The sequence below is a fragment of the Mytilus edulis genome, chromosome 6 (assembly GCF_963676685.1).
Source record: "Mytilus edulis chromosome 6, xbMytEdul2.2, whole genome shotgun sequence".
NCBI classification, from domain to species: domain Eukaryota; kingdom Metazoa; phylum Mollusca; class Bivalvia; order Mytilida; family Mytilidae; genus Mytilus; species Mytilus edulis.
The window spans coordinates 43,519,963-43,664,141 of record NC_092349.1 but is presented as its reverse complement, the minus strand read 5'-3'; the positions used below and the strand labels follow the sequence as shown (position 1 = coordinate 43,664,141).

Below are 144,179 nucleotides of genomic sequence, written 5' to 3'. Positions count from 1 at the left end.
TGTAAAAGGAAAGACCTTAATAATAATCAGAAGAAATACAGTAAGGTCTTTCCCTTTAGTAAAAGGAAAGACCTTAATAATAATAATAATAATAATAATAATAATAATAATCAGAAGAAATACAGTAAGGTCTTTCCCTTTAGTAAAAGGAAAGACCTTAATTAATTAACCCGTTTCAATGCAAGAAAGAGTATGGGAAACGCACAGAATGCACAATTTTGCGTTATTTTTCTCAGAGCTTCTGGGGGCCTTAAGCGGCCCCCAGACCCCTCGCCAAAATTTTTTCGCCTCGCCCCGCTCGGCGAATATATTTTGCCTCACTTTTAAAAAAATTTATATGATTCATGACAATGTAATAAATTTCTAGTATACGACACATGATTGTTCATTTAGAAAATGAGGTATCATATCGTATCCTTCTTTAATAACAAAATATATATAAAACCACTGTCTGTTACTATATACTATTGCTATTAAATTGCAGTTCAAATATTATATTTTATGCTACATGTAGCCTATTTCCTATTTAAATTTCTCCTTTTGGAAGGTGAATTATCTTTACCTGTTTGTAACGTTGTGTATATTTACGTCCATGTTTGAAGTTTCTAAAATTCATTGAACGTAATTTATGTATAACTGGTGAATTATTAAGTATGTGATTTCATTAACCTAAATAAAATAAAACTTTTACTAAATTCTGTGTAAATTTACAAAATAAAGTATGATTAGAATGGTTGTGATGTACATGTAGAATTCTTGTAAGAACATTTGTACTGAGTAACCCACTCAAGTGTCCGTAAATTTATACTTTGCATACGCTTGTTCCTAAAGTTAATCAAGTTAACACCGTTTGAGAAAAATCTGTCAATAGTTATCAAAGGTACCAGGATTATAATTTAGTACGCCAGACGCGCGTTTCGTCTACATAAGACTCATCAGTGACGCTCAAATCAAAATATTTATAGAGCCAAACAAGTACAAACTTGAAGAGCATTGAGGATCCAAAGTTCCAAAAAGTTGTGCCAAATACGACTAAGGTAATCTATACCTGTGATAAGGAAATCCTTAGTTTTTCGAAAATTCAAAGTTTTGTAAACAGGAAATTTATAAAAATGACCACATTATTGATATTCATGTCAACACAGAACACAGAAGTGTTGACTACTGGGCTGGTGATACCCTCAGGTACGATACGTCCACCAGCAGTGGCATCGACCCAGTGGTGTACATAGTTATCAAAGGTACCAGGATTATAATTTAGTACGCCAGACGCGCGGTTCGTCTACATAAGACTCATCAGTGACGCTCAAATCAAAATATTTATAAAGCCAAACAAGTACAAACTTAAAGAGCATTGAGGATCCAAAATTCCAAAAAAGTTCTGCCAAATACGGCTAAGGTAATCTATACCAGCTGGGATAAGGAAATCCTTAGTTTTTCGAAAATTCAAAGTTTTGTAAACAGGAAATTTATAAAAATGACCACATTATTGATATTCATGTCAACACAGAAGTGTTGACTACTGGGCTGGTGATACCCTCGGGGACGAAACGTCCACCAGCAGTGGCATCGACCCAGTGGTGTAAAAGTTATAAAAGGTACCAGGATTATAATTTAGTACGCCAGACGCGCGTTTCGTCTACATAAGACTCATCAGTGACGCTCAAATCAAAATATTTATAAAGCCAAACAAGTACAAACTTGAAGAGCATTGAGGATCCAAAATTCCAAAAAGTTGTGCCAAATACGTCTAACCAATGACATATTGCGTAAGTTTTCAATCTGAATTGACAAGGATTATCAGTTTTCTACCGACGTTCGGAGGTTCTCTTTTGGTACATTCATCAATAAAAATTGACCAATTCGAACTAGCGCAAAACTTATGAAAGTTGAATTAGACACAAATCAATCAACGAATCAATCAATCGTGGGTCAATCGCCATTCGGGTCAGACCATTGACCTTACAATTTACTGCTTCTCGAATATTTGTGAGTAAGACCAGAGACTGGTCGACTATAAAGTCAAATAATGTTCAGAGTATGGCGACGTCTCTATGTGAACTATTACATTGTGAACTAGCACATTAAAATGTGTGTCGGTCTAGAACACTATGCCATTAGCATGAATAATTAGCCAGAGGGCGTTAAACAGCAAACATTTATATACTTATTTTTTTTTTCGTTTCTCTTTTCTAAACTTTAAGTAATAACAATATTAGCTAACATCTGTCTATTCTGTAAAACTCATTTATGTAAACCCTAATACCTGTTCAACAGAAACAAACAGAAGGTCGTTGTTTCTTACGTTGAAAAATATAGATTCCACAACTGCAACAAGTGTATTACGATATTTTAAGGAAATTCAGAAGAAAACAAGAAATTTCAACGTCACAATTAAATTTCAATTAATCATTAGCTGAGAACAGATTTTTCACCAGTGAGGAGAAATATTTTTCTCACACCGGTCAGGAAATGTGAGAAATGCACAAAGAGTAGAGAAGTGGTTATACTTAACATTTCATGCGATTGTTTTTTTTCTCATCTGAATTAATACCCGTACATTGTCATACAATGGTTTATTTTTACAAATTGTGACTTTGATGAAAGAGTTGTCTCTTTGGCACTCATACCACGCCTTCTAATTTCTATTGATCATGGGGAAATGAAACAGAAACTTCTGATATTATAATAACATATGTGTTTCTTTTTAGGAGATAGTCTTACATACCATAACGGAAATATGTTTTCTACGTACGACAGAGATAATGACATTGCTACTACAAATTGTGCAGTTGTGTATGAAGGAGCTTGGTGGTACCAAATATGTCATCAATCTAATCTAAATGGAGCTTACCTATCGGGGTGGAAGTCATCTCGCGCTGATGGGGTCATATGGCTACATTGGAAAGGACACTATTATTCCCTAAAATCAACAAGACTATGATAAAGAAACTGTGATCACCTGACGTTAATACATAGTTACAAAATACAATCACAAAGAATAATAAAAGACTTATTTCAAAAATGTGTTCGGGAGGTTCGTGTTTTAAATAAATGGCGGATAATATTTGACATGCAGTGCTGTACGAATCATTTATATTGTTTCAAAACCGTAAACAGTTGAAGAACTATCGATACATTATTAATTTGTTGTTGTACACAGAAAACTTTAGATTCATTTTTTTTTTTGCTTTTATCATGTCATAATTGTAATATTCTCTAAATGTGATATTTACCTGAAGAATTAAATTAACATTTTGCTCCAAATCACTATAATTGTAACTATAGCAAAAATAGAGGTAAGGCACTCATACTACACTGCTTGCTATTGTATGTATCATTGTCATTTTGATTTGTTTCTTCGGTTAGTTTTTCTGACATCGGATTCGGACTTCTTTTAATATGAGATTTACTGTGCGTATTAATGTGTGTTTCTATATCCTACATCGGCTAGAGGTATAGAGAGAGGGTTAAAACCCCGTCGTATTTTGCGCCTATCCAAAGCGAGAAGCTTCTGGCTTTTGTTAGCCTTGTGTGTTGTTTTAAATTTTTAGTTCATGTATATGTGTTGGAGTTGTTTAGAATGACGTCCATTTTCACTGATTAAGTACACGTTTTTGTTTAGGGGCTAGCTGAGGCTCACCTCCGGGTATGAAATTTTCTCGTTGCGCTGAAGACCCATTAATGTCCTTCGGCTGTTATCTGCTCTTTAGTCGGGTGGTTGGCTCCTTGACTTAAACCAATTTCCAATTTCGATTTTACTCATAAAACACAATGAATGCAACGATCTCCCTGGGAAAATGTTTTTAAAGAAAACAAAACAGTTACCTCTGTTCAAAAATATCAAAAAAATAAATTAAAAAGTTACTTATCTTTGGAAAAACAATAAAACAAATGATGATGTTAACTAATGATTTATTTTGGGAAATTTGATCATTTTCTCTAGTATGAAAATAACTCGTTAATTGAATGTCGATGTTGTCAAATGTGGGTCTTCCCTTATATAAATAAAGCAATTTATTCGGTTTAAACTCATTGGAACTCAAATCTATCAGTAACTATGAACCTCAATGAATTCACAATCATATTTACAAGAAAGAATACATGGCACTTGACAACTCAACTTCTTAAAACACTATCTAGATTAATTCTAGTAACTGGAGATGTCATCATCTCAGTAGTCAGTACTTATAATATGTCATTATTTCTTATGTTTGCTTTTGCTGGTTTTTTTCATATTTTGCTGACGTTACTTTCTTCTTATTCAAACATAATTCGTACGATCTTTGTTGTTTTGTTATAACACCAGTATTTACACGATACACATTTGAAACTTTATGTGTAACTGCTTACGCCTAGGATATCTAGTCTATTTCAATTCGTTTTTCTTCCGGACAAATACTAACAATGAAATTAACAATATAATATTTATATTATGGTTACTAGACACACTGATGTTTTCGTTATGACTGATATAGTGTATGGTTATCTTTCTTTAGTGTATATGTTTTAAACTCTCTTGTAAGTTGAAATAAAATTTATAACAAACATAATCGTGACTTTATTGGTATTACCAAAAACGATGTTCATCTACATAGCTTTGTCTTGCTTTTCTACAAATTAATCATCTCTTTTTTCTACCTCATGATCATGGTACAGGTAACGACAGGTTGTATATCCATGAAAGTGTTTATGAATATAACAATACTATTTAATTTGCTTGTAATTTACTGATACGATCACTGTTGCTGTTTTTTGCAAATAATTTCGAAATGTTGGTCTTCAAATCACTCGAAATGTGTAGTTTTTACTTATTATGGCGCTGCAATACAGTTGTCGAGGTCATATATTGTTTTCTGTTTTCGTCATTCCGTCTATTAGTCATTCCGTCATTCCGCAACAAACCATTATGCACAATTTTTTATAAATGCCTTCAGATATTGGGCTGAATTTTGCTATTTTTTTTGTATGTGTGTTAACCGTTATGTGTCACAGATCGAAATTAATGTTCGTTATGCTCTGACGTTTCCCTTAAACTTTGTCTTTAACAGAGAAAACTTCTGATGAAAGAATGCAACAGTGATTGTTCCATGATATCAACAGTTTTCTTGTCGAAAAATCACAGGCCCGGTCTGGGAGATTCTGATACATGGACCAATACTCAAACAACCAGTTCATAGCACTGAAATCAAATAATTCTTACTATTCTTTAAAAGAAAATTACTCAACTTTAAACAGGTACATGTAAAAGTTTGTAATTATCTTTTCTCAGTCACGATGCTTTTTTTGTCAATATTTGTGAGTTCGTCAATGCTGATGTAATTCATTTTTCAGAGAAAAAGTTAAAGATTTTATAAGTAAGTTAAGATACGATCGAAAAAAAACTCATTGTTCCTTTGCATACGTGTATTTCTTAAATGTGTCAAAGAGACAACAACCTGAACATAGAAAAGACAACAGCAGAAGGTCACCAATAGGTTATCAATACAGCGAGAAACTCCTGCATCTGGAGGCGTCCTTCAGCTGGCCCCTAAACAAATGTGTATACTAGTTCAGTGATAATGGACGTCATACTAAACACCAAATTATTCAAATGAAACTAAAATTAAAAATCATACAAGAGTAACAAAGGCCGGAAGCTCCTGACTTGGGACAGGCGCAAAAATGCGGCGGCGTTAAAAATGTTTTTTGAGATCTCAACCCTCCCCCTATACATTTTGCCAATGTAGAAAGGTAAACGCATTAGTACTAACATTGATTTTTTCTTCATCAGTTTAAAGAATGTGTTGTTTTAAATAAAGGCAAAAAGGTGATAAAATAGTGATGAAATGGAATAAAGAATGGAAACGGAAAATTTTTCACAGCGACAGCAACTCATATAGGACACGAAATCATGATGGTCCTACATCCTATTGATACTATGTTATATTTTCTAGTTTTGCACATTGCACGCTTTCTTCAAATGTTAATGACGTATTCACACTAAATCCATTGGAATTTAACTTCCTGAATTTGAATCATAAAGGTATAGTTTCATTTTGAAACGAGGAATCGTCTGTTCGCAGAATATTATTCGACTTATTATTCTCACTTACTTTTTATCAAACCTATAGTGTGTTCGTTTGGTGCGTAACTCAGAATATTTCTAAAGTCATAAAGTTAAGGTCTGTATAAACTGTACTTACGTTTGAACAGCTAACAACTGCTTTTAACTTAACCCTGTGCAAACGCATTACACTGCTGAAGGTATCTAATAATACTAAAAATAGTCCCTTTACCACTGTTAAGCATCATTTTGATATTTATTGTTGATAATGCTGTTGATGTTTCAAAAGCAGGAATAGATACTTTACTTTTCTACATTGGCTAGAGGTATAGGGGGAGGGTTGAGATATCACAAACATGTTTAACCCCGCCGCATTTTTGCGCCTGTCCCAAGTCAGGAGCCTCTGGCCTTTGTTAGTCTTGTATTATTTTTAATTTTAGTTTCTTGTGTGCAATTTGGAAATTAGTATGGTGTTCATTATCACTGAACTAGCATATATTTGTTTAGGGGCCAGCTGAAGGACGCCTCCGGGTGAGTGAATTTCTCGCTACATTGAAGACCTGTTGGTGACCTTCTGCTGTTGTTTTTTTCTATGTTCGGGTTGTTGTCTCTTTGCCATATTCCCCATTTCCATTCTCAATTTTACTTTCTTTTTTTTCATTCTTTTTCCAAGATTCGAATGTTTACCCTCTATATCCCACATCCCAACTTTCTTTACCACTTATATCCCACATTTCAAAAACACATATAATTCCCCTCAAAGATGGTGTTACTGGTACAATATTTTTTTTTTGCTTTAAATATTTGGTTTAACGAATGTTATGATATGTTTTTACTAGTAGAATAATTGCAAACAAACGTTTCTATTTAACACATTTGATTTTCTAATTGAACAGTTTATTCAGTATTGATGCTTAAAGACAGGAAGCATTGAAAAGTCAAATTAATGTTTCAAACAATATGAAAACCATAGAATTGAAACGTCTGAACTGTCCAATTTTCTCTTTGGATTTTGTTTGAAATTTCTAAGTTTGTAAGTACGCAAGTACTTGACTCATATCAATTAATAAGTTGTGTTTGCGCCTCTGATTTTGCCATTTGATTAGGGACTTTCTGTTTAAAAAATTTCCCGGAGTTCAGTATCTTTGTGATTTTAATTTATACACATTTTATCCCTCAGAAGAATTGTTTTGCACAACAATGTTTTCAGGATCGAAATACAATCTAAGCTATTAGAACAGAAACTCAGTAAGCACACACCAATTTATGAACACAGTTTTTGTATGACACATTTACGCCTTCTTCGTTGATACACATATTTTTACCAGCTAATTATCAATAAAAATCTAATTTGGTGGTTTTTTAAACTTAATTTGGTTCATTATCAAAAAACAAAATCTTAGATTTATTCTTAAGCAATATTGATGCATATAACATTTTCTAATAACATTATTCTGTAACCAAATGTTTAAATGTATAAATATAAATACATGGCATATGTTATATGCTATATCTTTGACTGGATTATTTGATACAGCGCCATTTAGCGTTACATGAACATATGTCTATTGTATTAAATTTCAAAGATATAGAAAAAAATCCTAAATAATTAATTTGCAATGTTTCATAAAAGTAAATCAAACATTACAATAAACTCAATTGTCATATTTCTATCTGTAAATAACTTTTTCGTGCAGGTATTATAAATGCAAAGTACCTATTTATGTTCTAATTAGTCTACCATTTAATATTACATTGGGAGAGCAGTCCCTGCTGACGTTTTCGTTCTTGTTGAAGGTTCTACTTTATCAATTTTTCAATAATTTTCTCCTTTCGGAAGCAATAACATATGAGTTAAAACAATATCAATATTTGACTGTTCAATATGAAATTATGAAATGTGTTAAGCTGTTGCAATTATATATCAATTTAATTATATTGTTGTAAATGGGTATTGATAATAATCTCAAAGAAACAACACATTTTATATTTCTAAATTTTATTGGGATCAATATCTGAAAACCTGAAAATAACGGTCTTAGATGATTTTCATACACTAAGACAACTTTGGCAAACTCAATTTGGGGAGATCAAATTGTATATTTTTATAATTAGTACCAATTTTATCAGATAACATTACATTTAACATAACGTCTATCAACTTATCAAGTTGACATAGCGGTAAAATTCAACTGTCAGTGAACAGGCACTTCGATCACGATTTTCACGGGTCTACATTAAATTCACACTTTCAGGGGATAATGGGTTTGTAAAACATGTTTGTTGTTACCTATTCATTCAGTCTCAGTGTTATTTGACACATCTTTTGGGTAGTTTTCCCTTAAATTCCATCGTGGCGAGTGCTTGTTTACGTATATTGGAAGTTGCCATTCCAATGAATGGTCACTTCCGGGTAACGGTACTTCTTTATTAAGTTATAATAATACACAAAAGTCTTATTAAGATATGATTAAATTACTTGCTGGCCTTCCTTTTATTGTGTAGGATATTTAATAATAAGATATAATTACGTTAAGTACGTTTTTGTGAAGCGCCGTTAAGGAACTATTTTGTGATTTCAATGACGTCAGATGGAAACGTAGGTGATAAGGCTAAGAGTATGTAATTTTAAGGTTTATATTTATTATGTCACTTATTTATTGGAATTAAAGGCAAACTTTCGCGATTTTATGTATTTATAACGACATTTTGGGACATGAGCCAGAGTTTTCCTTGGTATTTCAAAGTTATAGTAGATTTTCAGTTCTGTGAGTCGCGGATGTATTTCACCGTCAAGTATAAATACGGCGTCGCACTAGCACTTTGGCATATCGTATCTGGCTATCAAGCAGAGCAGAACAATAAACAAAACAACCCTTAAAGTCAACCAAGCTATTTAGGTACAGGATGCATTTCGATATAAAGCTATTTTACCTTAAGCTATGCGATAGCATTTCAAGTCTATATTTATCTTTTTATATCTTTTAGAATATTAAACTAAAAGCTTACATAAGGACGTCTAGGAACCAAATACCGTTTTTATAAATATTCCCGCTTAAGCAGGTCTTCAACAGGAAGTGGCTTCATATTTAGACAAGATGCGGAACCAGTTCAATGTTTACAATTTCTAATAGCAGTTTTTTGGCAAATTATACAATTATTAAAGATGTAAAGATACGATGTCCCACCACGTTGACAACTTTCTAATATCGTAATTTAATGAAATAAGTATATTTCAATCTCTCATTATTGTATGATTGATAGGATAAAGTCTTGTAAATCTGTATATATAAGATGCATCTGGGGTTCGGAAGGCCAGCATCTTACTATTCCAATTGATGATTATACTATGTTATTGCTGATATTTGCATGCGTTATTTATTGAGATATATATATATATATATAACTCGTCTAAACATCAACCCAACAATGTTAGATCTGTAAATTTGCTTTCGCAAATTTTGGTTCTTCCCTCGCCGGGATTCGAACCCATGCTACTGTGATATCGTGACACCAAATCGCCTGCACTGCAGTCGTCCCGCTAGACCACACGACCACCTGGGCTCTCAAAAAAAGAGCTTTCGCTGGCCGTGTGTTACCTTTCCTCGTCAGTTTTAATCTAGCGGCGTACTACAGTACATGATATATAAGGCATGAAAATGTTATTGTTACAGATCAGCTAAATTATCTATAGTAAAGGATCCTACAAATTAATGTAATATACAGTCACAGAAAATAATTATATTTATAAGTACGTCTGAGTCAGTGACAACTCTACAACAGATGTATCCATCGGATCGCCATCAATGATGGTGATACATGGCTGTGTACATAATGTATATACAACTCGTCTAAACATCAAACCAAGAATGTTAGATCTGTAAATTTGCTTTCGCAAATTTTGGTTCTTCCCTCGCCGGGATTCGAACCCATGCTACTGTGATATCGTGACACCAAATCGCCTGCACTGCAGCCGTCCCGCTAGACCACACGACCACCTGGGCTCTCAAAAAAAGAGCTTTCGCTGGCCATGTGTTACCTTTCCTCGTCAGTTTTAATCTAGCGGCGTACTACAGTACATGCTATATAAGGCATGAAAATGTTATTGTTACAGATCAGCTAAATTATCTATAGTAAAGGATCCTACAAATTAATGTAATATACAGTCACAGAAAATAATTATATTTATAAGTACGTCTGAGTCAGTGACAACTCTACAACAGATGTATCCATCTGATCGCCATCAATGATGGTGATACATGGCTGTGTACATAATGTATATACAACTCGTCTAAAGTATATATCATCATTGATGGCGATCCGATGGATACATCTGTTGTAGGGTTGTCACTGACTCAGACGTACTTATGAATATAATTATTTTCTGTGACTGTATCTTACATTAATTTGTAGGATCCTTTACTATAGATAATTTAGCTGATCTGTAACAATAACATCTTCATGCCTTATATATCATGTACTGTTGTACGCCGCTAGATTAAAACTGACGTGGAAAGGTAACACATGCCCACCGAAAGCTCTTTTTTTGAGAGCCCAGGTGGTCGTGTGGTCTAGCGGGACGGCTGCAGTGCAGGCGATTTGGTGTCACGATATCACAGTAGCATGGGTTCGAATCCCGACGAGGGAAGAACCAAAAATTTGCGAAAGCAAATTTACAGATCTAACATTGTTGGGTTGATGTTGAGACGAGTTGTATATATATATATATATATATGCATACTGGACAAGAATAAAAGTCATTCTTTTACGCTGGATTCATCATTCTATATATGATTATGCTGGAGTCAACAAACTACACTCAAAACAAGACTAAGTAAAGGAACACTATCAATAATCAATCATACGGAATTAAAAGTACACTCGACACCTACTCGCCCGCCTGTAACAATATAATAGATCTACTACTCTATCGAGTGTGAAAAGATAACTATCCACTCGAAACAGTTTAATTTTCAAATTTAAAACGCGAAGCTTGTCGAGCGTTGTAGATTTCTAAAATTTAACTGGTGAGAGAGATACAATCGTAAAGCAAAAGAACTAGAGGTGGAATCTGTTTCTCTTATATTTTCAAGCGATATGCACATAGAATAAATCTTGTTTTTCGGATAATCTGCAAAAATATGTGTTCTTTTTATGTCACGTCATCAGACATGGTAGCCTTTTTCATGACGTCACAATAGAAAATTCAGAGGAAAGCAAGAAAATCTGACGTCATAATTCAAATTTGACCAATGAAGAGCTAACATCAAACACCACACGTTGACTAAATAAAATAATCAACAAGTCAGGAAAAGGATAAATCGCGTGAGAATTAGAAAATACATTTGATAAGTCTACATTCAAGTATATCTATATGACTTTCAATATAACTAAAATGTTAAAATGAATAAAGTGATATATCTATTATATATATATTGAATAATGTTTTCTTATAATGTTATTCAGATCATTATAACCACTCCCCGAATTTAATGCGCCTATTAGAAATTATCGCTAGATCTGCTTTCAATATCTCCATTCAGTCTTTAATGTTGTTATAAAAAAAACATCAAATATAACAGGCTGTTGATTGTATACACGATAATCGCACTTTGTCTTCAAAAGGCTCATCTGTTTCGCTCGAAAAAAACCCCACTTTAAATAAAAAGATAAATGTATGTTGAACATTGAGGACCCAAAATTATGAACGGTCATGTGAAATACATCTAAGATAAACTTAAACCCAGTATTGCAAAAAAGAAATACGATATTGTCAATCAATTGGAACGATTTCCCCCATTGTGTCAAAAATGGTAAACTAGAGGCTCTAAAGAGCCTGTGTCGCCCACATTGGTCTATGTTTATATTAAACAAAAGAAGCAGATGGATTCGTGACAAAATTGTGTTTTGGTGATGGTGATGTGTTTGTACATCTTACTTTACTAAACAGTCTTGCTGCTTACAATTATCTCTATCTATAATAAACTTGGCTTAGTAGTTTCAGTGGAAAATGTTAATAAAAATTTACAAATTTTATGAAAATTGTTAAAAATTGACTATAAAGGACAATAACTCCTTAGGGGGTCATGTTGACTTATTTGTAAACCTTACTTTGCTGAACATTATTACTGTCACAGTTTACCTCTATCTATAATAATATTCAAGATAATAACCCAAAACAGCAAAATTTCCTTAAATTATCATTTTAGGGGCAGCAACCCAACAACGGGTTGTCCGATTCATCTGAAAATTTAGGGCAGATAGATCTTGACCTGATAAACAATTTTACCCCTGTCAGATTTGCTCTAAATTCTTTGGTTTTTGAGTTACAAGCCAAAAACTGCATTTTACCCAATGTTCTATTTTTAGCCATGGCGGCCATCTTAATTTGATGGCCGGGTCATCGGACACATTTTTGAAACTAGATACCCTAAAGATGATTGTGGCCAAGTTTGGATTAATTTGGCACAGTAGTTTCAGAGGAGAATAGTTTTGTAAAAGATACCTAAGATTTCTATAATTTTGTTTTATACAATGTTTTTTTTTGTAAAAAAATGAGAAAATGAATTGAACAATGCTTTGGTCAATGGATTTCATGAATCAATAAACCATTGAAAAAGTTAACTCTTTTTTTTTTTAAATTCCTAGAAATGAATGTTATGAAATATTTTATCAATAACATCTTTATGCAACGCAAGCGTGTCCAAGTAGCTCATTAATTATTCATATGGCGCATTGTTAAATAGAAAGCATTGAATGTATCGACATACTCTCGTTCTGCACATTTAACTATTTGTGGCCCTTAGAGGTTTAACTTCCTGTTATCCACTTACTCGTGAAAAAGACTGATTGGTTCGATGTAATGTTTGATATGATAACATAGCACCCTAATGGTATATCAATATATATGTTAATTCTGATTATACATTTTCAGTACATCTACTGGAGTCTCATTATTTTCACAAGAGCAGAATATATCAGATTGATACTCCCGAATAAACTTTATCAAGTTTTAATTAATGAAAAACAGATAGTAGAATGGACATTTCGGTAGCATTGTTATCAATTGTTTTGTTTATCTTAATTTCTTATGATCATTGCGAGGCTTTTTTGGAAGATGTTTGCGACAAGGACGATGTTGAATGCCAGCATCCAAATGATAGCACCGTCCGCGGTCATTTACAGCATGGCAAAAGTAGCCAAAGGCACGTCCTACGTAGAATTCGAAATATGAGCTTGTTGCAATGTGTCAAAGAATGTTTCTTGACATCCGAATGTATTGCCATTAATTATCGAAAGAACTGGAAACTATGTGACGCAGTTGGAGACATAAGTGATAATGACCAACCATTGGTACATGAAGATGGTTGTATTTACAGTGAAATATCAACCTGGTCTAAGGTAAGATTGCATACAAAAAAATAGCAAACTTATTAGAAGGCTTTTGCAATATGACAAGTGATCTATGACATAGAGATACTCTGGAAGTGAAAAATCGTGAATGAAATATCTTCTATTAAATGATATGAGCAAAAGAACCCTAAGACGGATAAATCTGCATATGCAATACTGGTGACGTTGTCCTGTTGATATAAATCCGGAGCTCTGTTGTTTTTTGAACAGGGTCAATACGGATTAACAGATTAATACTTACACTGTGTGATTTATACTTCCTAGCTAATTAGTATTATGTAGATACAATGTTAGTACTTGGACGAAAAATCAGAAATTACATCTGACTATGTTGACAAAAACATCGGGAATGCGAAAAGACAAATTCAGTTATAAATTTCTGTATTTTCTTCAACTTTAAGTTACATGTAAGTTGCTTAATTTAGTTGAAGAATAACAATTATTTAATAAAAGTGTTATGAACTGGCTGTTTCTGTATTGGCCCTATTATAGATTCCTGAAGAGCTGTATTGGCTAACCTCCAATCTATAATAGGACCAATACAGACAATCAATTAAGGTTCATCTGAAGGAATTGAAAAATATGGCCGTTTTTAAATCCAAAAATGTACGATGAGTAAAGACACACTGATGCATCTGAAAGTTTTAAGGCATGGCAGGACCTATGTATATAAAAATCATATGAAGTCTATGTTTCACAAAATTAATTACTTACCTGTATTTTGACGTGCATTTTTCTCAAATCTGCAGAAGATAGCAAAATAAACAAACACGTGCACACGAGTTTCATTTGATACAGTCCACTCAGTTTATATCAACTTTTGTTTACAAGTGTCTATTGTCCATCTATTAAAATCTGTTTATCTAGGTCCATCTATGCCTTAAAACTTTCGCAGGTGAACATATTTGTCTGGACTCGAGTTGAATTTGTGGTGTATAAACGGCCTATATAAACACTATTTCATTGTCCTGTCATTCAAAAAATAGATATGAGTACGACAATTGAAAGATAAATTTGAATACTCAACAATTATTTTACTCTAAAATTCAATAACAGAATGTATACTTAATTAAAAAACAAAAATCTAAATTGCCAATTCTTGAATATTTTGTAAGAGTTTTATGTTGCTCATCTGATGATATAAGAATCATAAAAATATTCTGATGAGATATTATTGACAATATGACAACTATCAACAAGTGATCAAAAGATGCAGATGCATCTTTAGTTTACCTGAATACCTTTTTTTTTTTTTTATATCAACCTTCTTTTGATCTTTATGTGTGAACACACCAAATGTAATTTAAGGGCATTATTTACAAATCATGAAAAGAAAAGCACCTAACAAATAGAAGTATAATTAAATTCTACTAATAATAAACATCATTATATTGCAATTTGTTTAGAACGATAATTTTCATTGGTAGTGGACAAATAACATTAAGAGCTAGATTCCACGTTCTGTAAGTCCGTACCTAAGGAAAACTACAATTTTGAATTCCGATATTTGTTTGGTATGTAAAGTTTTTTAAATAAATAAAATGTCACAGTTTGTGTCTTTAAATATTCTTTTTGTCAATATTGAAACCTTATAGAAGCGTAGGAAAAGTATAAATACATTTAGCGTTAATGTCTGCCATTGAGATTTTACTGATGACGTCACATTGTTTAGATGGAAAAACTTTTTAATTAAAAGCGTTTTTCAGCCAAAATATTTACTTCAAATGGATTTTTTTTAAATATGTGTCATTAGAATAGAGATCACAGTATAGTTTTTTAAGCTTGGCCCTCGTAAACCTTTACTGTCGCAAACATCCGTTTACCTAAATCCGACACGTGTCGTTAAGCAAACTCAATTTGCGACAGTAACGTCTACGGTGTACGATGGCAAATTTTACAATATAACACAGTTATCTCCTAAATATCCATTATAAAGTTTTCGTGTTACTAAATGCAATTTCAAAGTATCTTACATGTAAATATTAAATTATGCAGTCCGGTTATCTAATGTATGATGCTGTACTTTATATATATTGTATAAAAATATATCATACAAAATTCATTAATACACGATACTGTGCTTTATCGAGGACAGACGAATGGTTTTTTTTTTGGTTTTTTTTTTATATTGTATATAAAACTCACCCTACCCCTTTTTTTCAGACGAGTTTATCATTTCAAAAGGACGACAAAACAACGAAAATTATTCAGGAAATGTCTTTTCAATATTATGTCAATATTTTCGCAAAAAAATACTTTATTCACTGAAGATATTAACATGTCATCTTAAACTTTAACAGAGTTTCGCGGGAGTTTGTGCAGACCACAACTGTGCCACAGGAAAGAAGTGTGTAAAAGATCGAGATTCAAACAGAGGATTCACTTGTATTTCTGCTTGTAAGTCAAAATAAATGTCTGAATCCAGGAACATTAAATAACATATTTGAATGTCTAAATCTTAGGAATTAAATAAAGTATTTGAATGATTATGTAGTCGAAATGCGCGTTTAATGAACCAAAGCATCCGGTTTCTCTGATGAGCTATTATTATTATTATTAATATAATCAATACAGCAACATTAAAACTATAAACATATCATGATATTATCAGCTTACTCGACAAAACCAGTTTAGCTACTTTTAACGAGACTTTCAAAATGTATTAAATTTCAAAATATAAAACATCATGCCATGTTCATTTAAAGTTTACTGTGTATGACATTATCTGAAATATGTATAATTTCCTGCTTTTCCTGGCTTTGTCAGTTAGTTTTAATTTTACGAGTTTGTTTATCCCTTTTTTTGTCTTTTGTCCCTTTTTATAAACTTACAAACGGATATATCCGGGTTGTCATCAGATACATACTTGATAATAATTGTTTTACATGCCACAGTATTATTTGGAAATCAAATAAGCTAAACAGATGCGAAAATATCAAACGCCAAATATGTGTATAAAAAAAATTAACACAAATAGTTAATTTCTTGTTTAGGGAATACTCAAATTTGTGTGATATGTTATTCTTACCAGTTAAATACTTATGCCTGAACCATTTGTAAACATCGACAATCAGATTGCATAATACCGATATCTAATATATAAATAAATGTATATCCATGCACTGCAAATCATGTAGCGGTTGATGTCAATTAAAGATACATATTAAAAAATATATATACGGCTTTAAAACTTCTCTTTTCTCATTAGCTAAAGCATAGGGACCCTTCTTGGATAAAACATTTTATTAACCACCAGGAAAATGAGAGTTTAACATAATATTACGATCAGATAACGTGTCATGCATATTTTTTTTTTATCATGCAACAACAATAGCGTAGGTTTATGATGCCATTCGAATTTTTGTGTTCCTTCTCTTTTTTTTTGGTATTAATATTTTTTTAAAAGTTGATTATTTGATTTAGTATAAAAATAAGGAGCAGTTAAAAATCTTCAGCAAATACTAGAAAATTGGAATTAAATAAAAAGTAATATAAAAAAAAAACAACAAGTGTTTACTTTTGATACCAGTTGATAAATATAGATTCTACCACTGCATCGATTTACTACAATAGTTTTACATTCGAGACAATTCAATTTACAGATTTAAAATAAAACTGTCGAGAGTGGGGAAATGACCTTAAGGTGTGCCAGTATTTCCTGGCCCATAAGGGATAATGATAGCCTTTTTAGAATTTTCACCACTTTCTAACACTGCAAAAAATTCTACATTCACAGTTAACTGAAGTACTTTCATTTTACTATTCAGAAAAGAATTTGAATATGTATCATGACCGTTTACTTTTTTTGCTATTTTTAAAAACCTAAGGCCACTAGTACTTTTAGGTCTTTTATGGTGCAGTGAATACAAAATTTAAAAAAATTCTCAAAAATTCATTTTCATCTGTATGTAAAATTATTTCATATTTTTCTACACCTGATTCATCCCTCAGTTTGGGAAAGTAAGATCAGTTGATACTGTATTTTTTGTCCAATCGCACTGTTTAGATACATTAACCTAAGTAGGGTACACAAAAGAGCAACCTAAATTCTGGAAAGCAAATACTACCGTGCCACCTTAACCAAGACATAACAAACTTGAAACCAGTCATGACACCTATGATACATAGACTTCTTACTTTGGAACATATTACAATAAAGAATACTAGTCTGCACTCATTTCTTACCAAAATAAATGAAACATTACATCCCTACCCCATCTGGCAGATTTTCACTTTTTTTTCATCTTACCATTTTTACTTAAGGAGTGAACAAAACCCAAATATATGATGTTTCAAATCAACACAGAAGTCAAACATGGTGATTCAGGAGGAATTATTGGAATGCCAACTCTGTTTATGGTTAATCTGACTGAAAGAAACAGTTTAAGCACCACATCATGAAAACTGATATTAAAGTCCATTCCACATTTTACAGCATGCCTTATATTACTTTAAACATTTCCAGATTATGAGGGTAATACAACAAGAGTCTTTAGATTGCAGTTAACTATTATTCCAAAATCTGTTTGACAATACATGTACTAGAATACATCTCTAAGTTGACTGTTTGTCTATTTCTCATGTATGCATTAAGTTAAATTATGTCCCCTTACATAATCAATTTGCCTTTATTGTGCTTTTCACTGTCAGAAAATCTTAACAACTAATAGTATTTTCATGGAAAATGAATAAACCATTTAATCTTGCTGATATAACATCATAAATACATTCTTTGTCAAAAATAATGTCTAGTCAATGTAAAGAACCCCCTATTTCTATCTCTATTTCAGACCAATATGAGAGCTAAATGAATAAGTAAGGACCCCTTAACCACTTACTGGTTCCCCAAAAGCTCCAACTGGTGTCATGTTACATCAGAACTACAAATTGAACCTCAAGAAAACTAGTGTAGCTGTACTTGTGTTGAAAAAAATAAGAAACTATGCAATTTATTTGTTACGGTGAAAATAATAGGATGTACATGCAACCGAAGAATGTCGCGTCTCAAATTTCAGTGGTTGCACATGTGTCAGACACTGCGAAAAGTCAAAGCGAGCATTTATAATTAAAAATGTATTGCAAGTTACATAATAATAATGAAGTTCTACTTTCTAGGTAAATTTTTACATTATTACCTACAGATTAGGCAAAATTTGCTGAATCAGCAATTTTTACTCTCAGGGGTGGAATTAAAGGCTTGTTTTTATCATAGTTGCCCTTAATCTACTTAATATTGATAAACTTACAAATTGCATAGGTAAAAAAAGATCCTTTATTGATTTAGTGTAAAAATATATATCCCCCTTAAGGTGGCACGGTAGTATTTCCTGGCCCATAAGGGATAATGATAGCCTTTTTAGAATTTTCACCACTTTCTAACACTGCAAAAAATTCTACATTCACAGTTAACTGAAGTACTTTCATTTACTATTCAGAAAAGAATTTGAATATGTATCATGACCGTTTACTTTTTTTGCTATTTTTAGAAACCTAAGGCCACTAGTACTTTTAGGTCTTTTATGGTGTAGTGAATACAAAATTCTCAAAAATTCTCAAAAATTCATTTTCATCTGTATGTAAAATTATTTCATATTTTTCTACACCTGATTCATCCCTCAGTTTGGGAAAGTAAGATCAGTTGATACTGTATTTTTTGTCCAATCAACACAAGACTTGGATGACAGAATCTGTTTCTTTTATAATTTTTCGACGATATGAAGACAAATATAATCGTTATTTTTCGATGATCTGAAAACGATGAGTACTTTATAAAAAATGTCAGTTTATTTTCGATTTATGAGTTTGACTGTCCCTCTGATATATTTCGTCCCTCTTTTATATGTATCATGAGTAAAGTCATCAGATATTGATTAAATAAAAAACAATCAACAAGTCAGGACAAAGATTAATCGGCTAGTGAACAATCGTAAACCTGGGATTGTTATATTTAAATTATTATACATTTACCTGCTGTCCGGCTATCATTGTTTCATGATTAAAATAGCTTGCAGGAAGATATAAGTACTATAAATAATTATAGATTTTATTGAATGAAAAAAAATCGATCCAGAAAAGTATTTCTTCATAGCAAACGTTTTGAAAAAGCGAAACAATAAAAGTAAACAAAAGCTTAGTTAAATCGGCTACAAAAAAAAGCTTTCCAAGGCTTTGCTGTATTTCTCTCAAAATATAGTAAACATATTTTATTCAGAAGAATTATATGAAATAATCTTGTATAAGTTTATTTTATCGTTACATGTAATGGTAAGTGTGCGTTATACCTACATTTATCTACACGTGAATAATAGAAAAATCACAAAAATACTGAATTTCGAGGACAATTCAAAACAGAAAGTCCCTAATCAAATGGCAAAATCAAAAGTACAAACACATCAAACGAATGGATAACAACTGTCATATTTTCTTATGTAGAAAATGGTGGCTTGCACCTGGTTTTATTGCAAGCTTGACCTACACTTGTATGACAGTTGCATCAAATTCCATTATATTGGAAACGATGCGTGAACAAAACAAACAGACATAACAGGTAAAAACCTCGAAAATAGGGGTACAGTAGTTAACACTGTAATCGCAATCACTAAACAAACACACAAATATGTAACAAAAAAGCATAAAATGTCATACAGACCAAGCAAAATAGCAAAATTAAAGACAAGAATACACAAATTTTCCATAGTAAAATAAAATAATGACGGGATGTATACAGAGCCACGTCATATATGTATCAAAGAAACATAAAAATTCATTTAGACACAGCACATAACAAAAACGAGCGACAATCGTTGAAACATGTTATACAATAGCACAATAACGGGATGTATACAGAACCACGCTATATGTATCGTAGTAACACCAAAAGGAATACAGACAAAGCACATTAGCAAAAATGGAAGACAAGAAATCGAGAATTATCATTTACATAAACATAATGACAGGATGTATACCACATGTGTCTCAATTTATCATAATAAAAACAAAAAAGGATTTATCTCAAGTATCTTAATTAATCATAATAAAAACAAACAGACATTTACCACAAGTATCTTAATCATAATAAAAACAAACAGATATCTACCACAAGTATCTTAATTAAGCATAATAAAAACAAACAGATATTTACCAAAAGTATCTAAATCATAATAAAAACAAACAGACATTTACCACAAGTATCTTAATCATAATAAAAACAAACAGATATCTACCACAAGTATCTTAATTAAGCATAATAAAAACAAACAGATATTTACCAAAAGTATCTAAATCATAATAAAGACAAACAGATATTTACCACAAGTATCTTTATCATAGTAAAAACAAACAGATACTTACCACAAGTATCTAAATCATAATAAAGACAAACAGATATTTACCACAAGTATCTAAATCATAATAAAGACAAACAGATATTTACCACAAGTATCTTTATCATAGTTAAAACAAACAGATACTTATCACAAGTATCTAAGTCATAATAAAGACAAACAGATATTAACCACAAGTATCTTTATTATAATAAAAAAAAAAAATTACCACAAGTATCTTAATAATAATCAAAACGAACAGATATTTCCACAAGTATCTTAATAATAGTAAAAACAGGCAGATATTTAACACAAGTTAAATATAAATATTAGACATTGTAGATTAAACACGTTTTTCTCTCTAAATTCATAAACCATGAAATAATCGATGATTCTATGTAAAAAAAAATATTTTCAAAATAATAATTATCACAGATTATTATGTAGTATTAGCTTTCATTTTATTTTCAAAATCACAACAAATAAGAATTTTCCATCGAATCAAACCTATCTGTAAAATAACTTCAACAACAACTTGGAAGAGTTGGTATTGCTTTGTTTCATAAAAAGAATGGCCAACGTAGAAACAAGTATCTTGTCTAAGTGAGGTATAAATCTTACTTTGAAAAGGATCACTCTGATTCAAACAAAAAATTATCTGAAACTGGCATTATCAAGATGCTTGATTTCTTAATTGACAACATATTTGTCAAGTTACGTTCGGAGGACGTGTTTTTCAATAGACTGTTGGCATTCCAATGGGAACCAATTGCGCCCCTCTTCTTACAGACCTGTTTCTTTATTATTATGAGGCCAACTTCATACAGGAACTTCTTAGGAAGACTTTCCACTATAAAGATGACGTTCTTTCACTAAATAATTCAAAATGTGGTGACTATGTTGAACACATCTATCCCATCGAACTAGAGATAACGGATACAACAGATACAGTTAAGGGGGCCTCATATCTTGACTTACATCTAGAAATTGACAATGAGGGTCGATTGAAAACAAAACGTTACGACAAAAGAGATGATTTCAGCTTTTCAATTGTAAACTTTCAATTTCTAAGTATCAACGTTACAGCAGCACCTACATCCCCAAATTGATACAATATTCCCGTGCTTGTATTTCCTATCATGCTTTTTCTTGATAGAGGGTCACAAGAAAGCTATTAAACCAAGAGTCCCAATTGGTGAAGTTGAAATCATCCCTTCGTAAAATTTACGGACTCCATCCGGTTGCCCGTTATTGGATAACCGTTTCACAAATGATATCGGATATGTTCCGTACGTCGTTTCTACAACCCCTTTCCTTTTATGAATGTGACCTACCGAATTAGCCTATTTACCGGATTTGTTATAACATAAGCAACACGACGGGTGCTTACCCTTCCGGGGCACCTTGATTTTTTTATGGCGTTCGTGTTGCTTATTTTTTAGTTTTCTATGTTGTGCGTATATCCGGGTGCGGGCTTATTTCACTGTGTTGAAGAATAAAAGCAACAGTAGAATACCGCTGTTCAAAACTCATAAATCCATGGACAAAAAACAAAATCGGGGTAACAAACTAAAACCGAGGGAAACGCATTAAATAAAAGAGGAGAACAACGACACAACACTAAAATGTAACACACACAGAAACGGACCAAGCATCAGACAAAATTTCACGAGAATAACAAATATAACATCAAAACCAAATACATGAATTTGGGATAGACAAGTCATATCGCAATGTGAAATTACACTCAAAAATAAGAGAAAACATACGACGCAACGTTAAAATGTAACACACACACAAACGAGCAATAATATAACAATGGCCATATTCCTGACTTGGTACAGGACATTTTTAAAGGAAAAAATGGTGGGTTGAACCTGGTTTTGTGGCATGTCAAACCTCGCACTTTAATGACAATGTTAAATATAACATTGAAATGACAACATAATATTACAGGATTACAATACAAATAAATAGGAGAAAGTATTAGACAAAGAAACACATGATTATTGAATAACAAAAAGCATCAGGTTTAAAATTCAATACGTCAAAAACGTGCCTCGTCCACACAAGACTCACCAGTGACGCCCAGATATAAAAGATCGAAAGTGAAAAAAAGTACAAAGTTGTACAGCACTGAAGATCAAAAGTTGAAAAAGGCTATGATAATACGGCTTTGTTTTTATGCTTGGGAAGACCCATTTTTGTTCTGTTTCTACTCTTTGGTCTGGTTGTTGTCTCTATAACACATTCCCAATTTCCATTCTCAATATCATATATAAGAGCGATTCACGATTAGCAAAATTATAATATATCCCGTCAACTGTAAATTTAACCCTGTTAGTGTCATAAATATTACCAGCTGATACATGTGATAATTAATGTCTAATACGTCCTGTTTGCAGACTGTGAAAGATCCCTGCCAGAAATACAAGATGCTGTTTGCACAGAAACATTTGGGTCATATAGAAACCTCGGCACTGGAATAAGTTTTAAATGTAAAGATGGACTTGCTTTGATAGGACGCCCATTTGCTGTTTGTACGGAATTTGGAAAATGGAAAATTCTGTTTTGTTGTATAGAACCCGGTAAATTCATCTTATTTTTGGTTAAGTGATAACCATTTGCAATTTAGAATTTAAAAAAATCAATACCAATATACACAAACGAATAACAAAATGAATAAAACATACGGAAAAAATTAATCTATATATTAATCAAGCTAATAAATAGACTCCAAGAAGGCACACAAACTGTTAAAAATGAAGGCAACAGTTATTTCCCGTTGTTAATCGATTAAAATTCGAATCAATACAACAAACTTTTAACAACGGAGCTTGACAGCGTGGATGGACAAGATTAATAAAGGCAACAGTAGTATACCGCTGTTCGAAATTCATAAATCGATAGAGAAAAAACAAATCCGAGCTACAAACTAAAACTAAAAGAAACGCATCAAATATAAGAGAACTACAAACATCTTCTGATGAACATGGAGCATATCATGACAGCATGAGTGGACAGGGTAAACATCTCCTGATATACATGGAGAATATGTCATATGAATCCACACTAAGTCAAAAGGTCACGATGAGTTTTTTATGTACTTTTGGTATCTTCTGCCACATTTATTAACATGTACCTGTCTATTTATCTTGTTGTTAATAGTAACGGATATACAAAAATAATGATACGCTATTTATTTTTCATTAAAACTGTTTTGATTTGATTTTCTTGTCGGAAGCCTTGTACCCACCACGTGACTGTACTGGTATACCACGCCGCTGTGGATCTGGTGTTTACCAAATTTATCCAACGCCTTCTATAAAGTTCGATGTCTATTGTGAAATGGATACAGAAGATGGTGGCTGGACAGTAAGCTTCTACTTAACTGACGCGTTCGCTGCATGGCTAGCCCGCATTGTACACTTTATCCTATAAATCACCTGATAGTTCATCCTGTCTTGGCCTACAAAGATAAAGATATATCATAAAAGGAAGTAATAAGAGGATCAAAGAAAATAGATGCAATTGTAGGTCATCTTACGGTCTATAACATATAGCGCCAACTTCTCCCAAGGTATTTGTAGACAATACAGTAATGGTTTCAACATTCTTGATGAAAGTAAATCCAGAAGATCGAATCTGACGTACTAAAATATATAAAATCTATATTTTCATTTATTTAACCATTTTTATACAAAATTTACAGAACATTCGATTTAAGACAGTAGATATAGTTCACATGTCTATTTTGTCTAGTAATTAATTGCAACCGCTAATGGTGGACTGTTTGGCCCATAAAATATATCCCGCCTCGTAATCAGAGCGTAGGTTTTGCCAAAATTAAAACTATACATTTTATCCCTTTGTTAGTCGCCTTTTAAATTTTTTTATTAATTTCCAAACTTGCAAAAGGAAAGGCATATTCAGTAATGAGCTTCCAATGCACCAAATTTATAACGTGTTTTTGTCATTAAATATACATAAACAAAGCATTCAATTTTAATTTTTCTGTGTATTCAAAAATTTGCGGAATTTTTGTTATTGTCTTTGGACGGTAAAAAGTCGGACAGCAAAAGTAATGTTTAATAATCTGACATGTTAAGGCTTTGTGTACGATTGAAATAAAAGTAAACTTTGTTGCCTTCGGCTGTTGTTTGCTCTATGGTCGGGTGGTTGTCGCTTTGACATATTCACCATTTCCTTTCTCAATTTTATTTGACAAACAGGAATATATCCTTTAAGAAATGTATTAAGTTTGATTTTTGTTATAAATATCTACAAAAATAAATTAAGGGATGAAGGTATATACTTAATATTTAATTTTATGTAAAATTAAGGAATACTTTCTACATAAATAAGCCGCCTACCAAAGCCAACAGATTTTTTTCGCCATGAAAATCCATTTCTTCAACATGCACGTCCCTTCTTTATATTTAAAAAAAGGACACACACACACACTGTTCATATTTCAAAATATAATACGTGGGGAAATTCAAAATATATGAACAGATTCTCTAATTATGTTTATCATATCTAGGTAATCCAAAGGAGACTAGACGGCAGTACAAACTTTTACAAAGGATGGACAGCTTATGAAGAAGGATTTGGGAATTTTACACATAATTTCTGGCTAGGTATATTACAATAAAGATTCTCAATAGGTTAAAAAAAAATCAACAATATCATGCACAAAAATAAGTAAAAAGACGAAAAGACAATCAAATATTGATTTAAAGTACACAGGAAACTAAAAAACTTGATTGATAAATAGAAAAATTAAAAAAACATTTGTGGATCAAAAAATTAAATGGTGTTACAAATGTAAGACTTTCTCACTATTTGTTTTAACTCATATTTATCGATCTTTCGAAAAAGCAATATTATGTCTGGTATTTTACGTTATGAATTCATTAATCCATTTTATATGGATTGTGTTTTGTTAATGGCGAGCGTCATGACAACCACTTCAATTTTCATTTTTATGAACCTGTTTGATGGTCTAACGACTACGAAGTCCAAAAAGTTACCAGTTAATACACATGTCATAGATGGCAGGATTTTAAAAAGTCATTCAGGCATGTGTTTGGTCTGCAACAGATTCATCCGTAACGCTGGAATCAAAAAAGTTTAAAAGGCAACATGCGTACAAATTGGAAAGAATTGAGGACAAATAATACCAAATGTGTTTTGCAAATAGAGCTCAGCTAATCTAATCCTTCGTTGTTGAAATATTCAAATTTTATAAACTGTTAATCGATAATTATAACCATATCTATGATAACTCATATCAACACAGACGTGCTGACTCCTCGGCTGGTGATACAAGGATTTTCATAATTATCTATAAATTTGGTCTATTTTCGTTCAGTATTATCATGTCATAAAGTTATTTTGAGCCTTTTTAAAGAATAGAGCGATATGTTAACTCGGTCGTTTGGTCATATTCTTTACATACACTCCTTTGTGATTGATTGTACCGGATTAACGATTTTTCTTGATTAATAATGTGTTCGATTATAATTATAAAGTGGATTACATGTAACTAAATTTTATGTAGAACTTTTTCAGTAGCGTGGATAATGACAAAGATATCCATATGTTAAAGAAATTTAACTGATATGTTTTTATCACTTATTGTTATAGATACATTTATTGCTTTTAAGTAACACAGACTTCAGTTTCTCACGACTTGTTGAAAGCATCGTTGAAACCGATTGCTACAAAACAAAGTACTGATATAACATTTCATCTAATATTATCTTTATCTTAACCTCTAAACCAGACTTTATCAAGCAAAATATTCTATTTGCCAAATGTTGATTTAATTATATTATTTCACACTTTTAACCAAAGTAATTGTCTTTTATCAATGCAGATCATGAAATTTTAACATGATTTATTGGCATGTTAATCGTGCATTAGTTAAGTATAATTGCAGATATCAAAAGGATTTAGCGTAAGAAATATTAAATGTAATTGATCATGAAAGATTTGAAAAACATAAATTTCTTCTTTTTGGTAGTTCTTCATTGTCAATGAAAAAGTATGTACTCCCTCAGAAATATAACTTTAAAATGCCTTCTTATTACCATATCAATTATGGATATCAGCAAGTATACTAATGATCGAGTAATTTATAATAATTTTCAGGAAATGCAAACATTCATGCAATAGTCGCAACTGGTAATTATCAACTACGAGTAGAGCTAGAGGATTTTGAAGGAAATACAGCTTGGGCGGAATACACTAGATTCTTCATTGGAGACGTCTCAACAAACTATAAATTGGATGTAAGCGGCTACGAAGGAACTGCCGGTGAGTCTCAGTCATTCTTTTGACTTTTGTAGTCTGGTAAAACAAAAACTTAAATCTGAAATAATTTGTACACTTAAGAATATTGTTTCTAATGTAGAAAGCTCAGATAGAGTAAACTCACACGGGACGATTATAAAGAATCTACTGTATGATGACTTTTGTGAGAGTAATTGCCCATATAAGATGAATTTTATCCTTTTTTTTTAATATTTTTAAAATAGACGGAAAGATTTTTTTTAATTAAAGGTCAGCAAGACAAGATCTACCATTAAAGCCACTTGTCTCAAATAATCAGTCGAGTTTTGTGTTTTTGACTATTCACTTTTAAAAAATATGTAGATAAAAGAAACTTTAACAAGAACTATCTTTAAAAAAGATATCCGACGTATTTAAATTTGAGTATATGTTAAAAACTATCATTTCGATAACCTTCAGAAGCACAAAAATACCATTTAAATAACGTTTTCTCTGTTTGTGTTCAGTATTCTCGGTCCTCGTATCTTTCTGTTTACATTCACCAAAACCCCGCGGAAATCTCACATGCGTAGGTGCGTTCTAAAAGTCATGTACGTTCGTACAACAAAGTTTACATTAAAAATTATATAATTGTCCCGAATAAACAGCTGTCACGGATGCAAAGAGCTATTGGAGAAACAATTATTTTAATAAAAATATAAATCTTTGTTAGATCTAGTTCAAATATTTATAGTTTTTCACTTGCTTTCCATCACGATATAATTAACGAGACGTTTTTTCAAACACAACCAAATCACCCACCATGACAGCATTTTGTCAAATCACAGAAAGGATTTTCGAGCATGCGTATTCTATTGCCATAGTTAAGCGTCCTTACGTTCAAAGGGCACAACCCGAAACTATACCGACTACGTCGTAAAAAGCAAAATTCGTCTTTAAGTTATTGCATTTTTTTAACAGAAAGATATGTTTTAAAACGTATCATTTATCAGTAGGACAGAATCTATAAAAGAGATAAATTGTTGAAATTGTCAGTCGACTCGTTATTCATTTCTTGTTCTCAAATGACGATTTTTAGCAAATATTTGTGTTATTGTCTATTCTATTGAATAATATGATTTGAAAAACATATCGGCTAGACTATATTTGCAAATATGAGAGTAATTGCCCATATAAGATGAATTTTATACTTTTTTTATTAAATATTTTTAGAATAGACGGAAAGATTTTTTTTTTAATTAAAGGTCAGCAAGACAAGATCTACAATTAAAGCCACTTGTCTCAAATAATCAGTCGAGTTTTGTGTTTTTGACTATTCACTTTTAAAAAATATGTAGATAAAAGAAACTTTAACAAGAACTATCTTTAAAAAAGATATCCGACGTATTTAAATTTGAGTATATGTTTAAAACTATCATTTCGATAACCTCCAGAAGCACAAAAATACCATTTAAATAACGTTTTCTCTGTTTGTGTTCAGTATTCTCGGTCCTCGTATCTTTCTGTTTACATTCACCAAAACCCCGCGGAAATCTCACATGCGTAGGTGCGTTCTAAAAGTCATGTACGTTCGTACAACAAAGTTTACATTAAAAATTATATAATTGTCCCGAATAAACAGCTGTCACGGATGCAAAGAGCTATTGGAGAAACAATTATTTTAATAAAAATATAAATCTTTGTAAGATCTAGTTCAAATATTTATAGTTTTTCACTTGCTTTCCATCACGATATAATTAACGAGACGTTTTTTCAAACACAACCAAATCACCCACCATGACAGCATTTTGTCCAATCACAGAAAGGATTTTCGAGCATGCGTATTCTATTGCCATAGTTAAGCGTCCTTACGTTCAAAGGGCACAACCCGAAACTATACCGACTACGTCAGAAAAAGCAAAATTCGTCTTTAAGTTATTGCATTTTTTAACAGAAAGATATGTTTTAAAACGTATCATTTATCAGTAGGACAGAATCTATAAAAGAGATAAATTGTTGAAATTGTCAGTCGACTCGTTATTCATTTCTTGTTCTCAAATGACGATTTTTAGCAAATATTTGTGTTATTGTCTATTCTATTGAATAATATGATTTGAAAAACATATCAGCTAGACTATATTTGCAAATAGACCTAGCTGAATGACACAGACTCTTTTGATCCTCTGATTATACTTTTTTCTGATGTTGTGTTTTCCCATGTTATGGGGTTAATTGGGAGCCTGCATTCTTAATGTGCAAGTTTGAATGCGGGAGCCTGTTTATATTCAATTATAATTGTTGTTAGTTGCTATCCATCGTTTTTGTGTTTAATTTTCCTTGTTTGTACCTAAATTAAAACATGTTTGAAATATTCATACACTTTGTCAGGGTAATTTATTTCTTTTTGGTCCTCATGGTGACACTGTAGTTACTGACAATATATGTATAACTTCTGATTAAGAATGAGATATGTTTTTGAGTTTATATACATATAGACAAAACCTTTTATATAGTCTTGTATGCAGACTTTGGATAAACAACGAATTTAAATATCCACAAATTTGCAAGTTTTTCCTAATCCACAAAAAATGATACCCACGAAAAGAAATGAATCCACAATTTATATTTTTTTTTAAATGTACCAATTCACTTTGTTAAGTGTTATTGATGCAAAAAATTTTATAAAATTTGCGAGTATTTTTCTCTGAATTTCATATCATTAAAGTTCTGATTACATGTGTTTAATCTGTATAAATCTTTCACTATTCTTGTTTTTTATTCAACAACAATCGGTTGCATATAGGTTTGATTTAGATTGGGTGTGTAACGTCAAATCAAGCAGCAAAGTTGTTTATTTTTTTAAAGAAAGAAGTTATGTGTACATTGTTTATAAAACTTAGGGAAGCGTTTGAAAATAATTGCAGTTAACAATTTGCATAATACATATTTGAAAACTAAGAATATATTTTAATGAATGGTCTTATTTTAAACTCCAGATAACCAATGACCTTACATTAATCTGAGTTCAGTTTAAAGACCGGGTCTAGGATATAAAGAGAGACACATCATGAAAATATGATTTTATTCAAATATTTGACAGGGTTAAGAAGTACGAAGCATTAAACAAAATTAATTATTTTTTTATTTGTTTTTTTTACTTTTCAACTTGTACAGATGTCAGAACATAAATAATGGTTAGATAAGGCCAAAATGTGAGAACATAAAATAACTTACAATAAAGATATTTTCAATTGAAATCCTGAAGCACAGTTTTTTTTCAAATTCGAATTCCTGTGATTGACAAGTAGGAGGAGATATCCATTACAACAACTTTCTGTTTATGTTTTACAACGGAAGAAGCATGCTACATGTAGCTTTATTATATTTAATCTAAAGCATGCATTTGTGAATTAAGAATCTACTAACACATTGCAGGGGATCAATCAATTATATTATCCTTTCAAAGTTTCAGAATATTGACATTGTTTTTATCTGTTGTGCCAAGTTATGTTTAAGAATAAATGTTAAATACCAAACAAATGTTACTTTGATATTTATGTAATTTAGTAATTTATGTAACTATACCCAGAGGTGGTCCATATACGTAAGAATTTCTGAATTTCGATGCCATCCTCCTACTTGTTTTAGGAACCAATTAGACATTCTATCTCTTTTGTGCCAAGTGTAATTTTTGAATTTAGGGTCTCTTACAAGAGCAGCCTGTATCACATTTAATATCTGTCATCCTGAAACATCATTGTCCAGAAATATTTGTACTTTTCTTTAGGCAAACTTTGATTTCTTTGATGTCTCTCTTGAGTTTCCCACTCCATTAGTCTATTGTTTTAACTAGTATGCAAGGTTTGCAAAAATGAAAGACACATTCCTCACATTATTGGCCTTGTTCTATGATGTATTGGTTTTCTTCAATTCCATCTCCTCTCTCTTCAAGTGCAATGTCACCAGTTCGTGTGGACATAGTTGTAACATTTGCAACCTCATTGACACTATCTACTTAATTTACATATCAATTGTAATATTTAAATAAACTGTAAATTTTTGTTCTTTAGTGACAAACGTGCTATTTTGTCAAGTGTAAACTTTATGCTATCTAATTTACACGACTTGACCTTTCATCAAAATGTAACAATAAAAGACAATATTTTTACCTCCAAAGCTAAGCACGAAATACCTTGGATATCAAATTCCCAATGTTTTGTACACCTCATATTATAATAAGGTACCTACAAAGTGATATCATTTATATTTTATGTTTCACACTAAACGATTTTACATACGGAATAAAAACTGACATGATGAATATGTTTAAAACATATTTTTAGGAGACGTAGCGTCTGTAACGCTTTGCAAATTATGTTCAGTACTCCTTTATAATCCACTTTCAAATAAAGGGAGGCTTTCATGTAGGGCAGTGCATGTTTCTTTACGCTTTATTATGAATTGTGTTCAATTCTTACTGCCCCACTCCCTATAATTCCATTTAGAATAAATGTACATTGCTATAATGTAATGGTTTAATTATCATATCCAGAATATGATAACTAGGATTTGTAGATAAAAACAATCCCCTGCAATGGTTCAACATTTGTCAACTGTTTGCATAAAGATGAAGTAAATAATATTCAGGGTGTATAATATCACATTACATTAGTGAATTTTAGTATCATTCTCTTGCTATTGAAATGGAAAAAGAAACAAAATTACCACCTTGTTTTCAAATTTCGGTTCCTGGAGATGACAGTAAAAAGCAATTAATACTTTCAGGATTCCAAAAAGTTCGGACTATACGTGTGCATCAACTAAATCACCTTTTATATTATACTGATATCTTAGAAAAGGTTTCAGACTATTTTTTTCTTGACCTTAGTGGACAGTCCTCAAAGTCTATGACAACGTTAGATTTAAATACATACATCAAGGTGGAGAACAAATTATTCGTAGCGGCTTAAATATCACTCCAGAAGATCATCAAAGTTGTAGAAAATAAGGCAACAGTAGTATTCCGCTGTTCAAAGGTTATAACTCGATTGACAGAAAACAAATTAGGGTTTAAAACTAAATAAAGGCAACAGTAGTATACCGCTGTTCAAAACTCGTAAATCGATGGACAAAACACAAAATCGGGGTAACAAACTAAAACTGAGGGAAATGCATTAAATATAAGAGAACAACGACACAACATTAAAATGTAACACACACAGAAACGGACTAAGCATTAGACAAAATTCGATGAGAATAACAAATATATCATCAAAACCAAATGCATGAATTTGGGATAGAAAAGTACCATGACATGTCTTAAAGTTATGTGAATTCACAGTCAAATATAAGAGAAAACAAACGACCTAACGGAAACACAACGTTAAAATGTAGCATACAAAGAAACGAACCATAATATGACAATGGCCATATTCCTGACTTGATACAAGACATTTTGAAAGACAAAACTGGTGGGTTTAACCTGGTTTTGTGGGACGCCAAACCTCCCGGTTTAATGGCAAAGTTAAATTTAACATTAAAATGATAACATAACATCACAGGACTACAATACAAATAAATAGGAGAACATATTAGACAAAGAAACACATGAATAATAGCTATCAAAAGGCACCAGGTTTAAAATGCAATACGCCTGAAGCGCGTTTCGTCCACACAAGACTTACCATTGACCACCAGATATAAAAGTTCGAAAGTCAAAACAAGTACAAAGTTGAACAGCACTAAGGATCAAAAGTTCAAAAAGGTTGTGCCAAATACGGCTAGGGGTTTCTGCTTGGGATAAGAACATCCTTATTATTTAGAACAATTTATGCTATTGCAAACAGTATATCACATGAATACATGAATATAAAAGATATACATAATAAAACTGAAGTATTAACTAATTACAGAAAACAACAGACACACCCGACTTAGTCAAGGCCTCAACGTAAAAAGTGAAAAAAGTGACGTCACATACGGAGCGGTGAAAAGGCACAAAAATGACGTCACATTAGATTCTGAAACAGCACACAAAAAATGACGTCACATTTGAATGACTAAAACTATTTCTCAAAATTAAGATAGAATTAGGATTGATTTAAGATTATATTTGAACTAAATACTAATATTACATTTAATAACCATGCACATTGCAATATTTATTAATAGCAAACTGAAGTAGCAATTAACTATATAATACCACTGCTGGTGGACGTTTCGTCCCCGAGGGCATCACCACCCCAGTAGTCAACACTTCGGTGTTGACATGAATATTAATAATGTGGTCATTTTTATAAATTTCCTGTTTACAAAACTTTGAATTTTTCGAAAAACTAAGGATTTTCTTATCCCAGGCATAGATTACCTTAGATGTATTTGGCACAACTTTTTGGAATTTTGGATCCTCAATGCTCTTCAACTTTGTACTTGTTTGGCTTTATAAATATTTTGATATGAGCGTCACTGATGAGTCTTATGTAGACGAAACGCGCGTCTGGCGTACTATAAATTATAATCCTGGTACCTTTGATAACTATTTACACCACTGGGTCGATGCCACTGCTGGTGGACGTTTCGTCCCCTAGGGCATCACCAGCCCAGTAGTCAACACTTCGGTGTTGACATGAATATTAATAATGTGGTCATTTTTATAAATTTCCTGTTTACAAAACTTTGAATTTTTCGAAAAACTAAGGATTTTCTTATCCCAGGCATAGATTACCTTAGATGTATTTGGCACAACTTTTTGGAATTTTGGATCCTCAATGCTCTTCAACTTTGTACTTGTTTGGCTTTATGAATATTTTGATATGAGCGTCACTGATGAGTCTTATGTAGACGAAACGCGCGTCTGGCGTACTATAAATTATAATCCTGGTACCTTTGATAACTATTATAAAGCTATGTCAACCGAGGGAAACACATCAACTATAAGAGGAAAAAAACGAAACAACAGAAACACTCTAGTGAAAAAAAATGACAATACAACATACATAGAAACGTATTAAGATACATCACTCTTCCATTCAAAACGGGTATTTCAGTATGAATAAGTTGACACCAAAAGGACATCTAGCTGCAATGCATTTTAATTGTGACAGTGATCATGATAAACACCATTCTATTTCATTGTCATCGTCTTTTTATTTACCTAACGGTGAATACCTAGCAAACTTGAGGACATGTCATGGATATATATGTAGTGGAATGTTACCAGTGCAATACAACAGGTTTGCTAAAACTGCAAAAAATAGGCATATCAACAAACAAAAACAGCAATACATATTTCAAAAATACAAGCATCATATTGAACAGCAATACAAAGAAACTATTGAGTCAGCAGTTTTAGAAGAAATTGGAATGTACAATGACTTTAAAAGAATTTACATATTGACAGATGCCCGACATAGCTTGCGTTAAAATGCAAAAGAAATGTTGTAGCCATAGCAGAAAACAATTCTTAAATGTGAACATGATACAAAATCTGATGATTCTGTATCTCAACGCCATGAAAAATTGTGTACCCAACGGATCTTTAATTACATAGAAAAGCAAGTAAATGTAGTTTTGCATGACCGAAATTTGAGTATAAACAAGATGTTAAAAGGCAAAGGAATCACTACAAATCAGAATGATCCATAGCATGCCATTTTTAAAAAGGTTAAACTAGCAATTAAAAGTGAATCTGCAGACCAACATGTTTAAAAGAAAAGTCCTGATCAGCACAACTAGAGGACAAGGTGGAATCAGTTGGCATACATTTTCATTTGGGCCGTTAGAAATTTTGAGGAAAATCCAAAGGAATTAAAGGATGTATTGCTAAATATTTTGGAACATTATAATAATAACCACTAGAAGTGTCATCCTGATTACAAACTACGAACCTAAACGGATATTTATTCCAATATCAATTGCTGAAAAACTTCTCCTATGTGTTATATGGAAATCTACAATTTAAACCCTCCTTGAAAATTGTATTTAGCCAAAGATACTTTTATGTTGAGTTCTTTACTATGAACATGTTCCAAGATGAAAAAAATGCTTTTAGTAATGACAATTGCAAAGCTGTCAGATGGCACTTTGTCATTGGAATGAAAATGTTGATCACGATTTCACCAAAACCGAAGAAATGACCCACGAAGTAACATTGGAAAAAAGAAGTATAAGCCTCAAACTTATAATAACGAACAAAGTATTTGGGATAGGCAAATAAATTTATTGTGTTAAAGAAAATTAGAGATGTATTAATATTCATACATGATATTTATTATGAAGTAAAAATTTTGATTCATTTATTCATAAATTCATAGAATGCAACTTTATATGTTTGTGCCTCATTGAAACATTTTTATTTCTTATTGGATACATTAGCATTGTGATTATATATCTTGTTTATATTCATTAATTCGATTTTCATGAGATAAAAATCTGTGTTTACCAGTTTCTTCATATTTTCTTTTTTCACAGCATGCAATCACGAACATGTGCTTCTATTAACATATTCTATAAGCACATTCACTGAAAATAATTTATTTCTTATCTTAGCACCGGCCATATTCAAATAAGCTTAACTGCTGTAAGGACGTAACATTTTCTATGTCATCCCCGGTCTTTAAACAAGTTTTTGTTGTTTAAACTTGAATACACTACTTGTATCCACGTGAGTTTAGATTGAACAAGTTTGTGTTGTTTAAATACTTGATTAAACTATTTTAACTACATGAGTTCACTTTAAATCTGTTTTTGGTGTTCATACTTTGTAGACATGACAGAATGATTTTTGCGACGCGATTGTTTGCCTAATTGTTATTCAATAGACATTAGAAAACGCATTCATTGGGTATTAGTTTCATACTATACTTTTACGGATAATTGACATTCAGATTGTATATTTCAACAAGATGTTATACATGCAATATCAATGGAATCATGGTACATACCACACTTTGCAGCCCTTTTATCAGAGTTATGGAACTCTGTTTTGTCATCATAATTGATTTTTATTACGTCATTGCAACAGTAAGTTCAACCTTTGCTAAATTCTAACAAAATCCTTTTTTACGAAAATGTGCAAATTTTATTTGATTAATATATAAGAAAACAAACAAATACATAATACTGTGTTTATTTATCTAGGAAACAGTCTGCAATCCCATAGTGGAAGTATGTTTTCTACGTACGACAGAGATAATGACATATATCCAACCAGCTGTGCAGTTCAGTTTAAAGGAGCATGGTGGTATCACAAATGTCACGCTTCAAATCTTAATGGAGCCTACTTGTCAGGGGAAACAAGGTCTTTTGCTGATGGAGTCATATGGCATGGATGGAAAGGACATCATTATTCTTTAAAATCATCAAAACTAATGATAAAGAAATTGTGAACGACAGCGTTACACAACACATTTTTTGGTAGAAACAGTCATAGCCTATTGTTATAATGTTCTCACGTTTAATTTTCTAAACTATCATACGGAAGACGTGAAAAGGACAATTTTCGTCTTCAGATGATTAAAAAGATATGATTACATATTTTTTTTAAATTTACAGATTGTGATAATTATTTATAAACTTTTGGTATGAATTAAGTAGCTGCTCTCAATGTTTATTGATCATACCTATTTTATTTGAAAATTATTGATACAGTATTATATTACTGCCTGTACATAAACATGATACATGCGTTCACGAAGTTAATATTTCTTTGATTCTCAGAGTTTTAAATCGTTTATCTACAGTTACACCATTAAAGGGAAATTCCGCGATTTTTTACTTATCATCTAATTGTGTTCATCTTAACGTAAAAAAACACATTTGCAAAGTTTTAAATTTATATTCCTTCTAATAACATTTTCACTGATATTGAACTAAAAATGTTTCCGTTCTATTTACCGTTATTATTTTGATAATCATTTCAATGCAACTTTTGTGTGAGCAGAATGTGTATATTATTTTGTAAATTAAGGTCACTGTATATTTCTCGGCTTGAAGTCAATTCGTTTACCTTGTAGCTATTTAGCAACATGTGTGAGTTCAAGCGTACACAGCCAGGTATGAATGTTGTTATTTGGAAAGGGTAAACAAAGGATCAAAAGAGTATGCCGTTTTTGATACATTAAGATTTAATACACGATGATAATAAAGATACAATAATTAAATTGTGTAAATTAATTGAAAATAAAATTCAGATTCGTAATTCCGAAAGTGTATAAAAATAAAAGGAAACATTTTTTTATTACTTTCTTAGCGGCAATTAACGTAAAGATTCAAATATGAAGTAAAAAATAGAACTTTTAATCTTTAATAAAAACTAAATGCAATATTACCCAATTTGATAAGGATATACCATTGCACATCTGTTTGATATACTTTACCGGAATTTCTTAACATGTATTCAAATCTGAATGTGTTTAAATGCTAAGAATCGTAAAACTATCGCAATTTTAAAGTTTTCAATTTAAAATAAAAATATACAACATACAACATGCATGATTTTTTTAGTTTCTTTTTAACATTTCATTCTTACATAACTAAATTCATTGGACAATCATTTACACGAACTGTTTGTGACAAAATACCAATTATCGTTTATCTCATCAATGGATTTACATACAATATAATAAATCTAGCTAATAAATTATTTTGTTTGAGGATTTTTGTACATTTTTTTAAAAATTCTATGATAATATTTGTGCAATGTTGAACATGATAGCCGTCATTAATCCAAATAAGTAATACAGTAGTTGTAGTAATACTTATATTTTAGTCATGCATAACTGATATTGACGAATTTAGAATAGTTCGTCCCTACATCGTTGTTCTTGAAACAATCATAATTAGCATACATGTAAGTTTCCTGACGTATGAGCGCCATCGAGGATGAGCTCCAGAGAAAGCAGACTAGTAGCGTTTCGTTAATTTGTTTGTTGGGAAAGGAGAAGACATGCAACCACTTGTACAGATAAACGACAGAATTACCATACAAGCATTTATAGTCAACACAATCAGAAAGAGTTTCAATCGTCGGACGGGGAATATGAAGGCTTCCAAGAATGAACAAGTAACATGTCTAACTCTGAACAGTTAGAAAACGGACTATCGACATCGACCGCTTGTTCTTGATATTTGAAAATGCATGCATATATGTATACGTTTATGATAGTGATGAGTTAACTTCTTGCGTCTGACGAAAACAACATTCCTGCATGGTTATATCTTGCCATATGTTTATATTGGTTTGGTAGGTGATTACTCAAAATCGTTATTTAAAAATCTTGTTTGTGAGATGTAGATTCATTTCAATACCAAAATTTTGTCTATATATTAAGTTTCACAAGTGTATAACACGGAGAAGCTCTGAAGGTACAATACTCCTATTTTGTTTGGGTGTGAACCATCGATGTTTACAGCAATATCAAAGAATAAGATGATGATGGTAGAAAGAACTATGGGCGTCATATGGCAAATATTACATGCATATCGGACCATGAGTTGTAAATCTGTATGAAAAGATTTCCAATACAACCATATTATTGAGAAGGAATATTTACATGCTATACTCTCGTACTAGTATTACAGGGTTCTCGTGTCGTTCACCTTAGACACACATCTTTTTAACGATGTTTAAAAAAAGACAGAACCAATTTAATGTCATATTTCCCTATTTCATAATATAACTATAAGTCTTTTATCTGGCAAGAATACCCCTATGTAGCGGACAAACAGTTTATTCTTTTTTCTGTTATTGAATAACAAGAAAGAAAATAAATCCCGAAATTAATTTGAAACTTTGATACTCAATAGTTTTCCAGCAAAATATTCACATCCCTTGGGGATGATTATTGTTCGTCCAGTGGCATATATAACATGCATGTCGGAACAGGAAATTTGACATAATGTACTTTCAGAAACATGTTCACATTATTATACATAATACCCAACAATTGTGGTGACGAATTCCTTCCTTTGTTCGAGAACAATATTATTGAAATAGAAATCTGTGATGTCCATAACTTCGATGAACCAAAGCAAGTTAAATATCGACCTGTATTAAATTCATATTGGTTCTTTTCTTCTTCTTCGTCCATCGACATCCCAGGATAACATACTGTTGTCATACGAGGATTAGTCTATTTACAAAACTTTTAACCCGAATTAAACAAAATGTATGTTTCTTTCTTATGTTCAATGTAAAAATGTATATAATTTGTAATTGCAACTATCTATAGTTCCATAACTTTCTATCCAGACGTATAAACAAATGGTCGACAAGTGCGTATATTTTTGTTAAATGAACATTTCTTGCATGTTTCAAACTGTCCTTCACTTTTAACCAACGAGTACTTACATTTCCTTAAACTTCCCCTTGGAAAACATGTGTAAACAGATTTTTATTTTATCGAATCTTTTTTTTTATAAATAATAGTCTTTACACCAGAAATATTTTTTTATAAACAAGCGTATGAGTAGTAATGACTAGTATATCACTATCGGACACGCAAGACAGAGATGCATATTATACACCTGATAGTTAAAAATGGAAAGTTTCAAGTTATCGGTCGTGTACACTGATCAATACCCTCATAAGTGAAACGATGCCTGAATTTGCAAGTCCGACAGGAAATCGCTTGAATACCTGAACGTGTAATCTCACAATACATTTGGGAGTAATACCTTTAGCCATGCTGGTGATCAGACAAGAAAAGGTTCGAATTTATTTAAATAAGTTTATTACATAAAAGAATTATGAACAAATTAGTTTTTCGAAACCAATTTTCACGGAACACTTATTTATGCTCATTTATGACTTTGAACTATGACTTTTTCACCAATTCCCATATAAACAGTTAAAAACGACAGACCTCGGTTACTTAAAAAAACACATTTTCCGTATCAAGTTAGCTAGTTGGATAACATAACCGTATTAGACACGCGATTACGACTACATTAGGCTACTGTGGTTTTGGTCCTTTGTGGTTCATAGACATATCGTGGTTAAAAACGGAGAGGATGGTCAAAATGGCGACAAGCAGAGAATTGATACTCTAAATTTATAATCAGAGGTGATTTCTTGTCTAGCAGAATAAAACTTTAATATTCATGAATTTGAGCATTTTTATACAGAATGGACATAATATCATTTTTTTATTTTTTTGCGGAGTTTCCCTTTAAGATGTCTACTTTCCGCTAGTGTTTTCTCTTTATTTGTCTTTTTAATAAAAAATGATAAAATCCATGCATTTTTTTGTATTATCCCATTACTGGAATAAATACATATGTAGAAAAGTACAGACCTGTTGGTGACCTTCTGCTGTTGTCTGCTCTATGGTCGGGTTGTTGTCTCTTTGGCACATTTCTCATTTCCATTCTCAATTTTATTCAAAAAGTGCCATTCAGGAACTGTTGTCATAGGGACAAGTAAAAACTCGAACATAATGTTAAAAATGTAGTTTGTTTTTTTATTCGGGCTAGAACATTCTGAACTAAATCCTACCGTTCTCAAACTATGACACAAATACAAGTGAAACAAATCCTTATTCTTTATCTTCCACACTTATATTTTTTTCCAGTTCGACAAAGTAAGTATAAGTTACCCTCTCATGAAATTATTTTTATATCGTCGGCTTCAGACTTTGATCGATCGATTGACCCAGAAAATAATAGGATTCTTCCCTCATGATAACTTTCAAGTGTACGAATTTCGTTGCAAATTCATTTAAAAAAAGAGGGACGAAAGATACCAAAGGGACAGTTAAACTCATAAATCTAAAACAAACTTACAACGCCATGGCTAAAAATGAAAAAGACAAACAGACAAACAATAGTACACATGACACAACATAGAAAACTAAAGAATAAACAACACGAACCTCACCAAAAACTAGGGGTGATCTCATGGGCTCCGGAAGGGTAAGCAGATCCTGCTCCACATGTGACACCCGTCGTGTTGCTTATGTGATAACAAATCCGGTAAATAGTCTTAATTCGGTAGGTCACATTCATGTAAGGGAAGGGGATTGTAGCTACGACTTAAGGAACATATCCGATATCATTTGTGAAACGGTTATTCTATAACGGTCAACCAACTCGTGATGGCGTCCGTGTTAGCAGCAACCCTCTATCAAGAACATTATGATACGAAATGCAAGCACGGGAATATCGTATCAATTGGGAGATATATACTCCGTATGCAGTTGCTGCTGGAATGTTGCTATATAGAAATGGAAAGTTCACCATTTGAAAGCTGAAATCATCTCTTTTGTCGTAAAGTTTTGTTTTCAACCGACCCTCATTGTCAATTTCTAGATGTAAGTCAAGATATGAGGCCGACATAACTGTATCTGTAGTATCCTTTATCTCTAGTTCGATTGAATAGATGCGTTCCACATAGTCACCAAATTTTGAATTATTTAGTGAAAGAACATCATCTATATAGCGGAAAGTAGAGTTAAAGGATATTGCTAACTTCTTATTTTTCCTCCTAAGAAGTTCCTGCATGAAGTTAACCTCATAATAATACAGAAACAAGTCGGCAAGTAGAGGGGCACAGTTTGTTCCCATTGGAATGCCGACAGTTTGTTGAAAAACACGTCCTCCGAACGTAACAAATATTTGTCAATCAGGAAATCAAGCATCTTGGTAATATCAGTTTCAGAGAATTTTTTTTTTAAATCAGAGTTATTCTTTACTAATTCCGCGAAACATTTTTACAAATTTAAATAGTCTTGTTACAGTGGAACCAACTTTGACCCCTGTACCTAATGTTTCATTGGATTCCTTTCCTACAATATATCTTCCACTACAAATGAGCAAAGCGATGATTATTAACAAAGAAAGGAGCATTGGAATCAAAGAAAAACAGAACGATATCTTTAATTCCAATCAACATTAAAAATAATAGCTTTCATCATTTCTGAGCGGATCAAATTAATGGGTTGTTCTTAGTTTTATCCTGTTTTGTGTACAATAGAACGAATTCTATATAACCGATTCCGTTAAACACGACTCTATTTTCTTTATTGAATTAAAATTAGAATGTTTGAAATCATGGTAAAACGGTTCAGTCGAAAAAGAACAACTAAAACTGTATTATGTCATCCTCTACATCTAACATGTCTAAATCTTTACTTAATTAATAAATACTAAGTTGTTCAATTTGCAATTAAGAAAGAAATGCAGTATTTTATCCTGTCAGAAGATGAACTGCTGATAGATACTGAAAAGCGTAATAATGCAACATTTGTACGCACAACACAGGTTAAAAGTATTTCAAAACTCACACGACATTCTTTTTAAAAGAGGAGTGAATGATACTAGTAGGACAATCGCAATCATAGTTCGAAAATAAACCGACAAAGCCAGGGCTAAAAAAGAATATGAAAAACACACACATATTCATGATAATAGTACACAGGAAACAACATAGAAAACTAAAAACTATGCAAAACACCCCCAACCAAAAACTTGGGGTGATATCAAGCCCTCCGGAAGGGTAAGCAGATCCTGCGTTACATGTGGAACATGTCGTGTTGCTCATGTTATTACAAATCCGATAAATAGTCTTATTCGGTTGGTCACATTCGGGATAATGGAAGGGGATTGTAGTTACGACATGAGTTTTTATGGATTCTTTTTAATTTCAACAGGCTATTGTTTTGGAATTTAATGCGATTGTCGTACAAGTGAGAGGTTTGGTGCTATAAAACAAGGTTTAATCCACCATTTTCTACATTTGAAAATTCCTGTACCAAGTCAGGAATTTGTCAGTTGTTTTTTTTTTTTCATTTCATTTTTCCATTTGATTAGGGACTTTTCGTTTTGAGTTTTCCTTAAAGTTCAGTATTTTTTTTATTTTACTTTCTTCAAAACACATACCCGCGTTAACTACAGTTTTTGGAAATGACTAACTCCATCAAAAATTTCTTTGGACACCTTTCAACCTTTGTTTTGTACAGAAAGCTATTTCTAGTATAGTTTTCGATGATTTCATCTGTGCTCAAATAAACAAATTAATGTTAATGCCAGATATTTCTAAAAACTATTCTCTTCAAGCATTAAAAAATGGAATGTTATAACGGTTTCGGTAATAAGAGTTTTAGAAAATGTAAATTTGTTTTTGTCATATATAGCTGGCAAGATTATCCCGTTACTCTTTTTGATTCTGTTTCCGACAGTATTAATGATTCAGCATCATGTTTATAACAAGCTAGTTGGGTGGTTTCTTTAAACTTTGATTTCTGTCATAGGTATGCTTTTCCCCCCAGCTTCCCCGAATGTCGTCGAAAATTATCCCTCTTAGGTCTTTTGAATCCCCTGATTTTTAACTTTAAAATATCTTAAAGTTATGATTCTTTACGTTTCTTAACAATTAAATTGACCAAATAATGTTATTTATATTAAATAAAAATTGGTCTTAAGGTACCTTATTAACAGACAGCTTAGTTGCTACCTACCAAACTTAAGTGCATGTCTGCATATCTAAAAGCTACTTCTCTTATAAAAATCAAGTTTTGAACAACATCCAACCTTTTGGTCATTTTAATTTCGTTATGATTTCGTTATATTTATAACTTAACTCTTCATTTACATGAATAATTATTCTCATTAAATAAACTTACTCTGTGTCTACAATTGTGTGCTGTATCGTCGGGACCTACTGCGGTATGAAGCATGGATAGCAAAAGAAAACACACACTGTATAAATGTCGTGTGTCTGAAGCGCTTTCCTCCATTTACATTCATAAGGAACGCTCATATCAAAACATTTGAAATACAGTGAATTGTCAATACGCAGGAACGTTTGTCTGAGAAATTTTTAAATGTTTTTCATGCAGTGTTTATTAATTTATCAATAGTTGGTACTTAAGGATGTACTTAGGTGAGGTTAGGAGAAAATTAATAAATCGAGAAATCAAAATTGATACTATAAGCAGGTAGATCATTATTTAAGGATAAAAATATGCTAAAAATATTAATAGGTCATGGCTCTCCTTTTCGAGATATTTGAGTTTTAAAATATGGCGGGAAAAGGTTGACTCGGACTTTTACCTAATGTTTGCATTGGTATTATTTGGGTCCCAAAACAAAAGAAAGAAAATTAAGAATCGTTTAAAATTTTGGTAAATGACTTTTCTTGAGCTATTTAGTCCTATATGAAAAAATAAATGGGTGTTATGGGGCAAAATATTTTACCTTGTTTCGTATGGAAAATCACCAAGGAGTCCAAAAATTTGACACAAATTCTAAAACCTCACCTAAGTACCTCCTTAAGAAGTAACTCTAATTTATTCGACTACACTTATATTCAATACATATTTTCTTATTGTTTTATCTATATATCAGTTTAGGAGGCAATTATCTCGTTTACGAAAAAATGTGCAAGTCTGTATTCTAAAAAACTGTCTAAAATACCGACCTTTTTCGACGTAATAATAATATTTACTTATTTTCCTATTGCAAAACAAGAAGGGTGTAAACAAATTAGTATCTCTGATCTCTTCTGAATTTCCTTAATTTAATCTCAAACGTTCAAAACTGAAAGTTCAATGTTCATGGTCAAATTTATCACTGGTATAAAAATGTTTGGTAATTGAATTATTAAGTATGTAATACTTATTTATCGTTGTTATGGTCATGATTACCCCTACTTTAATTAACGTTTCTAATTTTATTGGTATTCTGAGACAAAATCATCAATGTTAACAAGCTGATAATTCTGTGCCCCATACACGCTTTTCGTCTACGAATGATCAATGACGCTCGAATAATAATTTTTAGTATTCTGTAATTTTATTTGAAATAAATGGAATTCTTGAACATGTATGAGATTTGTCCTTAACAATATTCTGGCCTGTTCGATATTTTAGCTTGATAAAATAATTGACAAGGTTTACTTGTTTGTTATGACAAAGTTTAAGAAATGAATGTTATGGTATAAGTTAGTTATAATAATCGTTATTTTTAACAAGCGTTTCCATGCATCCATGCAACTTGTACTTGATAAATTGCATGCATATATTGGTGATTTTGAATCTGTTCAAAGTTTTGATTTTTCTACCCTATATACCACTTTGCCTCATATTCTTATTAAGAAAAAATTCACATCCCTAATTAACTGGGCATTTAAAAAGTCGGAATGCGAGTACATATGTTCAAACTCTTTTAGATCATTTTTTAGTAGCAATAAACAAAAGAACTATGTCAATTGGACATGCTTTGATACTATTTATGCACTTGAATTTTTACTTGATAACATTTTTGTTCGCTTTGGAGATTCCGTATATCGTCAAGTTATTGGAATTCCAATGGGGACTAACTGTGCACCACTTATTGCGGACCTGTTTTTGTATTGTTATGAGTTACAATTTATGACTAAAATTAGCAAAGACCCATCAAAACAACATTTGATACAAAAATTTAACAATACTTTTAGATATTTGGATGATATATTGGCTCTAAATAATGACGACTTCAGTATGTATACTAAAGAAATTTATCCTGTAGAACTTACTTTAAATAAAGCTAATGATAACAATGACCACTGCCCTTTCCTCGATCTTGATATCTATATCATAAACGGGAAGCTTAATACAAAAATTTATGATAAAAGAGATGATTTTTCATTTCCTATTGTTAATTATCCATTTTTAGATGGTGACGTTCCCTTGTCACCATCTTATGGTGTTTATATATCTCAACTTGTACGATTCGCTCGTGTATGTAACAATGTATTAGATTTTAGCGAGAGAAATTTATGTATTACTGAAAAATTATTACACCAGGGTTTTCGATATCACAAACTGGTCAAAACATTTACTAAATTTTATCACCGGTATAAGGAAATAATTCGTAAATATAACTCAACATGCAGACATCTTATACGTTCAGGTATTTCACATCCAAAATTTTATGGAAATATTCTTTATAAAGCACAAAAATGTCAGTATTCTCCTCAGAAACTAACAAAACCTTTAAATAGACTTATTAAAAGGGGATATAGTTACGATACTGTTGTCAGGTCATTAAAGATTGCATATTTTGGCTTTAACATTGATTCACTGATAGGGTCTTTGCATCGGAACTAAACACATTTACTTCTAAAAAAACAGTTGTTGGCATGACACGGGTTATGTTCTTCTCATATATTTTATGATAGTATGATACTAAACCCCTAACGGGAGGGATTGTACCTGATATTCATATGATGAAGACATAATCTTTCAATCAGTTTAATTGAGGTCTGGAGCTGGCATGTCAGTTAACTGCTAGTAGTCTGTTGTTATTTATGTATTATTGTCATTTTATTTATTTTCTTTTGTTACATCTTTTGACATCAGACTTGGACTTCTCTTGAACTGAATTTTAATGTGCGTATTGTTATTCTTTTACTTTTCTACATTGGCTAGAGGTATAGGGGGAGGGTTGAGATCTCATAAACATGTTTAACCCCGCCGCAATTTTGCGCCTGTCCCAAGTCAGGAGCCTCTGGCCTTTGTTAGTCTTGTATGATTTTAAATTTTAGTTTCTTGTGTATAATTCGGAGTTTAGTATGACGTCCATTATCACTGTACTATTATGCATATTTTAGGGGCCAGCTGAAGGACACCTACGGGTGCGGGAATTCTCGCTACATTGAAGACCCATTGGTTGCCTTCGGCTGTTGTTTGCTCTATGGTCGGGTGGTTGTCGCTTTGACATATTCACCATTTCCTTTCTCAATTTTATTTTAACTCACTGAATATCTATAATGCACATTATGAGTTATTAAAGATTAAAATCGAAAGCCCTTAATATATTTACAAGTCATTTCTTTAAATGTAAGTAATATTGGTCCGCAGAGATAAGACTTCTTATCATGCATACAGCCATCAAAAGACTATCTGGTTGTATATAATATATGATATGATAATGAAATATTAACATGTCTATTGATGTTATTTACATATTTGCATTAACTGAAATAATTTCATGACCGCAGTAGTTATCAAATTACTACTACCTCAAAAAAACTTTAAACAAGATTTGTTAATAAAACAAAATTACAATATGGAAATTACGAAAGCTATATTCTCATTCTCAGTTGTTTTGTTGCGACAAAGACGATGTTGAATGCCAGCATCCAAATGACAGCACCACCGTCCGTGGACAGTTACAACATGGCAAAAGTAGCCAAAAAAACGTCCTACGTAGAATTAGAAATATCAGCTTGTTGCAATGTGTCAAAGAATGTTTCTTGACATCAAAATGTATTGCTATTAATTATCGAAAGAACTGGAAAGTATGTGACGCAGTTGGACACATAATTGATAATGATCAAGCATTGGTATATGAAGATGGTTGCATTTTCAGTGAAATTTCAACCTGGTTCAAGGTAAGATTGCATACAAATAAATAGCAAATTTATAACAAGACTTTTGCTGTATTCTGAATAAGTTATCTGTGAAATAAAGACACACTGTACGAGAAGAACAGTATACAAGCTATATTTGTTTGTCCTTTTATTTATAGAATAAACGTGAACGAACTAAAAAGGAATTGACGCAAACAGTACTTTCGATTATTGACTCAAGATTTAACCATGTCATCTCACACTTTAACATCGACCAAAGTACTTCGTGCCGGAATAGCATATAATTTTTGTAGAACCGTAGAAATGTTTGCAATATTTGAATTATTTCTAAAAGATGTAATGAACAAAACATTAAATAAATGGGGAAAAATATGTGTATAAAACATGATTGACATGACTATCTAAAATGTTCGAGAAACAATAATTGAATAAAATGACAGTCAAACAATGAACTTTAATGAAGTTCCAATTATTTCAAAAATCTTTGAATGACTTTGATGCTTTGTTGGTAATTGCTGGAGATATTTCAATCAACATCTAACGGAGAAATGTTCCTCGTCCACATGTAAAATAAATTTCGAGAAGGAATCCTTTATTTATTAAAAGTTTTGGCAAACAAAAGCATTGTGAGCTCTATGTACTATTTTTCATCAGGTTTTTTATGTTAATTTCACATTTTTTTAAATATAGTGTACCATAGAAGCAAGGAATATGCGAAAAGAAGTTTAATTTCTGTCAAGTTATTCAAACCAAAGATTCATACATTTTTGAATGAAATATATTTTCATACTTTTCATATTCTTAAGAATCAAGTTTGAGGACAATAACATTTCTTCCTTAATTCATATTAACATAAAGTCCGCCTTCTTGTCAATATGATGAGTTGTTTTTATTGGAAATAAAATAACTCATTAAATGCAACACAGTTCGTGTTTTATGAATTTTATTTCAATAACTTTAGTAGTTACGATTGTATGTAATAACAATTTAATCATTATATGTACATAAAAAGACAATGAATATTAAACACACAGCACAACATGTGACCTTAAGTTCCCGCTGTCTTCAGTTCCATAATATAAAAGAAAAGTTTAATTTTATATGACATATTTTGTTAATTTCAATTTGGCCTTGGCATAACTAGTGAAAACACAAAAAGGTATGTATTAAAGGGGTACTAGCTGTCAAATTCATGTTCATCAATTTTAATCAAATTCTTATATTTGGTTGATGACAATGTAAAACATTTATCCAAACTATTAAAAGTCTAAAATAAACAATTAACATGGCACGGGCATGAAAAAACGTATCTTCGTTTCATGTGTATTTTAGTCTAGACATCATCTTGTTAACTATCGAGTTGACCTCTAAAGTCATCTAATGACCATATAAGCGATGGAAACATACATATAGATATAAATATATTAAGCGAACTCGTGCTGTCAGATTTTTCTAGGTCTATTTAATTTCATATTATAGAAGAAGAATAATTTTTTATCATCGTTTTTACCTGTAAAAGAGTGAATTTTTGTGGATCGAATCAGTCAATCAATGATTTACCTTTGTTTCACTTTGAATGTTGACATTCTTTTCCTTTAAAAAACTTTACACATACAATTCACGTGTTGTCCATCTTAAGGGGTTAAGTTGAAGTTCACATGAATACGGATTCAATGAGGTCCAATTATTCACTTGCAAGTGAATAAATTATAATCAATGTTTTTTAGCTTATTTTGCCAAAATTGAACCATACTGTCTGCTAAAAGCTAAGTATTATTTCACTCTTTGCAATTCATTAATGATTGAACCAAAAAAATAATAAATTAGATTTTTATATATCTCGTAGCTAGTGCCCCTTTAATTCACTTTTCTCAATTTGTTTAGTTTTAAGTAGTAGTTTTATTCTTTGATATTTGGATCTTTCAGTCTTTTGCGGGAGTTTGCGCAGACCACAACTGTGCCACAGGAAACAAAGGATTCACTTGTATTCCTGCTTGTAAGTCTAGATAAATGTCTTAATCAAAGATAATTGAATTGAATATTTGAATGATTATTTAAGTAGTCGAAACGAATGTCTAATGTACCACATCATCCGGTTTCTCTGAAGAGTAATTTTTATTATTGATATAATCAATACTGCAACATGAACTACCAACAAATCATGATATCACTACTTTTTTAACGGGACCTTTTAACTGTATTTAATTTCAACAAAACACAAAAAATTATACCATAGCCATTCAAAATTTACTGCGCAAGACAATGTTTTAAATAAACATAATTTCGTGTTTTTTTGTCAGTAATTTTTCGATTTACGAGTTTGCTTATTACTTTGTTTTGGTCTTTTGTCTCTCTTTTATAAACTTACAAACCGGTATGATAGGGTAGAAAACAGACACATGAAAGACTATTGTGATAAATAGTACATTTTACAATTACTTGGAGTACAATAACATTAACACATCTAATTTTAATGGAATTTGAACCGATAGATGCCTTAAAGGTCAGCCAATATGAAATATCCAAATATTTATCAAACAATTTATTACACAATGTAAATCCTTGTTTATGGAATATTCAAATTGTACAGACTTTTATTCTAACCAGATTCTAGTAGCATAATACCAAAGTCTAAGATATTTAAATGTATGTATATTTATTCAGTGCAAATATAGGGTCGGGTGACAATTGTGAGAAAATATTTAAACTTATCTTTCTCATTAGCTAAAAATAAGGAATTGTCTTTAACTATCACAGATTATCATGCAGGATTAGCCTTCATTTTATTTTGTAAATCACAAAATCATGAAAAAGATAAGAATGCTTTATTTCCATCTAGGCAAACCGTTCTCGTATTCAAATATGTATAAAAAGATTAACGATCAGTAAAAATTACAACATATTGCGTTAACTGTAACCTTTAACATACTCCTGTTAGTGCCCTTTATGCTATCAACTGATACAAGTGATAATTAATGTACAACCCATCCTACTTTTTGGCAGACTGTGAAGGACCCCTGCCAGAAATACAAAATGCTGTTTGCACAGAGACATTTGGGTTATATAGAAATCTCGGCACTGGAATAAGTTTTAAATGTAAAGATGGACTTGATATGATAGGACGCCCATTCGCTGTTTGTACGGAATATAGAGAATGAAAAATTCTAATTTGTTGCATAAAACCCGGTAGATTTATCTTATTTTTAGTTTATTGATTATAACAGGCATCTCCGTATGAATTAAAAGCAATAACAATATACATAAACGAATAACAAAATACTGAAAAAATATAGTAATTAGTAAATTTGTATTTAATTCAAAATACAAATCAAACCCCAAAAAGGCCCAAAAAAAATCCAACCGTAAAAAGATTTACAAAAATTAAGTTTTCTTAGTCAAATTCTTCTGCCGATCGAATGTCTCCTTTTGAGACTTGGTAATGACGTTTGACTTTGATAACAATCCGTTTCAAAGACACTAAAAGAGCCAATACCAGGGAAAAGACAGTCAAAGAAAACAGTCAATCAATGTAGTTTAAAAGAGAAGTAGAGAGGTATTATAATTGTGCTCAACCTTTTTATACATATACAAATAGTCATGAATAACTGAAGATATCACATGAACGTCCAACGGAGAATGACAGAGTGAGTGGAAAGGGTAAAAATCTCCTGATATACATGGAGCACATTTCATACGAATCAACATTCATTCAAAATATCACAATGAATAAGTTTCAAAGGTGATGTTGGTATCGTCTGCCACATTTTTACATATACCCCTCTATTTCTTTTGCAGTTGATATTAACAGATATCAAAAATTATGATTCGCTAATTTTTTTTTCATTAAAACTGTTAAAAATGATTTTCTTCTCAGAAGACTTGTATTCACCACGTGACTGTACTGGTATACCACCCCTTTGTGGATCAGGTGTCTACAAAATTCATCCGACACCGTCTATTGAGTTCGATGTCTATTGTGAAATGGATACAGAAGATGGTGGCTGGACAGTAAGTTCCTTATTAACTGACGAATGCGCAGTAGGAGTCAGGATTAGAGATTAGATGGTGTATATGATGGTGTGCACAGTGCCGGTCATTCATTGAGTCCATGACTAGCCAACATGATGCGTTTTGTCCAACAAATCTCCTTATAATTGATCCTGTCTTTGCTTATAAAAAATAAATATATAATAAAAAATACTATTTTTAGAGGACCGAAGAAAAACAATGTAACTGCAGGTAACCGTTCGGGTCTAACAGTGAACAACATACCAGCATACAACTTAAAATAACACATAGCAACCTTTCTATGTTAAATTCTATTTTCAAGCATTAATGTTTAATTTTACATATAGTAACTTGGATTGAGAGTTGTCGTATTGGCTCTCATATCACCTCTTCGTATATCTAATAAAGGCATAAGCATACCTTTAATTGCATATTAGAGAGTACTGGCTCCTTGAGTTTTTATATTACAAATAACAAGTACTTTTGACTTAAGCACCAGGGCAAATTTGTCCTCCTGTTACCATGTCATATAAAAAAAAAATACTCAAAGGTCACTTTCAACAAGGGACCTACAGTTATCCCAAATACTCATGACTTCATTTGATATTTCACCTATTGTCAACGATACGGCTTGGTGTAGATACTAATTAGTTTGGAATAAAATTTTATATGACAAATGAATCATACGCTCAATTTGAAATTAAGTGTAGGAGTTCATTAAAATTGTATAGTATACATATCTTTAAAGTCTGTTTCTCATTTCCAGGTTATACAAAGGAGATTAGACGGTAGTACTAACTTTTACAGAGGATGGACAGCTTATGAAGAAGGATTTGGGAATCTTACACATAATTTCTGGCTAGGTACATTCTAATTAAATTTTTCAATAACTTCGAAAAAAAACAACAACAATAGCATGTCAAAAAACGAAAAAAAGACATAAGACACAACAAATGTTGATTAAAAACTACACAAGTAACTAAGAATGTAGCAGCAACAACCTTACCTAAATTAAGGGGTAATAATGAATCAATAAAAAATAACATTTCTGGACCAAGGGATATATGTTGTTATAACAATCCTATAATGTTTGATTCATATTTTAATGTGCCTCGATATCCTGTATATGATCATTTATCATTTGAAAAAAAAAATTGAATTGCGGTCAGTACACCTTATTTGTATTTACTAAGTATGTATATTCCATAGTGGAATGCTGCATCCCCGCAATTATGTCTATTGGTGTATGATATGAATTTTTAACTCCAATGTTATACGAAAAGTGTTGTTTTATTCGCAAGAGGCATAACAAACAAAGCTTTTTTTTTTACATGTATTAAATGTACAAGTACGAATTCCTTAAACATTTTGGATAGCAGGATTTAATGTTTGTTCTCCATACGTGCGTTTCGTCTACAAAGGATTCATTCGTGACGGTCAATTGATCTGAGCGTCACTGATGAGTCTTATGTAGACAAAACGCGCGTCTGGCGTATTAAATTATATAATCCTGGTACCTTTGATAACCATTTATTCAGTTTATATGTGAGACAATATCTAAAAATCTCTAAATTTTAGCAATAAGAAAAACTAGAATTGCACAATGTTATCAAAAGTAAACAGTAACATGACAGAACGTAACAGAAAGGAATTGCAGAGTACTTTTTGTCCTTTAATTTGAATTGTGTGGAAGATTACTTACATCTACATATCAATTTAATAAGATACTATAAAACATTCATACTATTCAGGAAATGAAGCCTGTTTATTTAATTTGGATATTATTTGAATGATTTAGTTGTCAGAAAACAACACTGGACAACTTTTTAGCTCACCTGGCCCGAAGGGCCAAGTGAGCTTTTCCCATCACTTTGCGTCCGGCGTCCGTCGTCCTGCGTCCGTCGTCGTTAACTTTTACAAAAATCTTCTCCTCTGAAACTACTGGGCCAAATCAAACCAAACTTGGCCACAATCATCATTGGGGTATCTAGTTTAAAAAATGTGTGGCGTGACCCGGTCAACCAACCAAGATGGCCGCCACCGCTAAAAATAGAACATAGGGGTAAAATGCAGTTTTTGGCTTATAACTCAAAAACCAAAGCATTTAGAGCAAATCTGACATGGGGTAAAAATGTTTATCAGGTCAAGATCTATCTGCCCTGAAATTTTCAGATGAATCGGTCAATCGGTTGTTGGGTTGCTGCCCCTGAATTGGTAATTTTGAAGAAATTTTGCTGTTTTTGGTTATTATCTTGAATATTATTATAGTTAGAGATAAACTGTAAACAGCAATAATGTTCAGCAAAGTAAGATCTACAAATAAGTCAACATGACCAAAATGGTCAGTTGACCCGTTTAGGAGTTATTGCCCTTTATAGTCAATTTTTAACCATTTTTCGTTAATTAAAGTAATCTTTTACAAAAATCTTCTCCTCTGAAACTACTTGGCCAAATTAATCCAAACTTGGCCACAATCATCTTTTGGGTATCTAGTTTAAAAAATGTGTGGCGTGACCTGGTCAACCAACCAAGATGGCCGCCACGGCTAAAAATAGAACAAAGGGGTAAAATGCAGTTTTTGGCTTATAACTCAAAAACCAAAGCATTTTGAGGAAATCTGACATGGGATAAAAATGTTTATCAGGTCAAGATCTATCTGCCCTAAAATTTTCAGATGAATCGGTCAATCGGTTGTTGGGTTGCTGCCCCTGAATTGGTAATTTTGAGGAAATTTTGCTGTTTTTGGTTATTATCTTGAATATTATTATAGATAGAGATAAACTGTAAACAGCAATAATGTTCAGCAAAGTAAGATCTACAAATAAGTCAACATGACCAAAATGGTCAGTTGACCCGTTTAGGAGTTATTGCCCTTTATAGTCAATTTTTAACCATTTTTCGTAAATTAAAGTAATCTTTTACAAAAATCTTCTCCTCTGAAACTACTTGGCCAAATTAATCCAAACTTGGCCACAATCATCTTTGGGGTATCTAGTTTAAAAAATGTGTGGCGTGACCTGGTCAACCAACCAAGATGGCCGCCACCGCTAAAAATAGAACATAGGGGTAAAATGCAGTTTTTGGCTTATAACTCAAAAACCAAAGCATTTAGAGCAAATCTGACATGGGGTAAAAATGTTTATCAGGTCAAGATCTATCTGCCCTGAAATTTTCAGATGAATCGGTCAATCGGTTGTTGGGTTGCTGCCCCTGAATTGGTAATTTTGAAGAAATTTTGCTGTTTTTGGTTATTATCTTGAATATTATTATAGTTAGAGATAAACTGTAAACAGCAATAATGTTCAGCAAAGTAAGATCTACAAATAAGTCAACATGACCAAAATGGTCAGTTGACCCGTTTAGGAGTTATTGCCCTTTATAGTCAATTTTTAACCATTTTTCGTTAATTAAAGTAATCTTTTACAAAAATCTTCTCCTCTGAAACTACTTGGCCAAATTAATCCAAACTTGGCCACAATCATCTTTTGGGTATCTAGTTTAAAAAATGTGTGGCGTGACCTGGTCAACCAACCAAGATGGCCGCCACGGCTAAAAATAGAACAAAGGGGTAAAATGCAGTTTTTGGCTTATAACTCAAAAACCAAAGCATTTTGAGGAAATCTGACAGGGGATAAAAATGTTTATCAGGTCAAGATCTATCTGCCCTAAAATTTTCAGATGAATCGGTCAATCGGTTGTTGGGTTGCTGCCCCTGAATTGGTAATTTTGAGGAAATTTTGCTGTTTTTGGTTATTATCTTGAATATTATTATAGATAGAGATAAACTGTAAACAGCAATAATGTTCAGCAAAGTAAGATCTACAAATAAGTCAACATGACCAAAATGGTCAGTTGACCCGTTTAGGAGTTATTGCCCTTTATAGTCAATTTTTAACCATTTTTCGTAAATTAAAGTAATCTTTTACAAAAATCTTCTCCTCTGAAACTACTTGGCCAAATTAATCCAAACTTGGCCACAATCATCTTTGGGGTATCTAGTTTAAAAAATGTGTGGCGTGACCTCGTCAACCAACCAAGATGGCCGCCACCGCTAAAAATAGAACAAAGGGGTAAAATGCAGTTTTTGGCTTATAACTCAAAAACCAAAGCATTTTGAGGAAATCTGACATGGGATAAAAATGTTTATCAGGTCAAGATCTATCTGCCCTAAAATTTTCAGATGAATCGGTCAATCGGTTGTTGGGTTGCTGCCCCTGAATTGGTAATTTTGAGGAAATTTTGCTGTTTTTGGTTATTATCTTGAATATTATTATAGATAGAGATAAATTGTAAACAGCAATAATGTTCAGCAAAGTAAGATCTACAAATAAGTCAACATGACCAAAATGGTCAGTTGACCCCTTTAGGAGTTATTGCCCTTTATAGTCAATCTTTAACCATTTTTCATAAATCTAAGTAATCTTTTACAAAATCTCCACTGAAACTACTAGGCCACAATCATCTTTGAGGTATCTAGTTTGAAAAATGTGTCCGATGACCTGGCCATTCAACCAAGATGGCCGCCACGGCTAAAAATAGAACATAGGGGTAAAATGCAGTTTTTTGCTTATAACTATGAAACCAAAGCATCTAGAGCAAATCTGACAAGAAGTTAAATTGTTAATCAAGTCAATATCTATCTGCCCTGAATTTTTCAGATGAATTGGACAACTGGTTGTTGGGTTGCTGCCCTCCAATTGGTAATTTTTAAAGAAATTTTGCCGTTTTTGGTTATCTTGAATACTATTATAGATAGCGATAAACTGTAAACAGCAATAATGTTCAGCAAAGTAAGATCTACAAATAAGTCAACATGACCTAAATGGTCAATTGACCCCTTAAGGAGTTATTGCCCTTTATAGTCAATTTTTAACAATTTTCATTAATTTGGTAAATTTATGTAAATTTTTACCAAATATAGTTCTCTGTTACTAATGGGCAAAGTTCATGATAGATATAATTGTAAGAAGCAAAATCGTTCAGTAGAGTAAGAACTTCAAACACATCACCATCACCAAAATACAATTTTGTCATGAATCCATTTGTGTCCTTTGTTTAATATGCACATAGACCAAGGTGAGCGACACAGGCTCTAAATTTAGAGCCTCTAGTTTTTTTTGGGGGGGGGGGGGGAGTGGGGATTGAACATTCAAACTATAAAACTTTTTTGGAAGAAATGTAAGAAGGAGTGTTTAATTGGCAATAGTTGGTGCAATATATACTCTTTTTAATATTGATTCTTAAAATTATCAAAAAAGATGGTTGAAAAGAAAAATGATTGCCGGTGTAAGATGGAACCAGGAAATTAGACTTTTTCAGATATTGTCTCATGTAACAGATTTTTTTTTTAATAAAAAGATATGTTCAAATAGTCGAGTGTTCAAACATTACACCGAACCATACGTATTTTGTGATTGAAAGGGTCGGATTTTTAAATCAGGGGAGACCTTTAATCTAATATTCAATTGAAACAGATTGGTTTAACTTAAATTCTTACATTACATTCTAACTCCTTTGTTATAACAAGGGGGAAATGGAGATGTCCTCCCTCAGAGAGAAACCATAAGTTGCTCTCTTATTACAGGATCAATTACGGCTATCGGGCAGATAGTTAATTAATCAAGTAATTTATAATTAATTTTACAGGAAATGCAAAAATTCATAAGATAGTCACAACTGGTAATTATCAACTACGAGTAGATTTAGAGGACTTTGAAGGAAATACTGCTTGGACTAAATACACTAAATTCAACATAGGAGACGCAACAACAAACTATAAATTGAAAGTAAGCGGTTACTTTGAAAATAGTACTGCTGGTGAGTTTTACCTTAGTCTGAGACTACTATAACACATATAGTAGTCTCAGCCTTAGTGCTGTTAATATTTTCTATCCTGAAAATCTTTTAAAAATATCTTAAACTAATTTGAAGATTTATGTAAAATATTATTAAAGTAAAAGAAAAATATGTTGTTAGTTTGTGTTTATTTTTATGTTACTTTTTATTTTTAAGTCTTGTTTCTACCAAACGTGACAGTTAATGTCCATTCGTTTGGTGTGTTTTGTAATTTGATTTTGCCGTTTGATTAGAGACTTTACGATTGAGTTTTCCTCGGAGTTCAGTAATTTTGTGATTTTACTTTTTTTTGTATGTCTCTGATGTTTGTTTTTATCACTTTGGCTACTAAATAACAATTATTGTCTCTTTTAGCAATCATGTCTGTACAAAATTAGAATTATGGTCACCATTTGGAGGCGGTCATGCAGGTGTTTTTTTACAATATTTGTATAACTGCATATTGAAGGATTGAAAATATGTCCTTGAGTTTATTGATATATTGGTATATATATAACTATATATTTATCTAAATATCAACACAATAATGTAAAATCCGCACATTTGCAGAAGCAAACAGTAAAATCACAAAAATACTGAACTCAGTGGAAAATCAAATCGGAAAGTCCCTAATCACATGGCAATTTCAAATGACAAAACACATAAAAAACGAATGGACAACAACAAATATTTTTTCTTCAATCGTGGGGATTTGAACTCATGCTATTTGGATATCGAGACAACACCGCATGTACTGTGTACATCGCTTTAGACCATTCGGCCAACTATACTGAACAATTAATCAGTTTTCGGTGGCCTAGCGTTATATTTCCCCGTCAGTAGAATCTAAAATTGCCTAATATATCATGTACTGTGTTACAACTCTAGATTCTACTGACGTGGAAAGGTAACACTTTTTCTTCGAACGTATCAAAACTTTGATAAAATAATTTTTGGGAAAGGAACAAAATATGCTGAACTAACATATTTGTTTCTATTTAGGAGACAGCCTTACATACCATAACGGAGGTATGTTTTCTACGTACGACAGAGATAATGACATTGCTTTTCTTAGTTGTGCAGTTCGTTATGAAGGAGCATGGTGGTACCAAAGATGTCATCAATCTAATCTGAATGGAGCTTATCGGGGGGAAAAAACTCTTTTGCTGATGGAGTCATATGGAAAACATGGAAAAGTTATTACTATTCATTAAAATCAACAAAACTTATGATAAAAAAACTGTAAACAACCAGCGTTATAACACACATTTTCGGTAAAATAACGCATATACCTTTATTTCAATTTGCTAGCTTTAAACATTGGAAGAAAGGGAACTGTGTAGGAAGGAAGCAGTTACTACGAGAAAGGTCGCCTATGTTGATGGAGCTATATGGAAGAGTGGTCAATTGCCGCCTTAAAAATGAACATGTGATTACTTAACTTTTTTTATAGACTTTTAGTAATATGTTGCCGCTTTCAATTTTTATTGATCGAACATATCATATTGGAATAACTGTAATATTTGTTCTGTCTATGAAAAATTAACATCAAAAATGGGGTGCACACTGAATAACCCGCTTACGGTTATTTTACAGTGTGTTCCACATTTTTTTTTATGTTATTTCGAAAAGACAGATAAAATATTACATTTATTCCTTTTAATTTAATTATAAATTCCATTTTAAACTGTAGTAAACCATGAAAAAACTTTGACTAAATTATGTCTATGGGCTGATAAACAAAACAACGTCATCCAATCAGAAGACGCGTAACATCCAAAATTAAATTATTACTTATGTACAAACATCTGCACCCATTTATGAGGTTGATTGTTTGAAATTTATTTTGTTTAATTGTTTTGTTTAAAATAAAAGTTTAACTTGAATCTACTAAAGATGATCCTTTCTTTTAGCTTGTAGCGTGTTTTATTTTAGTAAACGAGCTTTTGTATTTTGAAAAAATGACAAAATCCATGGATTTTTTTGGTAGTTTGTTCCATACATTTTTTGAAAATGTTCACTCAATTAGAACTTTAGTTTCAGTGGATCGAATCAATTTATCAAGTAGTTAGTTAATCCTTGCTTCACTTTCAATGTTGACATTCTTTTTCTTTTAATAACTGAACACGTTTAACTCATGCTTAACCCAATTCTAGCTAAGGGGTTCACATGACGTCGAATTATTCATTTGCAAGTGAATAATTCATCAGCGATGAATATTTGGTTATTTTGACAATATTGAACCAAACCGACTACTAAAAGAAAATTATTATTTCACTATTTCACTTTTATAAATTATTGGACATTAAAAAAATCAGCTTTTATTTTTTATATATATCTCGTAGCTAGTACCATTTTAAGGTATGTTCTAGTTTATTTTATATATATATATATATATCTCAGCTAGTACAACTTTTAGTTTTATTTTTTTAAATATCTTGTAGCTAGTGCCACTTTAAGGTATGTTCTGGTTTTGGATTTTGTATTGATTTTCTGTAGTTTTATTTGCTACAATGCATTCATATATAAATGTACATTGTTACTTAGGAGTGTCATGTGAGACATCAACTATATTAGATAATGTATGTTGTCTGTAAATAAGTAACTTTAACTCACGTTTTCACTTATACATTGTATTTTAAATGAGCAGTATGCATAATTGATCTTTTTAAATGGAGAACCCTTGGAACGTAAAATGACGTAAAAATCAATTTAACATTTTATTAACTTGCTATGAAATATAAAAATCACTCTTAAAATTTTTAAATATGGCGCTTTTCTGGTTTTATCTCCATCGAGGGATCTCAGGGACAAATACCTGAAAGTCAAAGATGTACAAGTACAGAAATCACGTGAATATGTACATGTATATCAAAAAAGTAACAAGAACTTACAAACGCTGAAAAGTCTCGCATGTTTACCTTACCTTCAATTTTATGTTGAATGTCTAACAAAGATAAATGTATTACTACACAAGTATCACATAAACTTAACATTTCTAAAGATCAATGACGATGAGGTCAAGGCCATATGAATCCTGTCAGACAGACGTGGTTTACTTACATTTATTTTACACAACAAATATAGTTGACATATTGCTTATAACAATGAATTGTATAATCAAAAGGGATGTAAACGCGGCCAACTTCATAGAAAATGTCATGATGCATCTCTGTCTCGGATGGTGCGTTTATTACACCCCGTCGCTCTAACTGGCTCAATACTTATCTGGAAGCAGTTATCGAACTCATTTATCTACTCGTGAAATAAGAAAAGGATATACATACAATTCCTTCATAATATTTTAAAATACACCACTATACAATATCATGCCAAATTACGTATTCTAAACTTTTTCATTGTTAATTGTTCTTCATCTTGATATTTCAATAACATGAATAAGATAAAATCCATTTTTTTAAAAGGTAAATTGAAAGCAAACATTTTTTTATTAGACACAGTTAAAACTTCCTCACATCCACATATCTTTTAAGTTTTTTTTTTAACACTGAGGCATATTTTTGGACTTCTAGACTATACTGCTGTGCGAAGCAACTGTTTTGCTGTGTAATGGTAATTAGCGGTAACGCATAATTATGGAAAATTGCAATATACAATAACGATTAAGTATTTTAAAAAGTAGTATTTGAATATTATATCGTGTATAAAACAACACAGTCAATATCAAAGTGGAAATTCTGTACATTGTTTACCTGTGTATGTGCAGACTTTGTTCGGTCTGGAATATGAAAGAACAAAATGGTGTCAATGTAAACTATAACCAAGGGATTTTGTAAAATAATAGAAAATTCGTTTCTAGCACAATTTTTATAAAACCAACACCTTGGTTCTTTCTTCTACTCTACATTTAAAATTATCGTAGTACACTGCCAGATTGAAAGACACGTTTTGATAGAATAATGAAATTCCAAACCGTAATTTTGGAAAATCTAAGAAAATTCAGAAATTTTACCAGAATCATAAAAATTAGGCATAAGTTCTAGAATAAGGTTTCAGCTTCATAATGATATCAACTATTTCGTTTTGCCTTTCATTGTTGTCGAGCAATCAAAACACTGTTTTTGTTTTTTTTTTGTTTTTTTTTGTAATCCGGATGAAAACCCTCGCAAATTTTAAGACCGAGGTCCATTTTAAGGTTCACCATAACCTTTTGGCTAAAAATCATAAATTTTCTGGATTTTGCTATTCCTTTTTTTTTTTCATTCCTGCAAAAGGTGCAAAAATAAACTAAGTTGGGAAAACGTTTGAGAAGCTCCCCTCATATAATCGTTGTTTTGAGCAGTATTGATTTAAATGAGAAATAGATGGACAATAGACACCTGTAGGTGGTTTAAACTGTGTAACTGAGTGGACCGTATCAAATGAAACTCGTGTGTTTGTTTATTTGCTATCTTCTGCAGACTGGAAACAAATGCACATCAAAATCCTGGTAAGTAGTTAATTTTCTGAGATACAACTTTTATATATGTAGGTCCTGCCATGCCTTAAAACTTTCCTAGATGCATTAGCTTTGTCTCTACTCATAGTAGATTTTTGGGTGTAAAAATGGCCATATTTTTCAATTCCTTCAGATGAACCTTAATCCACCATGTTCTACATAAGAAAATGCCTATACCAAGTCAGGAATATGACAGTTGTTATCCATTCGTTTGGTGTGTTTGAGCTTTTGATTTTGCAATTTGATAAGTACTTTTCTTCTAGGATTTTCCTCGGCGTTCAGTATTTTGTGATTTTACTTTGTAATAAGACTTTTCATTTATTCTAACGTATGCCCAAAAAGTCATTTGAATTCAACATGGCAAACTACTTAATAATACTTTACATGTTTTTTTCTCTCCTTTATATCTTATCAAGCAAGCTAACCCAGTGAGTTTAGATGATCGACATATAAGACAGAGAATGGACCTCTATCACGATTCTTTATATTATTAATCATATTTCCGACCGAGTTGTACATGGATTATCGCTCTGCAAGTATTCCGATTGATCTCCAGTCGCGTTTCCATTCCTTTTAAATAAATAATTCCTTGTTTATGATAATTGAAACATGTTAAAACACAAGAGTGCACACGCTGAAATGTCTCTCCTTCTCTCCTTCTTTACTAACCGTTGATTTTATGTTGATAGTCCTAAATATAAAGCTTTACTACAAGTATCTCATAACCTTAAAATGATCCAAGAAAATGTGGTCCAGGCCAGATAAACAAACCAAACAAGAAATACATGTACACCTTAAAATCATACAATACACCAAATAGTTAGCTATTGATTATAGATTCTAAGAAACAGACTTTACCCAGAAAACTAAACATTGACCAATGAAACATGAAATTGAGGTCAAGGTCAGATGAACCATGCCAGGCAGACATGTTCACCTTACAATCAATTTATGCATTAAATAGAGTTGAACTATGCCCTATAGTATCTAAGAAACAAACTTCAACCATGAAAACTTAATATTGACCAATGAACATGAGGTCAAGGTCAGATGATACCTGTCAGACAGATAAATGTCGTAGGCTCGACAAAAACTGAACATTGACCAATGAATCATGAAAATTAGTTCAAGGTCAGATTATACCAGCCAGACAGACATATATTCACCTTACAACTATTAAAAATATTGCTGACCTTTTGCTATTAGTATTTGAAAAACCAAAAAAGAAAACCAAAACTTAACATTGACCAATGAACCATGAAAATGAGGTCAGGGTAAGAGGATACCGGCTAGACCAACATGTACAAAACAGGCAACACGTGAACTAAATATTGACTGATGAACCATGAAAATAATATCTGATCATGTGATTACTTCACTCCATACACCACATATAGTTGATCTACTGCTTATAGTATCTGAGAAACGGACCGAATCATGTAATTTTGACCTTGATCATTGTTCCATGAAATGAGGTCGAGGTCAGGTGAACTCTGTCCGATGGAAATGTAGACGTTGCAATGAACCCATGTACCGAATATAGATATCCTATTACTCATAATAAGTGAGAAATTCAAAGGACAAAAGAAGCAGTCACCGAATAATGAAAATGAGGCCAAGGACATTGTGCATATGACAGACGGACACTTTGTAACATAAAGTATCTGCATACAAGATATGAAGCATCCAGGTTTTATACCTTCTGACATATAAAGCTTTATAAAAATAGTTTATACAGTTGCTGGCCGCCACCGGATAGTAATACCTATTTCTCCCATACTCTGCAAAACTCGCAAGGCGCTTTTGTAAAGCACGATATTTCCTCGCGCAATTGATGTATTAATTTATCTAAAGCAGCAATAATTAGAATCTCTGTGAATCCAACCATTTAGTGCTTTGAACCGCATTTGGTTTTCTGTTACGAATCAAGCGCCGTTGATATGTAGACAAAATGCACGAATATGTTGTGAAGTTTGGTCACCAGCTGAGTAGGTCAAACCAGAATCTGATGTACAGTAGTTGTCGTTTGTTTATGTAGTTCATACGTGTTTCTCGTTTTTATATAGATTAGACCATTGGTTTTCCCGTTTGAATGGTTTTTCATTACTAATTTTTGGGGCTCTTTATAGCTTGCTGTTCGGTGTGAGCCAAGGATCCATGTTGAAAGCCGTACCTTGACCTATAATGGTTTACTTTTTATAAATTGTTATTTGGATGCAGAGTTGTCTCATTGGCACTCATACCACATCTACCTATATCTAGACAGCTAAATTAGTACTTGATGCATCTGAAAAATTTACCAGAAAGCGAAACTACACACTAATGAAAATTTAATAACAAAATAATCGTAACTCAAATTATATGCCCGAGTAAGATGCAATGCCTTCCTTTTCAATGAAAACTTTGAATTTTTGAAATACTAAAGCTTTTCTACCTCAAGAATTGATTACCTTAGCTGTATTTGGCAAAACTTAAAGGAATTTTGGTCATCAATGCTCTTCAACATCGCACTTTATTTGGCCTTTTTAACTTTTTTGGATTCGAGCGTCACTGATGAGTCTTTTGTAGACGAAATGCGCGCCTGACGTAAATACAAAATTTAATCCTGGTATCTATGATGAGTTTATTTTCGACATGAAATTATATCATTTTTAAATAGTCGTCACCAATAGTTCCAGTGTATTAATAGAAAAAAAAATTGCTATTACTTTTTGGAAAATAAATTGTAGGGATTGTTTGTTCAGAACAGAATATCAATATAGACATTTCAAAACAATACAGCTGAGTAGTTTTGCTTATTTAACTTTTAGTATCATAAATTGTGGTGCATTTTTAGAAAGACCAGACCGATATATTGAGTGTCTTTTTCCTATTGATAGTACAGTCGTGGGATGTTTACAGTATAGTAAAAGTCAGCCTAAAAGTGTCCAACGTAGATTACTAAACATTTGCTTGTTACAATGTTTCACAAAATGTATCAGGCCCTCAGAGTGTACTGCAATTAATTAATGAAAAACTGGAAGATCTGTGACGTAGATGGAGACGTATTTGATAATGACCACGTATTGGTAGATGAAATGGGTTCTATGATTAAATATAATGCATAGCTTGTGTCATTGTAATTTCAACAACAATCAATAAAAAACAAAACCATATAATAGAATGATAACATTTACCTAAAGCTTGGTCAAAGTACCAAAGCTGCTGATAAGAAATTGATAAGAAATAATGCAGCCCTACAGTGGAATACCAGCAGACATGCTTCAGTGTTGATCTCAACTAGATAAATATGTTAAGTGTTAAAAAAGATATACATTGTATAAAATATACTTTATTCAATGAACTTCTTGATACATATGTATAAGTAAGCTTGAATATGTCCTTTTCCATAATATTGGATAAATTCTAAAAGATACATAAGAAAGTATGTATGTAGTTAAGGTGGTACCCAACACTTTCACTAAAATTAATTTGGCTCGTTTAAATTTCATAAAATTTTGACAAAGTATATACTTTGTCCCTTTAACAAAAATATAAAAATTTCAAATAATTTGAACCAACCGTTTTTTCAGAAAAATTACACTGGTTATATAGCAGTTTGACAAATACAAATTTTGATCATTTAGAAGCTTAATATTCCTTTAACAACATAACGTAATTAAAACGTTTAGCTGATTTTACAGAGTTATCTCCCTGTAGTGTTAGGTACCACCTTAAATTACTGTATTTTTATATCAAACTAACTTAAATGTTTTCAAATTCTTTTTTTCTGGATTCAAACTATAAATGTAGCCCTTAATGCATAAAAATTATTTCAGGCAGAGGAGAATTTGTTAAAAATTTAAGATTTTGTTTTTAAATTCTTAATAAACATCTATAATACTAAAATAACGAGGTCCAATTTGTCAGCCGTCATCGGGTAAAAACCACAAATCAAAGAATTCAATTTTATATATAGCCAATATAGGACAATGGTGTTGATTAAAAATTACACCACTCCAGACCCTTTTGTTTTCCACATAATTAATATTGCCAATAATTAACAAGTTCCGGACCAAATCCGATACCGATACCAATAGTATATTCACCTGTTACCTATTACCTTATCTGTACGTTCCGCATCTGACAGGCGCACCACCAAACGGTGTATTTCGGATTTTGCTATATACACGGGTCATAATCACAGGGTTGACAATAAATTCAATCATTGTCAAATTGTTCTCTATTGTAGTATTTTAATCAGTAAGACGTTCTAAGATGACAATACCAAATCGGAATGCTTAAAATAAGGTGTATAGGTACAGTTTTCAATTTGTTAGCGGGCATGACGTAAAACAGCAAATCAAAGAATTCAAATTTATTTATAACTTATATAGGACAATGCTGTTGATTAAAGAAGACTCCATTCCAGGACCTTTTGTTTTCCAAAAATTAAAATTACCAATAATTGATAAGTTCCAGGTCGACGGGTTCAAACAGAAAGATTTTGAAAGCAGAGAAAACTGTGCGTCTTATAATCGGCATGACAATCCCAATACTAAAATAAGGCTTACGCATAGTTATATACTTTAATTCAGTCACAGGTGTTTTCTAGTATAGTTTCATATGATATATGACATCAACAAAGTTCATTAGTGATATTCTGAAACAAATTTCAAACTCAATAGCAATGTTTGGTAAAGTTTTGGGGTTTGGTTCAGTTATATAAATTAATTTTTCAGATTTTTTTCACATTTTACTCACTCATTTCCTAAGCTGTAAAATTCATGGTCACTGATATGCCTTTATAGCATACTAAAACGTTTATCAAAATTATAAAAAGTCTAAAATGAATAATTTGAATAAGCTTAATAATTTGTATCAGAATTTCATGTCTATTTTAAAAGTCTAGACACAATCATCTATTGAGGTGACCTCCGAAGACTCCAATAAAACTTGAATATCAATAGATAGCAAACTCATGCAATTGGATTTTGATTTTATATCAAAGGTTAAAAATAGAAGTTATATATAAATTAATCAGTTGTTATCGGTATAAAAATGAATTTTTTGTGGTTTTAGTCAATTAAAATGGTTTACCCTTTGCTTTATTTTCAATATTGATATTCTTTTCCTTTTAATAACTGAACACAAATAATCATGAGTATAACATCTCTAGCTATGGGGTTCATTGAAAGTTACATGAATACAGAATCAATGAGTGCAAGTGAATAATTCATCAGGGATGTTTCTTTATAGCTGATTTGGACAAAATTGAACCAAACTGGCTGCCTAAGCAAATTATAATTTCACTTTTTCACTTTCATTAATGATTGTTTATATATTATAGGTTATGCATAATGCTCCTTATAACACTAAAAACTCAAAATATTGAAAGTCAAGGGTGTATATCAACCTTTAAAGAGAATAAGTAATTAAAGGATTTTATTAATTTATATTTATAGGGACATTTATTATTTTACACAAATGACAAAGTTTGATGACATATACCTACTAAATAAGGTATTTATGAATTAAATATGCACTGATCTTAAAAGTACACATCTTAAAAAAAATGACACAGATATTATATAAACATGTCTGTGCCTAAATAATTCCTCAGTTAGAAAAGAAAATTATACAACAGTTCATTTATAAATTAACAAAAAACAAAAAAACAAAAATGCAGAGGAAACATTAATATGGCACATTTGATTTTTCAAAAAATATTTTTTTTTCTGGAATACTTCTACAATTTAGGATAGTTATTTACATCCAACAGATCAGACTTTAACCATTCAAGATACAATCATGAGAACTTATTACCTTGGTGAGTTTATTTTAATAAAATATGTGTTTCTTGTTGGCACTGCTTATATTCTCAATTATTGTGTCCTTTATACACATATGAAAGTTGGGAAAACTTGTTTTTTTAACAAATTCAATTAACAAAAAACAAAAAAATTGCAGAAGAAACATTAATATGGCACATTTGATTTTTCAAAAAATGTTTTTTTTTCCTGGAATACTTCTACAGTTTAGGATAGGTATATACATCCAACAGATCAGACTTGAACCATTCAAGATACAATCATGAGAACTTATTATCTTGGTGAGTTTATTTTATTAAAATATGTGTTTCTTGTTGGCACTAATTATATTCTCAATTATTGCGTCCTTTATACACATATGAAAGTTGGGAAAACTTGTTTTTTTAACAAATTCAATTAACAAAAAAAATTGCAGAAGAAACATTAATATGGCACATTTGATTTTTTAAAAAATGTTTTTTTTCCTGGAATACTTCTACAATTTAGGATAGGTATTTACATCCAACAGATCAGACTTTAACCATTCAAGATACAATCATGAGAACTTATTATCTTGGTGAGTTTATTTTATTAAAATATGTGTTTGTTGTTGGCACTAGTTATGTTCTCAATTATTGTGTCCTTTATACACATATGAAAGTTGGGAAAACTTGTTTTTTAACAAATTCAATTAACAAAAAAAAACAACAAAAAAATTGCAGAAGAAACATTAATATGGCACATTTAATTTTTCAAAAAATGTTTTTTTTTTCTGGAATACTTCTACAATTTAGGATAGGTATTTACATTCAACAGATCAGACTTGAACCATTCAAGAAACAATCATGAGAACTTATTATCTTGGTGAGTTTATTTTATTAAAATATGTGTTTCTTGTTGGCACTAGTTATGTTCTCAATTATTGTGTCCATCATACACATATGAAAGTTGGGAAAACTTGTTTTTTTAACAAATTCACATTTCTAAAGAAAAAAAAATTGTGATCTTCAAGTATGTGTACAATATAGAGTTTATGGAAGTATTGCATTTTTAAGTCTTGGAATATATATACATATATTAGGAAGTAATTTCAAGTATATACCGACTATTAAGCAAGTACAAGATACTACACACGGTTACATAAAATATACCACCATTCTTATATATACTTCATCAGATACATTCCAGACTGATGAAGCCAAATATCTAAAATGTATCAGACCATAATAAAAACCTTGAATAGACCCAACAAAACAGTCCAAGGTCAACTCTGACTGAGGGTATGGAAACATATGAGTAAAAGAGCATTATAGTTTAAATATGCACAATAAAGTCATGTTAATATAGTTATATGTATATATTACAATCATACCAACTAATGAGTATCAAATTGTAACTAACAATACAAAACAAAACAAAAATATAAAGAAAAAAATATATAACACAACTACAAGACAGTTATTCTTAATTTCAATACAATAGCACTGTGAATATTATCTGACTCTTTGTATTTATCATTTTAAAAAGCACTGCACAATTTTTATGTTGATATTAAATCTCCTGAAAGAGTGACGGCAGAAGTAGATTTACAAACACCAAGCTTTTTTTCAAATATTTTAATTTAATGATACCAATATATGACCAAAATTTTTTTAATTTTTGCGGTCGGTTAAAAATAGGTAAAAATTATCAGATAGTTACACTCAAATTGCAAAAGCAATAAACAATATTATATAAGTGTAAGATTTACCATAGTGTTTTATTCACCAAGCAGTTTGGTTTATACAACATTCTTTAACATTTGAAATTTACAATCGAAATATATAATGGTAACAGAATATATTATCATTTTTTCATTGTCAAAAGTATCAAAATATGTATGATACATTGTACATATATCTGAATAAAAGGTACAACCCTTGAAATGAAAATATAACAATGAGAAATCAACAGCTAAATACATACAAAAAAGTAAATGTGGGTATAAAATGGGCTAATGACACTGACAAATATCATGTTCAGCAAAAATGGTGTGCATATGTAAGACCAAAAACCAGCAGAGGTAAGCAGATACAATTTCAGTAAAAAACCAGGTGCTCCGCAGGGCGCAGCTTTATACGACCGCAGAGGTCGAACCCTGAACAGTTGGGGCAAGTATGGACAAAACATTCAAGCGTGATACAACTCTGAATTTGGATTGTGATCAAATTTTTGACATTACATGGGTTTTTTTTTACACAAAACAGATGTCAAGATTTTACAAATCAATTAAAGATTTCTTCTTCAAACTTTTTAAATCTAAAATTAAATAGTTGACACAGCATAGGTTTCTGACACAGAATGAATGTGGTCTAATGAACTTAAAAGTTTTTTTTTTGCCTTTGAGCAATTCACTATGCTGTTGAATATTAATCCTCTCAAAAAAATGTTTGAAGAAATTTTCTTTTTATTTATGAAATCTGAAATGAGAAAAATTTAAACCCCCCCTTTTTTTTCACATCCCCGTTTCCCTTTTTCCAAAACTGATATCAATTCAAATTTCTAATGGAGTTTGCAACAATAACTACTCTTTTAAATACATCATAAAATATTAGAATGTAAAATAAAGTGCTTGTTATCACTGAATGGTAAAGATTGGTTGGTAGTAAAAGTGAATATACATTGTTTATTGTATAAAACAATAAATAAAACTTCATCAGCAACATTTTATATTGGCAAATTTCCAATGAAGTTATTTACATAAAGTTATTGGCAAATAAAAATAGAAAATGACATCATAGTCATGTCTGGCTAATGTCCAACATACATTATCTAAAAACATTTTAGATAAGATAAGGAAAAAAAGCTTCATCAGCAACATTTTATATTGGCAAATTTCCAATGAAGTTATTTACATAAAGTTATTGGCAAATAAAAATAGAAAATGACATCATAGTCATGTCTGGCAAATTTCCAACATATATTATCAACTACTATTCTATACAAAGAAAGATAACTCCAATTGAAAATTAATTGCTATTGCACAATATTGTGCAATTAGATATTTCTTGCTATTGTGCAATACTGTGCAATTGAAAATTTCTTGCTATTGCACAATACTTGATATGGAATCCTGATTTGGACCAACTTGAAAACTGGGCCCATAATTAAAAATCAAAGTACATATTTAGATAAAGCATATCAAATAAGCCCAAGAATTTAATTTTTGTTAAAATCAAACTTAGTTTAATTTTGGACCCTTTGGACATTAATGTAGACCAATTTGAAAACTGGACCAAAAATTAAGAATCTACATACACAGTTAGATTTGGCATATCAAAGAACCCATTTATTCAATTTTTGATGAAATCAAACAAAGTTTAATTTTGGACCCCCATTTGGACCAACTTGAAAACTAGGCCAATAATTAAAAATCTAAGTACATTTTTAAATTCAGCATATCAAAGAACCCCAAGGATTCAATTTTTGTTAAAATCAAACTAAGTTTAATTTTGGACCCTTTGGACCTTAATGTAGACCAATTTGAAAACGGGACCAAAAATTAAGAATTTACATACATAGTTAGATTCGGCATATCAAAGAACCCCAATAATTCAATTTTTGATGAAATCACACAAAGTTCAATTTTGGACCCTTTGGGCCCCTTATTCCTAAACTGTTAGGACCAAAACTCCCAAAATCAAACCCAAAAAATAATGCTTATTTGGGCCCCTTTTTGGCCCCTAATTCATAAACTGTTGTGACCTCAACTCCAAAAATCAATCCCAACCTTCCTTTTGTGGTCATAAACCTTGTGTTAAAATTTCATTGATTTCTATTTACTTATACTAAAGTTATTGTGCGAAAACCAAGAATAATGCTTATTTGGGCCCTTTTTTGGCCCTTAATTCCTAAGCTGTTGGAACCAAAACACCCAAAATCAATCCCAACCTTCCTTTTGTGGTCATAAACCTTGTGTCAAAATTTCATAGATTTCTATTAACTTAAACTAAAGTTATAGTGCGAAAACCAAGAAAATGCTTATTTGGGCCCTTTTTGGCCCCTTATTCCTAAAATGTTGGGACCAAAACTCCCAAAATCAATCCCAACCTTCCTTTTGTGGTCATAAACCTTGTGTTAAAATTTCATTGATTTCTATTCACTTTTACTAAAGTTAGAGTGCGAAAACTAAAAGTATTCGGACAACGACGACGACGACGACGACGCCAACGTGATAGCAATATACGACCAAAAAATTAAAATTTTTGCGGTCGTATAAAAAAACAAAATCATACTTTATAGACATACAAACAACAACAAGAATCAATGCCAAAATTTAAAAAAAGACAAAACAAATTGTTTGGAAAAACCATTGATTTGGCAACAATATCTGTTGAAAATACAAAATCAACTCAGTGGAGTGGCAAATTCCTGCTCCACAGAAAATACACAATATTTTTAAATGTCAGTATATAAAAAGTACAGTTATTTGTAAATACATGTATATAAGCAACTGGAAACAAGGGCAGTGGAATAGAATACAAGTTTTCATAGGTAAAACTAGTTAATTATATATGTTACAATGATGAATGCATATTCAAATGTACATGTTAAATATACTGTAACTGTAAATTTTTGGTCCTCAATAATAAATGCTCATTTAACTTCATATTTTTTTGGTCTTTTATTTTTTTCCCTCATAGATTGGTTTTGCAAAGATGAAAGATGAATTGCATGTTGTACAAACTTATAAGCATGCTATGTTTCATGAGTTTTTATAAACATAATTTTACAAGTGCAAAATGAACAAATGAAAAGGAAATATACAAATATGAAGTGTAATTACAATGAAAAAAGCGCAATAGTATTTTACTATTTAAAAAAAAGAGAAATGGAGAACAGACATGAACATGTTCAAAAAAGAATGGTAGAATAAAAATTGAGTAGCACCAAATGTATTACAGGCAAGAACACAAGGGTCAACAAATAGTCCTAATTTGAAAAAAGACAGACAAGATCAGGAACACATGCAAATATTTAAAAAGACAAAACCAATAATCCACAATACAGAAAACTCAAAATAGATCAACAACATCCCGCCATTAAAAACAAATAGTGATCTCAGCAATTGTGAACATTTCTACTCCATAAATTTTTGTTCTCCATTTTCCTTCAAGCATCATCACGAAAAAGTTACAGTATGTCCATGTTTGGTCCGTCTACAGATCTTCATGTCATTAAGCATTTCCATTGTTTTCCTTTAGCATCTTTACTATAGAGTCATGTCCATTTCGTGTAGCAATGTCAACAGGTGAGGTTTTGTCCTTTCTACAAATCTTTTGGTTGGCACCTTTTTCTAACAACAACTCTACAATATCTTCATGTCCTACTTCACAGGCATAGAATAATGGTGTAGTTTCATCCTTCTTTTTTACATTGACATTTGCTTTGTGATCAAGGAGGAGTCTGGCTATATCTGTATGACCCATGAAACTGGCAATATGAAGAGGGTGTGAACCAGCAAAAACGTCAAATACATAGTCTATTGATTTCTCTGTAACATATTCTTTAGTAATTGAGGAACCAAAACTCATCATTACATCCTCATACCACTCACGTTTCACGCTTGTTAAAATTAAATTTGCGATGTTGTGTATTGCTTCTGTCATGACGTGTTTACTATGTAGACTTCTGTTAACATCCGCACCATGAGTAAGCAGAACTTCTACAACATCTAGGTAGCCATTATGGGTAGCAGATATAAGTGGATTATCCCCATCATACATTTGTTTATTAATGTCAGCTTTGTGTTCTATCAACATTTGGATTATTTCATTATAGTTGCCTTGGCAAGCTGCAATTAGAGGTGTCAAACCCTCATCATTAGAATGGTTTACATCTGCACCAAATTCCAATAGTTTAGAGACTATTTCCCTATGACCTTCAAGGCATGCCCAATATAAAGATGTAGACCCACTGCTGTCGTATAGATTCACATCAGCATCCTTCTCAAGCAACATACATACAATATCAGGATGACCACTCTGGCATGCCATCATCAAGGGGGTGTCTCCATCTTCATCACATAAATCTATATCAGGATTGCTTTCCAGTAGCATCTTGACAATATCAGTATAGCCTTTAATACTAGCCAAGAAAAGAGGACTCTTACTATCTCCATCACAAAGATTTATATCGGGGTTCTTCTCCAATAACAAACGCACAATATCAGTATGACCATTACAACATGCTAAAACTAAAGGACTTCTTCCGCTATCTTGTTCATTACATAGATTAACATCAATATCTTCCTCCTGTAGCAACAAAGCCACAATACCAGTGAACCCTTTATCACATGCAGTGATTAATGAGGTTTCATTGTAGAATTCATCAAACTGGTTAATTTCAGGATTCTTCTTCAATAAATTTGCTACAACATCAGTGTTACCTTTCTGGCATGCATGAAACAAGGCTGATCCTCCAGTGTCATCACACAAGTTCACATCAGGGTTTTTATTTAGTAATGCCGCTGCAATATCATTGTGACCTGCCCCGCTTGCCGTGGATAGAGGTGTGTCCCCAAGTATATTACACAGATTGACATCAGGATTTTTCTCAAGTAATGCCAATGTCACCTCAGTATGACCTTTATAACATGCTATGTTCAGAGGAGTTTCTCCTTCAAAATCGCTAAGATTGACGTCCGGATGCTTCTCTAGTATTGCAGATACCATAGCTGTATTACCATCATCACATGCTACAAACAACGGAGTCCTGCCTTCTCTATCATACAGATTCACGTCAACATTCTCTTTTAATAACATCTTGACGATATCTAAATCACCATTCTTACAAGCAATATATAATGGAGTCATACCATCTTCATTATATAGATTGACATTAGCCTTCTTGTCCAATAACATCTGTACAATAGCATTGTGACCATTTTGGCATGCCATATACAAAGCAGTTACTCCATCATGTCTACAATGATCAACATTCACTTTGTTTTCTAACAACCACTTCACCATATCACCATAACCAAAATAAGATGCCCATATCAGTGGATAAGTATCTAAGTCACAAACATCTTCTGGTGTCACGGTATTCTTTGTATTGGCCAGTTTAATCTGTTGCGATTTTTCAAGTTGTTCTAAGTATTGCAGCAACTGATATCTGAACTCTTGTTCTTTCATATTGTTGTTGCTAAACAAATTTAAAACTTTGCCGACAGACCAGTCCTGTACAAGTCTTTCTAGAAACAAATCTAATTTACCATATGGTATCTGGATAAGTAATTGAATATTACTCCCCTGCTCGTCAGGTAAGTTCTTCCACAGGAAACGTTCATTGATGAAATCACAATCCCCATGCTCTATTAGGCATTCAATCATTCTCCGACCAAAATAATGATCCAGGCAGTCAAAGAGTACTTCATGTATGATACTATAAACTCCATTTTGTTTACATACAAATGTACCCTCTAACTTTTCCAGTGCATCTTTTATGTCTACTTTTGATGTTTCTTTGTTCAATCTACAGCCTACACATGTATCTTCCATGATCTGCCTTTGTTGGTCTGTTACTTTACAGCTGTGAAACCATGTTTCTTTCAATTGGTTGTTGAAGAGAACACACAAAGCAAGGCCACATACTTTATATTTCTCTTCATCCCCTTGTCTGCTCATGTTGTCTAGTTCATTTCTATAGACTTCAAATGGATTTCGGAAAAATGACTCTTTATCATCTAAACCTTCTTTTACCTGATATAAACTACATAAAAGGGGAAAGAACTCATGATATTTAGATATTTCATCTAGATCTTGTATACATGTACCAATATGAGCTCCTGCTATGCTTGCTTTCTCAGCTGATGTAAGACATAAGTCTTGGGAGTTCAAATTACATTCACAAGTCTTGAAAGGAGATAGAATGTTAAATTTATCATCTTTGAACACATTTAACCTACATGTGGCAATAATTTTACACCATTTGCCTGCCATAATTATTTCAATAACAGGTATCATCTGTTGCCAATTTTCAATTTGTTGTTGGTTAGCAGTAAATTTCCCACAAATGTCATCTACTACAAAGAGTTGCCATTTATTTGGGTGGTAGAAGTTTATAATGTCTGATGGTTTTAAAACTGGTATAATCTGGTAGCCACCTTTCTCTAGTGTAAGAGCTACATGTTGTGATATGAATGATTTTCCTACCCCTGCGTTGCCTGTTATGGTGACACAAAAATTTTCTTCACAACATTTCATGACATGATCAGCAGCTTTTGTTGACACAAACTTTTCATCTATACTTCTCCATTTCTCTATCTGCATTTTCATGTCATCTGAAATTTGAGAATAAGGTAGGTCTAAGGTGCATGAATTTATTATTTTTCACATACATGTATCCATATCTATTTAACCTAAAAATAATCCTTGCAAGCACTTCAATTTGGTACAGAAAGATTTTCAAATCATAATATACATGTTGACAGGAACTCATCTATTCAGGATCTTAATTAAACATTTATAGATGACAACAACAAACAGTAACAAATACACAATTTTCTTGCAATATATTCCATGTATTATGCATATAGAAAAATTATACTGTTGTTATTTATTGTTACTACCATTAAATATTTTTGAACTAGTACATTATTTATTGCAAAAGAAAAAATTTGGGGGTCAATGTGCTCATCCTTACGCTTTATCCTTAATTTATCGGGAGTACCAATTGTCATGGAGTGAGGTCACTCGCATTTATCTCAATATTTGAATGTTTGATTTCATGGTTTTCCAAAAGTCTACATACAACCATAAAAAAACAAGAATGTGTCCAAAGTACACGAATGCCCCACTCGCATCCTTTTCCATGTTCCATGGACAGTGAAATTGGGTAATAATCTAATTTGGCATTAAAATTAGAAAGATTATACTATAGGGAACATATGTACTAAGTTTCAAGTTGATTGGACTTCAATTTCATCAAAAATACCTTGACCAAAAACTTTAACCTGAACGGACACACAGATGAACGTATGGACGAACGAACGAACGAACGGAGCCACAGACCAGAAAACATGGCCCCTCTACTATCATAGGTGGGGCATAAAAATGAAATTTGTTGAACATATAAACTTGTGCTTCACATTTACATGTACAATGAAATTCATGAAAATTGGTATCCACTGAATAAATAAAATCCACAGTATCTTGACTGTGTTTTACAATCCTCCATATTTAAGGTAGCACAATACGTATTATGCAACAATTATGTAACCAATTATAATGTTAACTGTGTCTAACATATTTTTCACCAAATTTCCACTTTCAAATGAAATTAGCTTCTGCATAGGTACACTACATCTCAGGTGGATTTTGCTTTGTCAACCTGTCCACAGTGGGAGTGGGCACTGCGTGGGCAAAATTTCTAGCTTGTCCACCCTGCCCACCCATAGGAGTGGGCATGCAATTTCTTTTGTTCAAATAAAAGACTGGCAAGTACAGTCAATTGAAAAAGGCAGATAAGCATTTGTAATCCCTATTTTTACAAAAAAGAGATTATAGCTAGGGTGGGCACGAGTGGGCTGCCCACAGTGGGACGGTGGAAAAAGCAAAATCCACCCGGGCTGTTGTGTATTCCTAGAGGGTTGATTTTATTATATGTTGTTCCTATGGCCATTATCTACAAAAGGGGTTCTCAGATTTCACAAATTTTACACCTAATTAAACATTATCTTCTTTTATGTGGTTAGGATGTTTACACAAATTACAGATTTATGAGAGAATGGAATCCCATAGGGACAATTTGAGACACCCTTTTGAAGCCCATGATGTGTTGATTAAGATTTCGTTAAAATTTTCTGTAAAGTTAAAGAGATGATAGAGTTAAATTCATTCAAGTGAACTGACCGAGATTTTGCCACTAATTACAAAATAATTGATTACATAATGATCGCATAATGAAAATATTGCATTCATATAAAAGATTATCCTTTTATCTATCTAAATATATACCTCTTTTATTATTTTTTATGCATTCATAAGAAAGTTACAGCATTTTAAAGGTTAGTAATTGGAAGTAAAAAAATCTTTGTATTGTGGTACCTTAATTAGCATGTAGTTAATCCAGCAAATAAATACCTTTTCTTTTCTCTGGAATTATTTCTTCTCTGGAATACTGCAGCATGAATACCTTTCTTTGAAAGTCTTGTACTACCTTAGGAACTGTAAATAAAAATAATAATAAAACACTAAAAATCACAAAAGATATAATATACATAATTACATTGGATGGTATATGATGTAAATGCTTACTTCAGAGTTCGCAAAATCTTTTTTCCCCTGGTGGTCCTTGAAAAAATATGCTGGTCCTCACTATTAATTCTATTGAAAAATACTAAAATTGTTTCAGTCCTATGCAACATTTTGGTGGTGAAATCCTTAGGACTGACACTTTTCACGAACTCTGTCACTTGCGCCTCGTTCACACATACGTTTCATTCTGATTTAATTAAACACACTCTTCTTTTTTTCAATTTGAATCATTTTTGAATTAGATCATTCAAATTTTCCAATTTGTATTAGAAATGCGTAATCGTTAATTTGCCTTCATTTGTTTTAAACTATGCGTGGACACTTTCTAAATTGTAATTTGAATTAAATTATAATAAATTAATTGATAATGCGAATTAAAAGTTAACATTGTTCGGATAGTAAAGCAAATTTGACGTGCATTGCAATTCGCATTGGAATATAGGTTCAGACGTAAAAGGATTTGAATGTGATTTAATAAACTAATTCGAATCAATTAACATGGTTAATGTAAATCGAATTCGAATTTCGATAATTTTTATAATTGTTTAGAGTCATAATTGCTAAATATTATGACCCTTCATACTAACCAGTGTAATCCCTGTGAATATCACCAGTATTTAATGCCTTTTCACTCTCATCCAAATATTTCACCCAGCTTAAGCATCTTTGTTCTGTTTCTTGATCAATCTGACAGGTTGGTATAATTTTAAATATTTGAACGAGTTGTTTTGGTTTTTCAAAGAAGTCTTCCAGTCGACCAAATATGTCATGCAAAAATGAGAAGTAATTCTGTAATTCAGCTTCTGTCAAGTTGACATTTTTTCTGTACATGTATATTATGTCATTCCAGATCCATCTTATTCGTTGTACATCATCTCCGATACCAGTGTCACGCCAAACTGGTGGGATCTTGTTGTGCCAGTCTCCCGCTGGGGCATAAACTAACTTTAAATTCCTTATTATCTTGTACATAAGAGGTATGTCAAAGTCACTATACTGGCTTGTGGAAGCATTTTTAATGATTTCCCATTCACGTTCATTAAAAATACGTGTCAAAAAGTTGTTTTTCTGAAGATGATCCTCAAGTAGATCTGCTGGCTCTTTTTTCAACATGATTTCACGTAGTAAATTTGGAAGTTCTTTTTCTGCAACTAAGCCCAACCTAACAAAGTTTGTCTTTCTTGAATTCAGAAATAGTGATTCAGTGAAACTTCCTTCAGCCATATTGTACTTTCTTTTTTTTCTTTTTTTAACTTATACTATGTGAACATGTGGCTTTGAAGTTCATGCATTGTCATAAATCTCATGCGATGGAAGTCAGCAGATGGATTCAGGCAATTTTGTTGCTTGCATTCACAAATCTGTTTTCTCAACATGTGCAGGTTAGACACAAATGATCATGTAAGAGGCGTAAACAATTCTCCTGAAAAATAAAATGAAAATGTCCTGTATATTGGTTTGTTTTTTTTGGCTATTTTTCCAGGAATTCTGACTCTTCTAAATGTATTTAAATATATGTGAATTGGTTCTCCCTATAATCTCAAAGGTACCGCCAGTCTAGAAAAATAATGAAACCCCTGATGTGTCCATGATATTTTGCGGTTTTTATTTTCACAATGATTCATTCAAATATATGTAGATAAGAAGATGTGGTATGATTGCCAATTAGACAACTACCCTCCAAAGTTCAAATGAAGTACTATTGGATGCATGCAATTAAAGGCAATCATATGACCTTCAAAAATGAGAAAAACCTATACTATATAGTCGTCTATGCTCCTTATTTCCATCCCAACAGTTATTAATTGAGTGTATTAAATACTAAATGATAAAACACTTTTAATGTATACCTAATAAATTAGAGAGTGCACACCCGGGAATGTCAGGCCTTTTTTACTACAACTATCACATAAACTTAACATGATTCAAGAAAATGAGGTCAAGGTCAGATAAATCAATGAAAAGTACATGTTCACTTAACAATCATTCCATTCACTAATAAACAGCTGTGCCATGAGTGCATGATACGCCCTTCGTCTTGTGTGTCTGAGAAGTTTTATGCAATAATCATAAATAGTTTCTGAGATACAGCCATGACAGCGCGACATGTGATAAAATTTTGAATCATCACCAAAAAATATACAGATCTTTAGATTAATATAATTAAGAAGTGTGTAAAGTTTTAAGCAATACTCATTGATGATTTTTAAAGATACCATGCAATATGTAAAAACCCTCCTCTTTTTTACAAAAAATTCAATAACTCCAAAATAAAATTTGAATCATCACCAAAAAGTATACTGATCTTCAGATTAATATAATTAAGAAGTGTGTAAAGTTTAAAGCAATAATCATAAATCTTAAATCATTTATGAGATATGGCGCGACATGTGAAAACCATCCCCCTTTTTTACAAACTTAATTACTCTAAAATAAAATTTTGAATCATCACCAAAAAGTATATAGATCTTTGGATTAATATAATTAAGAAGTGTGTTAAGTTTAAAGCAATAATCAGAAATTATTTTTGAGATACAGTGCGACATGTGAAAAATACCCTCCCCCTGTTTTAGTTATAAAGTCCTGTAACTCAAAAAGTTTAAATCCTATTATCACCAAAAAGTATACAGATCGTTTGACCATCATAAGAAACAATTATATTAAGTTTCATGAAATTTGGATAAGCGGTTCTCAAGTAACGGTGCGACATGTGGACGCCGGACAGACGGATAGACAGACAGACAGACGGACGCCGGACATTTGTATACCATAATACGTCCTGTCAAAATTTTGACGGGCGTATAAAAATAGTTGACCTATTGCTTATAAGTTCTAAGAAACAGACTTATGAGCAATGAATTGTGAAAATAAGTTCAAAGGTCAAATAAAACCTGCAAGACTAACAGAATTTTCAGTACACATTCTTTTAATTAATGTCGCAATGTTCTATGACAGGTCTTTCCAAAAAAATACAACAGGTCAACTAGGGCAAATTTATTTAATCAAACTGAAATTGAAGGGTATCCAGGTATCAGTTCATTCTGGTCCCAAGTCATTTTATCCAATGTTGATCCGTCCACATAACATGCATAATGAAATAATAAATAATTTATCTTAACATCATGAACATTGGAGGATTTGGTGATATACATTTGTTTCAGGGTAAATGGTATTAGCACAATGTATCAACATTAAATGACAGCAGGTGTTAGAGAGGTATGCCTTATATTGGAAATTTGATGATTTTAAGACAAATTTAAGAGCATTTTTTGCAGTTTAATGTTTTATCTATAAGAATGTGTCTTTTTTCTATTTTGAAATCAATCAGTTATATTTGAGTTAACAGAAAGAGATAAATAAATTACTTTTTTTTTTTCGATTTTATGAAATCTTAATATAAATGTTTAGACATATATATATATATCCAAAAATATTCCAATTCAACATGATTAATGTCTTTCTTATCTAATGAAAATTGGATAGCCTATTCAAATATTTGTCAAAGACACAATTTTTTTTGTCCACCTTTTATATTATTTTAATATTCATTATCTATTACAATTCATATTTATATAAAACTCTTATTTTTATACCTTATCAATAGTTTTTATATTGAAGCTAGTCAAAATATTCTAACATCAAATGAACATGACGTCCTTCAAACGCTTTGAGTATAGACCCGTGTTAAAATATGAATAGATTGCCTAGGCTGTTCCGATCGTACTCCCACGTCATATGCTTTTTACGAATAAAGTATCCAACGTCATAGAATGATGACATACATGTAAGAATATAAGCATTTTACGGGAAAATACACGCTTGAGGATATTTCAGTTTGGTCCGTTCTTATTGTGATATATATAAATACGCCAATTTAAAAGTGCATTTATTTATGGGAACCACAAATATTTGCCTCCACCAAGAGCGCTTCGATCCAAAAGAATTGCCGTATTTGTCCTTTTAGAATCGAAATAATTGATGGGAGCTTGAATATATCGTGATTTTACCATGGGTTGTCCCTTTATGCCAATATTTTACCCCTCGCTATCGATTCAAGCCCCCATGAATTATTCTTAATTAACATGATTAATGACGTCTTGAAAGGCTATTTCATATTTTTGCTTTGACAAACTTATCTTAAGAGTCTACATGGTCTACACTGTAATAATTAAACACTAAACATTTACTTTAAACAATGTTAAAAAAAAAAAATTTAACTTAAAAGGGAGAAAATTCATTATATTTTGAACAACTTTTTTATAAGAGACTTACTTTTAATATTAAAGAAGATACAAGTCCTGGAACATAACAAAATTCTTGGACATGTTTTGACCATATAATACCAGTTCTTTGGGAAAGTTTCTTCAAAAGAAAAATATGTGCCCTTTTGTATAAAGAAGTGTTATTTACATGTACACAGACGCTAAAAAGCTTTTTTCACTTGAAATTGATCCCTCATTTAAGGTGTAGTCATTACAATGAAGGGTTACTCTCATTCGAGAGGTTGTTGCTTCCAACCTTTAGCATAGATTTCTTCATAATCAGTCAGGGGACTTACTTAAACAAGTGATTTTCTAAATCACTGATTAGTGATTTTCTAAATCACTGATTCAAGTAACATTATTCCATAAAGATTGGAAGTTAGAGTTGTCTTTCTTTAATAATCACCTATTTAAGTAGTACAAATTAATCACTAGAAGAAGTGATTTAATTTTATAATGATCCAGGGACTAATTATGTTTCTAAACTTATAATCAGAACCAACATCTGTGTTGTCTAGGATGACCAGGTCATTTCAGGTGATGACCTTGTACTGAATCTAGGATAATGACATAAAAATCACTTGTTTAAGTATCAGACCTCAATTTCCTTCCCAAAAATCACTTCTTTAAGTATCATTCTGTTAATAACCCCCACTAATTTCAACACCCCCGAACAGTGAAAATTTTATCGGGAACAGTAGAATTTTATTACATAATCTGAAAGATGAAACCTTGAACTTCACAGGAAAAATACTCCCACTGCTGTGAAAAATCTTTGAAGAAATTATTAGTTCTTTATGTAAAGCCATTATTATAGCATTTTTTCAACTAAAATAGAATTTTCAGCTCAATGATAGCATCAAAGGCATAAACCTTGCTACTTAAAAGAAGCAAAAAGTTCATATTTTTAATTTTACTAGTTAAAAGACTTTATTTAAACCTAAGTGTTTAAAATTTTGAAAAAACTACAAAATCCCAATTTGTGACAAAACCTCGAATTTGCTACTCAAATAAGTCCCCTGACTGATAATGACAGTTTTCTTTTCTAGACCATCGTAAATGAAAAAGTTGAGACTAAAACTATAATGCTTGAAACACATGGTTTCACTCACACGTTAAAGTACTCTCTCAAATCAATTATCTGTATTAAAGTCAAAGGATAAAGTTTAAATCGGAGATTTTTCTTACTTTTGAACATTTTATGTCATTATAACAACAGTTTTCTTTTCTGGACAATCATTAAAAGAAGAGGAGACGTTGAACATTTGCTTTGAACATGTGCGTCACAAAGTGGTTAATATGGGGACGAAGTCCCCAATAACAGTAGAAAATTCAATAAAAAAAAAAATTCGGGAAATTTCCCGAATTTTTCATTGTACTAATGAACTCAAAATCGTTCAATTTTTTTTATGTCATGTTTTGAAATCCCGGACCTGCGCAGAAATGTACAATGTACTTCCTTTTTCCGGTCTCGTTTGTATGAAACTTTGAGTAAAATATATATTTATCAGTCTAGTATAAAATAGGAAGGAACGAGCAATACCAATTTCATTTTTAATAATTCCTTGAAATGAAATAACGTTACCCGATGATAGCGTTTCTTTGTTTACATTGCATATGACGTCATAACTTAAATAACGTCAAAACTAAAATCCCTAACAACAGAACCAAAATCGGAAACGTTACGGTATTTCCGTTTCTTTTTCTTAACAAATATATAAATGTAAGTTAATTCATACAGACTTCGTCCCCATTTACAGGTAATGCCTGCCTCATATTAAATCCTTTATGTGACATGTGACAGACGCCATTTAAACATATCATTTTGTCATACAATACAATCAACACCTTTATTAATAAGTCCTTTGTTGTCCATAGCTATAAAATGCAATCAGTTAATTATTGATCTTCTGTCAAAATCTGAACGAGGGCAAGGTGAATTAAGAGTAATGTCTGATCTGGTAAAGTCTGAGAAACCCAAAATAGTAAATAAACAAGATCAAATGCATGAAGATGGATGCATGATTATAACTTGTTATACATATATATCTTTCGCCAAATTCTTTCGCAAATGACGAATTTTAATTGCCACAATTATTATTTTTTCGCAAATTGCTAAAATGCCGACTGCCAGCGGATACCCTGTGTACTGATATGAACTCTTGCTTTAAATTATATGTTTAATTTACGTGTGCATGAGATAATTTTGTGTTTTGTTTTATTGAACATTGCTCTGTCGGTTTTAAAAGCTTTTCAGAGCTTATGTTTGTACTTGTAATAATATACCGACTCTAAATAAAGCTTTAATATGTGTGATGTCTTATGTGACCTTTTTTTAAGCCTCATGTAAAAAAAAAAGGCAACCACCCCCCTTTCAACAGAAATTTTTCAGTACTTTTTTTTGTCATTTGAAATTGTCAATAACCCTGTTCAAGAAACAAAACACATTTAAACTTCCTTACTATGGTTATACTATTTTAAAGACAATCTTCAACACTCAAGTGGAAATTTTCATAATTTCTGTGCAAAGATGGGAATGATCTTGATCGCAAAGTGTTTAAAGCGAATGATGTTACTTGGTGATATTAAGCGCATACGAGATACGGACGTTGTATTTTGGTTTTTGGGATTCCAGCAGATGACATTGCCAAACTAACATCATTTCTATATTAAAATGTGACGGCAAATTGTTGCCGAGAAACCTTCGGAATAATATTACAATGACATCTGCTTTTCAGGATTGCTTTCAATGGATGTCAGTTACAGAAGAGACGTTGTTTTTGCATGACGGATTGATCAGAGTCACTGATCTTGTAGAACTTCCTCGGGATGTAAACAACACACAGGGAGGCGACAACGAAGTCATAACCTTTGATTTGAAAAGCCCCAAAGAGCTAAGTGATAGGCTTCTTGCTGTATGTGGTACCCAAAACAATGCATATGCTAGATTGTTAGAATACAGGTTAAATGCTTTACGGGGATACTGGTGTGCACAGAGACAATTTGTAGGTGCAGAACAGCAAGATTCAGATTCCTCGTCAAGCGAAGAGACTATAAATATATTGAAGAAGCAGGGTCTTTTAAAAGAACCAGAGCAGGCATCATTTTCGACTCGTATCAGTGTCCTTTTAGTGTTGCCTTTGCTTCAGTCCCAAAGTCGAATTGATCCCAAATTATGTGGTGTTACGGCTCAGTTACTCTTGGACTGTCTGCGAGATTGTCCACCAATAAGTCTGGCAAAAGAACCAGGGGATTGTCTCCGAGGTTTAGAAAACCTCTTGTGCAGCTGGCTTTTAGAAGAAAAGGACAAAGATGCACTAGTTTTAGTAACAGATGTCCAGCAACAAACAAGTGCAGCTGCAGCTCTAGTGGCTTTAGCAAGTGCAAGGTTGTTGTCTTATCAGATTTTTCTTTTACCCCAAATATGTTCATTCTTTATGATAAAACAATGTTGAAACCAGCAAAAAACGATAAAAAGATCTGACCATTTAACATGTTTAAACATTCAAATTTGTTAAACATACGTCCATTTGCACTTATCGAACTACATGTACATGTACAGTACACATTTTTTATAAGGCACTGGCTACGGTTAAATGGAAATGTAACAATAATAAAAATATTATTGTTACATTGGAGACTAAATGCTAGAAAGCATGGTAGGGTAAGGACCTGATTAATTACGAATGTAACAATAATGATTGAGGCTACAGTGCATTGCGCTATTGTTACGTGGGAAACAGCAATTAATGTATGATTGGACTTAGTCTAGCATAAATATGTTCTAAATAATAAAAGTTGAAGATATTTATTTTATATTAACAATACGTACATCATTGTACATCATGTACATGACATACAATTATTACATACAATTTCTTTAATTTTTTATTTCCATAGACAGTTTCTACATATCCAGTACGTGGTTTTAGAGCATGTTTCAATGACATTTGGCATTTCATCTGGAAATTGCTTGAAATACAAAAACACAATGCTTTAGATTAGGCTTTAAGAATTATTTCACAACATAAACGAGACAAGACAGTTCTAAGAGACAGAAATACTACATTCATTAAACTAGTAGCAATGCAAAATAGCAAAAATGTCGTTGGAAGAGAGAGAAAAACGCTGGACACTCGGTCTGTGTCATTTAAATTTAAATTTTATAACATGAATGTAATTTAAATCTCCAAAGGATATTATGACCCATTGATATTCTTATATAGGTTAAAAAAAACTTACCTATCATGCCTATGGTTTGGGCAAGCTCCATCTGATTTGAAACAAAATTACGTTCTCCATTGACATGATGGATACATCTATAAAGAAGTTCACAGTATTTTAGTTTACTCTTAGCAAACTTTGCTTTTGATGTATCATTTTTTTTTAGAACTGCGTTTGTATATGGCTTAGGAAATTTGTGTCTTGATATTGTTTCAGTTTCGTTTCAAACGCATCCCAAGTTTTAAATATTTCACCCAAATCAAAATTGGTAATAGGAATCTCTTCATCCATTGTCCAAAGTAACAGTAATAAGAGTAGGTGTGCAGTTAAATACTTAAAAGTGTACACTTTTCTCAGCCCGAGTTCTCAACAACAAACCTCATGGAACTATATTTTTCTTGCTGTGTTTTTAGACCTAGTATTGGTGGGCTTCAGCTTTTTTTAAAACTCTTTCATTTTCTTTGGCATGTTTGGTCAGGTTGTTGTCTCTTTCATTCTCAATAATATACAACATGTGCAAAGTGTATAAATTAAGATTGATTAAGGAAGCAACACACAACAGAACCTCAATTTTGTTGAATATAAATTAAATTTTACAATACCATGAATACTATCTAGACATCAAAACTTTTGTTTTAAAAAATGTGCAAAACTGTCTTCAAAGAATTGTTGATTAAAGGGAAGAAATTTGATTGGTTACCCTCTAGAAATATAAATCTGTAAAATATGTGAATTCAGCAATAATTGTAGAAACTGCCTATATTTTCTTTTTTTTTTGGTTCTTTCAGAGGCCATTTGAAAACATTTATACATACAATCCATTTACTACAAAGTTTGTCAGACCTACAATCCCTGCCTGTATCAGATATATTGGTCAAACTACTGGAGACGGAGGGAGGACAGGGTCCTCCACCAGGACTGTCAGGGAATAAACATGTACTATGTTGGGCGCTAGAGGACATGTTAGCTGGTCCTGAGAAAGAGCCTAAAGAGAAAGAAAAAGATAAAAATAAAGGTTTGGGTTGGAGTATTATTATATTTGAAGTTAGTCAGAGTACTGAAAAATATTCTAATTTCACAATGGATAATGTTTCAATAAAAGAGACCAAAAAGATTTAGGTTGTTCAGCTAGGTCAAATGTTTAACAATTTGTGTGAGTTTAGTTAGTTTCAGTTCTTTAAGGTACATGCACATGTAGTTAACACAATTATTTTCTTCTAACATGACTTGAGTGATGTTTTTTTTTTTTACAGAAACAGAACTCACCAAAACAATTGGACAGACTTAATAAAAACTGCAAATCCTCAAATAAATGAACTACATTTTAGATACATGTTCCACAAGATGTGACTTAATCATAGTTTAAAATACAGTTACATGTACATTTAAATACACATAAACTCAAAGAATATATAAGATTAGATTTAAAATACATGACTTTATAACAAGAGATCATGCATAAAAAACTATCATTGAATCATATTTCTAATGCCTTCTTATTATTTTTCCATATATTTGTATTTCAAAACTTATTGTGGTTAAACAGTCATGACAGTTGAAAAATGTGGAGCAAAAATAATCAGTCACATAACAATGTTATTGTATAGATTCAGATGCTGGGCGCAGTGTGGCTTGTGACGGAAAGTTTCTGTATACCACAAATACCCAAGGAAAGGGTGTTGCAAAGATTGGAACAGGTTTACGTGGAACTCTCAGGTATGTACATAGACATATTAGGGATGTTCAGGTAGGTGTACCCGTATTTCAAGTCAAAAACTATAGAAAAATAAAGTATGTAAATCTCTGTAATAGAAATAGGATAAAAAAAAAAAAACTGAATCGTCATTGTGTTTATTTTAATTAGAATACATGTTTACAATGTTCTGCGCAGATATATATAAATGACAGCCTGACATACAGAATTTTCAGATACATAACATTGGATTTTTGTAACATTGGAATGAATAATATTTTGTGAAAACCGTTGAGAAAATAATTTTTTATAGGATCAGGCAACAGTCATTGTTCTGATCTTTTGTATTTAAATCTTTTTAATATCTTGGTACAGAGGCTATGTGTACAGCAGAAACTTTGATGTTAATGTTGGACGATTGGCGTATGGTTCAGGTTCCTTGTTGTGCCGACCACAATCATTTGATACAGAAGCAGATATTAATTCTTTGTGTCAGGTGTTGCATCCAAACACTTTGCAGGTAAATGATTACTTCAAGCTAAAATAAGTAAATAAAATAACTTCACATAATTATTTGAATTTCCATTGTTTCAGATGTTAAAACCAATCACAATATGTTTTGGTGTACACTTTTGAAAATATAACAAATAATTGTTCAGATTCCGAATAGGCTTTGATTGAATACTGCCGCTGAAGAAAACTAAATATAGGGAAAAATGCTGACAGTCACAGGTTCAAGGAAGTCTTGTTATAAAAAAAAAATTAAATCTTCAGTATAAAAAAAAATTGTGAATCCCAGGCAACTATTTTAATTGTTCTTAATTCAGTCTCAGAATTGAATGTTCAGTGCAATAAAACATCAAAATATTTTCCAACATCTTTTGAAATTCTAAAATTATTGACTAGTGTTTAAATATGATTCAACTTTTATTTTACAGGTCATCAAAACAATACCCAAACCAGATGATTATTCTAAAGAGAATCCACATACTACTGTAGGGTTCTGTAGTGATGGAACTTATTTTTACTGGATCTGGTTTGCAGGAGCAGCATCTGATAAAAGTAGTAAAGGAGTGCCAGTTTATCTGGAGAAGTTTACATTTGATGTTAGTAGGCGTTAAGAATATTTACTTAACTTTATTAAGGGGATGTATACATGCTTTCATAACGGTCCAAGTACAGATTTTTAAAAACTTTTTATGTTTTAAGAGTTTTGGATAAATCAAAGTTCATTTTTTTAATTTCCTGTTTTCAGCACCAACTCTGAATGATGGACTTACATTTAAAAAAAAAATATTTCTCATGAGTGCATGGTGCTTAAAACTAAATATGAGAAGTAGTAATTGTGACTTGAAATAAAAACAAATCTAACATTTGCTGTGCATTGGGTAGTGTTTCTAACTTATATTACACATTTGATAAATCTTATATATTCAACTTGAGAATTTCTGAATTATTCAGGAATATTATGCTTATTCAAAATCTAAGCCCACTTATAGTAACTCAAAATTACCATATTAATGTACATCTGATGCATTATAATCACTTCAAAAAAGTCATTTCTTTAATGGCACTCCAAACCTATAATCAGAATTAGGAATAAAGTAGTTTAACTTATTCATGTTATTAGGGTGGTTTGCTTATTTTATTTTTGTTTGATTGTTTTTAGTCAGAGCAATTGGTAGCTGTACCACAACAATCCAGAATTACTCTGCAGAAGAAAGATGAATCTACAGCTAAAGCTCTAAGTGAAAGTTTATTGGCAAAGTTACGGCCCTTTAGAGGAAGTTCATCATCCATTACTCTAGCAGCCCTTACAGGCCTTGACCCTATCACCTCAAGGAAAGATGATGGTAAAATTTTTGTTTTTTTTAAGAATTTACATAGAAAAAAGTAAAATCACAAAAATACTGAAGTTAGAGGAAGATCAATTGGGAAAGTCCATAATCACATGGCAAAATCAAATAACAAAACGCATCAAAAACGAATGGACAAAAACTGTCATATTCCTGACTTGGTACAGGCATTTTCAAATGTAGAAAATGGTGGATTAAACCTGGTTCTATAGCGCTAACCCTCTCACTTTAATGACAGTCTCATCAATTTCCGATATTTTTACAGAAAATTATTGTGATTTAATATTATGCAGAAAATATTGTTCATTTGTTCATTTCTGAAAGATACAAATTTTGTAAAATCTGAAAAATTATTTTCTATGAACATGATAAAAAATCTAATTTTAAATAATCCTAATACTAATTTGAATCACTTTAGACATTTCCTTTTTCGATTTATTAGGATCAGTTTATCAAAGAGAGCATTTATAGGCCAAAGTGGTAAAATGGTTGTTATATTAAACCTTTCCATGAAAGATGGGGTTATTGATTATTATTTATTTGATTCCAGTTTCAAATATTCATATAAATTCAGAACCAAACTACCCAAGAGAATCAGCAGGATTTATTTAATTGAATACCAAAAAATAAAAGCGCGTTTATTATAGAATTTTCCTTGAATTGTATTTTAGGAATTCTTGCTGGTAGTACAAGCTGTGGAATATCTCTGAAAAACTTAGTTAAGACACCTGTCACATGTGATGGTAGCCATGTGTTATTTCTGACTTCAATATCAGGTGGTGCTACAACAAGTTCTGCCTCCAGAGGGTTATTTGGTGGAGGCCCGGGTTTGACAGGTTTAAGGAGTGAGTCATTAATTTTTAAAGGATCATTATTAATAAAAGAGGGACGAAAGATACCAAAGGGACAGTCAAACTCATAAATCCAAAACAAGCTGACAACGCCATGGCCAAAAACGAAAAAGACAAACAGAAAAACAATAGCACACACACGACACAACATAGAAAACTAAAGAATAAACAACACGAACCCCACCAAAAACTAGGGGTAGGGGTAATAAACTGCACGTGCATGCTGTTTTTATGTATTTTTTCATCTGACAGTAAAATAGGCAATCCTTATCAATTTTTCACTAGTGTGACAGAAAAATCAGATTTTATAAACTCGGCACTCATCTCGACTCATGAGGAACTATGATTTATTTTCATTAACCAGGATGGAAAGAATTGTAGGAAATTTCTTATATCAAGGAAGTGAAACTAGCACAGGTACTAAAAGTAGGACAAAGTAATTTTTGTTTGTATACATGATTGTAATTTTATTTCCTATTAAATGGTTGTTATAAAATCAATTTATTGAATTTGAAATTGTATAGACTTGTATTTGTAAGGAAACATTAATTTGGTAAAATGAGCATTTTGTTCAACAACATTTTTATTATCTACTGTTATTATTACAGATGTTGTCGCAATAAATTAACTTCTTTTTAACATTTCCATCTGTTATTTTGTTGTAGCTTTAGGTTCCTGTATGTGTTTCCATGTTAAAGATGGACTGTATGCTACAAAGACAGATCTGAGTGATGCTCCAACATGCTCTCTTGGTAGAGGGGCGGCCATATCTGCTGTTGGTAAGGAGAGGGTTTTGAGGTGTACAAAACTATCAGAACTTACAAATTGCTGTCATATTTAGGAGATAACTGTATTGTATTTTAAGCTCTGACGGCATCAATTGGGGATTTGATGGTCGCAAATTAAGTTTACTGTCGAGGCGTTAGCAGAGACAGTAAACAGGTATTTGCGACCATCAAATCCCCAATTATTGCCGTTGGAGCTTAAAATACAATATTGTTATCTCCATTCTAATGAAACTGACAGAAAACAAAGTTAAAACATGTATTTATAATCTGTCATATGCCAGGGTTCGACACTAACGGTAGTCCGGTAGTCCGGTGCCCCCCTAAAATCTAGGAGGACTACCAAAACATGGTTAATCAGTAGTCCTGTGGACCACCTGGAAATTTGTATATGGTCTGGCTATTTCAATGTTAAAGATTGGCATAAAAGTCCTCCCAATAATGTTTAAATTCTTCAAAAACAGTGATGGCATTTGGAAGAACGTAATTTTAATATTGTTATTATGAAAGCACTTTTGAGATCCAGATTTCTGATCAGAATCATCACAGTGTTTGTAACACAAAGGATTTTCAATGTAAATAAAAATGTCTGATAACCAAAATGTGAAGAAATTGCTGAATAGACAGCAAAGGTCAGCAATAAAAACGTAGATGAGTTAAAAAAATACTTCCCAAATTTGGATGAAAAATTATTATCCCCCTAAAAAAAATAAACAGGAAGAGGTAGTTTGGAAAAAAAGGCAACAATATTTTTTGGTGGCTTTCTTATTAAAAAAAACCACATACACATGTCATTCAAAATAATATTAAAGACATTTTGTTTCAGCAACATATCCACTGAATTGCTTTCAACAGTGATGATGAAGTTGACCTCTAGTACACAAACAAAGACATTGTATCACTACAAAAAAAATAATTATAAACTGTTTGAAGCATTAATGAAAACTTCAAATATTGACTTAGGCCACACATAAAAATATTTAAGTTGGTTTGCCCAAACCCTACCCTAAGGTTGAGACAGTGGGTAGGTAGGTGGGCATTTTTTTAATTTTTTTTTTAAAAGAAATTGAAGTATTAGATGTTTATTAGTCTTCATGCCTATTTGATTAAAAAAACTTCTTCAAATCAGGACAATAAAAGAATTTGAGACAGAGTAGGCAGCTTTTATCTGGGTAGGTAGCGTTTGGGCAAACAAACCTATTATTTATTATGGCCTTATTTTTATCCTATTATTCTAAATAATCCCAGAATAAAAGGTGAAATAACACTACCTAACAAGGCCTTTGAAATTGTCTCAGATTGCAGATTTTGCATTTAATTTTTCAATATTTTCTGACAGGAAAAGTTCAGGAGTAATAAAATTTATTCACTGAATGTCAACTTTAATTTATCTGAAAAAAAAACCCAAATATTTTCAAAACTCAAATGAACATTTGTGTGCTTCTGGGGTGCTCAGATGGCAGGAAATTGCATCTTATTTCCAAAAATTTTCTTGGGGGGGCATGCCCCCAAACCCCCCTAGCTAGTTCGGGCCGCGGTGCGGCCCTCAACAGTGATAGACGACGACTACCAGGACTACCCAAAAATTTTTCTTGGTAGTCCTATGGACTACATCACCTCTAATGTTAGTGTCAAACCCTGTATGCCGTCTGCGCTTGCATGTACGTCCCATAGCATCAATTGTCAATTGATGCCATGTAAATAAGTGACGTTATCCAATCAAAATGAACGTTACAAACATTGTTGCATTAGAATTTGACATCTGATGAAGGAAAGGCAAAAAATACCGAAGGGATATTCAAACTCAGAAGTTGAAAAAATTAACTGACATTGCATGGCAAAAACTAGAATCAACAAATAGACACAGTACACAAAAACACAACAAAGAAAGCTAAATACTAAGCAACACTTACCCCACCAAAAAATATTTGTGGATTTTTACAGTATAGGTGAAACACAAGTTTTTAACAAGGTATATATAAATTTTTTTTGTCTTAATTTTATCCACAGACCTACATTCATTGTGTTATCAAATGAGATTAGACAGGTAGTTGTAGATATATTAATAATTTAACCTCTTTTTTCTAAACAGGTTTATGTTTTGATGTGATGAATAATTCTATATGGATGTGCAGTAATGATTGGGTTGATCAGTTCTATAATCCAGCTCATCAGGCACAACATCACATACACAGACGGCTCAGAATCCTACAGAAACCAAGTAAAGAAGGTATGTTTGTCCTGAAATATATATAAGCCAAGGGAACTAATCTATTAAGTGTATCAAAATGCTGATGATATTCATGTATCCTTGTCTCATGAGTTTTCGTGCTATTAAGAATGCTTTGTGACATCACAATTTCCTTGGAAAAAGCATGCTTAGTAGAAAGGAGTAGGTCCGGTAAGGACCGATTTTGGCCTCAAATTTCAGGTTCATCTTACGAAAGATTTTGACTACTTTTTAAACACTTAAGTGTCTATTTCATTTGAATCAATTAATTTATGTGAAAGATTTTAACTGATTTAGTCATTAAAAATAACCCGATTCAAGCTCAAATATGAAAAATCTACCAAATATGCCGAAAAATGTCACTTTTCAGATGATTTTTGTCAAAAATGAAAGTGGCCGCATCCGTGTTCATCCTCAACCTTTCTATATGTTATGTATTATCATAAAATACAACTTACATTTCAATATTAAGGATGAACATGAATGCGGCCACTTTCGTTTCACACGAAAACTGTCTAAAATTTAGCTAAAATGCTAGAATTGTGAAGATTTCAGTAATTTAGCATGACTTAATGGTGCTAGTACCCGATATATGTGCATTGTATTGTCAAAAACAGCCCATATTTATGTAGCAGAAGCATTCTACTGTCCAATAAAAAACTAAAAGTTTACGTCTTGTCAATTTTGTAAAACTGCTATATTTTGGGGCCAAAAAGGGGTCTTACTGGACCTACTCCTTTGTATGACGTAGGAAAACATATGATCTGACCATATTATTCCATATTATTAAATTCCATGTATCCTTTTATATACTTTTTTCATTAAAAAAAATAACTTGTCATAGTATAACTTATGATTAACATTATTTGTAGAATATTGTTTTAAATGGATATCAGTTTCTCCAGTATCGAATTCTAATATAACTTCTTACTTGTTCTGTAGTTTTCATTTTCTTTTTAATGTAATCATCTAGATCCAATGACACATGCAATTTTCACAATCGATGACATGTAAATAAAATTCTGAATTGAAATGGGGAATGTGTCAAAGAGACCTCAATTTGACCAAAGAGCGATAAACAGCCAAAGGTCACCAATGGGTCTTCAATACAGCGAGAAAATCATGTACCTGGAGGTGTGCTTTGGCTGACCCCTAAAGAAAAAAGTGTATTAGTTCAGTGATAAAAACCTTTAATTTTCAGTCAGTGGATGCTACTTTGAGTTTTACGGACAGTTTCATGTTACCTTTAATTTTTCACAGTGAGTTTAGAGCAGAATAGAGAGGCAGTAATCAAAGATTTATTACAACACGTTGGTAGTATGTGTTTACACCAGATCAATAATGACCTCCTCCACACACCCCTGGGGTCATATATCCTACAACAACACTCAGCTGACCTTGTCCATGTGGGTAGAATTGTAGACATCTTACAAAGGTCATTAGAGGTCAAGGACAACCAGATTATTCTGTGTTCATTGATAGTTTTACAGGTAACATTATATAGAAGTCTTATAAAAAGGTATAAAGTGACAGGCGCTGTTTTATATCTGTACAAAGCTTTTCCTTAAAATCACAATTATTAAACTCAATTTTTTGTTCATTTTTAAAAATTCGCAAGAAAACAAATGCACACAATAATTTCTGAATTTACAGTAAACCAAAAAATTAGTGATAAATTGCATCTGATATCATGTTTAAAGTCGAGGAAAAGAATTGTGACTACGTATACAAGTGGAACATATGAGTGGTCGTTTGTGATCTACAGATATTCTTTTACAGTCAACCAGAAAGTGTTCAGGGAAGGATTTAATTCAAGATATAATTTATAATCTTCTATGCCATGCACCTGCCTGTTATAAACATAAATTATGATACATTATCCACATGACTTTTGTTACTGGAAAACCTACATTATATAAAAAAGAAGATGGTGGTATAATTGACAATGAGACAAATCTCCACAAGAGATCGTGCTGCTTCAAGACCAAAAGTAGCAGTGAACATTATAATTATCTTAACTGGAATGATTATTAATTATTTTCAGTTGGTGTTCAGAGTCAGTATCTTCAAAAGGAAATCTAAGGAAGAGGAGGATGTTCTCCAGAGATTGAGGTAGAAATAACTCACTCATTTGATAAAGAAAATATATAGTTTGAAAAGCTCAATTTCAGGTTGAATATACACTACTTTTCACATTTTTATATAATTAAAAAAAAAAATCACAAATTGTATGGTTTTACCATAGCAAATGGGGCATTACAGCTTCTTTTTTCCTCAGCCAAATGTTATGAAACTTATATACAATGCTTATAATCACGAAAATCAGATCAAGTTTCAATTTAAGTGGTGTCACTTTTGCAGCACTGAAGTTATGCCCCTTTTAAATATTATATGCAAAATGGGACATCATTTATTTTTGTCACATATTCTCCATTTATTTCTGTTTGCAGTAACCTGTTTTATTATTTTTCAGTGATTTAGTGTGGAACCTGTTAAAATCTCGAGATAAACTAGACAAACCTACTGACAAAGAAGATTTTACCTCAGCTGTGATCACTGAAGCATGTCATGTCTTAACCAATGGGGTCAATGTATTATATCCCACAGAAAGTGCTAAAAATAGACTAATGTTAAGTTTATTGGATAGTTCTTATGAGGCTCATATAGAACTCAGAGATATGATTCTTGTGGACTTTGCAGATCGTTTGAGAGGAATGACATACAGCAACATGGAATCAAAAAATCTCTGGTAAATACATAAATATCATATATTCAGTTGTTTGATTACAGAGGCCCCTCATGGGGGGGTCCTAGTAATCACATAATCACCATTTTTTGGCCAATATAATCACATAATCATTAAATATTTGCTTATCTTTAGTAATCAAATAATCATAAACTAAAAATACAGTCCTAGGTAATCAAATAATCATGAAATATTTGGCTTAATAATCAAATAATCATTAAAAAAACGGCCAAGTAATCACATAATCAAAAACCCCATGAGGGCCCTCATTACAGAAATGGTACAATTAGGAAATACTGAAGATTAGGTAGAATTTGTAAGTTTTGCTCAAATAGATTTGTGACATGACTTGGATAAATTTTTGTGTGTTTTTTCTTTAAAGAATTGACTAACAAGCACATGATCTATTTATATCTATTAGAAAATGACTACTTGCATAAAAATAAGATACAGCATCCTGGATGTCAGAAGTTGCTGCTAAAGAGAGAGTAAAGGATGCTCACAATTTAATTTGAAGTCCTTAAGATGGTACCTAACACTACAGGGAGATAACTCTGTAAAGTCAGCTAAATGTTTTAATTACTATGTGATGTTAAGAGAATATTAAGCTTCTCAATGATCAAAATAAGCGTTTGTTTAACTTCTATGTAACCAGTGTATAAAAAACGGTTGGTTCAAAATTTTTGTGAATTTTTTATATTTTTGTTAAAGGGTCAAAGTAAAAAATTTTATAAAAATTAAACGAGCCAAATTAATTTTAGTTAAAGTGTAGGGTACCACCTTAAACTGTCACAAAAGACACAATGCAAGGCAGTACTATATGTTGAATGAAAAAAAAACTCTTTGCCATAGATATTGGAATCAATGTCATACAGGAAAGGAGTAGGTTCAGTAAGACCCCTTTTTGGCCCCAAAATATAGCAGTTTTACAAAATAGTGAAAATATAATCTTTAAGCTATTTATTTGAAAGTAGAATGCTTCTGCTACATACATATGGGCCGTTTTTGACAATACAATGCATATATATCGGGTACTAGCATCATTTAGTCATGCTTAATTACTGAAATCTTCACAATTTTAGCATTTTAGTTAAATTTTAGACGGTTTCCCTGTTCATTCATATTATTGAAATGTAAGTTGTATTTGATGATAATACGTAATATATTTAAAGGTTGAGGATGCGGCCACTTTCATTTTTTACAAAAACTATCTGAAAAGTGACATTTTTTGGCATATTTGATAGATTTCATATATTTAAGATTGAATCGGAGCATTTTAATGACTAAATAAGTTAAAATCTTTCACATAAACTAATCAAATCAATTGAAATAGTCACTTAAGTGTTTAAAAAGTGTTTAAAATCTTTCGTCAGATGAACCTGAAAATTGAGGCCAAAATCTGCCCTTACCGGACCTACTCCTTTATAGAAAAAAACAGTTTACACCCAACAAAGTACTCTAACGAATCTCACAAATCTACACGTATTAATCTTGCACCTTTACTTACAAATTTATTTTGTAGTTTTAATGATGAAACTGTCAACTTGATACTAAAGATAGCAGTGAAGGAGTCTTGTGAATTACTGAAGGAATCAGTTTCCATAGGGAAAAACCAGTTTGAAGAACTACAAGCACAAGTACCTGTAAGATTTTTGTTAACTTTTTAAGAGCAAATGTCAGAACTGACAAAAAAAAATGTTTAGGATTCATAGTCTTTGATTTGAGAACTACATCAATGTTCTTGAAACGGAGAAAGATATAAATGCCAAATTCAATTTAAAAGCAAAGGTCACTGAACTTTTATGAGCAATATAGGGTTTAAAAATTTATAAAAAATATTTTTGGAAACATTATTTATTTGGAAAATAAAGCATCTATAGAAATTAATGATATTTAGGAAATGTGATTAAGATCAACGATTTTTTTTTTCTTTTTCTAAAATTTTCCTATTCATAAAAAGGTAATTTCATGAAAATATCTTTAAGACTAAATAAGATTCTTTAAAGCAAACAGATTTTAAAAGTAAAAAACTATCAAATTCTTAGAACTTTTTCAACATTCTCATATTTAAAAATCTTTTGATAAAACTTTTTTTTCTGTCCCCATTTCTTTTATTTTTATTTAGTTGATGTAAAGTAAAGTCTTGGCCAAAGTTTTTATTTAAATTAATTTAAACAATTTTCAAACTTATGTCATTTATTTTCATCTTAGCTTGATACATGTATCATCATAACAATAATTTATTTGTGATAGGAAATAGATATATTGTACTAAATATCTTACACTTGGAAGAACTCCTAAAAGTTGAAATAATGGTCATAGAAATAATGCTACACAATTGTCAAATCTCAATATTATAAAACCAGTTATTTGTTTTGTAGGTAGCCTCCTCTTGTTTGAGGTATATGATGTCACTTCAATCATTTCTGTTGAGGGAAGCCATATTGTACAAGTCTAAAACGGAATCAGAAGATTCTACAAAACAGGATAATACAGTATTGAAGGTGAGAAAGGTTCATTGGCGGATCCAGGGGGGGTTCCGGGTGTTGGAACCCCCCCTTTTTTTGGCAGGTCAATGCATTTGAATGGGGACATATAGTTAGAACCCCCCCTTTTTAAAATGACTGGATCCGCCCCTGAGGTTCTAGCAGGGTTTTTTTTTTTTTTAAGAATTGTTTAGTTACTTTCAGAAGACACTTCTTCAAAAATCTGATCTGTAGCAGATGATTCTAAATCTCTTGTCTGGGATAAATAAAAAAAAACTCTGAGACACAATGCTTTAAGTTCACATGGAAACAGATTTCAAAATTGCACATCTAAATACCACAAATTCAGAAATTATTGCAGCATTTATTATTGCAATTTTTTGAAGAACAACCAAAAAAATGTGTTTACATTTATTAAATATCAATATCTAAGTACTTATATTTTATTGTGCGACTTCAGTAGTCACATTATTTACATTAATAAAAACCTCTGAATAATTTCTGAATTTACAGTAATTCTGCTAAGATTATATGATCCTAATACATCATATTTATTTTTGCCTTTTTACAGGAATTACAAATATCCATCATGAATCTGGCTTCCAAAGTATTTAGAGGTTCTTACCAAGTAAGTAAAAAAAAAATCATGATCATAACTTTGTATCATTTTAGTATGCTTCATCAACCAAACACAATGTCTGCTTTAACAAAATACACAATTTGTGTGGGGTGCATTTTATGTTACACAATATAACAAACAATACAGTTAAAAAAAAAACGGGAATTAAAAGATTTCTTATACCTAAGGCCAACTAAAATTAATTAGTAGATTTTCATCCAAAGTTTTGAAAAAAATGGGGCGGGTGGGAGGATTTTATTTTTTAAATTTTATTCAATTTGAAACCTTCTTGTGGCGTGAACTTCATATATATGCAAGTGTTATAATTACAAAATTTAGCTTATACCATGTAAATGTTTAAACATGTATAAAGAATCGTACATAATTCTTGAATAAACATCTCTGATTTGCAACGCGGACTGTTCTACATGCAATTGCTACTTTAGAAACATATTTTCAGCAAACAGTAAAACCATGGAGAAATTCTCTATTCATTTGACTACCAACTCCAAATTTATTTTGCTCTCTAAGCGATGGTTTGTAGTCCCCATAAACTTATGCAAATGCAATGGTATGCAGCACAAGTATTATGAATGAAATGAACACTCAAACAAGTGTTGCCAGGAATATTCAAGTTGGCGCTTTTAAGATTCTCAAGTTATGCAAGAAGTGACGCATATATAATTACATTATAAATGGTATTTAGCCATAGGTAAATCTCATGAATCTAAGGGTTTTCTAGTACACAATGTGTATGTTTGCCGACTTTTTGAACTCTTTTTTTTCTACCAATTTGTTCCACGATTCTTGCACTTTGGAAATCATTCACAGCCCAAATTTGCTTACACAAAGTCAGTGTATTATTAAATAAATCCACAATTTTCTGATAAAAGAAATTTCCAATTTGTGACATACCGCGATTTGCGTTGGACACAGCGTATTTTATACTCGTAACCCGAATATTTCATGCCCTTCTGGTAATCTTTCTATATTCTCCGTAGATGATACTGTCATCATTGAGCAGCAGATTTTTGTCAACATAATCGTTTTAAAGTACTCGAAACAAGAAATATGAAAACCGAAATTTTATAAACAGGAAGTTCGAATGAAACGAAATTATTGACGGTTACCGGTAACGGAAATGAACAAAATCCGGAAATCGTAAATTTTGCAAAATAAAAAAAATCGGGGCGGGACGATTTCAGAGGGGCGGGCGGGGATGAAAATCTATCAATTAATTTTAATTGGCCTAATTTGATATCCTTGAATGAAATCACAAAGCGATTGTATTTTATGCAAAACATGGTAACTCCTCTAGCTGAAGCAGGCAGATGATGAGAAGATTAAATGTGGAATGCATAAAAACCAAAATAACAATATTTGTTTTGAAGATTTGTTTGGTGTAATTCTTATGATTTTAATCCTTTCCTCTATGGATTTATTTTTACATACTAAAAGTATTGATGCATTGTAAAAACCAATATTTCATCAATGAAATTCCAGTCAGATATTCTCATGAATATCCTTTTTATATTAGATACAAATTTTATTAAGTCTGATACAGATTTATCTTAGGCAAAAATACTGGCGTCAAAAGGCGTCATTATGGAGTAAAGGGTTAATGAGCATTAATCAGAATAGCAAGAACTTCCTTAACTTAAAATAGAATAAAGGTATGGTATACAATATTAAATTATTTTTTTTTCATCAGGTTCTAGAAGCTTTATTAGACACATGTAGTACAGTAATTTCAAAACATAAAGAGGATTTGGAATATTGGTTACAAGGATTAGAACGACTGGCTAAGGCCACAGTATTGGGACATCTTCTCCCCGTCTTACTGACAGCCATGACACATCCTAACTTACGATGTTTACAATTTGGTGATAATCTGATGTCACAGTTGGTACACCTTGTTGTTTTAACCAGCCAGGTAAGATTTGATGACTAAGATTATATTCTTATGATTAATATGTTATATTCAGACATATTTTGTCTTTCTGGTCTGACAATAGTTTTGTGAATGTGCCACAAAAAATGTCTTTTTTTGTTTATGATCATAGTAGATAGTGGATGGTACTTCCCACTGAAAATAACTTCAAGTTTTTCTGACAATCAATGAATCATGATATTTATTGAAGCTTATGGTAAACATATCATTAAAGTTACTCTAGCATTATTACATCTGCACAATTTTAAATATTTCTTTTAATTTTCCCAAACTTGAGCTACAATCTACAATTTTATCCAAAAATTACTGTTTTTTTAACGAACAATTTAATTTTCCTCACTATGATGATAATGATAATATATGATATTTCTAAGATTTTGTCATGTAGCAAGAAATTAGTGGTTACTGGATCATCTGGATTATTTTTCCAAATATTACTTCTATGCCAGTAGTCATTTAAGAAAAAACAAATCAAAATTCAAAACCTCATTTGTTCAATGCCCTATTGCTATAAAGCAAATGAGAAGTATAGATCTTTTTGTATATGTTGTTTAACATTTTTAATGTCTACAGAATTCTATTGGAAACCAGTACTCATAAAACATGATACATTTACTAATATTGTATCTTGTTGGTATTAGGCTGCTCTGTTGTTGAAAAGTCAAGTCCAAGCAGTACAACAGGAGATATTTGAAAAAGATTCTGATATAGATGTAGCAGAGCTGATTGGTCAAGCTGTCAATTTAGAAAAGTAGGTTATGTAAAAAAAAAGATATTGAAATGGTAAAAGTTACTTATCCAGAGTTTTTACAGTTTTTCACTAAGTCAGAAGCTGTAAGGCAAATAACTTTTGGAACTGTTGGGGAGCTTCATAAGAATAATAATATTTTGGCAGAAAAAGGGAAAAAGTATGTTTTGCCACAGAGAAATTTAGCTTTTTCAAGCATTTGTTAAATATGTGACAACAGATTCCAAATTTTTTTTCCATATCAGTTCTGGTATTATCTCGCATGCATATGAAACATCATCTTCCAAAAGGCAATGTTATGGGAGTCTTGAGATGATACAAGGTTGTAATGGAAAAAGACATGTTATAATCTATTAAAACAATACTATTGAGAAAAAATGTTTGAGATAAGTGGACAAATAAGTCTATAGTTTCTTTATATATTTACACCGTATCCTGTCTGAATAATTTTAATTATGATTGTTTGATTTTATTAACTAGTTGTGATCTGAAAGAAAAAGAAGAGGAAGGATTCCTTGCTGGACTAAAGATTCCTGCCCCCTGGTCATCAGGGAAGGCTATAGAGAGTATACATCCTGTCAGGGACAATTACAAGTTGAAGGAGAGTGTCCATATCCCCGGGGCAAGGTGTCTGTACCTTAGATTTGACCCAAGATGTGCTTCACAATATGATTATGATAAGGTAAATAACGTAACGGTACCCAAATTGCACCGAGTACCCAAATTGCACCTGTTTAGCAAAACTAGCAGCGAAAATCTTACAAGATTTCATAGAGACTAAACAATTTGTATTTTTATGATTTGATACTAAGCACATCTTTCAACATAGGTAAAACCATTTAGATATGCACAAAACGTTCACTGTATTTATCAACAGATGAAGTATTTACTGAAAAAGCAAAATGTACTGAAACGTCGCCATGCGACGTCATCAAAACGTCATCTTTTTAAAATGAGCAAATACAATATGTTACAAGTATCCATTTAAAAAATAATGAAGAGAGAACATGGACTAATATCCAATTGTTCAAAATATTTGAAGAAATTAAACAAAAGCTCTGTTATTAGACTTTTGACGATGTGAATTTAAGAATGGATGCAATTTGGGTACTCCTCATTTCAGAATCATTGCTGGTTTCGAGGTCAGTTTAGACCAATTTTTCTATGATTCCATATGGAATAAAAATCAAATTGGTGTACCTTTATAATAAAGAAGGACACAGCTACAAAATAAACACAGAATGGACATTTTTGTCTTTATCATAAAAAAACGTAGATGAAAAAACTGTCAAAATAGGTGCAATTTGGGTACCGTCACGTTAGACCTGATGTCTTTAGGGAATATTGACTTTGCTATTATTTTATTAGGCAACAGATTTGATAAGATTTTGTGGATTAGGCTTCGTTATAAACATGCTCAGCCTTATGATTAGGTAGAAGGTTTCTATAATTTGATAACTTCGTTAATAAGATATGTATAAAATTAAAAAAATTAAAAACTTTTGTATGTTGTAAGTTTAAATTTTGAATCAAACATCTAAAGTTCATCAAATTGACACTGATACTTACTAGTAAAACTACAATAAGTAAACAAGTAGCAATAATATGAAAGTCCTTTAAAAAATACAGGTGGTTCATAATAGAATTTGAACTGAAAAATACATTATAGTTTTATAGATGTTATTTTCTCAGCTTGTGCTTTGTGCATGCCAATCCTGAAGTCAATCTAAAACACTTAAATTCTTTTGATCTTTATGTTTTCCCCATCATATCATCTACACAGTCAAACCATCAATGTACCTATAGCTGAAATTAATCCTTGTAGTTAGTACTGTATGCTGGTCCAACCACTAACTCCAAGAAGGTAGCTGAGTATGGAGGAAATACATATGGATTTGGTAGTCGAAGTGTTCTGGGATCAGGATGGCCTAAAGATCTTGTCAAAGTACTTAATTTTACCAATTATTTTACAATTTAAGCATATTTATTTGAATCTCTAAAATATCAGTTTTCTCAACAACTACAAGTTTATATGTCTCACATAGCTACATCTAGTCATTCCATACCATGTGACAAGTTTTCAGTTTATTAAAGTTCTACTTCCTGTATACAAAAATTTACATCTTTTGAATGTCACATACGCGTAGATGAAATTCATTATCTACTTTTATATTGGACAAGCATACTGACTGTTCATCAAACAGAGATAACATTAAGGGAGTGTATAATTAATGAGCGATGGCTAACAGAACAGCTTGTTTATATTAAATACTTGTATATTTTCATTCCTGTAATTGAAGCATTTTAAAAGGAAAAATAAATGGTTTTGTTCAGTCTAGAATCCAATTTGTATGATCTGAATTAAAAAAAAACTTTGTCTAAATAGAAATTTGAAATGCAGAGAGTCTGAAAAGTTTTCAATTGTTTTAAAAGAAGTTGGTCTAGTAGGGTCACTTTGTAAACTTGTAAATGAATGATTAAATTTACTTTACAACATTATTTTGTAGGTTGAAGGAGATACAGTCACATTTTCCTTTGAGATGAGAAGTGGGCGAGAACACAACACACCAGACAAGGCCATGTGGGGTTTTATGTGTACTGTCAGGGCCCAGGTAAGGCAAAACTAAATAGGTAAATTAAATTAATATAATGAAAAGTGATTGTTATGAAATTGAAAGAATCTGAAATAAATAATTATCAGTGTTGTTCGGTCACGAGTTGAATATTTTTCGATATTTGAATTTTTTTATTAGTTATTCTTTTTATTACATTGGCAAATGGTTTTTTTTATGGAATTAAAGTAGCAAATGTAAGGAGCTATATTTTTTTATACGCATTCACAATTTATTTTGATCCAATTAAATTTCATATACAGCATCTCAGAAAATGTTTTTGAATTCTATCACACATTGCTATTTTATTTACTTGTGTGATTTGTAATTATTTGCTTTTTCTATAGAGTTGCATTACTTGTACCTATGGAATTTAATTTTGTGTTTACACTTTGTGAAATATTTTAAAATAGTGTGCTACATTATATTTGGTTATTTTCAGGAATCTACAGAGGAGGTATCCATTGGCCTTCCTTTCTTAGCAGATTTAGCTCTAGGATTATCAGTTCTGGCTTGCACCATGCTACAATTATTATATGAAGGACCAGATAAATCTAAACAAGAAATCAGTTGTACTCATTTACTTAGATCTAAACTATTACAAAGGTTTGTACAGTTATTTTTGCACACAAACTACTATATATCCAGAGAAAAAGCAGATGAAACAAGTAATACTAAGTTTAAAGTGTTCGGCTGATCGGGCTAAAGATTGAACTGACTGCTTCTGCAATTGAGGCTAGCACACAACCACGAAGGTAGTTCGAATACGGATCTGAATTGAATCAACAGCAAAAATCACAATTTACAAGTATAGTTTGTTTTCATTCCTGTTTTTGAGGAGAACATAATCTTAAAACCAATTAAAATAATGAATTGTTGATGATGTTTTTTTGATTGAAAAAAAAATTAAACAAAATATTTTTTGTGATTTCTTGAAATGACTGATTTATTTTCATGTTGACCTTGCCTATTTTTAATATAATTTTGAGATTGATAAATACTGTTAGTTCTTTAATATTCGTTAAATGTTCCAACAAATTGTTGATTTTATAAAGGAATATATGCAGACTTTGGCAAAACAACTAAACTAAATATTCACGAAAATTCAAGTTTTCTTCAATCCACGAAAATTGGTACCCACCAATATAAATGAATCCACAGTAGTCACTAATTAAAGTGATAAATGAAATAGCGATATCCTTACAGCTAATTTCCTAATGCATGTAGAACAAAACTTTGGTTAGCTTGCTTGCTTTGTTTGTATATTGTACAATCATTAGAATAACACCCAATTAAATTCAAATATGATATATATACAGGTAAAACTATGCCTATATGAATTGTTTAAAGATGTCAATCTTATTTACAAAGCTTGAATAAACAGTTATACAAACAAAGCAAGCAAGCCAACCAAAGTTTTGTTCTACATGCATTAGGAAATTAGCTGTAATAAGTAATGCTATTTGTTTTAAACAGATGTGTTTGGCAGTCAGATACAGGGAAACCTATCCCAGGATTCTCTCCTGATTCTTCCCACGACCTAACCATTCTAGACGACACAACTCTACCCAGAATCAAGCTTCCATCTGATGTTATACAGAACTTGAGGAAACTCTGTCATAGGCCAACACAAACACTCAGGCCAAGTATAAGGTAAGGTAGACCTATTTGTAAATTTAAGTATGTCTAATTTTGGTACCATTCATTCCAATTTATTATATATGTAGATGCAGTAAAAACCTACAGCAAAGAGTTGAAATCTGAATTATTAATTGATTTCTCATTTCAGAGAGATGATACAGCATTACATCATTATAACACTTGGGCAGATTCAGGTGGGACATACAGCCCCTTGGATTGTAAAAAATATCCTTTTTGGCAAAAATCATCATTAAAAGTTTTTGGCTCATTACGCTTTATGCTTTTATTACTATTACAGAAATTAGCTCTTCCCATAGTTCCCTTGAACCCTGGATCGACCCCTTAAGAATATATTAGTTTAAGAAATCTGATATTGTTTAGCAACTTGGTACAGCTGAGAACCAATATTCATGTGAGTAAATTGTATTAATTAATATATACTTTCAGAGAAGTGATTCAGCCAGACATACTTGAAGAGAGAGTTATCTCCACTGTGATAAAACATTTATCACTCACAGAAATTGTTCACCAACTACCTTCTGCTGAAAACCAAAACCCTGAGGAATTCTCACTGTTACAGTCTGTTCTACAAGAAGTTTATAAAAGATTGGATGCTCTGATCAGACAGTTACAGGTACAGTTAATCATGTCCAGTTTGACCCATAAAAAGGTTAAAAAGGGTCAACATTACAAAATGTTATAGAATCACATAATGGGCATGTAAAAGTATTGCACTCAAGTACCTTGAAAAGTTGATAATTTTCATGTTTGTAAATTCAAAATTCTAAGTTTTGTCACAAGATATATTATTAATCCAAAAAGTGTTTACTTCAAACTTGTATCTTTCTGTTCAAATTAAATGAACAACTGGTATGAGTACTTTACATGTTTATATTATTAGCAGATGACCATGACCGAAAAGTTGCAAATGCATTAAACAGTAATTTACAGGAGGGTACACAAAGTTAATAAAATTAGTTGGCTTCATTTCTTTAATAGAGTTTAGCAGGCCAGGAACAACATTGGCATACAGATGTATTAGATCATAGACAGGAGAACACAGAGGATACACCACCATTTTTCCATGATTATCATCTGCAGGAGGTAAGTAAATATTTCAGGGATAGAAGAGCTGACAATTCTTTAATTGAGATATGAAGGGGTGGAAGTAATGTGTTTAAAATCTGAAAAAATTCAGAAAATACTGTACTGAATATATATGCATCAATCAACTAGGTAATAAGTATATATCAAAAGAACAGATCTTTTAATTGTTTTTAGAATAAAAGGAAAAATAAACAGATCTGAAGTCTTGGCAAAATTAAATGTTTGAACTAGCAACAACACTATCTAAAGGAGAGAAGGGGAGATAATAATATATGTTAACTGTATTTTAATATTTTTCAGTCACAATATAAAGAATTGATGATGTTATGTTTTGTCAAGAATATACAACCAGATAATGGAGATGATGAAAAGTCTGTCAAAGCTCTGAGGTAAGAGAACATTAACACAATCTGCAACGATCACTTAAATTTATGTTTGCATAAAAATTGTCTTAAAAACTCTATTAAACTTATAGAAATCATAATTAAATAAGGGTTCATAGTTGAATTAATGAATAATTGCTCAAAACATTTTAATTTCAGAGAAAAGTTTGATGCTGATGTACAGAGTAGTGATATTGCAGAGACTTGTCCTATGACCTTCACCTCTCATATTGTCAAAGGTCTGTTGTCAAGACTAGATTTACTGTTACAAGTCAACATTGAGCCACAAGGTGGATTGCCATACAGTAGAAACTACTCTATGCTGGATCCAACACAAACAGGTATGACCTTAAACTCTCAGGTGACCTTTGACATATTGTGGATAGTTTGAACTTGATAACTGTTAACAAAGAAAACCTAATATTAAAAGCTAGCATACAATGGTGCAACCTTGACATTCAAAGTTTTTGATTTGAAATACTGGGGATTTATTAATATTTGTTGAATACCAATTTTCGTGGATCTGGTGGGAACAGTAGAACTATGAATTTATAAGTTCAACAAATTACGAAATTTTCTTAAAGAGTGTATGAAGACTTTGCCAAAACCAAGAAATTAGATATCCACGAATATGCAAGTTTTTATTAAACCATAATTAAATGTGTACCCACGAAAATAAATGAATCCACAGTATGTATGATATTGATGATGATAATCACATACAATGCAAATAAAGAGTGCTGGTTAAGTAGCCATTCAACTTTTTTGGAACTTTCTGTAAGGGAAATTGTTACGGATCATTTTTCTACCCAATACACATAAAGTTCAGCACTAATACAAAAGGGTCAGATTTAGGGCTTGAGGAAAAAGGGTAAATTGTGGGTAATGGTTAAAATAGTGCAGATCCAGAAATTTTCATAAGGGGGTCCACAGCATGACTGCTAAAAACAGGGCCCACTAGAGTCATGCTTCAGTGATTCAATAAATAATCAACCAACATATTTGCCACCAACAAGTGGGCCCTAAATCCCCCTATGATTATTAAGCATCAATTGCATGAAATCTTTCATTATACATTTTAGGTGTGATGGTGAGATCAGACACAGACATTGTATTGCAATCATACAGCTTGTCAAGAAGTATGTCTGCTCCAAACGGAGTAGACATTTCTAGAGAAGATGTTAAACACAAGTGAGTGCTATTCAATATCCTGTGAAATGTACTTTATATCTCATTAGTGAATCATTAGTTTAGTTTTAAGTGTTTGTTCTTTCTTTATCTGTGTGTATATATATTACTCATCACAAGACCAGTAGTCAGCACTTTTTGTGCTGACATGAATTGTCATTGATATGGTTATATTTATAAATTTACTGTTTACAAATTTTTGAATTTTTTGAAATACTAAGGCTTTTCTACCTCAGGCATAGATTACCTTAGCTGTATTTGGCAAAACTTTTAGGAGTTTTGGTCCTAAATGCTCTTCAACTTCGTACTTTATTTGGCATTTTTAACTTTTTGGGATTTGAGCATCACTGATGAGTCTTCTGTAGATGAAACGCACGTCTGGCGTATAAACTAAATTTAGTCCTGGTATCTATGATGAGTTTATTTCTAAGCACTGTATATATACAATTAATTTCAAAGCATTGAATCAGGGGTTTCATTATCTTTCATGTTGACTGGTACTTTCCACGTTTCTAGGTGGTACTTTTCAATTTATTCTATGAATATCTTATATAAAAATTTCTACATTTAGGCGGTACTTGACAATAGCATAGGAGGGTAAAAGTACCGGGTACCGCCTCCTAATGAATGGCCTGATTGAATTGAAGGAATTTCTCTATGAATAAATGAAATTGTTCGGTACATGCAATCAGTACTTGATCTCTATTTTTCTTTATTTTCCATTTTAACATTTCTAATAACATCTTATTTTGCAACAATGCTCCCAAATGATTATGTACAGTTAAAAAGTGGACATCAAAATTTTGAAAATCTCTGCTAGTTTCCAGATAATGAAAAGAAACAAAAATAGAGTGTTATGATGAATGTTATCTTCTGTTTCAAATTTTTGTTGGAGTTTGTAACCTTTTAACTGTTTTTGAATAACTTTCTTTTTTTGCTCAAACAGAAGACAGCAGAAATATAAGAAAGGACCAGTCCACATTTTACAGGACTTAGTAGAAGAGGAAGAAAAAGACAGACCACCCTATGTTACAGTAATAGAACAGCTATTCTCATTCATTGGTAGTGATCCTCAAAATACGGTAAGTTTTAGTCATTCTTAATTGCATTCAAGTTAGATTGTCAAAAATAAAGTTATATCTTGTAAGTATCCAATGTTTAAAGGATGTTTTATTATCTTGCTTTATATATGATTTTCAGATTTCAAGCAAGGACTTTCTATCTGCTGCACAGACCAGATGGCGTCGTGGACACACAAGGAAACAAGCTTTAGTCCATATGAAAGAACTTCTGACAGCTGCAGCAAGAGTTGGTGGCACAACACATTTGGTGGCAGCAGTCACATCTGTTTTACAGAGAGGGCCATGGTAAGTTAAACCTCTTTTTAAGAATTGTAGACATTTTGTGTGTCGCCTTTACATAACAAAAAAGCTAGACTTAGGTATTCTGTTTTAGTGCAAAGGTCAGTTTAAAGAGAATAACTTGTGATAAGTTAATAATATTTGGTATCATTGGTATAAGCAGTGGCAAATCTCATTTCCATAGAGATTCTTTTTCCCAGTATCTTCTGTTATGGTTCATTGGCTATGCATATTTTGCTTAATTACATATTTAAGTATTGTTATTTAAATAATTGGTAATATGTAATATGTCTGGCTAGATTTTGTCTAAGAATTGTTAACATAAATATATTTAAGGAATGAATGTAATATTTTTTCTGTCTATGAAGAAATAACATCAAAACTGTGGTGCACACTGAATAACACGCATATTAATGCACCACATTTTTTATTTTATTTCGCAAAGACAGATAAAATTAATATTACAGTTATTTTCTAAATTCCCATCTGAACTGAAGAAAAACATGAAAAAAACGTTGATGTCGTCACGGTCACATGACTATGGGCTGATAAACTTAACAACGTCAGCCAAAATTAAATTATTAAAAGATGAAAAATAGGAGCATGAAGAAGTTGGGTTAACTGTTAACATTATGCAAATTCACTTGATAAAAAAATTACAGTATGATATTTTATTTTTTTACAGTGTTGATGAATTGACTTGTGGTGGTATGGTTGACCATGTTAGAGAGGCATTCTCAGAGACTATGACATCACTTGTACAGCTGGCAGCCAGATATCCTATAGCCTGCTGTAACAGTATAGGTCTTATGTGTATTATTCCATATACAAGGTTAGTGTTTCATGTGAATTTTCTTTGTATCAAATTAACACTACGTTAAAAATTTAAAAAAAGCCTGGAATATTATTTCAATTATTCAAAGCCTGGAAATGTCCTTGAAATCTACGAATTGACTCATTGTTAACAGACCATTAATTTCTATGAAAAGTATACAGTTTATGAACTTTAACCCAATGTGGAAATTCCATGAATTTGCATAAACAAACCTATCATACTGTTGTTGCAGTTTTATGACACATCAAAATGATTCTTTTTCCAGAGCTGAAGAGAAATGTTTAGTAAGATCTGGTCTAGTGCATCTTCTGGACAAACTGTGTAGTTTAGCCAACTACCGATTGGACAATAAAGAAACACAATCAACTCATCAGAAAGTCTCAGCCATGGCATGGGCAGGCTTCCAAGTACTGGCCAACAGATGTGTCATGTGGGAAACTGAAGATGGTAAGATTGCATCATGTTTATTTATAACTTGAAAACAGCTGTCTCTACATCACTGTATATGAGCTAAATGATGGCAGGGTTGGTTTGTCTTATATGATTGTATGATTATTATATTTTTATTGTTATTTGAAAAAAGAGACGAAATACAGAAACTTTTATAAGAACGGTTCCTAATCCTAATCACAACCAAAATTGAAAGACAAACAAAAAACCATAACAAAGTTAGCATTTCATAAGTATTAAGTGTCAGATTTGTTTACTAATCAGTTTTCACATTTTATTGACAGGTTCACAATTTGAACAGTTAGAACACTCTGGATTGGCTAGACAAGTGTCAGTATTACTAACCAATCATCTTGCTCGAGCAACAGAATCTGGTGGAAATGAGGCTGCAGGCAGTGAAGCATTACAGGATGTGCTTAGTTTACTGAACAATCTATCACGTAGTAAGATGGGCAAGGCTATACTTAGTCAACCAGCATGTGTGTCTAAACTTCTGTCCTTGTTATTGGATCAGAGGTAATGATTAGGAATCAAGTAAAAAAAGGATGGGGTAAACTTTAGTAATATTAAGACATTACAATAAACTGCCTTGACAAAAATAAGATGGAAGGAAATGTCCTGCCAACAGATAACAAAACAAAAAACTTGACTCCAAATGGCCTGAGAATGATTAAAATTTCAGCAAGGGTGTTGATATTTATAATTGCTAATTTTCTTTTACTCTTATCAGATTATAGTTTAAGATCAATTTCCCAGGTTGCATTTGCATTTCTATTATTTGTTCCCTTGATAATGCTGAAAATGAAGAAGGAAAGACATTTGATAACCACCAAAAGCTTAAGCAAATAAAACTTTAATAAAAACACTTTTCTTTCAATAGGCCATCACCCAAGTTGGTATTAATCATACTACAGCTGTGCCGAGTAGCTCTGCCACTGATGAGTACAGACGACTGTGACTATTTAGAGCTACCCTCCTGGGGACAACACATGCAGTCTTCACACTGGAGTACTGCAGAGTCTATATCAGATCCACCGGCTAAGATTGTCAGTCTACTGCTGGCCAAACTGGGAGATTTCTTAGTACCAGGTAGGATTGTACTGTAAAACAATGAATATGCAACTAATGTACATGAATCAATCTTAAAATAACACATGATGAAATTCAGAACAAATTAACAGACCAATGATAAATTAATTGCAAATGTTTCTTTATTTACAGTAAAGAAAGAATTATCAAACCCAGAGATATACAATGGTAATAAAATTTCAAGCAACAGTGCAGGGCATTGATTGATTGAGGTTTCACTTTAACAAAAAACAAATAGTGTTGTTGTTGTTAAAAAAAACTTAACATATAAGTTTGGGAATGATATGGAAGTTTTAAAAGCATTTTATCTTTTTCAAATATAGTAGAATTATACATTTTATTTTATTTTTAAAGGTGACTACAGTACAGTGTGTAGTAGACGACCTTCAACTGACCCTAGTAGTAGCCATGGTAACACCAGTGGAGAAAGAGATAAAAACGAAGACTGTGACATTCAGGGTGGTAGACTGACAGTGTTTGTACATAAGAGAAGTGATCAGTTATCACAAGAAATCACACAGGCTATATTAAGGTGAATTTTAGTATTATGATAATCAGTATTCATTGTTCTAGTACACATTCATAGAAACCATAGTTTATTACTTCCACCAACATTCAAGGTAGTTTTAAATGTGCTCTCTGTTGCCAATATAAGGGGTTGAAGTCATGAAACTTTGCTCAGTGATTGGAGCACAAAAATCATGCTCGAAACATGAAATCTAGCATTTTGATTGCTTAATTTTTTAGTATGAGTACAAAACACAGACTCAAAAGTTTTATGACCGAGAGCCCTCGTATGACTCACTATGAGAAACTTCTGGTCTGTCAGCAATGTTTGTGAAACATGAATAAAAAATCTTTTGGTACATTTGCACTGAACAGGTTTGGCTTAATTTGGCCTGTTTTTAAATTTAAGATTAGCAAATTATAATGATATGTAAACACTGTTTGCTTGTGACAGAGATATACTCTTTTCAAAAAAGCAAAAATTATTATTAAAAAATAAGTGATTATATTTACCTAACAATGTATAACTCACTTCATAGTGTAAACTTCTTAATCTTCTTTTCTCTTCAAGCAGTCATTTTGAGATTTCCAAATCAAATATATTTTTTTCATAAAAAATATAGATGTTGTGACTAATTTTAGTATGATTTGTGATTTACATGATTTGTTACTAACATCCATTATATTGATTTTAGTTCTGACACAAGACAGAGTAGACTAGGAAGTCTTTTGACAGAGAAAGCTGTTAGAATGGACAGGGAACTGAATAAGGTATACACCCTCTATGATAAAAGAATAGTATAATGGGTTTGGATGGGATTTCAAGAACTAACACAGAGAATAATAATTCAATACTTCAGAAAATGGTAAAAACAAAAAAATAAAAAAAATAAACTGGAGTGCCGGGAGAAAATTACTGACCTTTGATAGGAAAACTGACAATCCTAGTCAATTCAGATTAGAGTTTGGTTCAACTTACAACATCAGTGTTGACTGTCTAGTGATTACAGTAGTAACTACTAAGACCACTTGGCCATGGAGGCCCTTTAAAGAAAAGAAAAAAAGGTTAAAAACATCTATTATAGAGAGAGATAAAATGTAAATTGGATTAAAATAGGTTGAGAACTAAAGTTTGTTTTTTGTACATGTGCATTGAACTATTGCATATCATCATGTCAGAAAAAAAGTGATAACAAACTAAAACTGTCAAAAAAAGATAAAGTGAGGAAATGTAGTTTATAACATTCATAACTTTCTGTGAAATTAAGAAAAAAATATGCAGATATGATTTACATGTGTACTTCACATGTTTTTGTAAACATATTCATTAGATATGCTCAAGACCAAAAGATGAGAAAGGTTCACAAAGAAAAAACTTACATCTTGCACTTTGATAATTTTGACAAATGCAGACAAATTTTATTATAGGAAAGCAGTGTTTGTATTGAGATGAGATGTTTTTTTTTAGTCAGGAAAAGCAGATGTTTGTACAGAGGATGCAGTAACTGCCTTGAAGAAAGCAGCCAAGTGGGCACAGTCAGGACTTGTGATTTCTACTGGTTCTCCAGTGGATTCTACCCCTCCAGAGGCCACTAATGGGGACAAGAAAAAACAGAATGCTGTTACTGTGTGCAGAGAGAAAAATAATGAGTTAGCAAGGTACTTTTTGTTTTAAAATTGAATGTTTTTAAATGTTTTTGTATTTTGTAAATAACAGGTTTTCATTTCCCTTTTTGAAAGTTTAGTTTAAAATCTTTGCAATAGCAATATAAGAAATAATTTGAAAAATGTTGATTTTTGTACCAATTAAACTTAAACAAAGCTTTCAAATGTTGTCAGTTAAGGTAAAACAATCCTGGCAAGTGGATTTTGCTTGTTTTATCAGCCTTTTTTTTTTTTGCTTTGTAGAACTGATCCAGTGAGACCATTTATAAGCGGACATGTTGCTAATAGCATGGCAGGTGAAGTGATAGCTTTACTTCATTGTTTATTGACTGCTCCAGAATCTAACACAGCTCATTCCTGGGCTAATGCTGTACAGAGGGTATGTATGTCTCTCATAGATTGTCTCCCATTTATTGACTGCTCCAGAATCTAACACAGCTCATTCCTGGGCTAATTCTGTACAGAGGGTATGTATGTTTCTCATAGATTGTCTCCCATTTATTGACTGCTCCAGAATCTAACACAGCTCATTCATGGGCTAATGCTGTACAGAGGATATGTATGTTTCTCATAGATTGTCTCCCATTTATTGACTGCTCCAGAATCTAACACAGCTCATTCCTGGGCTAATTCTGTACAGAGGGTATGTATGTTTCTCATAGATTGTCTCCCATTTATTGACTGCTCCAGAATCTAACACAGCTCATTCATGGGCTAATGCTGTACAGAGGATATGTATGTTTCTCATAGATTGTCTCCCATTTATTGACTGCTCCAGAATCTAACACAGCTCATTCCTGGGCTAATTCTGTACAGAGGGTATGTATGTTTCTCATAGATTGTCTCCCATTTATTGACTGCTCCAGAATCTAACACAGCTCATTCCTGGGCTAATGCTGTACAGAGGGTATGTATGTTTCTCATAGATTGTCTCCCATTTATTGACTGCTCCAGAATCTAACACAGCTCATTCATGGGCTAATGCTGTACAGAGGATATGTATGTTTCTCATAGATTGTCTCCCATTTATTGACTGCTCCAGAATCTAACACAGCTCATTCCTGGGCTAATTCTGTACAGAGGGTATGTATGTTTCTCATAGATTGTCTCCCATTTATTGACTGCTCCAGAATCTAACACAGCTCATTCCTGGGCTAATGCTGTACAGAGGGTATGTATGTTTCTCATAGATTGTCTCCCATGAAACTTATTAAATTTTTGCAGTTTGTCTGACTTTGTTTCACACAAATGGATTTGGAATTTGCATGAACAAACCTTTTTAAGACATAATGAAAGTTTAGCAAGATTTCAATAAAATAAATTCGTCACATACAATACAGTCTGGAAAGAGCTGCCAACAAAGTTATAACATAATCATAGCCATAGTATTTTAACTCAAGAATGTTGACTATAAAAAAAAAATTATATTGAGCTGGTTGCAAGAAACCTTCAATCAATCTAGATTCTAGATAGAATGATAGATTGAGAGATTCTAGGTTAACAGATGCAAGTTTTTCACTGTAATGTAATTGTTGATACAAATTAGATGTTTCTTTTGTATTCATTTCAGGTTCTGAATAATGCCCTGTCATGTCTGCCATTACTTCTGACATCAATAGACAGCTTGAGTTCACCACGATGTAGCAGCCGACAGTTGTTATTTATGGCCAAGTTGGGAAATGCTGCTCTATGCTCCCTCGGAGGATTTAAGGAAATAATCAAGCCTGGATGTGATGTTAGAGTAGGTTTTATTGAAACTAGTTTGAAAAACAGTAGAATTTTTATACTTATTAATTCACTTTTTCAAAATCTGAAGGATTGTGGGTAATTTCATTTAAGACATTTTTAACCAATCACAATTTTTTATTGTATGCTTTTGAAAATATTACCCAGAATACGTAAGCTTTGGAACCATTGAGTTGTAGAGAAAATCTTGTGAATTTTTTAAAAAGGTAAATAAATATTTTAATGATTTAGATTTACTAATAAACCTGTATAAAAAGCATTATAGATGAGGCGACTTTAGAATAGAATATTAATTATTGCAATCAGATTGGTGTGCTATTTCTTGACATGGATGTTTAATTTTGAAAGCGAACTATTTTATATGAACTCTTTTACAGGTAACTGGTCCAGGAATCCACAATACCGAAGGAACAGTTCTATGTGTTTCTGAACAGACTGGTCAAGTAACAGTACAGTTGACCTCTGAACTTGAATCATCACCAAGATACAGTGATACTATACAGGTTCCTGTTACTAGGCTGGAACCAGTCAGGAATAAGGTAAGATGAAGTCCTACTTTTAATTATCACCCTGATACAGTGATACTATACAGGTTCCTGTTACTAGGCTGGAACCAGTCAGGAATAAGGTAAGTGGAACTCTGACATTGATAAATAACCCTGATATGTGAAAATGAGATGAATTTTGACCTTTCTTGGATGGAGAGTTGTCTCATTAGCACTCATACTATATCTTCCTATATCAATATAGCTTTTTAAAGGAAATTTTTACCTTTTAAGTCTGTTGATTGCAATATTATACTTACGTGGTATTGAGACTAGGTTTAATGTAAACAAATTTGTCTACTTGCAGAAATGATCTGGCATTTAAGGCTATTTTGACTGTTTGTTTAATTAATCTTGATTTCAAGAGTTTCGTCTTATCAGTTAGTGACTGAAACTTCTTATTTTTAAACAACAGAAGTAAATCAAATTACAAGTTTATAAATAATTGTTGATTATTTCAGATCTACAAATCACATCATTTGCCAAGTACAGAAGCAGTTGTCATGGCAATCAAATCTATCCTCCTCCCCCAGGACGACAACTTATCCACGTTACAGAAGACATTCCCTGTAACAGGGGACGGTAATACAATAAACAATGTGACCTGTCGTGTCATTGGAGAGTTACAGACAAGGGCTTGTATGGTCCTAGCATCATACCTCAATGATCTCAGCTTTTCTAAGGAGTTTATACAACACTGTGGCAGTACTATAGATGTATTGAAGTCGCTTGCTAAGGAGTGCAATACAGGTTATTGGAGTTATATATTTTATTTATTTTTATACTTTTTTAACTCGTTTATACATTTGCTAAACGTTTGTTAATTTTTACAATTAACAATATGTACTTCTATTGTTCTTGGATTTTCAATGGTCAAAATTAATAGTTACTTCGAATTATTGTCTCTAACTGCAATAGATTATTCAAGTATATAATCAAGAGTAGAAAATCTTATCCAGAACAAAGACTTTCCCACTGGATATTGAAGAATTATATATGTATGACTTATTTATTCTACTAATCATAGTTTCTTAAATAAGCCTTTACACATTGCATTAAAACAAAATATTAATATTGTTGTAAAGTTTACAATTTAGGAGATTATTTTGCCAAAATCTCTTTGATATATATTTAGGTGACAGACTAGCTGTGATAGAAGACCATTGTACTAGACTGAGGCTGCTCTACAGAGACTGTGCTAAACCTCCACCTCCTCCCAGCAAGGTGGATAACAGAATGGTAGGTGTAGTCTTCTTTTAAACCCATATTACTCAGAAGGGTAGTTTCACATTTCCAAAATACTTGCAAAAATGGAATGATATAGTCCATCAAAGACCCTTGTCTTTAAACAGGATATAGACATGTTAAGTATTTTTCATTATCCAGAATTTCCTTTTTTTTAGTTTAAATTTATTTGATCAGATCCTCAAGTGTTGTCTTCCATATTGTTATACAATTATACACTAATGAACGTTTCCTGTTTTCAGAATAAAGAAATGTTATGGGATCCTAACAGAATTTTCCCACCAGTACGGACATGTGTTTTCTCCCATAGTATGACAGGAGTTACTTTCCTTGGAGATCCCAATACAGGAAGTGGATTGCCTCGTGGAACTATTGTTTATGCCAATCAGTCTCTTCCACAACAGGTAAGTACTATATATATAAATATTTCGTCAACTAATACATCAAAAGGATAATTGGAAATATACATTCCACAACTGCAACAAGTGTATTACAATATTTCTCCACTCGAGACAGTTAAATTTTAATATTTCAAACGCGAGGCTTGTCGACGTTTTTAAATAATTAAAATTTAACTGTTGAGAGTGGAGAAATATTGTAATACACGAGTTACAGTGGTGGAATCTGTTTCTCTTATGATTTTTACTCTTCCTTTTCAAAGATTTGAGAAATTAAAGTTGTGTACTTTTGATGTGACGTCATCAGGCATGGTCGCCTTTTTTCATGACGTCACAATAAGAAAATTCAGAAGAAAACAAGAAAATTTAACGACACAATTAAATTTCAACCAATGATTTGGGGAGAACAGATTTTAAACCAGTGAGGAGAAATATTTTTCTCACACCTGTCAGGAAATGTGAAAAAAAGCACAAAAATTAGAGAAATCACCAATATTTGACTCCTCGAAAGCACAGACATTCATACAGAGACAAACAACATTGAACAACATTAGGTTCAGATAGCTGACTGCTTATAGGCACCAAATATGGTTTGGTTTATGTGCACAGTGATAAGTTAATAGATTCCACTACATATTATAGCATAATTAAGCAAAAACTTGAGTCAGAGTCACATTTCTTGCATTAGTGATATCACTCCCATTTCTGATTTTAAAGTAAATTTTATGCTGCATATCAGCTTTAGATATATTTGTGTATGTGCAGCCGGCATACTGTACTATATATAGTACATCCAAACTTAAGGAATTTTATCATAGAAGCTGTGGTCACCTCAACATCAAAATTATTTCACATGTTCATTATAATGTGATATTTTGAAGATATATTTTAAGTTATTCACTAAACATTAAAATGTGATAGTGCTAGTTAGACATATTGTTCTACAGATTCGGGTGTTGTTTCAATATATCATAAATTCTTTCTGTATGTAATTTAGGCACCATCATTTTATTGGGAGTTAGAGATTTTATCTTTTGGAGACAGCCAGGATGAGAGTGGTGCTGTTATTTCTTTTGGATTTGCTCCCTCTGCTGAGAAAAAAGAAGGAGCATGGACAAATCCTATTGGCACATGTCTGTTCCTTAAGTAAGTAGGACTGTTGAATAATAGTTCTCAAAGGTACCAGGATTATAATTTAGTACGGCAGACACTCGTTTCGTCTTCAGGGGACTCATCAGTGACGCTCAGATCAAAATAGTTATAAAGCAAAACAAGTACAAAGTTGAAGAGCATTGAGGACCCAAAATTCCAAAAAGTTGTGCCAAATACGGCTACGGTAATCTATTCCTAGAATTAGAAAATCCTTAGTTTTTCTAAAAATTCAAAGTTTTGTAACAGGAAATTTATTAAATAAAGACTATATAATTGATTTTATATGGTCTTGAATAAATGTACCTCTGAAAATGTATCTTTTTAAGATTTAAATCTTTGACCGTCTGTCCATTTGTTTTTCTTTAACTCTCATTAATGCCCATGCAACCACTAAAAGGTTGTTTGATAAGTTTCAATAAAGCTTGATATGATAGTCGAATAAAGTATAAAAATATTTGTAAAAGGAAAAAATAATAAAATGTTTGGTCATATTAGATTTTAATAATATTTTTCATTATTTATTATTTGTCAGTGGATGGTGGTAATAGATCAATATTGTACTGATGAGCCTTTCAATAAGAAGAAGACTTCTCTATTTCCATTGAATTGCTTTCATAAAACATTTCTCCTAATATTTTTCATTGGAAAAAATCAATCCCTCATCGTAAACATTCCTGAGAGGAAATACACTGAAAAGAAAGTTTATGAAAATAAGTTCTCTTGGTACAAGTGTTTTATTATTACCAAGATTTTAAAACTTTACTTTTTTAGTAATGGTAAATCTGTCCATTACAATGGAGCCAGCCTCTTGCAGTGGAGGAGTGTCCGCCTTGATGTTACCCTAAATGCAGGAGACATCGCTGGTATTGGTTGGGAGAGGACTGATGAATCTCCTGTTCAAGGTCAGACACCTAAAGGTCGTGTGTACTTTACCTACAGAGGAAGACTTCTTAGTTCCAACATGGAGGACGTGTCTGGAGGCATGTTTCCTGTTGTACATGTTCAGAAAAAGGTTAGTGTCATAAGCCACATTTAATCTACCAGGCTTTTGATGTCATTTGTACTTATGTACAAAAGGAGATATCTGAATATATTTAAACAAAATGCATAACATATTATATTCATTCTTGTTGTGTACATAAAAAATTGATGTATGGGCTCTTATACTGTACTGGATTGAAAAGATCCTATGTATTTTAATACATTTACCAGGCAAAAGGTATTTGAAATATGGGGTCACATTAATTGCTTTCAAAGGGTCATTTGTGAGGAGTGAAAATATGATGGTATGTACTGAAAAAAAATGAGAATAAAAATGGGGAATATGCCAAAGAGACAACAATTCCATCAAAAGCTAAAAACAGCCCAATGCCACCAATTGGTCCTTTAATATTCATATGAATTAGAATTACTCTTGGGACAACACATTCTAAGTGCAATCAATATAAATATTTTGTTGAATTTTGTAGGGCACCAGATTAAGAGCAAATTTTGGAACCAGACCATTTGCCTATGCTAAAGGTCAACAGCATAGAGATGCTGCTGATGAAGCAAATGATTTAACCAGAGAAATCCGAGAGAGTTTTGGACACCTGCCATTCCATCATGCATCCGAGAGTGAAGATGAAGAACCAACAGTGGCTAGTCCAGAAGTGGCACAGAAAGAGGATTTAAAATCTCCACAGGGCCCTTCATGTAAAGTCCCAGAGATACCTAAACCACAGAAAGGTAAAATCCTTTTGAGTCCTCCTTGTAAAGTCTTAAAGATAACAGTTTTCTTCATGAACAGTCATATAGAGATACCGAAGAAAGATCAAATCTCTCAGGGTTAAATTTTAAAGCTTTTGAAGTATCAGATAATGAATATAGTTTTATAAACAATAGTTTGTCCCTATATTGTCATGTAATAGTCCCAGCTTTTTAATATGTACTTCTTATCTTTGCTAAAAACATGCCTCAATGAGGAGTTTTATTTTAAAAATGATTTTGGTTTAAAATGATATAAGAAGGCATTACTTTTGGTAAATTTCGAGTTTAGGGAAGTGTCCTCTTTGGTTACACTTGTAAAGAGTTATATCAAATAATGTTGTGTATTTTTTGTTTTATAGAATATGATACAGATTCATGTAAACAGTACAAGTTGTTCAGTAGCTATGACAACTTTTTGTCTACTGGTCCAGACTACTTGTCAACTGCTACACAGGAAGATGAGTCTGATGAGGAACCAGTTGAAGATGATGCACAGACAGAGGACCACTATGCCCTCCTAGTAAAGGCATGGGAACAGAAAGTGTTCCCTGTTATCAGGAGAAGATTCAGAAATGAGGCTGAGAGGAAGGATGGACTGGAACAAATTAAAGGAGCATTACAGCTTGGTAAATGATAATGATGTGCCAATTTCTTAAATCTGAAATGAGATTAGTTAGAATGTTGAGAAAGTAAAGAAGACAAAATTATAATTATAATTGAAAGATATAAATTAAAAAAAAGAGTAGAACAATGCAAGGGTAAAAAACAAAAGAAGCAATGCCAGGAATACATATTACAATATAAAACAAAAATAGTAATGAAAACAATAGCCAATTTCTTAAATCTGAATTTGTAATAAATAATTTTTTTTGTTGAACAAGTTGTGGACAACTTTGATGGAAAGAAACTTTATTTAAAACTATCTATAAATGGAAAAAAAAAGAGTGCAATGCAAGAAAACAAAAATAAGCCAGAAATACAACGTTCAACAAGAGAATTTCATGTAAAAATAATTAATATAGTCATATTTTATGTGTCTGTAATAAGATTTCAATCATTCTTAATAATGATTTTAAAGTTTTAAATACTTTCAAAATCATTTTCCTGCAACTATCAGGGGCAGTAATTCCTTTAGATCACAATCAAACACTTTTGGGTAGATGGAGATGAAAAATTCCTATGTATAATTGATATCTATTCAATGAAAGAATTATTTTGATTAGGTATGACTGATATTGCAAGACAGACAGTAGAATTCCTTTATGAAGAAAACGGTGGAATCCCACGTGACCTCCATCTTCCCACAACAGAAGATATTAAAGAAGACCTAGCAAAGTTCACAATAGAGAGGGTCAGAAAGGGGACAGTTGTAGTGGTCAGAAATACAGCTGAGACTAGCACAGCAGGGACCACTATGTTACCTATGTTTGCTGTTAGGAGTATGCTTAGAACATTTGGTTTGACAGGGACTGTCTTGGATGTTGATAATGTGAGTAGTTGTAGTTGTGACCTAAGATGATTTTGGCTATTCTTTTCAGATTCTCTTTACATCCTCAGCTTTCAAATATTTGTTTTGAGTATTTCTGATCAAGACAAATCCAAACGTATAAATGAAGATGTGAGATAAAATACATAGCAAACAATCAAATAGAAAAGAAAAAAAATGTAAGGACGGGGAATTTTGTAAAATACAAATATGTTGGATAAAATTTTTCCTGTTTGCAAAATAAACATTCCTTTTGTTACCAACTTATATGTTACTCATGATTAAATGCTGCATATTTTCATAGTATTTATTGTAATTTTTTTTTAAGTCGAATGAATTGGTACAAGTAGAAACCTACCTTCGGAGTGAAGGTGTACTGATACGATTCTGGTACCCTATAGACATGTTAGAGAGACCAGGCCAAGGTTTGAGGAAATCTTCAATCACTGGAGGACAGATATTAGATACTTCAAACATATACATTCACAGGTAGGTTATAAAGGCATGCTATCTGATGAACAAAAGTCAACTTTTTAAGTGCAACAAGATTATAAATTTATCAATGCAAATGAGATAGCAACCCAATAAAACATTGAAAGACAACTAGAGGTAAACAATAGACAGAAGTTATCCATAGCTTAAAAAAAATGATTTGATGGAATAATTTGTATGGATATGTTATTTTTTGTGATCAAATCAAATTTGCTTGTTTACAACGTTGACAGTGCTTTGATTATCTAATGTTTTTGTTGATATTTTGACATTTAATTCAAACAAGTTGCTTATTTCAGAGAGCTGCTTAGATGTGAAGGAATATTATCTAGGATGTACTGTAGAACAGCTCTATTAAAACTCATAGACCATTGTAACTCACCAGCAATGGAGATATACTCGTGCTCTGCCAGTCTGGGGTCAGGAATGGCTGCTAGTGCTGCCCTCTTGCAGCAGTTAGACATAGAAAACCTCCAGCTCTTGTCAGAGGAGCTACTGTGTCCTCCTCAACCTCATGGAACAATACAGAATGCCTCTCTAATCACATCCTCATCACTAGAACATTGTCTGGCTATCAGTTCTTGTTCCTTGACAAAGTTATTGTACCGTGATGAAGACAAGTTAAAAAGAGAGTTATCAGTGGCCATAGCCAGAGCAGCCAATCAGGGAGAAGATTACTTGACTGAGCTAACCAATCAGATTTGTATTTGTTTGCAGGTTGGTATATATGTTTATCTTTAAATTCAAGGTTTTTTTTAAGTCACTGTAATTCATTTGATATATATATCATAGAGTGATTTAAAGCAGCTGAAACAAACATATTTCATGTCTGTATAAACAAAAACAAGTACTGGATTAAACACAGTTAGCCTTATTGTTAATCAACATTTGAATAAACTAAAAAGAATAAAACATGTGTTGTAGGACAAACTGCATGCAACAGAAGAAAGGTATGTAGACAGACTGACCTGGTACCTGTATAGATCTCTTCTCTTTATCTATCCTATTTTTTTTTTAATTTCACAAATACATTTGAATTTAGAGATGTATAATTGCTAATAAAATTGACTTACTTCATTAAGATTGTATATGTATTATGCTTGTAGATTGCACCAGAAATGTTCCCATATGAAGAGTTCCCAGTAACAGAGGTTAAGGTCAACACAGATGTCCATTTCCCAGGGGCATCATGTTTGGTTGTGTCATGTAAAACTGATCCTAAAGTAGCCAAGAAAGAGTAAGTAATGTCTATAGATAAAAAGTGAACAGGGGAAAATATAGATGAAAAATTAATCTGAAAATACAGGTCAATCTAATAGTCAACTAGAAGTCACGTTTCAGTCTTCACTGATGGGCAGCACTTTCATAATGATTCTTTTCAATAGACTAAAATGGCAGACACTTAATCTTGGATACACCAGATTCTGAAGAAAACTGGTTCTTTTTTTTAAAAAGATGAATAATAAACCCTTGACTATAAGCTGTTGGTTTTACTGGTTACTAAAAACAATGATATAGATCAAAGACTCAAATAAGCAATTGAAAGTGAATAAAAATCTAGGAACATTTTTACTTGTTATAGATAATTTAATTCACTTATATTTTTTCAGCACATCACTGTACAAATCTCCATGGGCAAAAGTTCTATCGTACACTGGTAACCATGTAAGGAAGACAGGACAACCAACCAAACTGGATTGTGTTAGTTATCCAAGGGATACCAGCTCAACCAGTAACCAGAATGAGCAGTATACTCCTGCTATCATACCTTGTGATAGGGTCCATGTTAAACTGGGTGTGTCCCCACCTCCAGGGGTCATGTTGACAATACATGCTCTGTATCCACAATTCTTACTGGCAGTGGCTTACATAGAGACTTTGATAGAAGAAAAATATGGTTGTGGCACACAAAGTTGTGGCATGCGAGGACATGCTGGTACGACATCTAGTTTGCTTAGTAAGGATAACCACCAGAGTTTATGGAATGTGGATAACATCAAGATTACACCTGGAGTATTTAAACACATGATTGAGTTACTGTGTAGATATTTATGGAAGTGTAGTATTCCATCTCTCATTAAGGAATATATGTTCCACCTTTTAGCACAATCCTTGAGAATTCTGAATTATAGCGAGGGATGTAACGGGTCAGTTCTGCTGGCTTTGCAACCTCATCTGAATTTGAATACTGGTTTACTGGTACAACTACAAATGGAGCTTAGGAAATTATATGAAGAGGAAACCAAGGGGTGGGAGTCTATGTCAACAGCAAGTGGTGTTGGTATGGGTATTGGGGTGTGTGATAAAGGACGATTCTCTACATACTTTCATTCATTGCTAGAAGTAGTTTTGGCTACTGCTGAAACAAGATATGACGAGAGATCAAAGACTTTCATTGGGCTGTTGATGTCTGCAGGTGCGTTCGGTTCCTCAGCTTCAGGATCTTCTCATTCTTTAGGAAGTCCTACTTCATCAGCTAAGAAGAAAAAGGTCAAGGCTAAACGAGATAAAGAAAGAGGAGGAGCTGTACCTAAACGTACACCTGTATCCAGTCCTCGTGTGAGTGAGAGTGATGTGTCTCACTCTGCGTCAGCCAGCACATCCGCTACATCTACATCATCATTTTCATCGCTTCCTACATCAGAAAACTCATCATCATCTTCATCCCTACCAACCGCTGAATCTAGTAAGACATCACTTACTGGTTCTAAATCAGAAGATTTATTATGGTTTCAGAGAACTTTGATTGTGTCTCAGATTATTCGTCATTTGGCATTCCGAGAGAAACAAAGTGAAAGTTTCTTGCATACAGCCATTCTTGATGCAGCACACGTTCTTCAAGTACCATCAGCATACAATAGAGTATTAGTTATCACGGGAATACCAGATAAAATATCCAAAGACAATGTACATTCAGCTGTTCAGAAAGCAAGTCAGTCTAATGGGGGAATTGACAGGAATGATGTATTCATTCCCCTTCAAACTGTAAGTCCAAAGGTCAGAGCTGTTGAAAAGACAGAAAATCCAAGTCAAGTCGAAAGTGAAACTGTGTCAGAGCAGACGACAGAGGCAGCAGGTGTTGCCAAGGTAACAGAAGAAGTACCTGCTCCTAAAAGGACAGAGGCTGTCATTAAAGGTTCAGCAGTAATAAATATCAATTCTAAATCCAAAATGGAAAATATAAAAAAGTCATTAGTCAAAAGTTTTTCATTTGGTCATGATGACCTTGTGGATGTTCCTGAAGAAATGATGACTATATCAACTGTCAATGCCATGTTAGTTACCGCTGAGCCCCAGGCTAATGACGCATTGGAAGAATATTTACAGTATAAATTTTTTAACGGGTCTAATCTTGAGGAAATAACAGAGCCTGGGACTCTGGCTCTCATTGAAATATTCCATAGTTGTTTTATTATGGATCAGAGACACGGTAGTGAAGATTTCCGTCAAGATTCAGGTTTTATATGTCTAAGTAAAGATCTGATTCTTCAACATGTACAGGAAAATATGCTCTTCTGTTTCTTCAACAACATTAAACCTCCAAAGAAGTCATTACAAGAACAGGTCACACAGGTGTTAAGGAAGTATGGCATGCTGAAGTCACCTGACAAAGAAGGGTAAGTTTCAAGTTTACACACAAATTTATACAAATACATACAAATTTTTTTGTTATTTTAAACAAATTCTTGTTAGTACAAAATGTGTTAGAGACATACCTATAGCTGTTTTGTTAATCGTCAGCTATGAACAGAAAGCTCTTAATCTTTTTTTCAATATTTGAAAAAAACACCTGCCAGTGGGTAGTTATGCCCCACCTACGATAGTAGAGGGGCATTATGTTTTCTGGTCTGTGGCTCCGTTCGTTCGTTTGTTTGTTCGTTCGTTCATCTGTCAGTTCAGGTTAAAGTTTTTGGCCAAGGTAGTTTTTGATGAAGCTGAAGTCCAATCAACTTGAAACTTAGTACACTTGTTGCTTATGATATGATCTTTCTAATTTTAAAGCCAAATTAGACTTTTGAATCCAATTTCACAGTTCACTAAACATAGAAAATGAAAGTGGGAGTTTAAGGTTAAAGTTTTTGGTCAAGGTAGTTTTTGATGAAATTGAAGTCCAATCAACTTGAAACGTAGTACATATGTTCCCTATAGTATAATCTTTTAAATTTTAATGCCAAATTAGGTTATTACCCAATTTCACAGTCCATGGAACATGGAAAAGGATAGTGCGAGTGGGGCATCCATGTACTTTGGAAACATTCTTGGAAGAAAATTAAGATTACACATACATGTACCATAAGATACATAGTGTGATGCAAACATTTTATTTTTTACAACCTTCTGAATTACAGTTAACTAGAAACAAAACCAACAGCAAAGATTACTGTTAAATGGAAGTATTGCTATCAATTATTAGTTTAAAATACTGTTCCATATTTATAATTCTAACTAAACAATCAAATGAAAACACAATTAATAAAAAATTTGTGTATGAAAAATTCTTGGAAAAAGACTTTGTAAGTACTACTACATGTTAATTCAGAATTTTTTTGCCCCATCTACAATAGTAGAGGTTCATTATGTTATGTTCTCTGGTCTGTTCATCCATTTGTTCGTCCCTTCTTCCATTTGTTTGCCTTCTGTCCCGTTTCAGGTTAAAGTTTTTGGTCAGGGTAGTTTTTGATGAAGTTGAAGTCCAATCAACTTGAAACTTAGTTTTCCCTATGATACGATCTTTCTAATTTTAATGCCAAATTAGAGATTTGACCCCAATTCTACAGGCCACTGATCAAAGAAAATCATAGTATGAGTGGGGCATCTGTGTACTGTGGACACATTCTTGTTTTCTAATGTTTTGCTATGATTGGAATAAGAAAACTATCTACCAGAGACCAGTACATCATTTGTATGAAGTTTTTCCAGAAATTTCAATCTTTGATTTCACATTTTTATTAATTGAACAATGAGCAATTTAAGCAATAATTTCTGAGTTTACATTTCCTTTTGTTACTTTATAGATCACCAGGAGACAGAAGTGGTAAAGGGAAAGGACCCAAGAGATCTCCAAAATCCTCCAAAGAAAAAGTTGTCATGGGAGTGTCAGAAAAGTAAGATTTTGAATTTTCGACACAACCGAATACCACACAACGAGGTTTGACTGTAGTTTAAAGCAAATATATAAAACAAGGTTCTTGTGAGGTTAATAATGGGTATGAAATTTGGTTACTACTGTGAATACTTATGAAAGGAGTAGGTCCGGTAAGACCCCTTTTTGGCCCCAAAATATAACAGTTTTACAAAATTGTTAAAATGTAAACTTTTAGTTATTTATTGGACAGTTGAATGCTTCTGCTACATAAATATGGGCTGTTTTTGACAATACAATGCACATATATCAGGTTGTAGCACCATTAAGTCATGCTAAATTACTGATATCTTCAAAATTCTATCATTTTAGTTAAATTTTAGACGGTTTCCTTGTAAAACGAAAGTGGCCGCATTCGTGTTCATCCTTAATATTGAAATGTAAGTTGTATTTTATGATAATATATAACATATATAAAGGTTGTGGATGAACACGGATGCGGCCACTTTCATTTTTGACAAAAACCATCTGAAAAGTGACGTTTTTTGGCATATTTGAGAGATTTTTTATATTTGAGCTTGAATCAGATCGTTTTTAATGACTAAATCAGTTAAAATCTTTCACTTGTACTAATTAAATCAAGTGAAATAGACACTTAAGTCTTTAAAAAGTGGTCAAAATCTTTCGTCAGATGAAACTGAAATTTGAGGCCAAAATGAGTCCTTACCGGACCTACTCCTTTGATAAAAACTAGAACAAGTCAAGAATAAGAATGTCAGTACCTTCTTGTGTCGATGGCAGTGATTTGCAAATAATGGCTATTAGACAAGTTTCTAATTTGTCTTTTAACATAACCTCTTGCATTGTGATTACTGGTAATTGATTATTCTGTTTTTAGACCACCACATCGTGACAAAAAGCCAAAGGGTAAAGACATGCCAGAGAAAACACACAAGGAAGGTGCAGAGCAAGGTGCCAAGGCTGGAAAGGTAAGGAAGTTAGATGAGGGTGGTAAAGGGTTATTTTTGTGCAAAGTATTTTGCCATTTTTGTTTCACTTGCAGCTGTGAAAAAGGTTTGTTATTCAACGTGTTTAGTGAAATCGGTAAAAAGATCAATGCGCAAGACATTTTTAATTGAACATTCATCGTGAAATGGCAATTTTACTTTGTGTTCTTCCATGCAGATACCCTCCCCACTTTACACCAATCTTAGATTAAACATAGAAAAACTTAACAAAGGGCAAAATTTGTTTTAATTATCAATGCAGCAGGATTTACTGTTGATTCATATATTTTCGTGTGTACCCATTTTTTTACATTAAGAAAAACTTATGTGTGTGGATATTTCATTTTTGGTAATGCCAAGTCTGAATAGAAACCTATAGAAAATTTGCTGTTCAACTACACCCACAAAATCCATAGTATATATTTTATCCTTTTGCATTTAATGAAGTACCAAAAAAGGCAAGTTGTTTTAATGGGCTGTCAAAATATTGTAATTTCTGTATTATTTTTATCATTGTAGAGTTGGCCAGTTGAAGAATCAAGATATTTAACTCTTGAAGGATTCCTACAGTATGTTATAGACCTGGCAAAGCAAGATATAAGATCTGTATGGAGGGCTTTCCTAGCCTGTGGATTTGATCTTTTTTTTGAAAGGTATTGACTCTTAAAAAAGCAATAAGTTATCAATAACATGATATAACATTCTGAAATAAGTTGTCTTGTAGATTTGAACTTGAGATTAAACTTTAAACCACTCATGGCAAGGTGTATTAATTGACAAGGATTTCTAGTTCAGGGGCAAATCCAGGCATTTGAAAAAGGGAGGTTTCCCAACCCAGAGTAAAGGGGGGGTTCCAACTATATGCTCCCATTCAAATGCATTGATCAGCCAAAAAAAGGGGGGTTCCAACCCCGGAACCCCCCCCCCCCCCCTTCCTGGATCTGCCTATGCAGTTTTCCTGTTGTATGTCAGTGGTTCTTTATGAGTGCTACAACTTCTTTCACCAAAACAAAACTGGTCACCATGCTTGATATAACCAATGTTGCTGAAAATTGCTCGAAACACCACTCACTTTGGAAAGGATCCATCCAGGTCTTATAAAATTAAAATAAATTGATATTATTCAATTTTATATTGGTGCTTGAAAAGAATTGTATTACATTTCTGTTGTTATTAATGTTAACAAATTTAGCAAATCGTATGTGTGCACACTTTGAAAAAGGAGACAGTGATTCATTGATTTCTAAACAAAGTGATAACATATTCAATTTAATTCTACAGGTGTGCCTGCCTTGACAATAACCAAGCTTTACAGATGACCACACAGTGGACATTAGAAATGGACTCAGCCTTGGTCCAGTATGTTAACATGTCAGCCAAGAAATTAGGAGTGGCTCCCTCAAGATTACATCCACATGAGATGAAAATACCAGAGGAGATATTAACCAATGAAACATATGCTTGTTTACAAGGTAAGGAGATATTAACTAATGAAACATATGCTTGTTTACAAGGTAAGGAGATATTAACCAATGAAACATATGCTTGTTTACAAGGTAAGGATAAATTAACTAATGAAACATATGCTTATTTACAAGGTAGGGAGATATTAACCAATGAAACAATTGCTTGTTTACAAGGTAGGGAGATATTAACCAATTAAACATACGCTTGTTTACAAGGTATGTTCAATATTTTATTTCATATCAAAACATACTCTTGGGGTGAGGTATAAAATGTGTACATGATTTTGACATCAAGGATTTGTAATAAAAAAAAATGCTGCAAAAAAAACTCTCCACAAAACAAAAATTGACTATGGCTTTAATATTTATATTTTAAGATTTCTTCACCTTCTTAACTTTTGGAAATCATCTAAGTTTCTGTGTACTATTTTCAATTGATTTATTTTTTATTCCTACCTTAATTAAGATGTTTGCTTTGTCCTGGAGAAGATGATGACATGATTCTGTATTTTTCAGGTGTTCCTGTTGAAAGTGTCAGATTAAGATTTGCATTTCTACAGTCACTGAATAATACTCTTGAAACTATTTTCTTGCCAATGGTCGACCTACGTCCTGCCAAAACCTACAACAGGAGTACAGCCTCTGCTCTATCAAAAATAAGAGGACTTATATTTTATGACTCAAAAGTAAACTTTGTTAACCGTATTATGAATGCAACTGCCAAGAGAAAACCAGATCAAGCTGCACCAGAAGTTACACTGGATCCATTGGAAAATTTATCAGGTAAGGAAGGGTACCAGGCCAACAAACACTAAACTGTTACCCTTGATCTTGTTGAAAATTTGATTTGTTAAAGTTACTAATTTAAACATTATACACATTTTGCTTCCAAGACTTTTGGATTTGAGACTTGTTGATACAGAGATTCCAGAAAACTGCTTAGTTTTAAACATATTTAATTATAGTGGATTGGGAAACAAGTTTTGCAACTTATATTAATCCCTTTCCACTTTGCGGGTGCGAGTGCTGCCTTGTAGCGGCATTAGCCTGCTCTTTTTCGAAATCTACAAGGGTGTGTTTAACGTGCAAGAGATATGGCTCTCTTTTAACACGGGTCAGCCATTTATCGTCCCCTACCAACCAACTATCATCTTTTCCTCCTGCTTATAATGCACCATATAAGAATAAGGAGATGTACAATTTTCATTGAGACAGCTATCCATCTGAGACCACTAAAGACCAATTAAACATTTATGTTAGTATCTTGTCTTCAACAATGAGCAAAGCCATAACACATAGTGAACAATAAACGGCTCCAACATGACAACTAATCGTATGAAAAAAACCAAAAGATAGATTTTAATTAAAAAAATAGATGGGGAAAAAACAGTCAGCATGTTTATCTTGACTTTATTTTTGGCCTATTTCAGGTGATGAGAAAGCTTCTTTAGTTGCATGGTATTGTCAGACTTTCAGACAATTATCTAATATACCATCTAAACAGCTGTGTGTACGTCTAGCTAGTGGTGGAGATCCTACCTATTCTTTTAATGTCAGATTGACGGGAGAAGAAGTCCATGGAACAAGTAAGTTTATTTTCTGCCCAACTTGTGAAAATGTAGGAATGAAATATGTTTCATATGATGAAATCATAATCTTTCAGTCAGTTTAATTGAAGTCTGGAGCTGGCATGTCAGTTAACTGCTAGTAGTCTGTTGTTATTTATGTATTATTGTCATTTTGTTTATTTTCTTTGGTTACATCTTCTGACATCAGACTCTGACTTCTCATGGACAGAATTTTAATGTGCGTATTGTTATGTGTCTACTTTTCTACATTGGCTAGAGGTATAGGGGGAGGGTTGAGATGTCACAAACATGTTTGACCCCGCCGCATTTTTGCGCCTGTCCCAAGTCAGGAGCCTCTGGCCTTTGTTAGTCTTGTATTATTTTGATTTTGGTTTCTTGTGTACAATTTGGAAATTAGTGTGGCGTTCATTATCACTGAACTAGTATATGTTTGTTTGGGGGCCAGCTGGGGGACGCCTCCGGATGCGGGAATTTCTCGCTACATTGAAGACCTGTTGGTGACCTTCTGCTGTTGTTTTTTTCAATGGTCGGGTTGTTGTCTCTTTGGCACATTCCCCATTTCCATTCTCAATTTTATTACTTATTGTAGAAAACCTTGCTTATTTTTTACCTCAAACAGTTACTATAATTCTGCAGTATTAGGAATATAGATTGATTTAGAATTTAACAGGCATAATTTGAAGATGGTCAGACAATCAGAAGTACATGAGTGTATGTAAATAAAGATCTTTGTTCGTTTCTGTTTAATGTAAATTCATTCACAACTTTTAAGAAACTACTTCATATTTGCACATTATATGGGAAATACATACAATCATGAAATGTGAATGAAGAAAATAAGATTTTCAATGTTGTAAAGTCATAATATGTGCTTATTTTATAGTTTTCATGCCATAATTTCATTGTGGAAACATTGTGCACATCTTAAAAATTTTGTGAAGCTTTTAAATCAATCTCTCAAAATATGTTGTTGTATATTTGGTTTTGACATACCATACTTTTCCTATTGAAATTAAACCAATAAATTGAAACGAAACATGTAAAATAAAAATAATTTAGCTGTAAAATATACTTATCTCATCATGTTCAGAAATACAGACTGATAAAAAAATTGAATTTTCAGGTGGTTCTTTCCGACAGTTCCTGAGCCAAATTGCCAAAGAGCTTCACTCTTTGAAGTTGATAGTCCCCTGTAACAATAGTAATTATAAAAGTAGATGTCTGCTACATCCAGGGAAGATGACATTCCCAGAGGAAAGATTGACACAGTTCTTTGGACAGGTAAGACAGTCAGGGAGTTTGGGATAGCATTTCAAGAGGGAAAGGAGGGGAACTTTTGATAACACTACAACCAGGACATTCAAAAATTTCTATATGAGAAAGCATAGACATTTATTCATTAAATACCTTACCATTTAGCGACATTGATTGATTGAACGATTTTTACCTGCTTTAATTTACATCCAGTGATGTTGAAAGCAAATTCACCTTTGTTCACTTATCACACAGATTATTTATAAAATGATAAATCAGCTGGACACATCTCACAATACTGTATGAAATAACATTAAACTAAGACAAAGACACTATCTTGAATATATATACATATATGTTAAATGTCTAGATTCTTCAATGTCAATAATAAATGATACAAGAGGTTGAAAATTTGGTGGCCATTAATCTCTAGAAGCAATTTAAGGTGGTACCTAACACTACGTTGCGTTGTTAAGGGAATATTAAGCTTCTCAATGATCAATATTGGTGTTTGTCAAACTGATATATATATAACCAGTGTAATTTTTCTTATAAAATGGTTGGTTCAAATTTTTGGAAATTTTTACATTTTTGTCAAAGGATCAAAGTAAATACTTTGTCAAAATTTTATGAAAATTAAACAAGCCAAATTAATTTTAGTGAAGGTGTTGGGTACCACCTTAAAAATTGTGACGTTTTATTTGTTGTTGTGGTGAATAGTATTTGATTACATACCTGAATGATTTTCTATCTTATTCCTTCGGTAGCTTTGCCAAAGATTCAGAGAAATTTTGTTTTTTAAAAATTACAATAATTTTTGTTTTTTCAATCTATAAGAATGCACATATATATTGAATTATAAAATCATTCCTGGGTGCATGGTATATTCAAACGTAACTGTCAATTTAAAAGTTGGTTAAAAATTGGCTACTCAATGCATTATAATTTATATTTGTATGAATTTTAGATTTTAGGTATTACTATAAGAGCAGACATACCTCTGGGGTTAGATCTACTGAAGTCTTTGTGGGAAGCCATTGTATCTAATGATGAAGACCCAAGTACCAATCTACAAGAAGCTGACCCACTCACGTACAACTTCATGAAAAAGATCGAAATGGTACTTGTATTGAAAGTTTTTATCAAGTGTCCAAATGAAAAAAAAATGAAACTGAATCAGTCTTTAAAAATCAATTTAAATGCTCATGACAGTCATTGATTTTTTCATGTCTCACTTGGGGGCATTAGGTTTAAAAGTCTGTGTGTCAGTTTGTTTGTCAGTTCATCTTTTCATGGTGAAATGACTTTCTCAGAAGTATAAACTTGGGCTTTGGGAGATCATGGTAAGCATGGTGGTCTTGTACAAAGGGTTTATATTTTTATCTCACAAACATTTTCCTGTGATGAAAGATTGCCTGCTTAATTTATAGCATCCATATGTTTATTATTTATTAGGGGCCTTGGTGACAGATTGGTCTTAGTTGATCATCTATAGTTAGGTTTTGGGTTTTCTCTGGGCACTCTGGTTTTATCCACCAATAAAAACTGACCTCCATGATATAATTAAGGTAGCTGCAAGTGGCGTAAAACATTAAAAGATAATCACATTTCATTAAAATGTTCCTAATCATTGTGCTTTTTAATTTCTTCTAGGTTGAGTCAGAAAGTGAACTTCAGGCATTGTGTTCAGATGTCTACCCACAGTTTGTTTATTCTACTCTGTCTGGAGAAGAAGTAGAACTGATACCTAATGGACACAAAGTTTCTGTCTGGTAAGTTGACAGAAAATTTAATGTAGCTAATTACGAAGGTCTTCTATCGATTCACCTCCATTGAGTAGAGAGTAGGAGAGTCAAAAGATATATAAATACTGGGTAGATATGAAAACTAAAAAAAACTTATAAAAACAGAGTACTGTTGATTCATTTATTTTAGTGGGTACCAATTTTCATGGTTTGAGGAAAACTTGCATATTCGTGGATATTTAATTTCGTGGTTTTGACAAAGTATGCATATATTCCTTTAGAAAATTTGCAATTCGTTGAATGTTTAAATTCGTGGTTTCCCGGTATCCACGAAATCCACGAAAATTGGTATCCAACGAATAATAATGAATCCACAGTATATGAAAAAAAAATATATGGTATACATCAATTACACAACAACCAGGCAACATAAAAAAAAAATCTGTACGATTGTCAAGTTCTAAATCATTCAGATTCTAGAAAAAATTGTTATTTTGAAATCACAATTAAAAAAATATATATTTATTTTTTCAGTTGGGAGAATAGACAAGAATATGTTGAAGCCATCCAGAGATTGAGAATGACTGAGTTATTACCAGAACATAGAGTACAGTCATTACATTGTGGTCTGGCATCACTTATACCTCTACAGTTATTGAACATACTCTCACCTTTAGACCTAGAAATCAGAACCTGTGGCTTACCTGAAGTAGATCTAGCTTTCCTCAAGGTAAAATATTGAACTTACTTGTATATATGAATTTGAATAAGGTGAACCAACACCTGAAGTGGTTATCGTGTTGTTGGGTAATAGTGGGTGGATATTGTAAGGTATTCACAGTTGTCTTTCAATATAGATAAGTAAAATAAAACAATAAAGACAACAACACCCATCAATTACCGCATGGTAAGAGTTTATTCTGGTCGACATGTTTTCGCCAACTTCAGGACAATATTACACATGAAATCAAACAGTGAAGTATAAATTTTGCAGTTGTGCTGTTTGCTGAACAAAAGAGGTTGTTATGATGACGTTATAGATATAAATAGAAAGTGAAAGTAAAATAAGAATAAAGTATAGTTAAAATTGAAAGTTTGTCGATAAAGTTATTAACGATGTGGTTAGCTGCCATTCTTACACGTCTGTGTAGTTGTTCTCATGGAGGTTTTAAGTGGTAATATTGTAGAAATGATGAAAGTAGATCATAAAATGTCAGTTCATTTCCAATTAGGACAACACTCCACTGGCCATCCCGTACCAATTCAACTGGCTTCGCCTTGAGGGAGGTACTGCTTCCAATTGCGTTGATAATAGGGTGAAGTGTATGATCGCTGTAATTTTTGGAATTTTAAATCTTGGTAGATTCATTCATAAATATTATATTTCATAAAATATCATGTATTACAGGCACACACCATGTATCAAGTGGGACTGATGGAGAGTGACAAACATATAGAATTCTTCTGGAATACACTTGAGACTCTTAGTCAGGAGGATCTCTGTAAATTTATCAAGTTTTCTTGTAACCAGGAAAGAATTCCACAGACCTGTCCATGTAAAGAGGGTGGAGCAGAAACCACACATGTCCCTCCTTATCCAATGAAGATTGCTCCTCCTGATGGTTCAGGTAGTCATATATATATATGCAATAAAATTATAACTGCATTACAGTTATGAATCAGTATTGCATTACAACATTATGCATTACAACATTAGAAATGCATTTCAGTATGGTTATAGAACTTTATTCATTACAATTTTACACTTATAGTTACTGTAGGTGTAATACCACCATTCATTTTCCCCTATTAGTCTTTGTTAAATTTGCACTTTTCAAAAAAATCTGTAGAATGTATCTTTGTTTCAAATAAAGAAATACTTGGCATGAGTAAAGTTTTATCCTGTCCAGTACTGTAGAAAAAAAATTCACATAACATTTCATTGCATATAAGAAAATAACCATCACTGGAAGTTAACCAATCAAATTTCTCCCCTTATTTTATCTGTGTACAAGGTTTAGTCACCATGTAACCTCAAGATTACAAAATATTCTATAGAAATCCCAAATAAAAAAATAATGGTGCTTTGAAATACCCAAGACATATGTTTATGACACAGAAATCTTTTACTGCAATAAAATGTAGGATTAATTACCTACAACTGTCAAATTCAAAGGAATATTTTTTTCGACCTATTTTCGTATACAACCGGATGTGACGTACCATAAATTGGTGGTATTACATCTGTAACACAAATAGGAAATTCATTACAATGGAAACCACAACAGAAATAATTTGAATGCCCCTAACGGAGGGGCATTAAGTTAACCTGTGTTATATTGTATATATCAGTACGTCACTGCATTGGTTTCTGTTCTTTGACTTTAGTTTTCCTCAACCATATGTTATGAAACTTATACACAATGCTTATTACCACAAAACACAGATCAAGTTTGAAATTTGGTGGCATTGCTTTTACCTTTCTAGCATTTTCTGATTTTTAGCTCACCTGGCCCGAAGGGCCAAGTGAGCTTTTCTCATCACTTGGCGTCCGGCGTCCGTCGTCGTCCGGCGTCGTCCGTCGTCCGTCGTCCGTCGTCGTTAACTTTTACAAAAATCTTCTCCTCTGAAACTACTGGGCCAAATTTAACCAAACTTGGCCACAATCATCATTGGGGTATCTAGTTTAAAAAATGTGTTCGGTTACCCGGCCAACCAACCAAGATGGCCGCCATGGCTAAAAATAGAACATAGGGGTCAAATGCAGTTTTTGGCTTATAACTCTGAAACCAAAGCATTTAGAGCAAATCTGACATGGGGTTAAATTGTTTATTAAGTCAAGATCTATCTGCCTTAAAATTTTCAGACGAATCGGACAACCGGTTGTTGGGTTGCTGCCCCTGAATTGGCAATTTTAAGGAAATTTTGCCGTTATATGGTTATTATCTTGAATATTATTATAGATAGAGATAAACTGTAAACAGCAATAATGTTCAGCAAAGTAAGATCTACAAATAAGTCAACATGACCGAAATGGTCAGTTGACCCATATAGGAGTTATTGCCCTTTATAGTCAATTTTTAACCATTTTTCGTAAATCTTAGTAATCTTTTACAAAAATTTTCTCCTCTGAAACCACTGGGCCAAACTTATCCAAACTTGGTCACAATTATCTTTGGGGTATCTAGTTTAAAAAATGTGTCCAGGGACCCGGCCAACCAACCAAGATGACCGCCATGGCTAAAAATAGAACATAGGGGTAAAATGCAGTTTTTGGCTTATAACTTAAAAACCAAAGCATTAAGAGCAAATCTGACTATTAGAAAATTGTTTATCAGGTCAAGATCTATCTACCCTGAAATTTTCAGATGAATCTGACAACCTGTTGTTGGGTTGCTGCCCCTGAATTGGTAATTTTAAGGAAATTTTACTGTTTTTGGTTATTATCTTGAAAATTATTAAAGATAGAAATAAACTGTAAACAGCAATAATGTTCAGCAAAGTAAGATTTACAAATAAGTCAACATGACCGAAATGGTCAGTTGACCCATATAGGAGTTATTGCCCTTAATAGTCAATTTTTAACCATTTTTCGTAAATCTTAGTAATCTTTTACAAAAATCTTCTCCTCTGAAACTACTGGGCCAAATTAATCCAAACTTATCCACAATCATCTTTTGGGTATCTAGTTTAAAAAATGTGTCCGATGACCCGGCCATCCAACCAAGATGGCCGCCATGGCTAAAAATAGAAGATAGGGGTAAAATGCAGTTTTTGGCTTATAACTCAAAAACCAAAGCATTAAGAGCAAATCTGACAGGGGGATAAATTGTTTATCAGGTCAAGATCTATCTGCCCTGAAATTTTCAGATAAATCGGACAACCCGTTGTTGGGTTCCTGCCCCTGAATTGGTAATTTTAAGGAAATTTTACTGTTTTTGGTTATTATCTTGAAAATTATTATAGATAGAAATAAACTGTAAACAGCAATAATGTTCAGCAAAGTAAGATTTACAAATAAGTCAACATGACCGAAATGGTCAATTGACCCCCTAAGGAGTTATTGTCCTTTATAGTCAATTTTCAACAATTTTTATAAAATTTGTAAATTTTTACTAACATTTTCCACTGAAACTACTGGGCCAACTTCATTATAGATAGAGATAATTGTAAGCTGCAAGGATGTTCAGTAAAGTAAGATGTACAAACACATCACCATCACCAAAATACAATTTTGTCATGAATCCATCTGCTTCCTTTGTTTAATAGTCACATAGACCAAGGTGAGCGACACAGGCTCTTTAGAGCCTCTAGTTTTGTTTTTGGAAACTTATGAAACTAAAACTGAATGCTCATTACTACCAAACTCCTTTCATGTACGATTTTTTTTCCCAAACTCTTTTTCCATTCTTGAGGTATAATCCTTTATAACTATATATGCAAGCTGGTGCATCATCTGTGTCCCATGGATGCATTTCTTATTTATTTATACTTATGGTACTATTTGTATTTTTAGGTCCACCAGATTCACGGTTTATCAGAGTAGAAACCTGTATGTTCATGATTAAACTGCCACAGTATAGTACACAAGAATTGATGACTCAAAGATTATTATATGCTATAAATTGCCGAGAGGATCCTCTTAGTGGATGAACAATATACATGTACATTGATAATATTGTGGAAAAGATCTGCAAACTTCTTGATGAAGCATTTTACAGTTCATCTAAACTATGTTCATCTGAATGATTGAAGATGAAAGATGTTTAACCTTTCTAAATAAGATATATTTATAAAATTTCAGGAGGTTATTTTTTTCTGTCTTTTTTTCTCCCTTTATGGTGTAAGATGTAAGATATATATTCTCCGCACAGTTGTAGTTGGTGTGTAAATTTATAGAAAGTGAAGTGTTGTCTGACAATGTACAGTATTTTTGGAAAAAAGTATTATAGTAAAGAAGATCTCCATTCTAATGAAATACAGAAATTATATCTCATATGTGTAAATTACTTCATAGAAGTGAAAGCTTTTCTTATCCTAAGAGAATTTACTGAATATTTTTTGTGATGTAAATTTAAATTTGAATTTAAATATGAAATATTGAATCTTTGCAAGCATTTATCAAGGGATGAAATATTGAATGTTTGCAAGTATTTATCAAGGGAACATTTTGATAAATAAGAGAGTTTATATTGTAAATTATTTATTCGTTGTTATCACAATAGGAATTTGAGTTTTGACGATCAGATTTACATAATAATTTGATCATTAATGATTAATCAGTGTTATTAGACTAAGCAGCACTGAAAAACTTATCAGTCTATTTTAATGGTGATCTTAAATTAAAGTAACCATTCACCATCCAGGCTATCATCAAATGTAAAACCATATATGTGTGTGTGTGTGTTATATATGTGTGCGTGTGTGTTATATGTGATATGTATAGGTTTATTTATTATATATTTTGTTTGTGTCAGCATTGTTGATATAGTGATGGTTGTACTATTTTAAAGCTTTATTACCATAGAAACTATTAGTATTTTTGCTACAACAGTAACCATAGCAATTTTATTTATAAGATGTACTATATTAATGTTTTAACCTGGTTGGTTTTATTTGTTATGAAAACAAAAGATTACATTTGAAGAAATGTTTTCTTTTGGTAGTAGTGTTTAATCTAATTTGTTTTATTAAATGTTCTTGAAACTGAAGATTACATTCTTACTGAATGTGTCTTTTGTATTAGTATATTTTATCTAATATGTGGGTTGTGTACACAGCCTTTGATTAAGTACAGATATATGTGACTGTGGGTTGTGTACACAGCCTTTGATTAAATACAGATATGTGTGACTGTGGGTTGTGTACACAGCCTTTGATTAAGTACAGATATATGTGACTGTGGGTTGTGTACACAGCCTTTGATTAAGTACAGATATGTGTGACTGTGGGTTGTGTACACAGCCTTTGATTAAGTACAGATATGTGTGACTGTGGGTTGTGTACACAGCCTTTGATTAAGTACAGATATATGTGACTGTGGGTTGTGTACACAGCCTTTGATTAAGTACAGATATATGTGACTGTAGGTTGTGTACACAGCCTTTGATTAAGTACAGATATATGTGACTGTAGGTTGTGTACACAGCCTTTGATTAAGTACAGATATATGTGACTGTGGGTTGTGTACACAGCCTTTGATTAAGTACAGATACGTGTGACTGTGGGTTGTGTACACAGCCTTTGATTAAGTACAGATATATGTGACTGTGGGTTGTGTACACAGCCTTTGATTAAGTACAGATATGTGTGACTGTGGGTTGTGTACACAGCCTTTGATTAAGTACAGATATATGTGACTGTAGGGGCACCCTAGATTGTGTTAGTCTGTCCATGTCTGTTATTTAACCCAAATATAAAGTTATAGTGTTTTATCTGTGGAAAAAGGCAATAGATAAAGAAATTTGGATTCCCTCTATATACAATATATTTATGAATTTGTTTTAGAACATAATCCATAATACTTGAACTACATACACATGATACATGTTTGAACAACAAGAATTGATATCATTCTGGTCCCCTGTACCGTAATTAATCTACAAATGGATCATAGGTACCAGATATATAATCTGGTATGAACTTCTTTTAAGATGTCCAATATTTGGAATACTGTTTTGTTACATGTGTGTAACTAATCCTTAAAATATCATATATTCAACAAATAAACAAAAGTTAAACTCTGGTGGATAGTTGTCACATTGGCAATCGTAGCACATATGCTTATTTTTATATTGAAGCGTGATATTATTATTGTACAAGTCTTTTCTGCAATTTATAAATTGCAGTACTTGCGCTATATACTATAGACAGCTTATGTATTATAATTTCATAAGTTAATGCTTTTATATTTCCATGGATATAAACACCTTTGTATCCCCACCCACCTATTCTGCCATATGAGTGTTGTTGATCTATTCACTCCATATAACCTGACCTTTTGACTTATTCAACCATATAGCTCGACCTTTTGACCTATTCACCCCATATAGCCTGACTTTTTGACCTATTCACAACATATAGCCTGACTTTTTAGACACATCTTTCTACATCATATTGATATTAATGAGTGCTGCCATTCTTATTTTGTTACTTTGTAGACACCATTTTAAAATCTAAATGATAATTATTAGCATTTACAGATAATAAAAAAAATTGACAATGATGTTGAAATGAACAATTTTAAATATTTCTTAAAAAATCGAAATTGTGTTATTTAAAGCATTTATTCATACTTTTTTTTATTTTTCATTTGAAAAATTTATATTGTGAATAAAAAAAAAAAACATTGTTACCTGTGCTAAAATACTATGACAAATGCTGCTTTCTATCAGGTATTCACTGTGATTCAAGAATTTTTATCACATTCATGTTTTTCCTGAACTTTTCTGTTAGAATTTTTTTGTGATAGAAATTTCCAGCTTAAATGAAGATGAATATGATAATAGAATGGCCATATATTATTGTTTCCTGCTTTGTTATATTGTTACCATGGTTACCAGATGTATAAAGTTGCTGATAGATTGTATGCTTTCATTGGTTTTAATAAATTATGTTACAGATAAGTTGTCATTATGATTCATTCTCAACAAAGCAGTATTGATTTGAATGATTATAATGCTACTGACAAGAAGTTGCACTTAAGAAGCAATCAGTTATTCAAGATGGCCACTGTAGAAGATCAGAGTAATTTGTCCTTATCTTCTAATAAGTTTTTCTGTTTGCAAATTAAATTTGAAATGTAGAACTATGGACATGAAATAAAGGTGATGAGGTTTATACATGAATGAGACAGCAACCCAATGACAAAAATAACCTAAATACATCTAGAGGGTAACAGAGAGTGTTTTATAACCTAGCATTCAGAGTTGTGTTGCGAACAGCGAAACATGAAATTTTCTGATTTTATAAGCATTAAAATGTAAAGATTAAAAGGAGAATTTGACAAAAAAACACACATCTTAAATTTGCATTTTTGAAATATCAAATGCTTACCTATTTTATATACAATTGATATGTGTAATGATTATGCATGAACATATTGTTCTCAAGATCATGTTGAGTAATATGGTAAAAC

General features: G+C 32.1%; 4 protein-coding genes across 4 annotated transcripts; 3 read left to right on the top strand and 1 right to left on the bottom strand.

Moving 5' to 3' along the window:
- The first annotated feature begins 12,724 nt into the window (after positions 1 to 12,724).
- LOC139527711 (uncharacterized) lies at positions 12,725 to 36,814 on the top strand. Its single transcript, XM_071323336.1, has 7 exons — positions 12,725 to 13,447; positions 15,760 to 15,856; positions 23,187 to 23,369; positions 24,026 to 24,156; positions 25,325 to 25,421; positions 26,938 to 27,102; positions 36,196 to 36,814. Exons 1-7 carry the CDS (start codon positions 13,085 to 13,087, stop codon positions 36,441 to 36,443), a joined length of 1,284 nt encoding a protein of 427 aa, XP_071179437.1. The 5' UTR covers positions 12,725 to 13,084; the 3' UTR covers positions 36,444 to 36,814.
- A 14,451-nt stretch (positions 36,815 to 51,265) lies between these two features.
- On the top strand, positions 51,266 to 58,464 carry LOC139526407 (ryncolin-4-like). The gene is made up of 4 exons (XM_071321552.1): positions 51,266 to 51,415; positions 52,182 to 52,278; positions 57,062 to 57,232; positions 58,253 to 58,464. Exons 1-4 carry the CDS (start codon positions 51,266 to 51,268, stop codon positions 58,462 to 58,464), a joined length of 630 nt encoding a protein of 209 aa, XP_071177653.1.
- A 13,684-nt stretch (positions 58,465 to 72,148) lies between these two features.
- Positions 72,149 to 84,617, bottom strand: LOC139527714 (uncharacterized). The gene is made up of 4 exons (XM_071323339.1): positions 84,521 to 84,617; positions 78,384 to 79,219; positions 77,623 to 77,706; positions 72,149 to 75,821 (listed from the first exon to the last, which is right to left on the bottom strand). The coding sequence occupies exons 2-4, from the start codon at positions 79,018 to 79,020 to the stop codon at positions 72,715 to 72,717; spliced, it is 3,828 nt and encodes a 1,275-aa protein (XP_071179440.1). The 5' UTR covers positions 79,021 to 79,219; positions 84,521 to 84,617; the 3' UTR covers positions 72,149 to 72,714.
- Positions 84,618 to 84,660: 43 nt separating this feature from the next.
- On the top strand, positions 84,661 to 143,667 carry LOC139527713 (probable E3 ubiquitin-protein ligase HECTD4). The gene is made up of 63 exons (XM_071323338.1): positions 84,661 to 85,446; positions 87,071 to 87,297; positions 87,890 to 87,998; positions 88,351 to 88,495; positions 88,914 to 89,081; positions 89,645 to 89,828; positions 90,503 to 90,676; positions 91,348 to 91,461; positions 93,560 to 93,697; positions 94,958 to 95,187; positions 95,742 to 95,809; positions 96,171 to 96,446; positions 97,966 to 98,086; positions 98,825 to 98,947; positions 99,501 to 99,557; positions 101,260 to 101,481; positions 102,141 to 102,250; positions 102,728 to 102,929; positions 104,073 to 104,192; positions 104,755 to 104,859; positions 105,302 to 105,465; positions 106,336 to 106,512; positions 106,948 to 107,134; positions 107,500 to 107,604; positions 107,908 to 107,996; positions 108,150 to 108,331; positions 109,073 to 109,181; positions 110,125 to 110,260; positions 110,379 to 110,545; positions 111,225 to 111,371; positions 111,640 to 111,821; positions 112,109 to 112,340; positions 112,705 to 112,913; positions 113,268 to 113,445; positions 114,116 to 114,191; positions 114,889 to 115,079; positions 115,329 to 115,464; positions 116,656 to 116,826; positions 117,209 to 117,370; positions 117,838 to 118,126; positions 118,512 to 118,615; positions 118,864 to 119,025; positions 120,017 to 120,165; positions 120,943 to 121,183; positions 121,641 to 121,899; positions 122,280 to 122,546; positions 123,144 to 123,409; positions 123,735 to 123,895; positions 124,198 to 124,615; positions 125,005 to 125,135; positions 125,509 to 127,515; positions 128,914 to 129,003; positions 129,880 to 129,970; positions 130,508 to 130,641; positions 131,270 to 131,460; positions 131,971 to 132,237; positions 132,885 to 133,040; positions 134,167 to 134,324; positions 135,265 to 135,417; positions 135,951 to 136,069; positions 136,577 to 136,772; positions 137,451 to 137,670; positions 140,559 to 143,667. The coding sequence occupies exons 1-63, from the start codon at positions 84,779 to 84,781 to the stop codon at positions 140,693 to 140,695; spliced, it is 12,927 nt and encodes a 4,308-aa protein (XP_071179439.1). The 5' UTR covers positions 84,661 to 84,778; the 3' UTR covers positions 140,696 to 143,667.
- The last annotated feature ends 512 nt before the right edge of the window (positions 143,668 to 144,179 follow it).

Bases quoted from the DNA above. Each gene is read 5' to 3' on its own strand.
- LOC139527711 (XM_071323336.1), top strand. From the start codon at position 13,085: ATGGACATTTCGGTAGCATTGTTATCAATTGTTTTGTTTATCTTAATT. The intron at 25,422-26,937 runs GTATATTACAAT...AATAATTTTCAG, and splicing joins TACACATAATTTCTGGCTAG to GAAATGCAAACATTCATGCA. The intron at 27,103-36,195 runs GTGAGTCTCAGT...TTATTTATCTAG, and splicing joins CGGCTACGAAGGAACTGCCG to GAAACAGTCTGCAATCCCAT.
- LOC139526407 (XM_071321552.1), top strand. From the start codon at position 51,266: ATGATTTTCTTCTCAGAAGACTTGTATTCACCACGTGACTGTACTGGT. The intron at 51,416-52,181 runs GTAAGTTCCTTA...TCTCATTTCCAG, and splicing joins CAGAAGATGGTGGCTGGACA to GTTATACAAAGGAGATTAGA. The intron at 57,233-58,252 runs GTGAGTTTTACC...GTTTCTATTTAG, and splicing joins CTTTGAAAATAGTACTGCTG to GAGACAGCCTTACATACCAT.
- LOC139527714 (XM_071323339.1), bottom strand. From the start codon at position 79,020: ATGGCTGAAGGAAGTTTCACTGAATCACTATTTCTGAATTCAAGAAAG. The intron at 77,707-78,383 runs GTTAGTATGAAG...TTTTATTTACAG, and splicing joins TATTCACAGGGATTACACTG to TTCCTAAGGTAGTACAAGAC. The intron at 75,822-77,622 runs GTATTTATTTGC...CTCAAATTTCAG, and splicing joins AATTCCAGAGAAAAGAAAAG to ATGACATGAAAATGCAGATA.
- LOC139527713 (XM_071323338.1), top strand. From the start codon at position 84,779: ATGACATCTGCTTTTCAGGATTGCTTTCAATGGATGTCAGTTACAGAA. The intron at 123,410-123,734 runs GTGAGTAGTTGT...TTTTTTTTTAAG, and splicing joins CTGTCTTGGATGTTGATAAT to TCGAATGAATTGGTACAAGT. The intron at 131,461-131,970 runs GTAAGGAGATAT...TGTATTTTTCAG, and splicing joins AACATATGCTTGTTTACAAG to GTGTTCCTGTTGAAAGTGTC.